The sequence below is a fragment of the Thalassophryne amazonica genome, chromosome 10 (assembly GCF_902500255.1).
Source record: "Thalassophryne amazonica chromosome 10, fThaAma1.1, whole genome shotgun sequence".
Taxonomy (NCBI): Eukaryota; Metazoa; Chordata; class Actinopteri; order Batrachoidiformes; family Batrachoididae; genus Thalassophryne; species Thalassophryne amazonica.
In genome coordinates, this window is record NC_047112.1 from 117,912,568 (window position 1) to 118,017,874 (window position 105,307).

Below are 105,307 nucleotides of genomic sequence, written 5' to 3' on the forward strand. Positions count from 1 at the left end.
GTTACGTTGTTATTTTCAAATATAATCAACATATGAACTGATTAGACAGAAATAAAACTACAACTGGCAGGGACACGGAAACATCATCAGAGCCACGCGCTGGAAGTTACTGAGCCTAACGTTAGCACAGAAACAATATGACAGCTACCGAGCATAACGGAAAAATAACATGATAGATTTACAGCAGAAAGATGCTGACTGTCTGAAAGGCTGCACCGTGTTCAGTGTCTCTGTCACTCTATCTTCTCAAAGTCAAAGCGCCTCGTCATCTCACAATGATCTTTGTCTCACAGAGCAGACAGGAAGTCAGACAGGAAGTCAGCAATAATTAGAATGCATAATCAAAAGTCTGACTTACAAAACAACAGTTCAGCCTCAAACTAAGATGACAGTGTGCACGCAGGATCATAAGGGCCTTCCTGTTACATTCAATCATCGGTTGTTCGTTACTAAACCTGATCTGTGTCTAAGATCACGTCTCTGCAACAAACTGCTTCTTCAATGGTGGCATTTTGATGAAAACCTATAAAGAATTTACCAAACCAGATGCATCACCCATCTAGTTGCACCCAGTCATGTCACCCGTCCACTCATGCATGCCATCGTGGCATGAGTCTAATTGCACCCCATTGTGTCAGGGATGTAGTTGCACCCCGCTGTGCCAGCTGTCTAGTCACACACCATCTTGTAACCAGTCTAGTCACACGCCATAGTGTCACCCCGTCCTGTCGCACCCCGTCCTGTCACCCGTCCAGTCGCACCCCGTCCTGTCACCCCGTCCTGTCGCACCCCGTCCTGTCACCCGTCCAGTCGCACCCCGTCCTGTCACCCGTCCAGTCGCACCCCGTCCTGTCACCCGTCCAGTCGCACCCCGTCCTGTCACCCGTCCAGTCGCACCCCATCATGTCACAGTCTACTTGCACCCCATTGTGTTACCCATCTAGTCACAATGTGCCAAGTTGGTCTTTAGTTGAATCAGGGAAGGAGGTGGTGCCACAAAAAGACAACTACTTCCACAATCTGACCATGGACACTTTCAGGAGGACAAACTAACAGCGACACTTTCTTGCTCTGTCCGTTCACTTGCTTTAGCAGAGTTACTGTCAGCAAAGGAAAGAGAAGGTTACAGCATGGTGAGGAGAGTCACTCTTTCCTCCTCTGTCACTGCAGCTTTTCTAAAACACTCATCACAGGTCAGCCAGCAGAGGTAGCACTGAGAAGCGTGAGGCTCAAGTTCAGCTCAGGGTCTGAATGTTCTTCAGCAGCTCTGCTTTGAGGAGGACAGGGCTCCTCCCACCTGCGGCTACGATGTCTGCATGCACAGCTGCATCCCAGGCGAAAATGAGCAGAGCGGCGGGAACCTGAAAAAACACAAAAACAGGCGCAGAACACAGTTAACATACAAACACAAACTACACAACAGTGCACAAAACTGTTTAAAGACGCACAACTGATGGACTCCAGAACCCGACCGACACTCGGTTCAACCAAGTACCAAGTGGTGCAGGGGTCACAGCACCTCCCTCACAAATGGCATAAATTACTGCAAAGCAGCAGAGACTCTGCACCCGCAGCCACTCGGATTTACAGTGGGGTAAAAAAGTATTTAGTCAGTCCCTGATTGTGCAAGTTCTCCTACTTAAAAAGATGAGAGAAGTCTGTAATTTTCATCATAGGTACACTTCAACTGTGAGAGACAAAATGAGAAAAAAAAAATCCAGGAAATCATATTGTAGGATTTTTCAAGAATTTATTTGTAAATTATGGTGGAAAATAAGTATTTGGTCAATAACAAAAGTTCAGCTCAATATTTTGTAACATAATCTTTGTTGTCAATGACAGAAGTCAAATGTTTCCTGTAAGTCTTCACCAGGTTTGCACACACTGTAGCTGGTATTTTGGTCCATTCCTCCATGCAGATCTCCTCTAGAGCAGTGATGTTTTGGGGCTGTCGCTGGGCAACACGGACTTTCAACTCCCTCAACAAATTTTCTATGGGGTTGAGGTCTGGAGACTGGCTCGGCCACTCCAAGACCTTGAAATGCTTTTTATGGAGCCACTCCTTCGTTGCCCAAGTGGTGTGTTTGGGATCATTGTCATGCTGGAAGACCCAGCCACGTTGCATCTTCAATGCTCTCACTGATGTAAGGAGGTTTTGGCTTAAAATCTCATGATACATGGCCCCGTTCATTCTTTCCTTAACACGGATCAGTCGTCCTGTCCCCTTTGCAGTAAAACAGCCCCAAAGCATGATGTTTCCACCCCCATGGTTGAGTTTGGAGTCTGACTGTTTGAGGCTGTGGACAGGTGTCTTTTATACAGATAACGAGTTCAAACAGGTGCCATTAATACAGGTAACAGGTGGAGGACAGAAGACCTTCTTAAAGAAGAAGTTACAGGTCTGTGAGAGCCAGAAATCTTGCTTGTTTGTTATTGACCAAATACTTATTTTCCACCATAATTTACAAATAAATTCTTTATAAATCCTACAATGTGATTTCCTGTTTTTTTTTCTAATTTTGTGTCTCACAGTTGAAGTGAACCTATGATGAAAATTACAGACCTCTCTCATCTTTCTAAGTAGGAGAACTTGCACAATCAGGGCGGACTAAATACTTTTTGGCCCCACTGTATAGTCTTGTTCATTTGTGTTTTGTGTATGCAGTAAGTTTTTTTTCCCCATCCTTTACATAAAAAAGCAATGTGAAAAAAAGATCAAAGCCCTTTTTGGGGCAGGGGGACTGGAAATCAATCCAACATACGTAGATATATTCACACAACTCAAACTCAAAAGACTTATTTCAGTTACGTGGCCAAGTGTGAACCTCCAAATTTCAAATTGGAAAATGGTGGATTGTGCCATCTGGGTCAGCGGAGAGTCCCAAGTGGAGGAGTTCAAGTATCTTGGGTCTTCTTTTTGACTGGGAGTAAGTTGGAGCATGAGATTGACTGACAAATTGGGGCGGCATCTGATGTTTTATGGTCATTGTACTGTTGTGGTGAAGGAGCTGAACCAGAAGGTGAGGCTCTCAATTCAACAGTTGACCTACACTCCTCACTCACTCATCTTCAACCGCTTAGTCCAATTAAGGGTCGCGGGGGGGCTGGAGCCTATCCCAGCAGTCACAGTGCGTGAGGCGGGGTACACCCAGGACAGGACGCCAGTCTATCACAGGGCCACATACTGACAAACAAACACATTCACACCCGCACGCACACCTACTGACAATTCAATGTATCCACTCCCCCTAACCTGCATGTCTTTAGATGTGGGAGGAAGCCAGAGCATCATCTGCACTCCTGGTGGTGATTTCACTGATTCTATCTGCTCAGATTGATCAGGGAAATCACCTGGTGAAGTGGGTGGTTGCAAAGAAAACCTGCACCCTCTTGGCCTTTTCTGGAATCAGTTTGAGATGTCTGGCTTAAGGAAAAACCTCTGATCTGAGAAATGCTATAGTACTTGGCTGAGGATAAGGAAGTGTGGGATGAGCTGCTTGGAGAACCATCACCATGACCCAGATAAGTGACAGAAAATGAATGAATGCATATTAATAATAAACACATTAACTGTCCTGATTGCTTCATATATCACAAACAGCAATACATCTGAAGCATACATTTAAATCCTGCAGGTCACTTGCCTTTCCACACCCCCTGCAATACCATCACACCCACTCTAACCATTTTTGGAAACCACAGGATCACATAGTCAGGGTTCTAGCCATGGGGGCGGCAGCGGCGCCATGCGGCACTGCCTGGTACTGCAAGTTTCCGCCCAGCTCTCTGGTTGAAATTGGCTTTGCTGCCCAGGATGGATTTTCTGAAAAATGAACTGAAATATTGCTGAAAATGTACCAATTCAATCATATTTCAAACTTGCAGAGTTGGAGTTTTGCTTTATTCTGTGATTTTAAACAAATAATTAAAAGTAATAAATATATTTCTCATTTTCTTCATATCAAATCAGCTACAAAGAGCAGAGGGCACCAGTCAGCACGTTCTGTGGCCACAGTGCTGTGAACAGCAGCTCAGTCTCTATCCGTTTGATCTGGGGAAAAAACCCCAAAACAAAACAAACAAACAAAAAACCTGCCATCAAAATCCTAAATTAAATAATCCAGAGTTCGTCATGGTCCATAGATGATGATACATTCAGAAATTTACAGTTCATTTTACAGTTGAAAAGCTTTGTGATTCTAAAACGGCCTCAGTGAAGCAGGAAGGTGTGAAAAACTGATTCAGAAAGTTTCTCATCCACGTTTGACAAATCAGTCCAGGTTCAGCACTTGTTCATACAAGACAATTAGGGGTTATATTGTTTAAAATGAAAAAGTAATGCAATCCCACTCAAAAATGTTGAAAAACCCCAAAACTGTCAGGATGACAGAAAAACTCTGCCTGCTTCACTGGATTAAAGGTACAGTGTGTCATTTTTGAAGAAAAGAGCAAATGTTACGTCTATCAAATATTAATGTGTGACAGAAACATGCAAAAATTAACTTTGATATTACATATATTACAACATAAATGTAATTTTTTGTCTATTATTCTTGCTTTCAATGCATCTAAAACCACTCAAAATTTGTTAAAATAGCGCTTGCAATAATCTTTAAGAAGTATAAAAACCTATAGCCCCTGAACCTGCAGCCATGAGCCGCGATCACAGAATTTACCCAGTGTTGCAGACTGAATGGTCCCCCCTAAAAATTGGTCTGCCCTGCCTTCACTGCACATGCGTCATTAGCTGCGGTTCACAGATTATCACCTCGTTTCTGCTTCAAACTGCCTCCAGCCATCATCTATTTCAGCCACAGATATCTGAAGCTTCTGTACAACAATCATTTCCACATAAACTCAGAATTATTTCATCATAAAAGACTGAGGAAGTGATCAGAGCGCTGCAGCTACAAGACTTGTTAGCTGAAGCCATTTTCAAAGCGTCACAGACGTGTTTCTGCTTCAAACTGTCTTTAGAGTGATTTAAGAGCTTTTACTTTTTCATCTGGTGGTTAATTAATCCATTTGCTCACTTTGGGTGAAGAGACTCGGTCTCACACAAGCTGCTGAGCTCCAAAATGACGCATGCGCAGTGGAGGCAGGGTGGAGCGTTTTTTAGGGCGGACTGTTCGGTCTGTAACACCGGCACTAAAACAGTCCTACCGAGAACCCTGCACACAGATTATTCTGAGTATAACGTTGACTGGATGACTGAGGCTGCAGATCAAAAGTGTATACAATAATAATAATAATAATAATAATAAATTACTTGGTAAATTGAAGAGTCTCTAAAATGTCACAAATTCAAACATTCAGTCATATGTGGTGGGGAAAAAAATTCACAAAATCTAAAACTACTTATACAAATTTTGGATGTTTAGTTTCACGACTGTCAGTGAAGCCGGGTAAATTTTTTTGCTCACCAGGTTGCACTCTGCCAGAGCGACTTCTTCATTCTCCTGCAGCTTTTGGCCTCCAGGAGCAATGAGCTCAAACGGCTGCCATCCGTCCACCAGAGACTCCCGGACGAACCCGAACAGCACAGGCAGCCGGTCCCACGCGTAAAAGGTTCCTGGGGCCACACAACTTTAAATTAACACCCTAAAGGTATTCTGCTGTGTTCTGAAAATCCATCCATCAGTTGTTTCTCAATTTCCAATGAAGGTGCTTCAATAACAATAATACATTTTGGTGAATTGATTCAAAGGATGGTACTTTATGATTTCAGTGGAATAAAAAGCAGAAGCCTGAACCTTGCAGTAGGTTTCCATCAGGCAGTCTGATCCTGAGGAGTGTATAGTTGTATTTCTTTCTCTCTCTCTGTTCATCTTTCTCCCTCATGGCCTTGGTGCGCAGCATGCTGCTCTTCTCCAACAAATCACTCCTGATGAACACAAGACAAAAGATTTAAATGCTAATTAAAGTTAATTATCATCAGATCTCAAACATTTTTAGTCGTGAAAGCCTGAAAAACACTGGAGATTAAAGTACAATACAGATCTGTGAGGAAACCCTCCACCACCACCCCCACCACACACACACACACACACACACACACACAGGCATGTGTTACATATTGATGACAGTTAATATTTTGTGATGAAATTCCTGAAATAAAGCAATCAACCTCCTCAACAAGTCCTCAACACACATAACTGACAAATATTAGACATACAGAAGTCATCTGGCAGTGTGTCATACTGCCTGGATGGCAACCACTCACACAGACAACTGGTCCATCTCCACCTGTGTGCTGCATCCAGGTGAGGTGTGGGCATGACCTTGGCCTTCACCAGCAGCTGAAGACCTCAACAATGGGGCACCTACATGGTGCATCATGCAGACAAAGGTGCCACATGGGAAAAATGATGGCAGTCGTGCAAGTTAAAAATGTAAAGTTTGCGAGAAGAGTTGTCATGGCTGTCTTGGTGGCTTCCTTCACTGGCTTCCTTGCACTCAGTTTCTGAGAACAGCCTCCTGCAGACAGATTTAAGACACTGTACCATACTGCTTATATTTGTATGTATATCATCCACGCAGCAGAGATGGTGATTGACTGCAGTCTGCCATCCCTACAGGACCTGTATGCCTCCAGGTCCCTAAGATGAGCAAGGAAGATTGTGGCCAATCCCTCTCACCCAGGTCACAAACCTTTTGTCACCCTCCACTCTGGCAGGAGGCTAAGGTCCATCAGGACCAAAACCTCACGTGTTTTCTTTTTTTTGTTTATTACTGTTTATGCACAAATAACACCCAATCAAAATCTTTGTATGTGCAAACTTACTTGGCAATAAATTAGATTCTAATTCTTAATGATTAATTTAAATAAAGTCAAAGACAGCGACTTGGAAACATTCATGTATTCATCCCCTGACTAGAAAAATGATATACAACCCCAGTTCCAGTGAAGCTGGGATACTGCGTAAAATGTAAATAGAAACAGAATACAATGATTTGCAAATATTTAAGATATTTAATGTTCAAACTGATAAACTTTATTGTTTGTGTAAATATTTGTTCATTTTGAAATGGATGCCTGCAACACGTTTCAAAAACGCTGGGACAGTGGTATGTTTACCACTGTGTTACATCACCTTTCCTTCTAACAACACTCAATAAGCGTTTAGGAACTGAGGACACTAATTGTGAGTGTCATGATTGGGTAAAAGGAGCATCCCCAAAAGGCTCAGCCATTCACAAGCAAAGATGGGGTGAGGATCACCACTTTGTGAACTGCATGAAAAAAAAAACAGTCCAACAGTTTAAGAACACTGTTTCTCAATGTTCAATTGCAAGGAATTTAGGGATTCCATCATCTACAGTCCATAATATAATCAGAAGATACTGAGAATCTGGAGAACTTTCTACACGTAAGCGGCAAGGCCGAAAACCAACATTGAATGTCCGTGACCTTCGATCCCTCATGTGGCACTGCATTAAAAACCGACATCACTGTGTAAAGGATCTTACTGCGTGGGCTCAGGAACACTTCAGAAAACCATTGTCAGTTAACACAGTTCATCACTACATCTAGAAGCACAAGGTAAAACTCTACCATGCAAAGTGAAAGCCAAACATCAACAACATCCAGAAATGCTGCCGCCTTCTCTGAGCCCGAGCTCATTTGAAATGGACAGACGCAACGTGGAAAAGTGTGCTGTGGTCTGATGAGTCCACATTTCAAATTGTTTTTGGAAATCATGGACATCGTGTCCTCTGGACAAAAGAGGAAAAAGACCATCCAGACTGTTACCAGCACAAAGTTCAAAAGCCAGCATCTGTGATGGTATGGGGGTGTGTTAGTGCCCATGGCATGGACAACTTACACATCTGTGATGGCACCATCAATGCTGAAAGGTACATCTAGGTTTTGGAGCAACACATGCTGCCATCCAAGCAACGTCTTTTTCAGGGACGTCCCTGCTTACTTCAGCAAGACAATGCCAAGACACATTCTGCACGTGTTACAACAGCGTGGCTTCGTAAAAAAAAGAGTGCAGGTACTAGACTGGCCTGCCTGCAGTCCAGACCTGTCGCCCACTGAAAATGTGTGGCACATTATGAAGTGCAAAATATTACAACAGAGACCCCAGACTGTTGAACAACTGAAGTCGTACATCTACATACTAAATTACCTATACTACAATCTTCTCCTGTGATATCTTATCCTTCTTATGCCTTATTATTTATTATATTATATATATCTTTTTATTGAGCCACTTGGGTGGGTAGGGAGAGTTCCCATGGGACAAAAAAAAAAAAGCTTTTCAACCTACCATCCCTGGTTCTCAAGACCAGGCACCTAAATGGCTCTACTCTACTCCTACTCTACTACTTACTGAATTTTCATCAAGCAAGAATGGGAAAGAATTCCACCTACAAAGCTTCAACCATTAGTGTCCTGTTCCCAAATGCTTACTGAGTGTTGTTAGAAGGAAAGGTGATGTAACGCAGTGGTAAACTGATAGTTTTCTATGTATTGTCAAAATTATTATCAAATATTAATGTCTTTGTCTTTACTTTGATTCTTAAAGCCTTTACTTTGATGAACTGCCTTTGATGTTGTTTTTGATTCTGTTCTCTATTTTCCATATATACATATATGCATGTGTAAGAGTTCATGCACCATTATTCTTCTAAATAATCACTCATTGTTAAAACAGTAATATACACTGAAGTGTTGAAGTAATCATTACAACTGCTCCCATGAGAAAAGTAACATTTGTTGGTGAATGAATGCACAGACTGTTTTGCTAGAGCTATGTTTTTGTCAAGCACAGATTAATATTTCGGCCTTGAGCAGAGAATAACACAGCCTGTACACTAGTTCGAGGCTGGCGCTGTAATGTTTCAATTTGAAGAACAATTACTATCTGTCTGCGCAAGACCACAGGGTGCCTTCCAGGTGCAAAGTGATACAAATATGAATTGACTGAAGAAACGCAGCTGTGCCTTGTATATTGTTTTGTAATATATCTGTGTGCAAATAAATTCAGGAGCTGAGTGGGCGGGCCCTTCAGAGCTGACTGACGGACAGTGACAAGGGGTCATGCTGGCTCTCCCTGATCAGGAAAGAAATTCAGTGTTTCCGTGTGGTTATTCTCTGCAGTAGTTTGAGTTGTTCTCTAGCACCAGGTTCAACTCTGACATAAACATACCACTGTCCAAACTTTTTTGAAACGTGTTGCAGGCATCCATTTCAAAATGAGCAAATATTTACACAAAAACAATAAAGTTTATCAGTTTGAACATTAAATATCTTGTCTTTGTAGTGGATTCAATTGAATATAGGTTGAAGAGGATTTGCAAATCATTGTATTGTGTTTTTATTTACATTTTACACAATGTCCCAACTTCATTGGAATTGGGGTTGTATACAGTGGCTTGCAAAAGTATTCAGCTCCTTGGTATTTCACACATTTTAATTTGTTTATGGCATGTCAAATACAAAAAGTAAAATCAATCAATTTTTTTATATAGCGCCAAATCACAACAAACAGTTGCCCCAAGGCGCTTTATATTGTAAGGCAAGGCCATACAATAATTATGTAAAACCCCAACGGTCAAAACGACCCCCTGTGAGCAAGCACTTGGCTACAGTGGGAAGGAAAAACTCCCTTTTAACAGGAAGAAAGCTCCAGCAGAACCAGGCTCAGGGAGGGGCAGTCTTCTGCTGGGACTGGTTGGGGCTGAGGGAGAGAACCAGGAAAAAGACATGCTGTGGAGGGGAGCAGAGATCGATCACTAATGATTAAATGCAGAGTGGTGCATACAGAGCAAAAAGAGAAAGAAACACTCAGTGCATCATGGGAACCCCCCAGCAGTCTACGTCTATAGCAGCATAACTAAGGGATGGTTCAGGGTCACCTGATCCAGCCCTAACTATAAGCTTTAGCAAAAAGGAAAGTTTTAAGCCTAATCTTAAAAGTAGAGAGGGTGTCTGTCTCCCTGATCTGAATTGGGAGCTGGTTCCACAGGAGAGGAGCCTGAAAGCTGAAGGCTCTGCCTCCCATTCTACTCTTACAAACCCTAGGAACTACAAGTAAGCCTGCAGTCTGAGAGCGAAGCGCTCTATTGGGGTGATATGGTACTACGAGGTCCCTAAGATAAGATGGGACCTGATTATTCAAAACCTTATAAGTAAGAAGAAGAATTTTAAATTCTATTCTAGAATTAACAGGAAGCCAATGAAGAGAGGCCAATATGGGTGAGATATGCTCTCTCCTTCTAGTCCCCGTCAGTACTCTAGCTGCAGCATTTTGAATTAACTGAAGGCTTTTTAGGGAACTTTTAGGACAACCTGATAATAATGAATTACAATAGTCCAGCCTAGAGGAAATAAATGCATGAATTAGTTTTTCAGCATCACTCTGAGACAAGACCTTTCTGATTTTAGAGATATTGCGTAAATGCAAAAAAGCAGTCCTACATATTTGTTTAATATGCGCTTTGAATGACATATCCTGATCAAAAATGACTCCAAGATTTCTCACAGTATTACTAGAGGTCAGGGTAATGCCATCCAGAGTAAGGATCTGGTTAGACACCATGTTTCTAAGATTTGTGGGGCCAAGTACAATAACTTCAGTTTTATCTGAGAATCAGGCTTCTCAATATAAAAATTTCAAAAATTATCTTCTTTAGACTCAAACTGAAAGTAAATCTCTACAACCTGATGTAAATTAATTAAAAATATAAAATCCAAGATGATGGGTTGCATAAGTAATCAGTCCCTTTGGTTTAATACCTGTAAGTAATCAAGTTAATTTCCAGTTTTCTTCAGACAAATCAGGAGATGGATACATGGACATTTCTAAGTCACTGAATATGTCTTGAACTGTATTTACATCAGTTATGAAGAAATATAAACAGTATGGCACTCTGTGGTAAATTTGTGTGGAGTAGACAGTTCTCAGATAATTGTAGATGTTTTTATATTGAGAATCGTGATTTACTTTTTGTATTGCAAATGCCATACATATTAAAATGTGTGAAATGCCAAGGGGCTGAATACTTTTGCAAGCCACTGTATATATTTTTGCATTAAATAAACTCCTTATATGTACTTTGTTCTATTATTTATGGGTCTTGAAAATGGACTCACTACAGCTGTGCCCCAATTCAGCATGTGCACGCTTCCAATGCTGTAACAGTCAAATGTCATGGCCGTCCCATTTCAATGGCTGCTTGTAAAGTGGACAACGTGTCATGTTCTGTCCCTCATAAACTAAGGACACAACAGCTGTATTCTTCAAGGCCCAAACAATCCCATCAGGATGGCCCCCCCCCACACACACACACAAAAGACAAAACGACTTCCAAATTTAAAATATGACAAGAATTCTTTTAGGTTCTGTATATGTACCAATGTAAATTATGAATATTTATACATAAAGTATAAATAAGTGCCAAAAAATGACTACTAAAGTACACGTAACATCTACTTCACCTGCAGCTGTCAAGGTTTCCAGGCGATGGGGGAGGACGGGGAAACATAATGATTAAAAGATGATGGACAGACGGTGGCCCTGCACCCCACGACACTGGACGACCCACTGCCTGAGGCACCAATGACTACATACTCATCTCAACAGTGCCCTTTCTTTGTGATGCTACTCTGGTTTTTCTGTTTCCTGTTCAGGCTTAGAGAAATATTTTTGAGCCTACTGGTCAGGACCAGTAGCATCAATTTTGTTTCTGGTCCTCCTGGTCCAAGGTAGTGGCCCCGGGTATTTGGAAGCTCAGATCCCCCGAAGGCAAGCCAGCGAGCCTCAGTGTAGTATTAATCATCACATCATGTGCATGTATTCAATCAATACTGTATTTGTAAATCTATAGCACGATAGAACATTTTCATTTTGTGTTGAATGTACGAGGTCTGTCAATAAAGTATAGGTCCTTTTTATTTTTTTCAAAAACTATATGGATTTCATTCATATGTTTTTACGTCAGACATGCTTGAACCCTCGTGCGCATGCGTGAGTTTTTCCACGCCTGTCGGTGACGTCATTCGCCTGTGAGCACTCCTTGTGGGAGGAGTCGTCCAGCCCCTCGTCGGAATTCCTTTGTCTGAGAAGTTGCAAAGAGACTGGCGCTTTGTTTGATCAAAATTTTTTCTAAACCTGTGAGACACATCGAAGTGGACACGGTTCGAAAAATTAAGCTGGTTTTCAGTGAAAATTTTAACGGCTGATGAGAGATTTTGAGGTGATACTGTCGCTTTAAGGACTTCCCACAGAGCGAGACGTCGCTCAGCGCTCTCAGGCGCCGTCATCAGCCTGTTTCAAGCTGAAAACCTCCACATTTCAGGCTCTATTGATCCAGGACGTCGTGAGAGAACAGAGAAGTTTCAGAAGAAGTCGGTTTCAGCATTTTATCCGGATATTCCACTGTTAAAGGAGATTTTTTTAATGAAAGACGTGCGGGCGGATTGCAGCGTCAGCTAGCAACTGCCGTGACGCTCCGCCACAGGAAAAACACCTCTGCTGGAAGCCTTAAGGACAAGTTGGAACATGTCCAGCTGTTAAACAATTTCTCATATACTCACTCCACTGAAAGCCATCAAAAGCCGCCTGGATTTTACAAATGGTTATCAACACGGAGGTGTTTTTCCTGTGTCGCCGCACCGCGCCGGCTGCGTCCCGACGCGCGGACCCGTCCGCACGTCTTTCATTAAAAAAATTTCCTTTAACAGTGGAATATCCGGATAAAATGCTGAAACCGACTTCTTCTGAAACTTCTCTGTTCTCTCACGACGTCCTGGATCAATAGAGCCTGAAATGTGGAGGTTTTCAGCTTGAAACAGGCTGACGACGGCGGCTGAGAGCGCTGCACGACGTCTTGCACCGTGGGAAGTCCTTAAAGCGACAGTATCACCTCAAAATCTCTCATCAACCGTTAAAATTTTCACGGAAAACCAGCTTAATTTTTCGAACCGTGTCTTCGATGTGTCTCACAGGTTTAGAAAAAATTTTGATCAAACAAAGCGCCAGTCTGTCAGCAACTTCTCAGACAAAGGAATTCCGACGAGGGGCTGGATGACTCCTCCCACAAGGAGTGCTCACAGGCGAATGACGTCACCGACAGGCGTGGAAAAACTCACGCATGCGCACGAGGGTTCAAGCATGTCTGACGTAAAAACATATGAATGAAATCCATATAGTTTTTGAAAAAAATAAAAAGGACCTATACTTTATTGACAGCCCTCGTATGTGAAGTTATAAACATTTTCTTACATGATCCTCTGCGTTTATGTGAATGCACTGTGCACCTTATGCTTCGCTTTTCTGTAATTCTGGACTTGTGCTTGTCTTATGCAGCCCAAATGTTGCCTTTACTCTTGTTACTTAATCCACCTGTCTGTTCTTGCTACCTGAGCTCTATAATATCTGATTTTTTTGGGGCAACAAGTACAGTGGCTTGCAAAAATATTCATCCCTGTGGTATTTCATGCATTTTAATTTATTTATGGCATTTCAAATGCAAAACATAGATCAGGCTTCTCAATATATAAGTTTCTAAAATTATCTTTCTTAGACTCAAACTGAAAGCAAAACTCTACAATTTGATATAAATTAATTAAAAATATAAAAGTCAAGATGATGGGTTGCATATGTAATCAGCCCCTTTGGTATAATACCTGTAAATAACCAGTTTTATTACCAGTTTTCTTCAGACAAGTCAGGGGATGGATACATGAACATTTCCAAGCCACTGAATATGTCTTGAACTTTATTTACATCAGTTATGAAGAAATACAAACAGTATGACACTCTGTGGTAAATCTGTGTGGAGTAGACAGTTCTCAAAAACTGAGCAACTGTGCAAGAAGGAGAAGAGTGAGGAAAGCCATCAAAACACCCAGACAACCCAGAAGAAGTTACAGGCTTCTGTGGCTGTGATTGGAGAAACTGTGCAAAGTGCAAGTTTTGCATCTCCAGTTATACAGCTTAGTATGATTTTTTTTGTGCAAATTTAGTAAAAATAAGAACAGAGATTTCTGACTTTTGCCAATCCAGATCCGGATCACCTCCGAAATTCAGTGGAGTTGACTTTGCCCATCCCCTAATATCTACGAGGTCTGTCCATAAAGTAATGGTCCTTTTTATTTTTTTCAAAAACTATATGGATTTCATTCATATGTTTTTACGTCAGACATGCTTGAACCCTCGTGTGCATGCGTGAGTTTTTCCACGCCTGTCAGTGACGTCATTCGCCTGTGAGCACGCCTTGGGAAGGAGTGGTCCCGCCCCCTCGTCGGATTTTCATTGTCTGGAAATGGCGTAATGAAAAGGACTTTTTCTCCCATCAGAATTTTTTCAGAAGCTGTTAGAGACTGGCACCTGGAAACCATTTGAAAAATTTATGTAGCTTTCAGTGAAAATTTTACGGGCTTCACAGAGAACTGTTAGTACAGCTTTAAGGACCCCTTTAAGGACGCTCAGCGCGCCGTGCTCCGAGCTGCGACGACGCGGCACAAGCCACCGGACCATTTCTAAGCAGATGGCTCTGTGGATACGAGACCGTCGTGTGCTCTTTCTCTGGTTATCACAAGAGCTGGACACCAGCCATTTTCTGGCAGATTTCACTTAACAAGAGATTTTGTCATGGAAAGCCGCGCGGAGGCTTTGCGCGTCACGACCGATTCGCTGATGAAGCGAGACAAAGGAACACCTTTGTCTCGCCCAGTGTCCTTGAAGGGGTCCTTAAAGCTGTAGTAACAGACCTTATTCTCTGTGAAGCCCGTAAAAGTTTCACCGAAAGCCAGATAAATTTTTCTAATGGTTTCCAGGTGCCAGTCTCTAACAGCTTCTGAAAAAATTCTGATGGAAAAAAAACTCCAAATCATTCCGCCATTTCCAGACAATGAAAATCTGACGAGGGGGCGGGACCACTCCTTCCCAAGGCGTGCTCACAGGCAAATGACGTAACCGAAAGGCGTGGAAAAACTCACGCATGCGCACGAGGGTTCAAGCTTGTCTGACGTAAAAACATATGAATGAAATCCATATAGTTTTTGAAAAAATAAAAAGGACCGTTACTTTATTGACAGACCTCGTATCTGTGGTGCAAATTTGGTGAGAATCCATGAAGCAGTTTTGACGTAATCTTTAAAAGCCTAAACAAAGTGAAATCTTGATGCAGAATCCAGATCTGGATCACCTCCAAAATTTAACGGAGTCTTCCACGACTTAATTATGTATCTGTGGTGAAAATTCTGTCAAAATCCATGCAGTAAATTTGACATAATCCTACTAACAGCAATCCTTCAAAGCCTATATAAAGTGAAACTTGATCTAGAATCCGGATCCAGATCACCTCCAAAATTGAATTCAGTCTTCCATGGCCTAATTATGTATCTGTGGTGAAAATTTGTCAAAATCCATGGAGTAGTTTTGACATAATTCTGCTAAAAGACAGACAGACAAATAAATAAATAAATACATACATGAATGCCAATGATATTACATCCCTGGCAGACATAATATAATAATAATTTATTAATTTAGAGCCAAATCACGAGTAACCGCCTCAAGGCGCTTCACAAACATTTAAAAGCAGAATACTGTTGTGGGCTGGGGGTTTGGCTGGCTTGGTTTTTGTTTTCTGTTTCTCCCACCAGGTGGTATGCATTCAGGACTGAGTGGCTGAGCATTAGGACCTCACCCTGAACACCTGAGGCTTGTTTTCACGTGCAGGTCATCAGGACTCACAGCTGTGGTGTATTCTGTCTTAATCAGAGATTGCTACATTTAAACCTTGAATGCACAGTGTGTGATTGCCAGAGACTCGACCTTGTGAGCAGACGTGTGAGATCGACGTCAGGAGAACAATCTCACCATCACGGACGCAGAGACCGCTCCAGGTTTGACGTCACAGTCTGTGAAGGAGGATTGGGTGAGGTCTCACGCTCTTCAGCACACTTCCTGAGGTAATTTGGTTTTGGTGACTCACACCTTGTTGTATCGAGCTGTCACGTTATGTTAATTGTCTAATCAGCTTCTGCTGCAGTGGAGATTTGAACTGAGTTGTTCCGTGCCTGCAGGGTGAGAAGCTGATGAATAGATTTAAGCCAGGAAGTGTTTGCTGATTGCGTGCACCTTTTGAGTTGTGTCTCTCTGTGTGGAGTTTGACTCACCTCCATGTTTTCTTTCTTCACAGACTTGGTTTGTCGCGGCCACCTGGGGGGTGTCGGCGGGGTCCCTGGGTCCGAACTGCTGTGGCTCCGGACCGCGGACTTTTTAGTTGTTTAGCACTTCACCCACTGTTATGTTGATTAAATTCTGTTACCTTTTGAACCGTGCTCTGCTTATTTTATGCTGGGTCCTGTCAAACGCTGGGTCGGTGCTCCGACCGCGTCCGAAACATAACAAATACAATGAAATAAGATTAAAACAATAAAAAAAATTTAACCATAAAAAGGTAAAAGAAATAAAACGAATAAAAAAAAAGACACACAACCATATAAAATACTAATGATAAAACAGGGAGAACAGATGTGTCTTCAACCTGGCTTTAAAAGTCTCCACAGAGTCCGACTGTCGTATCTGCGCAGGCAGATCATTCCACAGAGCTGGGGCGCGGTGATAAAAAGCTCTGTAACCCGCTGACTTTTTCTTCACCCTCGGGACACACAATAGTCCCACACCCTGTGAACGCAGAGCCCTTGCCAGCACATAGGACTCAACCAGGCCGGCCAGATAGGGGGGTGCCAGTCCGTGAACAATTTTATTGGCCAATAGTAACACCTTAAAATCCGATCCCAAGGAGACCGGAAGCCAGTGAAGGGATTCCAGAACAGGCGTAATATGATCAAACCTTCTGCTTCATGTCAGAAGTCTGGCAGCAGCATTTTGAACCAGCTGAAGACCCCTGATGCTGGACTGTGGTAAACCAGAAAACAAAGCATTACAATAGTCCAATCTAGAACAAAAGCATGAATCAGTCTCAGCATCAGCCATAGACAGGATGGGACGAATCTTTGCTATATTTCTTAGATGAAAGAAAGCAGTCCTCGTAGTGTCCCTAATGTGGAGGTCAAAGGACAACGTAGGATCAAGAATTACCCCAAGGTTCCTCACTTTCATACAAATCATAATAAAAAGCTAAGAAATCACATGTACATAAGTATTCACACCCTTTGCTCAATACTTTGTTGATGCACCTTTGGCAGCAATTACAGCCTCAAGTCATCTTCAATATGATGCAGGTGGTCAGAGATCTGTGCTTGCAAGTCATAGCTCAGGAACACATGTACTGGCTTGTAGGATATTAACATATAACAATAATTCAATAAATTCTTTAAAAATCCTACAATGTGATTTCCTGGATTTTTTTCCCCTCATTTTCCTAGAGATACTTGAACTCCTTCACTTGGTCCAAGACCTCATTCCCTCCCCAGAACAGACAATCCTCTGATGGAGGCGCGGTGACTTTCAGCTTCTTGTGGCACAAAGAGAAAGCAGGTGGGGAGAAGAGGAGGCCCCGCTGACAGCAGACAGCAACGGATTCATCTGCAGCAGCCGTAGCAGACGGGGCGCCAGTCCCGGCTGTACAGCCACACCAGATGCTGCAACTCAACCACTTGATGGACAACCTCCAGTGCACAAACCCTGACGTGATGGAGCCTAGTGCGCAAAGGGCCGGTGTCAAAACCCTGATGTGATGGAACCTAGTGCGCAACGGGCTGGTGTCACATACAGACATTCCTTCAGCCACAATGAGGAATTAAAGTATTTTCAGACTTCGCTTTCCAAGGAGGCTTCATGTGGATATAATTTTTTGTCAGACTGCGACATTGAAATGAACAGGCAAGACTTTATATTTACTGCATGTGTGAATTGTTTAACATTTGAAACAGTCTGCTCGCATCAGGATGCATCTTTGAAATGAACCTAAGAACAGAATGTATTTCAGTATTAAGTTTTATGATTTTCCTTGTGAGTGAAACCACACACCAAAGCGGCAGGGCTTAGTGACAGAGTACACCTTAAAAGGCCAAGAACAAAGTCGCTTTTTCTCTTTTTAAAACTCTTTACTTCACTCTTTCTTTATGGCTTAACAGGCCCCAGGTGGCTGAGTCTAAATTTAGATAAAAGCTACCACGTGGCTCTTTGTTCATTCTTTTGTTTCATTACTTGATGTGAAAGCATCAGTTTTGAAATCCTTTAAGGTTTAAGTTTCCTGCCTTTTATAGATAACTTCCTAGCAGAGTTTTTCAGATTAAGAGTGAATTTACCAAAAAGCATTTTTCCTTTTTTCCAGTAACTCTACAACTTTCTCACTGAAGCCTTTAACTTTTTCTAAGTTTTACAAAGACTTCAATTCGGTCTTCTACAAGCTTTTGGAAGCTACCAGAGTATCTTTTGAGAAAAAACACCTAAAACCTTTATCCAGGGGTCAACCGAAACCAACCGACATACCCACAGAACCATCGGTCTGTCCTGCTGGCAAACCAAGCCAAAGCAACACCTCGTATCACCGGGGAAAACCAGTGATTCAACCCCAGACACAGGCAAGCTCAGGCCACAAAGGCCCACCATGGAATCTGATTGGACCGTTCATCAGAACCACCTCTTCAGCGGACCAGCTAACTGACCCACCAAGGTCATCAGGGCTTTGTTGTCAAATGGAATACAAAGTGGCTTTCATACTTATTCATTTGGTAATTTCCTTAAAAATAATAACAATAATAATAATTATTATTATTATTTGCAACACAAAATTCATCACTAAATTCAATCAGATTTATTCACTTAATTCCTTAAACTTTGTTCTTTCACTGTTTTATCTTTCAATGTCTCATGAGCAAAAAACTGTGTTCATAATAATACTATTTAATCATTGTTTCTATCTTCAAAATGTCAGTCACCTGTTTATCCCTTGTACATTTGTAAATAAATATGTCAATTTTAAGCCAGTGGTTTAATTGTGTTCAGTGAAACAGAGTTTTGGTCAATCATATCGGAGAACTTATGATGTTTAGATCAAGAGACTGATTCATGTTTAAGCTAATGTTCCTGTGCATAAAACAGGTGGTGCCCTTTCCCAGGTTGAATTAAATTTCACATTTAATTAATTATTGTCTTAACTTCTATTTTATTATGCAAATTTATTCTGAGCAGGTGCTCCCCACATTATTAAATATCAAAAGTCATTAAATTTCTGGTCCACCAATTTAATCTTAATCATTAAAAATTATTTAAAATCACTACATATTTAGGTGCTGCCATGTGTGGCCAAAGAATAATTATTGCAAATTATTTAAAATCACTACATATTTAGGTGCTGCCATGTGTGGCCAAAGAATAATTATTGCAAATTATTTAAAATCACTACAACAGCAAAAACAAATTAACCAAGCCAAGATGTCCAGAGATGACTGTATATTTGGCTCATGGTCCCAGCACTACATTTCAGTGCAGTACTTTATTCTATCTGAACTATATATCGCTTAATTCAGTTCTAAATTCAATATATGTCTGATGTGATAATTCATGTTGGAACAATGAGTTACTTCAGGTAAGGCTGAACTACTTATTAAAGGTTTTTACCTCTGCTGTTGCTCCCTTTTGAGCTCCTCTACAGTCAGATTGTAAAATTCTGGCGGCAGATCAAAGTGCATGGCATGTTGAGATGGTCTGAACACTTGAACCTGTCTGTCCAGCTGAGCTCTGACTGGCTCTCCACGCTGAAGACGATCTCTCCTCTCCTTCATCAACTCCAGGGCATCAGGACCCTGCTCTGGCATCATCAGGAACTCCTCTTCTTCCTCTGATCTCGGACAAAGGTGTGCAGAAGTGAAGTTACTACCAGGTTGATTTGTTTTAACTAGCTGAGTTAAGCCCTGGTCCCACCGAATAATGACCAACGTATTTTTTTGTGCGAGTTGAGTTATTCAAGAAACACAGAAGGATAGTTACTCTTAGAGGCAGATTATTCAGCTAACGAGGCTCATCTCTGAGCATGGCGCTAATTTTGCAAAGTTCAAAAATTTAGCAAAAATAGCATGGGGCGATTTGTGTACGAGGTACTACGAGGACAAATGAGGATGTTAGAGGCCCATAATCTGAGTACCTGGCAGCTACGACAGGACAGGCTACCTGCAACAGAGCAGGTTTCACTCTGAGCCTTTCTTAACATCTGTTTCCTGCAATTCCTTTATCTTGTGTGCCTTTCCAAATCATGATTGGACATGATTTGGAAAGGCACACAAGACCGATGTGTAGGTGGCACAATACCACTAGTGACCGGTCACTAGTGGTATTGTGGATTTCCACAATAATCACTGAAACACAGGTTTCAGTGATTATTCGAATAATCACTGAAATTTCTGACAAATCCATACGTGGCTCATTATTCATGGCTTTATTATTCAGTCTGACCAGGGCTTTACAAGTGTTGGGAAAACACAACAGACCTATACAGTGTACATAAAACACCCCAACAAAGGACCCGTTTATCCACTTCAAGATTACTTTACCTTGACCCTCGATGTGAAGCATGGTGGTTGTAAAACCTAGCACCTGCAGGAATTCTCTACTACCTTCCACACAACGAACCTTATCCTAAAATAAAAACAGGAAAGGATTAAAAAGTGAAAATAATGTCAATCCATTAGGTCGGCTTCTGTGTGAGGAACATTCCTGCAAGAAGTTTTTTCTTCCCATCGTCACCTTGTTCTCAATCATGGAGCAACTATTGTGCCTCTGTAAATTACATAATATGGATTACAGTGTGGACATTCTCTCTGGAAAAAAGTACCTTGATCATCTAACACCGAGTACCAAGAAGCGCACAGCACAAATGTCATTGCTCGTTTCCGCTTTGACGACCAGTGATGACACTGATTAAGCAGCAAATTTACTTGCACTCACTTGTGCATCCATGTGCTTGGATTTGAACTGGTCAGGCGCAGTGCTGGTGCACTGATACTTGAAGAAGAAAGCAAGTCCATCAGAGAAACACACACTGGGGCCTCACTTAGCAACCGTTCAGATCCACAGATTTGTGGTTAAACCATATGTGTGAACATTGGTTGACACATATGGTTTAACACGGTGTGAACATTCCTATGTAAAGTGTGGAATCAACTTAGAAATGTGTGTAAACATCATAGACCATCTATACACTTTCTACAGAGATCTGGAACAGCCAACATGAAGCCTGTATTTGGATGTCACTGTACTACCATAAGCAGCAATGCTGACTTTGTCCATGTCACGACGGACACATTATTTGATAAAGCGGTGGAACGTCGGTGACGCCATTGTGTGATGAAAGAAGCGCTCCTATTGTCAAGTCTGAAACAGGCTAACCTCGTTTCAGGTGTTTATTAACTCGTATTTTTGGGGACTGTGCAGTGGTTGTCATAAAGGTTTGTTTTGGTGTGAACATTAAACGTTATGAGCTGTTTATTTTCTCATAAATGGGGGATTTTTACATTTCCGGATTCCTTATGTGGAAGTAAAAGTTAGTCATGCATTTGGACTTCCAGTCAGTTGTCAACAATGGCAGAAGCGACTTCATGGTGTCACTGCTCCGTGCTGCTCAGGAAACACACAGCTGTACCTCAGCTTTCACTCATTCCGGAGTGACAAAAGTCTCCAAAAGAAATGGGTGAGTGCTGTGTGTGTCACTTCTCAGGTGCTCCTCACACACCTCCACACCAACCTGGGTCATTTCAGTCTCTCTCTCCTGTGCTGTCGCCTTTTCCCCTTCTATCTAGCTCTGCACTGCAGTCTTGTTATCTGTTCCCGGCGCACATGCGCAATCATTGGCAGGGCTGTGGCCGCAGCAAGCACATCATGCTGTCATTCTGTCATGGTTAGGCCCCGCCCTTTGCTCACATTGTATTTCCTGGTCATGTCTTGTCTTTCTCACTTACGCTGCGTTCACACCACATGCGACACGACGCCACAGATTCGCTTCCTTCACCTGGCGATAGACGCACCACCATCGCCCAGTGTGCCGCTCTGCTTGGGCAGAAGCTTTCGCTGCAAAAATTCGCCTGCATCATCAAATAGGAGGAGCTTCCATTCCGCTCACCGTCAAGTCAGCATGGCGGACCTTGATCACACGGAGCTAGTTGCTGTGCTGTATTTGTTGTGGAAAGCCGACAAATGTCGCCAGCGGTGCCGTCGCTGGGTTCACAATATCCTCATGACACGTTCAAAATTCGGGGAGTTTCATCATTTGCTGAAGGGGCTGCATCTGGATGATGGCCGCTTTCAGTGGTACTTCTGCCTCTCCAGGACCCAGTTTGAGGACCTCCTGTCCCGTTCAAGCACACACATGTAAACAAAGGGAAAAAAAAAAAACTGGCTGCCCCTGCAGTTCCTCACTCTCTCTCCCCTCAAACTCTTATCAGTGTGTTATTAACCAGTCACCATTTGTTTTATCATACATCTGTGTAGTTAATAAAATGATCTTCACGGACGATTCGTTCACGCGCACACGTGAAAAAAAAAATAAAAAAAAAAAATTGCTGCTGCGGTGCTGCTCGCTCTCGCCTGAAACTCTGTCATAAGTCCTGCTCACAGGCTGGCTGCCAGACACAGGACATGTCCACATCAAGTATAAACTCCAGACATCTTCACGTCACTACATATCCAGTCCCTGATTGGCCATCGCGCCGTGACAAGACGAAAAAGTTAAGCTTTTTCAACTTGGGGAGGAACGGTGTGGTGTGAACGCGGCATTATACCCTCCAGTCTCGTCTTTCCTCTAGTGTTTGCATCTTGTTTTTATTTCTATATCGTTAGTCTAAGCAGTTTGTGTCACTTTGTGTCTATATTCACCTATGTTCCGTTCTCCACTGCCCCTTTGTGTTTGAGTTGTGTCATTTTGTGTGTGTTCTCCTTGTTCATGTATGTATGTATGTATGCTTCGCTGCTCCCTAGTATAGCATCAGAAATAATATAATATGTGTTTTAGGATATTTGAAATTATCACTTGTGGATAATTTTACCTCGAATACTGGGGGCACCACCTATGACTGACTGGCTGATATTATAACAAGGTTGTAATATCTATAATTTTAGGGTCAGTCAATAGGAAACATTAAAATCAGTCTCTAATCTTCAGTAGTAAGTTCGACATGTCAAGTCCGACCCCCTCTGTAAAACCATACAAAATCACAGACAACTTCACACAATTAAACATTTATTTAACTCAGTCACTAGTTAAATAACAGTACATATCACAGCAAGGTAATATGATGATGATGAATTTCAATGAGCAATTATTATATGGCATTCAGATAATCTGGTTTACTTGCGGGAATTTAAGAATGAATTTCGTCCTAATCATCAGGGAATTTACTTTGGTATTTATTAACGTGAGATAGATAGTGACGGTGAATAGAATTAATTCAATTCAAGTTTATTTATATAGCACATTTAAACAGCTGCAGCTGACCAAAGTGCTTCACAATAATAGCAATATAAAACTGTAAAATATTGACAAAGGAAAAGAATAAAAATCTAAAAGTACAGAATAGCATAGCGGAGCAAAGCATAATACCACTTAGCCAGTGTTGAAAGCCAGGGAGAAGAGATGGGTTTTCGGTCTGGACTTAAACTGTCCCAACAAGAATTAAATAAAAGCCACTCTGTTTTATCTGACACTGTAGGTTTTACTTGGACGCTGTGCAGACTGTTCTCTGTAGGTCAGGAGCTGGGAATTGTCTCATTTTTAGTCGATGATCCGTCCGTCGCACAGCTGCTTCAGGGACCTTGACAAAGAGACTCTGCCGGTCACCCCGCCCAGTTTCGTTGGTTACCGGGGACGCTTTCCGTTGTCAGGCTGTGACTTGCAGCAGCGGTTCAAATCACTGTTGACTCTCAGCTGACCTGGATGTTTTTATCTCTGCAGCGCTTGCAGTTATGGGATCGTCAGAATAAAGGCTTGAGTGTCTTTATTCTATTCGCCAAACAAAAATTCATCTTTCTTCGTCATCTTTGGAAGCCAGATCAAATCACAAAACTCGATACAAAAATAGTTGACTTTGTAAGAAAACTGTTTGCGAGATGAAGTTGGACTTCAAGAAGAAAAAAGGTTTTAATTTGAAAAATTGCAAAAGGAAGTTAAATGCGCCTGTGCATTTAACTTTACAAAAGTTGAGCAAAAGTTAGTAATAAGTTTACACAACACGTGGTTGCAGACAAAGGGTCATAAAAATTTTTTTGGATGGCTAGGCAGCATTTCGAGACCCAAGAAGAGAGAGCGTAAGAGTAAGGGTGCATAAGAGAAAGAGAAGAGAGCGATTCCCCGGGGGCGCAGGCTTTTAAAGCATTAAAAAGCTCCACCCCCAAAGAATTCTGGATGCTGCAGTTTTCTTCTTCGTTCCCTTGTCTAGTTTTATAATACATCAGCGTCTGTTATTCTTAAAATTCCCGCTTACAAACCAAGCAAGTCCTGTATTGCAAAACTCTAGTAAACAATGTCCTTAGAACTATCACACACATGATTATATATGAAAAAAGCACATTGGATAAACTTTCTACAATCTATGATCAAAGCACAAAATACCAGATATATCAATTTCATATGTGAGGTTAAACAATCACATTTGTTTCCTTTTCCTCTTTTTTTTTTTTTTCTGGTTACAACAGCAAAGTACACTTTTTAAAGTGGTTAAACTTTATAATACTGTACAAGTTAGTTACCTGCCCTTCCCCAATTTGTCCAACAGGGGTCACTCTTGGTTCACGGACAGGAAGGGACTGGGTTTTGAATTTCATTGTAAAATATTATATTTGTCAATCCTGCATTGATTTGAACAAGACAAACTGCAGCGTGATTCCCAAGTTGATGGCAGTTCATCTGTGGTATGATTTTACTTTAATCTTGTTGTAAAGACAGTTTTTAGACTTTGGAAAAGTAGGTCTTTCTGGGGTCTGTATTTTTTAGATGAGAAAGGAATTGGCAACATCTGTTTTCGGTACTGATAAGGAGATTCACAGCTTCGTGAGGAATGCACTTCAGAGAATCTTAAATCCTGTTAGTGGTGAGAGGTGATGACAGTTGGCCCTCGTGTGCTATGGTCAGGAAAGCCTCCTTTTGGCAACTTGATATTTCCCAGATCTTGAGCTGTCCTTGAAGAAATTTTACGACTTTTGCTTAACGCAAACTTAGGAAGTTGTTGAATGCAGGCTCCTCACTACATTCCCCCACTTTTTCGACTTTGGGTCTCCAACGTTGAATCGCCAAGACAAGGAAGGCTGCGAAGGTTGGTGGGTGATGTCTTCCACTGGCAGGGAGGCTGTGGAGGGTTAGTGTCAGATTAGCAGATTGGCTTGGCGAGATTACTACATAACTAAAGTGTTTTGACTATGATACCACAACACATATTTGCCTATTTATTTACAGTGACTTGTCGCCGGTTTGGCTAAGCCGAATCCAGTAACTTAGATGTCTGGTCGGGTTCGAGCTCTCGGTTTGAAATTGGGTTACCTTCGATATCCTCGGACTGTTCGGCCGTGCGTCTTTTTCATCGGGCTAGCCTGGCGAGGGCTCTCAAACACCTGGTTGTACCATCTTGAAGGGTGTTGGCGTATCTGCGCACCCACAGAGCTAAGCCGAGGGTAGTTAGGTAACCGGCGATTGTGGCTACGAACAGCAGGGTGTCAGGAGTGGACCATGCATATGATAGGGCTTGGTATGGTCTGAGATCTTGATTTCAAATCTCTTTCAAAGCCTTATCTTTCGGGGCCACATTGATGACCTGAGAGCCTTCATACTGGATTTTCGCTCGTGTTTGTTGGTCTAGTTTGATAGCAGTTTGGTTATAAAAGTCAGACACTTCAATGACTCCTTTGTATTGGTCCGGATGCAGGTGGTACAGGGATACCTCACCAATGCAGAGCAGGGTGTTTTCGGGTACTGTGACCCACAAGGTCTTTCGAGGGAGCTCGAGACGAGTTGATGTGTCATGACGGTCATACACTACTAGGGCTGATTTTTCAGGGGTGTTAACTAGCCAGCGTGACCTGGCGTGATGGTTGTTCGACAGCGATTCACCCTGGTGAGGGTTTTGAGACTGCAGATGCCGGCGGTGTCGTCTCAAACGAAGGGTTTAGTGGGACACAGATAATGGATATCCTTAGTGACAGTACACATTTTGAGATTCGGCACCAAGTATAGCTCAGGATTAGCATCGTTGAAAGCCACCACGGGTGGTGGGTGAATTTTGAGGTGATTGTCTCCTTGCCAGAGGCCTACGTTCACGACACATTTGAGTCTGTAGATGTTTTCGGTAGTGACAATAGGTAAGTTGATTAGAAACGCCATTTCTAGATCCTCTGGATCTACATAGATTGGAACTGAGTTTCCCAACACGTACGCGAGGTGAGCTTGTAGCGGCGTGACTATGCTATGAGTTGCAGACTCCAGAATTTGGTGGACCAGGGTTAAAGGTACAATGTGGGGTGGAATTCTACCAACGGCGAGGCTGTCAACTGAAGATCCAACGTCCCTGGTCATGTCCGCCATGAGCATACTCAACATCTGTGTGTGTGCATAGTCTTCCTGCAACACTGACGTGAGTTGGTCAAGTACGCCCACGGTCTTTTTGAGCGCATTGGTATGGGTGTTAAGGATTACCATGGTGTCTCGTACGGTTTGTCCGATGGCCTCGAGACCTCCTCTCTGTAAATTAAGCTGAGCCTGTATTTCAGGGATTACCTCTTGAAGCTCGCTAATGTGTCTCTTTACGGCTGTCATTGTGATGGTGTTAACTGCTGATAAGCCAAAACTGAAGAGGGATCCTATAGCTGAGGCTGCCATTAGCAGACCTCCAATGAACCTCTTCTCTCTTTTTGAGTCCACTCAGTTCTGCTTGCATTACCGTGAACCTCTCCATCTGGCGTAGCATGTGGACTATGTCTGCCTCAGCATGCTTCAGGACAGACATGGTCCACCGGCTACCTGCCCAGGAGACCAGGTTCACTGTACTGCTGGAGAAGTTGGCCCCGTACACTTATGTGGGGTCAAGCCTGACGAACACCCTCTGCGTGTGCAATCGGCAGTTCATTATCAATAAACCGGGCTGGTCCTTCAGGACGATGCCCGATTCTGGTCTGAATTCAACCACATCTGAGGATGTGTCTGCGACGGTTGCACCGAGGAGCAGCAGGGTCACGAACCAGGTCATTCTGGCAAACACAACAAACATGGTTAGAAATTTGTCTTAAAATGGTTAGAGATTTTGTTTTTCTTTTCTGGCTTATAGCATAGAGTTTAAGTTATCTGAACTGATTCTCAATTAGAGCGTTAGCCTGTGGGGCTCACCCCCAATACTGTGGTGTTGGTGAGATCACCTGAGTTGTTTCATTTGTCCTGTTGGAAGTTAAAATTATTCTGATAATTTGTCTCGATCGGTGTAACTCAATTGTTTGGGATGTGGCAGGTGTTGATATTTCTTCATTGCTTCCTCTCGACCTAATGAGTGGTTTTACGATTTATCGGCAACTGTGGCACCCCCGGCGAGTTCCATGGGGGTTTTGTGAGGCTTAATTTGGTTGCGGTGTACCCACTTGAAAACTGGTTCTCTTTGACCCTTGCTGACCTTGATTTGGTATATGACGGCAGAGAGTTTGTCAGTCACCAAATACGGTCCGGTCCAAAGGGGTAGCAACTTGTGAGTCAACCTGGATGATTTCTGCCAAAGTTGTCCGAATGAGTAGTACCACACCTTGTTCCCCACTTGTACCTCATGGTGGGACGCCTTCTGGTCATAGTAGGCTTTTCGACCTTCTGCACTTTTGTTCAAATGTTTTTGAACAAAGGAGAAGGTGGCTTTCAGATGTTTAGTCAGGTCAGTCATGCACTGCTGAACAGTGTACGCTGTCGCAATGTTTGCCTCCCCTGGCTGGTACAGCAGGAGGTGGGGGAGCATCATCTGACGGCCTGTCATTTGAAAAGACCCCTCACCCGGATGGCCGGGTGAGGGGTCACCCGGATGGCCATGAGGACCAAGGGAAGTTTCACATCCCAGTCTCTGTGGTTGTCCTTGCGCAGGATGGTCACCACAGTTCGGCTGGCCCTTCCACCTGTCCTGACAACTGAGGGTGGTGGCAGATGTGGAAGTTCGCCTTTACCCCCAGCACTTGCCAGAGTTGTTGCATGACTTCACTGGTGAAGTGGGTGCCTCTATCCGAGTTTATGCGAATAGGTAGTCCAAATCGTGAAAAGATGTGATTCATCAACTGAGACTTGACTGGCAAGATGAGACGTGACTGGCCTCTACTGGTGGTTGGCTCTCACTGCGGTATTGTATCACTTCCTGTTCCAGAGCACAGCAGTGTTTTGCTGTATCTGTTAGCTGTTTAATCTGCGTAGTTAGATTGATCTAGATAACGATTTATTTCACAGCGTAATCTTCACGTGCCTTAACTAAAGCACTCTCTCTGCTGAATCAGCTCTAAATTATTCACACATTATTCACTTTGTGTGTTTTTAGGAATCCGCTAGCTTAGCGCAGCTATTAGCTCTTAACCGGTTTAGCATGGTGGCTTCTCCTGTCTCTCCCGCACTTTTCTGCGCTGGGTGTGAAATGTTTAGTTATTTCTCGGCCTCCTTTAGCAGTAACGGTACTTGTAATAAGTGTAGCTTGTTCGTAGCTTTGGAGGCCAGGCTGGGCGAATTGGAGACTCGGCTCCGCACCTTGGAAAATCCCACAGCTAGCCAGGCCCCTGTAGCTGGTGTGGACCAAGGTAGCTTAGCCGCCGTTAGCTGTCCCCCAGCAGATCCCGAGCAGCCAGGAAAGCAGGCCGACTGTGAGGAAGAAGCACAGTTCTAAACAGAAGCCCCCTGTACACCACCAACCCGTTCACATCTCTAACCGTTTTTCCGCACTCTGCGACACACCGCCGAGGAACAAACTCTGGTTATTGGCGACTCTGTTTTGAAAAATGTGAAGTTAGCGACACCAGCAACCATAGTCAAATGTCTTCCGGGGGCCAGAGCAGGCGACACTGAAGGAAATTTGAAACTGCTAGCTAAGGCTAACCGTAAATTTGGTAAGATTGTAATTCACGTCGGCAGTAATGACACCCGGTTACGCCAATCGGAGGTCACTAAAATTAACATTGAATCGGTGTGTAACTTTGCAAAAACAATGTCGGACTCTGTAGTTTTCTCTGGGCCCCTCCCCAATCGGTCCGGGAGTGACATGTTTAGCCGCATGTTCTCCTTGAATTGCTGGCTGTCTGAGTGGTGTCCAAAAAATGAGGTGGGCTTCATAGATAATTGGCAAAGTTTCTGGGGAAAACCTGGTCTTGTTAGTAGAGACGGCATCCATCCCACTTTGGAAGGAGCAGCTCTCATCTCGAGAAATCTGGCCAATTTTATTAAACCCTCCAAATCGTGACTATCCAGGGTTAGGACCAGGAAGCAGAGTTGTAGTCTTACATACCTCTCTGCAGCTTCTCTCCCCCTTCCATCCCCCCAATACCCCATCCCCGTATTTATTTATTTATTCAATGTTTTACCAGGTAAGTCAATTGAGAACACCTTCTCATTTACAATGACGACCTGGACAAGAGGCAACACAACAGCAGGAGAGAATAACAGATTCACAATCTCCACATACAACAGTGAAAAACATACAGTAAAACAACTGCAGAAACAACAACAATAAAACAGAAAATGTTAAGAATTAAGATATACAATATTAAAAACATGTGCAATGGTCCTGCAAAATGTTAGAAATTGAGTTTTTAAAAGTAGATAGAGGTAAAAACAAACTAAGCTTTAGAGACTGTTGTAAGTTGTAAGTAGACTGTGCGAACGTTTGGGACCACCAGACTGATGTAAGTGCTGGAGTGGAGAGCGTGACTGGAAGTGTGGATGTTTAGTAAAGAGCTCAAATAGGACGGAGCCAAGCCAGTCAAACATTTGTAAATACACAATAGCCAATGGATTTGTCTACATGTGTGGAGAGAGGGCCACTTCACCATTGAGTACAAGTCACAGTGGTGCATGTTGAAAGGTGCACCTGTAACAAAGCGTATGGCAGCATGATATACAACATCAAGTTTGTGGAGTAGAGTCTTTGATGCCATTCTGTAAACTAAGTCTCCATAATCAAGGATGGGGAGAACTGTAGTTTTTACCAAAAGCTCTCTTATTGGGCGAGTGAAAGTGTTTTTGTGGCGGTATAAAAAGCCAATTCTCGCCTTTGCTTTGGTGAGCAGATTAATGATGTGGGTTTCAAAAACTAGAGAGTTATCAAGCCATACACCTAGATACTTATAGTGCGAGACAGTCTGAATTTCTGATCCATCCAGGGATACAATTTTACCTGGACTCTCAGGGAGCGGGAGGTTTCTGTTAAAGAACATACATTTGGTTTTTCTTGTATTTAACGTTAAGTCGAAGCTCAGAAAAGGCATGTTGAAGTGAAATGAAGCTGTCTTGGAGCAAAGACAGACTAGTGTTGAAACAGGGACTATGCGGATACAGAATAGTGTCATCTGCATACAAATGCATTTGACACTGACCTGCAGCATATGTGATATTATTTATGTAAATATTGAACAGGGTGGGGCCTAGGATGGATCCTTGAGGCAGGCCTTTGTGAAGAGGTAGGGGTTCTGAGAGGGCCCTTCAACTCTCATCGCCTGCATACGCCCAGAGCAAAAGCTTTTAAACCATGTAAGACTCCAGGTAATCTAGCAGCTGTAAGTTGACAGTTTTTTCAAAGATTTTTGAAAGACAGGGTAAGATGGAAATTGGCCTGAAGCAGTTCATGTCACTGTTGTCTCCTCCTTTAAATAGAGGAGTGACCGCAGCAGATTTCCAATCTTTTGGAAAAACCCCAGTCTGTAAGGAAAGATTGAATAGTCTACAGATGGGGGCTGCTAAAATGTGAGCTGCTACTTTCAAAAAGAAAGGCTCTAGTGAATCGAGTCTGGCAGATTTGGAAGTGTCCAGTCTCAGCAGTTCATTGAGCACTTCAGATTCCAGGATGGGATGGATAGAGAAGACAGGTCTATCAGGGGCTGATTGGGGTTGTTTCACAGGGGTTGTGGCCTGAGATAAAAGGTCTGTATGGCCAACCTGAGCAAAATGTTTATTAAAATTGTCCATAATTTTTGCCTTATCAGTGATAACCACACCATCAGCTTTGATCATGATTGGCAGACAGGGACTTATTTTCATATTTTCCATAGACTTAATTGAACTCCACATTTTTTTAGGGTCAGCACTACTAGCGAGTAATTGCTCTTTAAAATGAGTAACTTTTGCCCTTCTAATTGTCTGAGTGCATTTGTTTTGGCCAGCTCTATAGGTCTGCCAATCTGATTGTTTATTAGAGAATTTAGCTTTTTGCCAAAGATGGTGTTTCTGACAGATGAGCTCAGCTAAATCTGGTCTAAACCAAGGACTATATCGATTTTTTACTCTTATTTTTCTTAGGGGAGCATGTTTGTTTAAAATTGAAGTGAACAAACTTTTGAAATGTGACCAGGCAACTTCAACATCAGGGATAAAATCAATGCTGTGCCAAATAACTTGGGATAGATCATGCAGGAAGGCCTGCTAGTCAAAATGTTTTGTTAGCCGTTTGAATATAATCAGAGGTGGGGTTTGTGGAGTAATGCTCTTGCGAACACAGGCTATGATACAGTGATCACTTAGACTTTGACAGAATACACATGAGACATATTTATCAGGTCTGTTAGTAAGTATAACATCAATCAGTGTCCCAATGTTCATAGACCTGGAGTTATACCTGGTGGGGCTTGACACAATCTGGGACAAGCCAAGTGCATCTAATTGTAACTGCACTGATCGTAGAGGGTTAAGAATGTCCCAGTTCAGGTCCCCAAGCAAGATGAATTCTGAAGTAACATAAGGAGCAATGAGCTCAATGATAGCAGGGAGAGCACAGGCAGGTGCTGAGGGTGGTCTGTAGCAACCAGCAACAATGATAGAGAAGTTTGTAGAGGTTAACCTTCATGATGACCAACTCAAATTGCTTTGCAACAGATTTAGATGTTAACACTGAGCAGTGTAAATTTGCCTTGGAATAAATGGCTACTCCACCCCCCTTGGAACTTCTGTCCTGGCGAAATATATTATATCCAGGGATATAGAGAGAGAGAGAGAGAGGTAGAGACGGTGCCTGCTCCTAGACCACCAATAACCAGTAAAAATCTATTTAAGCATAAAAATTCCAAAAAATAAAAAATAAATAAATAATATAGCACCTTCAACTGCACCACAGACTAAAACAGTTAAATGTGGTCTATTAAACATTAGGTCTCTCTCTTCTAAGTCCCTGTTACTAAATGATATAATAATTGATCAACATATTGATTTATTCTGCCTTACAGAAACCTGGTTACAGCAGGATGAATATGTTAGTTTAAATGAGTCAACACCCCCGAGTCACACTAACTGTCAGAATGCTCGTAGCACGGGCCGAGGCGGAGGATTAGCAGCAATCTTCCATTCCAGCTTATTAATTAATCAAAAACCCAGACAGAGCTTTAATTCATTTGAAAGCTTGACTCTTAGTCTTGTCCATCCAAATTGGAAGTCCCAAAAACCAGTTTTATTTGTTATTATCTATCGTCCACCTGGTCGTTACTGTGAGTTTCTCTGTGAATTTTCAGACCTTTTGTCTGACTTAGTGCTTAGCTCAGATAAGATAATTATAGTGGGCGATTTTAACATCCACACAGATGCTGAGAATGACAGACTCAATTGGCTTTGCTCAAAATGTAAATGAGTCCACCCACCACTTTAATCATATCTTAGATCTTGTTCTGACTTATGGTATGGAAATAGAAGACTTAATAGTATTCCCTGAAAACCCCCTTCTGTCTGATCATTTCTGATCATTTTACATAATTATTGTATGGCCTTGCCTTACAATATAAAGCGCCTTGGGGCAACTGTTTGTTGTGATTTGGCGCTATATAAAAAAATTGATTGAATTGATTGAATTGAATTTCTTAATAACATTTACATTTACTTTAATGGACTACCCAGCAGTGGGGAATAAGTTTCATTACAGTAGAAGTCTTTCTGAAAGCGCTGTAACAAGGTTTAAGGATATGATTCCTTCTTTATGTTCTTCAATGCCATATACCAACATAGTGCAGAGTAGCTACCTAAACTCTGTGAGTGAGATAGAGTATCTCGTCAATAGCTTTACATCCTCATTGAGCACAACTTTGGATGCTGTACAGGGCTGTACAGTGCGAGTGTTTTGCTTGCATATTGCGCCTAAAATTTGATTGTGCGAGGAAAAAAATAAAATGGGTGCACGTGTGCGAGAATATATTTCAACCCTTTCATTCGCATTTTGCTCCTAAAATAAATACAGTGGTCCCTTGCTATAACGCGGTTCACCTTTTGCGGCCTCGCTGTTTTTCGCAGATTTTTTTTAGTTCAATTTTGCATGCTTTTTTTTTTTTTTTTTACAGTGCATTGTGTTCCGCGGCCTCATCAAGCAGCCGGTCGCGACACCGCGAAGGGAGAGCATGCGCATTGTGTTCTGCTTGCCTGTTTATAAGAATCTTCTCGCCCAAAGAGCGTCAACAACTACCCATAACTTTGTTCTACACTCGGAAAAAGACACCTGCAGCGAGGTGTGAGTCAGTGGAAAAAGATGTGACAGCGCAGCAGCGCCAGGATGAAGAGGCGCGGTCAGAGGAACTGTGAAATACTGGTCAGTCACTATTAATAATTTCTTATGTGTCCAACCTCGTACGTTGATCGTTAAAATTAAATTTGTTAGTTCTAAAAGCCATCATAATTATTTATAGGAAAACGTTCTATTTTTATTTCTCAAACAAATGTTTGGGCCTGAAAACAGGTTGGTCTTATTTTTCTACTCAGGTTTGAACTTTGAGAGTGTTTACACACGAGAGAAAAGTGAGAAAATGTTCATGCCTAATTGAGAAAAGTGTATAAAGTGTGTAGTGAGGGGTTTTACAGCTTTAAAACGTCTATAATAATTGTAAAAAATAACGCTGGCCACTTCGCGGATTTCCCCTCTCGCGGGCTATTTTTAGAACGCAACTCCGCAATAAACGAGGGACCACTGTATATCCCATAGAGAAAACCATTCCCACATCTGTACAAATCGACAAGAGTCTACAACTTAATATTTCCTTTTTTATCCTTCCCTTGTAAAATGTGACCGAGCGGAGAAATGTAGACCTCTTGTGATGACGTCTCAACTGCTCAGAATTGGATTAAGAGCACCAAAAGAAGCAGCCTAGCGGTCTCCACCACTGAAGACCTCATGAGGATCACCCTGGAGGGGCCAGCTTTAGAGGACTTTGATCCACATCCTGCTGTGGACCGTTGGTTGAATGTAGCTAAGAGTAGCAGGCGACCTGAGTTTAAAAAGTGGGACCGGGGTGTTATGTGTGTGTGAGGGTTTAAAATAATACAAGAAATACACAGCAAAAAGTAATGAAATGGACAAAAGCAATTATGTAAATAACAATAGAAAAGGAAGTAAAAAACAATGAAATAAATACAATAGAATCATATAAAATGTGCATGTGTGTGTGGAAAAGGTACTCTCTGTACAGTATGTGTCTTTGCGTTAATAATAAAATTGTATCAAGAAATTTCACAGTGCTCCTAAATTTTTATCTGTGCTCCTAAATTTTTTCATTTAGGAGCACCTGTGCTCCTAGTGAAAAAGCTAAGTGTACAGCCCTGCTGTAGCTCCTCTGAAAAAGAAAAAGAGAGCCTTAAATCAGAAATGCTTGTCTCCGTGGTATAACTCACAAACTCGCAGCCTAAAGCATATAACCCGTAAGCTGGAGAGGAAATGGCATCTCACTAATTTAGAAGATCTTCATTTAGCCTGGAAAAAGAGTCTGTTGCTCTATAAAAAAGCCCTCCGTAAAGCTAGGACATCTTAATATTATTCATCATTAATTGAAGAAAGTAAGAACAACCCCAGGTTTCTTGTCAGCACTGTAGCCAGGCTGACAAAGAGTCAGAGCTCTATTGAGCCGAGTACTCCTTTAACTTTAATTAGTAATGACTTCATGACTTTCTTTGCAAATAAAATTTTAACTATTAGAGAAAAAATTATTCATAACCATCCCAAAGACATATCTTTATGTTCGGCTGTCTTTGGCTAGACTCCTTCTCTCCGATTGTTCTGTCTGAGTTATTTTCATTAGTTACTTCATGCAAACCATCAACATGTCTATTAGACCCCATTCCTACCAGGCTGCTCAAGGAAGCCCTACCATTATTTAATGCTTCGATCTTAAATATGATCAATCTATCTTTATTAGTTGGCTATGTACCACAGGCTTTTAAGGTGGCAGTAATTAAACCATTACTTAAAAAGCCATCACTTGACCCAGCTATCTTAGCTAATTATAGGCCAATCTCCAACCTTCCTTTTCTCTCAAAGGTTCTTGAAAGGGTAGTTGTAAAACAGCTAACTGATCATCTGCAGAGGAATGGTCTATTTGAAGAGTTTCAGTCAGGTTTCAGAATTCATCATAGTACAGAAACAGCATTAGTGAAGGTTACAAATGATCATCTTATGGCCTCAGACAGTGGACTCATCTCTGTGCTTGTCCTTATCAGGTTGTCCTAAAAGTTCCCTGAAAAGCCTTCAGTTAATTCAAAATGCTGCAGCTAGAGTACTGACAGGGACTAGAAGGAGAGAGCATATTTCACCCATATTGGCCTCTCTTCACTGGCTCCCTGTTAATTCCAGAATAGAATTTAAAATTCTTCTTCTTACTTATAAGGTTTTGAATAATCAGGTCCCATCTTATCTTAGGGACCTCATAGTACCATATCACCCCAATAGAACGCTTCGCTCTCAGACTGCAGGCTTACTTGTAGTTCCTAGGGTTTGTAAGAGTAGAATGGGAGGCAGAGCCTTCAGCTTTCAGGCTCCTCTCCTGTGGAACCAGCTCCCAATTCGGATCAGGGAGACGGACACCCTCTCTACTTTTAAGATTAGGCTTAAAACTTTCCTTTTTGCTAAAGCTTATAGTTAGGGCTGGATCAGGTGACCCTGAACCATCCCTTAGTTATGCTGCTATAGACTTAGACTGCTGGGGGGTTCCCATGATGCACTGTTTCTTTCTCTTTTTGCTCTGTATGCACCACTCTGCTTTTAATCATTGGTGATTGATCTCTGCTCTCTTCCACAGCATGTCTTTTTCCTGATTCTCTCTCCTCAGCCCCAACCAGTCCCAGCAGAAGACTGCCCCTCCCTGAGCCTGGTTCTGCTGGAGGTTTCTTCCTGTTAAAAGGGAGTTTTTCCTTCCCACTGTTGCCAAGTGCTTGCTCATAGGGGGTTGTTTTGACCGTTGGGGCTTTTCTGTAATTATTGTATGGCTTTGCCTTACAATATAAAGCACCTTGGGGCAACTGTTTGTTGTGACTTGGCGCTATATAAATAAAATTGATTTGATTTGATCAACAAATAGGCTGTTGTCAAGGCTGTATTGTTCGACGCCGGTAGACATTCCAGTCATTTGGTGAAGTCACATGTAACAGTGAGGAAATATTTGTTTTCTCTTGCAGACTTCATGAGGGGTCCTACCCAGTCAATTTCCAGATCTGACCAAGGGAAGGAAATACCTGTTTTCTGTAAGGGAGCTCTGTGAATCGGGTTCACAGGTTGAAACTGGCAACAGACCAAGCAGCCTTTGATGTAATCGCTCACATCCTTCTGCATTTTTGGCCAATATGCCACCTGTCGTATCGTACTGTATGTTGCTTTCGTTCCTCTGTGACCTGTGCATGCTGAATGGTGCCCGTGCACCAACAACACCCCCTGGTGGTTACGAGGAACCACTAACGCAGGTGAAGAGAGATCCTTGGAAGCATAGAACAAGATGCCATGGAGCACTTGTAGGTTATCTCAGGCGTGGTACAGTTGTTTCAAGTCAGGGACGGAAGCAAATTCAGCCTAAGTGAGTGGGTGAACTTGAGGATCAGTGAGGTGTAGCACCATTTTGTTTATGGCCGGATCCAGAGGCTGGAGTGAAGCCAGGTCAGAGTAGGAGAAAGCTAGAGCGACCAAGGCTGTTATGGGGACGGGGGCCATGGCAGGGTGTGTGGTAGCAGTCCTGGCATGGGTCACCACAGCCACAGCATGGGTGGGTGGACGGGGCAAAAGTGCCTCATCAAATGCCCACGCCGTGCCGCCCAGAGCGCCTTGCTTGGCTAGTGTGTCAACCAAGTTATTAAATTCTTTGTCTTGGCCTGGTGTGCGGGAGTGATCTCTGACATTTTTCCAGTATATCTGGAGGTCGTGCGTCGTTATGAGGTGGTCACAAGCCGCAAACAGTTCTTTGCGTTTGACCGAATTTCTGTTGGAGATCACGAAACCATTGTGTTTCCAGCCAGGTAGATGGCATATAAAGCTAAGGTGTGCATAGGTCGAGTCTGTGCATAGCACAAATGTTTTGACATTTTGCGCCACAGCTAACTGGCATGTTATGAGTATGCCAGCAATTTCAGCATACTGAGAGGACTGTGGTCCCAGCTGAAACTTTTGTGGCTCATGTGGTGTGTTGTCAATCCACGCGACCCCCATTCCTGTCCGGGCGACTGTTTCATGGTGGAATGAGCAGCCATCCACGTACGCCGTGATCATGCCTCGGCAGGCATTGTGGTCAAAGTAATGGTGATTAGAGGAGTCGGGTGGTGACACGTCTTCATTCAACGGGGTCGCAGCCAGTGTGTCTTCGGTGCAACTCTGGCAAGCAGCTAACCCTGTGCCTAGGGGAGTTTTGCGGTCTTGTGCATACCGCACCTCCATGTCAAAACTTTGCAGTGCTATCAACCAAGAGGCAACTTGTAAGTTTGTTACTACACCTTCTTGTAGTCTTTGACTGCTAAGGAATGTCACTGGTTGATAATTGGTTTCTACAATGACTTTTTGTCCGCCCAGATAAGTGGCTACAGTCACTGAATTTAAGTTCCAGCGGTTGTCGTGTTTTGGTCGCATATGCGACCACTCGCCTATCTTTGTCGTACATCTGGTACAGTCCTGCGCTTAGGCATTGATTGGAGAATCCCACCTCTAGGTGGAATTCTTTGCTACAATTGGGATATGCTAGGCATGGGGCTAAGCAGAGTTTGTCTCCCATAGGAATGGCGTATCATTTTTGAGCAGGTCTGTCAGTGGTTTCGCCAAATCTGCATAGTTTTCAATGAATTGGCAGGAGTAGTTGCACACTCCAAGAAAGCTGCGCAGTTCTGTTAGGTTCATAGGCGTTTCGATGTTGGTGATGCCTTGGACTCATCCAACTTGTGGTTGCACTCCATCTGGCCCGACAAGGAGGCCCACATAGTTGACCGTGGTCAGACACCACTGACACTTTGAGGGTGAGATTTTTGCACCAGCAGTCGTGAGTTGGCCCAGAATGTGGTCTATCTCCTCCAAATGTGTCTAATGTGGAGTTTTGCATTAAGATGTCGTCAACATAGATAAGGGTGCCTCGCTCGTTAGCATCGGGGCATGCCTTATTCAAGAAGATGTTGAATTCTGCATCTTGCACCTTGTCTTGTCTTATGATCCCTTTTCCCAATAGATCATCTATGATTTCCTGTACAGGCTCATAGGATGCCAAAGGAATTTTGTACTGCTGCACGAAGCTGGGCGGCGTGTTTGGAGGAGTTGGGATACGCACAGAGTGGATGTGTGTGAGTCCATAATCCAATGAATCATTGGCAAAGGACGCTCGGTATTTATCAAGTAGATCTCTCAGACGTCCTCGCTCCTTATCATTCTTTAAAGCATCTGCTGCTACTAAGACTTGTTCTACTTGAGATGCAAACTCAGAATCAGAACCTTGGTTAAGGTTCAGAGCTGGTTCAGTGTCATCTACAGAATTTGTTTTGTTCTGAGAGTCAACCGTGAGGACCGTAAGGGTCTGGAGGACCATCTGGTCAGGGTCGTCAAGGTCTATTCTGCCGACAGTGTCTTTCTCAGAGATGATCGCTGGAAATACAGCGACCGCTCCTGGGGGTTTGGAAAAGACAACCCCCCGTTGTAGACAGGGGAGAAGTGATGGAGGGACTTGGCCAAGAACTGGGATGTTCAGCTCAAAGTCCTGAAATTCAGTGCTGATTAACCAGCCCAGTGGGGTGGCCTTGGAAGTCAGGATGTCTTCGCCAGTGTCGTTATGCACCACCAAGCAAGTTGTCTGGCTTCTTAGGCTCAGAAGTGGGGTGGCTTCGAGAGACAGTCCCAGACTGGTGAAGAGTTGGGATGGCTGGAAGACTATCTGCGAGAGCTGGAGCCATTGTCCTGGATGTATCACGAGGTGGAGTGGTGCATTTTTCAGGTTGGCAGGTATCGTGATATGACCATCACTCACTACCTGGCATGCGTCAGGGATCAATTACCCAGACTTTAGATACTCTGGATCGGAGTAAGCAGGGTCGTAGTGTGCTCTGGTCAGAGACCAGAGGACCTGATTTACTCTGTCAACCTGTACCTCCAATCGGACAAGGAGGTCACCTCCTATGTAGACAAAGTGTGGTAAGTTTGGAACGACTAAGAATGAGTGGCTCAATTCTTGTCGGTTCCAGCGTGTTCTGAGTGTGCAGATTCCAGTTGCCTTGAGTATGGTCTGGGGTAGAGGGTCCTTTGGAAAACGGAAAGATTTTTCCACATATAAAATGTCTGGATTGGATTTTTCACGGAGTCAAACAGACTTTGACTAATAGCTGATCTTTCGGCCCAAAGAGCCAGAGCTACATCAGCAGTGTGTGTGTTTTCCAAATGGAGACCATCTACTACCGGAGGGCTGTACTCACTCGCGTTAGTATCCTCTGACAGCGTATAGAGGAAAGTGTCGGCCAGCAGTGCATCTAGGGGCCATGAAGCATTCCGCGGGTCTACAGTTGACGGGATGTTCGCTGTGACTGTGTCGCGTGGGGGTTCTACAACCCCTGGTAAAAATGATGGAATCACCGGCCTCGGAGGATGTTCATTCAGTTGTTTAATTTTGTAGAAAAAAGCAGATCACAGACATGACACAAAACTAAAGTCATTTCAAATTTGCAGGTTGGAGCCTTGTCATGGACCATTTTCTTCAACTTTCTTCAACAAGATTTTCAATTGGATTAAGATCCGGATTATTTGCAGGCCATGACATTGACCCTATGTGTCTTTTTGCAAGGAATGTTTTCACAGTTTTTGCTCTATGGCAAGATGCATTATCATCTTGAAAAATGATTTCATCATTCCCAAACATCCTTTCAATTGATGGGATAAGAAAAGTGTCCAAAATATCAACGTAAACTTGTGCATTTATTGATGATGTAATGACAGCCATCTCCCCAGTGCCTTTACCTGACATGCAGCCCCATATCATCATTGACTGTGGAAATTTACATGTTCTCTTCAGGCAGTCATCTTTATAAATCTCATTGGAACGGCACCAAACAAAAGTTCCAGCATCATCACCTTGCCCAATGCAGATTCGAGATTCATCACTGAATATGACTTTCATCCAGTCATCCACGATTGCTTTTCCTTAGCCCATTGTAACCTTGTTTTTTTCCTGTTTAGGTGTTAATGATGGCTTTCGTTTAGCTTTTCTGTATGTAAATCCCATTTCCTTTAGGCGGTTTCTTACAGTTCGGTCACAGACGTTGACTCCAGTTTCCTCCCATTTGTTCCTCATTTGTTTTGTTGTGTATTTTCGATTTTTGAGACATATTGCTTTAAGTTTTCTGTCTTGACGCTTTGACGTCTTCCTTGGTCTACCAGTATCCTTTGTGCAATGCAATCGAAGAGATTAATAAACATGTGGATCAAAGAGAATTAGTAACAGGTCTATTTGTTGACTTTAAAAAGGCTTTTGATACAATCAATCATACCATATTATTTAAAAAGTTGGAACTTTATGGGATTTGGGCCATACAATAATATGTCAATTATTGTATGGCCTTGCCTTACAATATAAAGCGCCTTGGGGCAACTGTTTGTTGTGATTTGGCGCTATATAAAAAAATTGATTGAATTGATTGATTAGAGGAGTGGCTCTGAACTGGATTAAAAGTTATTTGCAAAACCGGCAGCAGTTTGTTAAAATCTGGGACTGCGGTTCTACATATCTGGACATTGTTTGTGGAGTTCCCCAGGGCTCTGTGCTGGGACCAAAATTATTTATTTTATATATTAATGATTTATGTAAAATTTCCAATGTGTTTAAAGCAGTTTTCTTTGCTGATGACACAAACCTGTTTTGTTCTGGAGAGAATTTGCAGCAATTATTCTTTGATTTGAGAGTTGAAATGATAAAGCTGAAGAGCTGGTTTGACATGAACAAATTGTCATTAAATTGGTCAAAAACTAAAATGATGTTATTTAGAAATTATAAATTGGATGTACAAATTCAGTTAAATATACTTGGGGTGAATATAGATTGTGTCAAGGAAAATAAGTTGTTAGGTGTGATTATTGATGATAAAATTAACTGGAAAGCTCATATTCATCATATTCAAAAGAAAGTTTTTAAAAGTATTGCAATACTGAATAAGGCAAAGTATATTCTAGATGGTAAATCACTACATACTTTGTATTGTGCATTGATTGCACCTTATTTGACATACTGTGCGGATGTTTGGGGTAATAACTATAAAACTACATTACAATCATTATTCATCCTTCAAAAAAGAGCATTAAAAATAATTCATAATTCAGGGTTTCGGGATCATACCAATCCGTTGTTTATTAAATCAAAGATATTAAAACGTTACGATATGATTTCATTTAAGACTGTTCAGTTGATGCATAAAGCAAGAAATAAACAATTACCTCTCAGAATTCAAGAATATATTACGCTGAGAGAAGGAATGTATAATTTAAGGGGTACGTTTTATTTTAAAATTGCAGGCGCTAGGACGAGTAGGAGGTGCTTTCGTGTTTCCATTTGTGGCCCAAAAAAAATTGAATAATTTACCAGAGGAACTTAAGCAATGTCCAGATATTAACCGGTTCAAACATTTATACAAACAAATGGTATTTTCTAGATATGTATTAGATTAAAAGGTTTGAGTTGTGTCATATGTAGAGGCTGTTGTACTGGAACCTTTGTTTTTTTTTGTGAGTTGTCTGGAGAAATATTTGACTTCTTTTATCTGTAACTATGTGCTGCTGTGTTCAGACTGTGTTGGATATAAATGTCTATGAACAGGCATATATGCCTGATTGATTTTATACAGGAGGGTAGGCATGGATAAGCGTTGCTTCTGCCTACACCTTTAGGCACCATGTATTTAGTTTATTTTCTTATATTTCCTTCCGTCTTTGACTTTTTTGTTATGAGTTTGGTCATATGAGTGAATTTCTGCATGGGTGTCTAATTATTATTATTATTATTTTGGCCTTTTCGTCTTCAAACTCCTGGAGGAGGCCTTCATGATCTTACGGATTTCTTGGTGGAGGCTTGAGTCCACATCCTTACTTGAGTGCTTGGACTGGTCTCTTTCTCGGGAGTCTCGGTTCCAAGTACTCTTAGTGTTGCGTCCAGGTGGTCCCTGATGTGGGTGCCAGGAACCCTGTCATCCTTGGGATTGGCCACCTGGGTACTCACATCTGCCATCGGGGTGATCTTCCCATGTGGTGGGCTTCTCCCACTGTCTGGGTTTGAATTTATTACCCCGATTTTCAACAGTTTCGGAGCCCTCTCTGGTTCCGAAGTCACTTTGGTTTTGTGGGGACCACTGCGGCTTTGTTTGTGGTCCAACTCGATCCTTGGGTCAGCCACAGACAGATGATTTCATCTGTCGAGGGGAGGTAGTGGCAGAGCCGGTATGGGGCTTAAATGACCCCCCGTAGGTGCCTTCAAGCTCAAGGGTAGGCCGAGGTGCTTCAAGGCTGAAGATCATTTTGTCCTCAGGTTTACCCTCTCTCTTAATTTGTTTAGCAAAACCTTTCACAGCAAGGACACGCAGGTACTGTATGGGAGCCTCACTGGGATCTCCCAGGATTCCCAAATGATGACTCATGATAGGGTGGAGGTTCTCAAGGAACAAGGTTTTAAAATTAAGGTCTTCTTCCATACCTGCTTCATTTCGGGTGTCAAAACAGGTACAGAGAAGCCTGTTATAATATTGCTGGGGCGGTTTGCACCTGCCTGGTTTTTCCGCCATAGCAGTGGCTAGGCCTGTACGAACGGAATGATCCGAATATTCTTTTTCAAATGCTAAGCTAAGTTTAGCAAAGTCTTGTCATACGTCCGCGGCTTGACGCTCAACGAACCGGCTGACCTCGCGGCTGGAAGGCCGCTTGATGAGGTAGATGTAATGTTCACCAGTAGCATGAATGAAATCCCTGAGGTAATAGCGTGTCATTTAAATACGTACATGTGTCAGGGGATCCTCCTGGAGTTGGCTCAAAATGGTTAATGAGCCGTGCAATCTTGTCCTGTTCTCAGTCATTAAGGACTGGGATAGGACGCATATGAGTGGGAAGGAGAGACAGTGTCTCTCGATACCCATGGTAAGGGAGGTTGGAGCTCCCGAGGAGGTTCAGGGCACAACTCCTTGCAGTCTGTGGTGGCGAACGTTTGCATTCTGTTTTCCCACATGACTCTTTGTTCAGGTTCTCCTGGTGGTTGGGAGTTTAATTGGAGTTCACATTTTAATGATTGCAGTTTAGCACTGAGGCACTCATTTTGTTCTTGAGTATCGGCTAAAAGAGCTAGTGTATCTTTCAGACGTCTCAGCACCTCACTATTCTTCAGCTTTTCAGACTCCAAAATGTCTTCATGCTTTCCAGCATGACTCTTCAATGTTTTAAGTTCAATGTACACCTGTTGGAGTAAATCATGAGCTTCTCTTTGTTCCCGCGGTGCGGAACCGAGTTCAATTCGTAACTTCTCAACTTCAGGGTCAAGCTTCCTGAAGGGTTTCTTTTTGGAGTAAGGCTTTTCTTGAGCTCCGGGGTCAGATGGGGTATCTGATTCAGTGGGTTGATCTGAGGAAGCCTCTAGGTCTTCCAATTTTTTTTCAGCAAGGGTCAAAGATTGTTGTTTTAATTGCTGTCACTGGAATTTATTCTCCTCGCACAATTCTGCATTTTGTTCTTTCTGCCTCTTCAGAGAAAGAACTGATTTCTCCATGAGTGATTCTGTGTGTCTGAGCTTTAGGGCTGTGGCAATGGCCAACTTGCCAAGCACTGTTGTCAGGTTTTTCTTTTCCACAGTTGCTGCCAGTGTCTGACTGATGAGTTCAGACATTTCAGCAACTACGTCAACACGGGTGGCTTGTTGCATGTTGTCCATGTAGCAAGACAATATTTCGGCGGTCAGGTCAGATAAGACCTCTTCTAAAAGCTCACCTGAGTCGCTACGACCTTGGCTTTCCAGGTCGGTAGAAGCGCTTGGTTTGTTGTCACTGGGCGCGGCCGTGTTGGCTTTCTGGGGCGGCGGTTAGACAGCGTCCACACCAGAGACAAAACAAAGAATCAACAACAAAATAATAAGATGAGCTATAATAAAAGTATTTACAGATGAACCAGCTGCAGAAATGTGAAATGGATAACTGAGTTAATTGCAGGTGAAACCAGCAGTGGAGAATTCACACAAATGCAAAAGGAAATTTTGAAAGGAGTGTTATTCATAGTATTATGTACACACAAGTAGAAATTTTCCTTGTTTAGTTATTGTGATGTAACACCAATATTCTCTGTTTAGAATTGCTATAGGTTACACGTTAGTAAAGCTTTAGCACTTTCACTTTAAAAAGCAATCACTCCTGAATGAGATGTTCTTTTAAAGAGGTAGTGGGGAGTTATAACAAAAAAAATGTTATTAAATGATTTCTTGATTAATCCTAATTAACTAGGATTGAAATTATAAATAGTAAATGGACTGCATTTATATCACACTTTTCCATCTGCATCAGACGCTCAAAGCGCTTTACAATTATGCCTCTCATTCACCCCGATGTCAGGGTGCTGCCATACAAGGAGCTCGCTACACACCGGGAGCAACTAGGGGATTAAAGGCCTTGCCCAAGGGCCCTTAGTGATTTTCCAGTCAGGTGGAGATTTGAACCCATGATCTTCTGGACTCAAGCCCAACACCTTAACCACTAGACCATATTGACCACCTATAAAGTTCATTAGCTAGTTGTGAAAACAACAAGATTAAATATTAGTGTGTACACTTGATTAATATCACAACAGTAGAATAAAAGAGCAATATTTACAATTAGAATTGGAGAAGTGACTCAAAAGAGTTTAAAAAGATTATTATCCAAGATAAAACTTGATAATAAATGTTTCTGTTAATAGTAGTTATTCTTTTAAATGGCAGAGAACAATTAAAAGTCACGGGAAATTATTTGCATGCAATACAGGCTAGCTACCAGCAGTCGGCAGGCTATACGGTTACTGTAGGTTGTTAGCCGAAGCTAAGCTAACTGGTTAGGCGATTTAGCTGCGGTGATTAGCAGCTGGTTTAGTTCGATTGTTGGAGCCTCGGCGATGGAAAGCAGCTAACGGCCTGTTAGCACGCTACTGCCTCTGGCTTTCCGATAGCTGATTAGTGTTCAATCTGGGTTAAGGGCGGTTAGCACGGCTGGAGAATCTAGCGTGTGTTAGCACTATATTAGCAGGCTAGTACTGTCGAGCGTAGCACTGACAGCTGAGATCGATTGAACAAAATTACACGGAATGATTAACATGCAGGTTTTGTGCAGTTAGTGACCGCTAATGTATTTTAGGATATTTGAAATGATCACTTGTGGATAATTTTACCTCAAATACTGGGGGCACCACCTATGACTGAATGATATTATAGGAAGGTTGCAATATCTATGATTTTAGGGTCAGTCAATAGGAAATATTAAAATGAGTCTCTAATCTTCAGTAGTAAGTTTGACATGTCAAGTCCGACCCCCTCCACACGTTTGAACATTTATTTAACTCAGTCAGGAGTTAAATAACAGTACATATCACAGTAAGACAATTTGATGATGATGAATTTCACTGAGCAATTATTATATGACGTTCAAATCAAATCAATTTTATTTATATAGCGCCAAATCACAACAAACAGTTGCCCCAAGGCGCTTTATATTGTAAGGCAAAGCCATACTGATCCAGCCCTAACTATAAGCTTTAGCAAAAAGGAAAGTTTTAAGCCTAATCTTATAAGTAGAGAGGGTGTCTGTCTCCCTGATCTGAATTGGGAGCTGGTTCCACAGGAGAGGAGCCTGAAAGCTGAAGGCTCTGCCTCCCATTCTACTCTTACAAACCCTAGGAACTACAAGTAAGCCTGCAGTCTGAGAGCGAAGCGCTCTATTGGGGTGATATGGTACTACGAGGTCCCTAAGATAAGATGGGACCTGATTATTCAAAACCTTATAAGTAAGAAGAAGAATTTTAAATTCTATTCTAGAATTAACAGGAAGCCAATGAAGAGAGGCCAATATGGGTGAGATATGCTCTCTCCTTCCAGTCCCCGTCAGTACTGTAGCTGCAGCATTTTGAATTAACTGAAGGCTTTTCAGGAAACTTTTAGGACAACCTGATAATAATGAATTACAATAGTCCAGCCTAGAGGAAATAAATGCATGAATTAGTTTTTCAGCATCACTCTGAGACAAGACCTTTCTAATTTTAGAGATATTGCGCAAATGTAAAAATGCAGTCCTACATATTTGCTTAATATGCGCTTTGAATGACATATCCTGATCAAAAATGACTCCAAGATTTCTCACAGTATTACTAGAGATCAGGGAAATGCCATCCAGAGTAAGGATCTGGTTAGACACCATGTTTCTAAGATTTGTGGGGCCAAGTACAATAACTTCAGTTTTATCTGAATTTAAAAGCAGGAAATTAGAGGTCATCCATGTCTTTATGTCTTCCTGCAGTTTAACTAATTGGTGTGTGTCCTCTGGCTTCATGGATAGATAAAGCTGGGTATCATCTGCGTAACAACGAAATTCCAGTTCAGATCATTTGGTTTTGTTGCGGGAATTTAAGAATGAATTTCGTCCTAATCATCAGGGAATTTACTTTGGTATTTGTTAACGTGAGATGGTTAGTGACGGTGAATAAAATTAAATAATAGCCATTCTGTTTTATCTGACACCGTAGCTCGGTCTTACTTGGACACTGTGCAGATTGGTTTCCGTAGGTCAGGGGGTGGGAATCGTCTCATTTTCAGTCGATCTGTCCATCACACAGCTGCTTCAGTGTACTTGACAAAGAGACTCTGCTGGTCACCCCGCCCGGTTTCGTTGGTTACCGGAGACGCTTTCCGCTGTTAGGCTGTGACTTGTGGCGGCGGTTCAAATCGCTGTTGACGTCTCAGCTGTCCTGGATGTTTTTATCTCTGCAATGCTTGTAGTCTGGGATCATCAGAATAAAGGCTCGAGTGTCTTTATTTATTCTATTCGCCAAAACAAAAATTCGTCTTTTGTCGTCGTCTTTGGAAGCCGGATCAAATCACAAAACTCGATACAAAAATAGTTGACTTTGTAAGAAAACTGTTTGCAAGATGAATTTGGAGTTCAAGAAGAAAAAAGGTTTTCATTTGAAAAATAGCAAAAGGAAGTTAAATGCTCCTGCGCATTTAACTTTACAAAAGTTGAACAAAAGTTATCTGTAGAAAAAAGGAAAAAGTAATTTCTTGTTAGAGCGCACAAACAAGAAAAAAGTTTACACAACACGTGGTTGCAGATACAAAAGTTGAACAAAAGTTATCTGTAGAAAAAAGGAAAAGTAATTTCTTGTTAGAGCGCACAAACAAGAAAAAAGTTTACACAACACATGGTTGCAGACAAATGGTCATAAAAAAATTTGGACGGCTAGGCAATGTCTCGAGACCCAAGAAGAGAGAGGGTAAGAGTAAGGGTGTGTAAGAGAAAAAGAAGAGCAAGAGAGCGATTCCCCGGGGGCGCAGGCTTTTAAAGGGTTAAAAGCTCCACCCCGAGAATTCTGGGTACTGTAGTTTTCTTCATTCCTTTGTCTAGTTTTATAATAAATCAGCATCTGTTATTCTTAAAATTCCCGCTTACAAACCAAGCAAGTCCTGTATTGCAAAACTCCAGTAAACAATGTCCTTAGAACTGTCACACACACAATTATATATGAAAAAAGCACATTGGATAAATTATCTACAATCTATGATCAGAGCACAAAATACCAGATATACAGTAGTGTTCAGAATAATAGTAGTGCTATGTGACTAAAAAGATTAATCCAGGTTTTGCGTATATTTCTTATTGTTACATGGGAAACAAGGTACCAGTAGATTCAGTAGATTTTCACAAATCCAACAAGACCAAGCATTCATGATATGCACACTCTTAAGGCTATGAAATTGGGCTATTGGTTAAAAAAAAGTAGAAAAGAGGGTGCTCACAATAATAGTAGTGTGGCATTCAGTCAGTGAGTTTGTCAATTTTGTGGAACAAACAGGTGTGAATCAGGTGTCCCCTATTTAAGGATGAAGCCCGCACCTGTTGAACATGCTTTTCTCTTTGAAAGCCTGAGGAAAATGGGACGTTCTTGACATTGTTCATAAGAAAAGCGTAGTTTGATTAAAAAGTTGATTGGAGAGGGGAAAACCTATACGCAGGTGCAAAAAATTATAGGCTGTTCATCTACAATGATCTCCAATGCTTTAAAATGGACAAAAAAAACAAAAAACAACAACAACAAAAAAAACAGACGCAAGGAAGAAAACGGAAAACAACCATCTAAATGGATAGAAGAATAACCAGAATGGCAAAGGCTCACCCATTGATCAGCTCCAGGATGATCGAAGACAGTCTGGAGTTACCTGTAAGTGCTGTGACAGTTAGAAGACGCCTGTGTGAAGCTAATTTATTTGCAAGAATCCCCCGCAAAGTCCCTCTGTTAAATAAAAGACATGTGCAGAAGAGGTTACAATCTGCCAAAGAACACATCAACTGGCCTAAAGAGAAATGGAGGAATATTTTGTGGACTGATGAGAGTAAAATTGTTCTTTTTGGGTCCAAGGGCCACAGACAGTTTGTGAGACGACCCCCAAACTCTGAATTCAAGCCACAGTTCACAGTGAAGACAGTGAAGCATGGTGGTGCAAGCATCATGATATGGGCATGTTTCTCCTACTATGGTGTTGGGCCTATATATCACATACCAGGTATCATGGATCAGTTTGGATATGTCAAAATACTTGAAGAGGTCATGTTGCCTTATGCTGAAGAGGACATGCCCTTGAAATGGGTGTTTCAACAAGACAATGACCCCAAGCACACTAGTAAACCAGCAAAGTCTGTGGTATGATTTTACTTGAATCTTGTTGTAATGACATCGTTTTTAGACTTCAGAAAAGTAGGTCTTTCTGGGGTTTGTTTTTTTTAGATGAGAAAGGAGTTGGCAACATCTGGTTTTGGTGCTGATAAGGAGATTCACAGCTCCGTGAGGAATGCACTTTAGAGAATCTTAAATCCTGTTAGTGGTGGGGGTTGATGACAGTTGGCCCTCCTGTGCTATGGTCAGGAAAGCCTCCTTTTGGCAACTTGATATTTCCAAGATCTTGAGCTGTCTGAAGAAATTTTACAACTTTTGCTTAATGCAAACTTAGGAGGTTGTTGAATGCAGGGTCCTCGCTACACTAGTGTTCAAGTCCGATCACCACATCTCTCCACGTATGATCCCCACCTGTGAATTGTTTGCTCCTTATTTCATCAGTATTTAAGTCACACCTGTGTTTATGTCCTTTGCGGGTCCAGTGTTTGTCATTGTCTGCTCAGTGTTAGTTCAGCATTTATGCAGCATTCCATTGTTGATGGTTAATTGCACAGCCTTTCTGAGATCCTGTGTTCACCCACCTCTCTACCTGTTGTAAGCCATCAGTTCCTGACACTGGAAATCTTAACAGGTTGAGTGCAAAGGAAGAACACAAATCTTCAAATCCTATGAAAGTCAGGCAAGGATTACTAGACCACAGCTGGTGTATTGCCTGTGCCCAGTTTCCACAAACACAGGTCTTGTGGTCAACCGTCAGCACCTTCGCAGCCTCTTTCCCAGCTCCTTGAACAAACGGTGTCCTGTGACTCATCTGGAGGATATTCAGATTGCGCTCCGACGTGAAACTAAGTGGAATTTTGGGTGTAAAAGTATGTCTGTGTCTTTAACGGGTGTACAATGAACGCGAGAGGTCATCGATGCATGTAATTGTTAACGGATCATGAGCTCCGCTGTGTGTACGCACTGATGCAATGACTCAAAATTCTTAAAATGAGAATATATGAATAAACAGAATAAAAATCACACACACGTGTGTTTAAAAAAACCTGATGTGTAGAAACTCTGCAGTGATGTTCAGAAGCAGAAATCACATAAAGCAGCTGAGAACTCTGAACTTTAACAGGCTGTTATTTTACAAAGATATTTATTTTAGATGGTTTAATGTAGATGTTTAATGTTCAAGCACAAAACATGACTGAGGAGGAGAAAAAAGAGGAAATGAACTCTATAGTCAGAATAAAAATACAAGCTGCTGATTTTTATTTTTCAAAGTTATTAGTCTGCAGCTCTGCATTTCATTTATTTCAAAGTAAGTTACCTCTTATTATTTTCAAAAATCACGAGTCAAATCAGTCTGCATTGTTCAGTTTTTCCTGCACGTTTGTGTATTTTTTTCCTTCTTTATAAGAGTTTGGTTTTTGTGTTTGTTCTACTAAAAAGTTTTAAAAAACAATAAAAATGTTAACACTTTTCTTTATAGCAGTTCTTTAATTTCAGAAATGGAACAGAAACAACCACAAATAAAAAAGTAGGGACTGTATGTAAAATGAAGATAAAAATAAAAATGTTGTTATATTCCCAGTTTCTCCACTCACAGCCACAGAAGCCAAACATTCTTCCAAAGTTGTGTCTTGGTGGCTTCCCTCACTTGTCTTCTTCCAGCATTTAGTTTTTGAGAGCTGCCTACCTGACACAGATGTACCATAAAGTACCACACTGTTTGTATTTCTGAATGACTGATGTAAATGAAGTTTAAGAAATATTCAGTGAGATGAAAATGTTCATGTATTCATCCTCTGAAATTTCTCAAGAAAACTGGCTGTAAATATTATTAATTAATTCTTCCATTAACAATAAACTGTCCTGTCCCAACCTTTTTTTCTTGGAAAATGCTGCAGGCCTCAAATGTAGGAATGGTTATATATTAACAAAAATTAAATAAAAATAAAGCTGATCTCACAAACATGAAATATGTTGGTTTCATACAGTCTGCAGTTACAGAGATAGAAGACAAAGTAAATGTCAGGATCATTACGTGTCCATCACCACCACATTCTGAAAAACTATGAGACAACAGGCCATGCATTAGTTATGTTTTGTGCCTTTTAGTGACTATTTTTATTTTTTTAAATTTGGATTAAGGCAATAAGTGCCTCCCTGTATTACCACAGATGAACTGTTTCTGTTGCCACATCTTCTGTAATATAACTGCAAAATTTTACCACTAACACAGGAGAGTGGCAGTATTAACTTTTTCATGAAGTGATATGTCACAGCAAAGTAGATGTGATAAATATTTAATCTGAATCTCAGTCCCAGAAAATGTTGAAATGTAATGATTTTTCTATTTCAGCTGCAATTCTTATTTTGGAATATTAAAGTTAAAGTACTTACAAACAAAAGAAGTATGACAGGTTTTTATTAAGTGAAAAAGTCAGAGCAAAGTATATGTGATAAATATTTCATTTGAATCTCACTCACGGGTTAATGTTACTAACATTAATACTAACACTGACACTAACAACACCAATACTAACACTAATACTGATACTAATACTGTGACTAACACTAATACTAACACCAATACTAATACTAAAACTAACACTGATACTAATACTGCTACTAACACTAATACTTAGGGTGTAACGATACATGTATTTGTATTGAACCATTTCAGTACAGGACGTTCGGTTCGGTACAGGGCTGTGCATGGGTGAGTTTGCAATGTGTGTTTACCGTAATTTCTGGACTATCTGAATATTAGCTGCACCCACCAATTTTACAAAGAAAAAAGAAATTGTACATAAATACGCCACACATGTCTATAAGCTGCAGGTCTCCACGTAGTAACACGAGATATTTACACAGAAAGATGTTAGACAGGAAGGTTTTTTACTTTTAAATAAATATGTACACATGAATATTGACGCGCACGTCATCCAGCACGCACATGGTGTACCTGTTCCACATGGAAAACTGAGTAATTTCATAATATTTTTTCTTGAGATTTCATTGCGTGTGCAGCCAGGCTCACAGGGAGCGTGTGGTAAATGAGATGTTACTGAGGCGCTGTGACTTTTTCAACTTGTTGCACCAAAACAGAGAACCGGTGTGGAAGGAGAGAGGGAGAAGACCCCACTCTGCTAACTGATCTGACAGCGCAAAGTGTCACAGAGCAACTTTTCTTCACTAAAACGCACAGGTAAGATTGTATATTTACAGTGTGTGTGTGTGTGTGTGTGTGTGTGTGTGTGTGTGTGTGTGAATTCACACCGCATGAGGAGCACAGCTTTCAGGAAATCGACTGACAGCATCAACTGACATATTTGTTTATTTGAGAACATTTTATTAAATGTATTACTAGGCAGCACTTTGCAATTATTATATTTTCCTGTTTGTATAATGTTACAATAAATTGTTGGTTTAAACAAGCAAATTTAGTTTTTGCATTTTGTTCCTGTACTGTACCGAAAATTAACCGAGCCGTGACCTCAAAACTGAGGTACGTAACGATCTGTGATTTTTGTGTATCATTACACCTCTAATACTAACACTAACACTGATATGAATACAGAATAACAGTAACACTAATACTACGTGTACTGAGAGACTGTGATTTGGTTTGTACCTGGAACACCTTGTTGCTGACTTTAATCTTCCTGTATTTTTCTTCTGTTGGATTCCTGCATATATTGTCAACATACCTGTGGGAGATACAAACGTTAAACACACACACACACACACTGTGCGGCCAGCCTTAGCTGGTGATAACTGTACATTAAGAATTTGACTTACTTGCTTATGATGTCCACAGCAGCCTTCACTTTCTCTCTGTCTTTGTTAAACGTGTGGACCATCATAACAGAAGCCTCAACTGGATCCTCCTCAAACCGCTGACAGCAAAACAACACACAGAGCATCAACAACGTGCCAACGGTCCAACTCTAATGAGCAAGCATGAAGTGCACATTATACTGCAAAACAGGTGTGTGATGATATTGTCTGAGACAAGCCATACCATTAAAATGGCTTCTTTAATGTGTTGTTCCCGCTCACTCTTAGTTAACATGTCTCCGGTTAGTGGACAGGTGAAATACACACCTAACACTGAGAGACTAGGGGGACTGTTCACTGGCACTGGGGAACCCTGGAAAGAACAATCATTCACAAGTCCATTAGAGTGCATACTGTGGACTCAAAAAACAAAAACAAAAAAAAAAAACATGCCCTTTCAGACACAAACGGCTAAAGATCCAGATCAAAGACCCTACAGCAAAAGTGGAGTAAAGGCTGAAGCACATATTGTCCTCATCAAAGAAACACTGACCTGACCACCCCCCCCCCCCATCCCCCAGGGCCAAAGGACACAAGGTCAGTGACGCACCCGCTGTGCTCATGTTCTTATTGCTGATGCCAATCATCTCTATAATGGAAAATGTGAGAAAAAGAAAAAACAAAAGAACAGAAAAGATAATGTGAGAATGATAAAATCCAAATCTATTCAAAGCACACACACACACACACACACACACACACACACACACACACACACACACACACACACACACACACACACACACACACACACACACACACACACACGCGGCGGGATCTGGGTTTGTTTTGCTCATAATCCACTGTTAATTCTACTGTAATCCTGTCGCTTACAAAGTACAAAGTCAATGTATTCCTCAGTTTGAATTTGTTCAAAGTCACATTGAAAAACAGGCCTGGGTCCCCAGAGATGCAGCCCACACAGGGGTCCATCTTGTGAGAGAACCCAAACAAAGCCAACAAGAGGTTCTTATAAAAGACAATGGAGGCGGTACAACGGGTGGGTTTTATTACCACACCTAACCTTATTGGCTTGCGTAGACAGAGGGGAAACCCCACCCCTTGTCTTCAGCCCACAGTTATTTGGTACCCGGTGGAACCTAATTCCTTTGTTTGGACTTTCTGATCAGATAAAACCAGTTCAGACCAGTTGACATGCATACTGAAACAGATAACTGAAGCTCACTGAAAATACAACCATTTAAGCATTGCAAATACCTGATATAGTACAAATAAAATATAATAAATAAACACATACGAGTATATCTAACACCACCTTATTCATGTGGCTATGTATGTGTGTCCACAGTGGAGGCACCGCACTCACTGCCGTGACTTTCCATCTGTGAGCCACCACCTCAATCAAGGGAAAACTGCAGGACACACTCCTTAGATGGCCAACTGACCGCACAAGTCATGTTATTACAAATACTTGTAACAAAGGAGCCATTTTGTCACGCAAACATAAGCATAAAAAAGATGACGCCATTTTCAAGACTCATGAACGATTAAATCAATCATGAATCGCTGCCTTAAGTTTCTCACCTTTGTCATGCTGTCAGCTGTAGTCTGAAAATAAATTTAACACTTAGAAAATGAATAAAACTAAAACTTTTTCTACTTTGTATTTATCAGTGGATTGTAAACCAGCTTTAAAGATGCATACTGCCACCTGCTGTTTTGGAGTGTGTGGAATCATGTTCCGTATAACGTAAAAACATCAAATCCATTTAGTCTCCTGACCTTTTGACACCAAAACACCTGCAGTCATATATTGCAAAAAGAGGCCGTGTGTCACATTGAGGACATCTGTCTGTGTGTGTCACATGTGTTTTGATGCGAAAGGGTCCAAAGGTAATGATGGGTGACAGATTTTGTTTTTTTTTTATTTGCAAATAAAAATGTAAAATCAAGCCAAACACACTTCACAGACCAGGTTCTTGTGATATGTTGGAGTTATTAATTTCAAATCAAATCAATTTTATTTATATAGCACCAAATCACAACAAACAGTTGCCCCAAGGCGCTCCATATTGTAAGGCAAGGCCATACAATAATTATGAAAAACCCCAACAGTCAAAACGACCCCCTATGAGCAAGCACTTGGCCACAGTGGGAAGGAAAAACTCCCTTTTAACAGGAAGAAACCTCCAGCAGAACCAGGCTCAGGGAGGGGCAGTCTTCTGCTGAGACTGGTTGGGGCTGAGGGAAAGAACCAGGAAAAAGACATGCCGAGAAGGGGGGCAGAGATCGATCACTAATGATTAAATGCAGAGTGATGCATACGGAGCAAAAAGAGAAAGAAACAGTGCATCATGGGAACCCCCCCACAGTCTACGTCTAAAGCAACATAACCAAGGGATGGTCCAGGGTCACCCGATCCAGCCCTAACTATAAGCTTTAGCAAAAAGGAAAGTTTTAAGCCTAATCTTAAAAGTAGAGAGGGTGTCTGTCTCCCTGATCTGAATTGGGAGCTGGTTCCACAGGAGAGGAGCCTGAAAGCTGAAGGCTCTGCCTCCCATTCTACTCTTACAAACCCTAGGAACTACAAGTAAGCCCGCAGTCTGAGAGCGAAGCGCTCTATTGGGGTGATATGGTACTACGAGGTCCCTAAGATAAGATGGGACCTGATTATTCAAAACCTTATAAGTAAGAAGAAGAATTTTAAATTCTATTCTAGAATTAACAGGAAGCCAATGAAGAGAGGCCAATATGGGTGAGATATGCTCTCTCCTGCTAGTCCCCGTCAGTACTCTAGCTGCAGCATTCTGAACCAACTGAAGGCTTTTTAGGGAACTTTTAGGACAACCTGATAATAATGAATTACAATAGTCCAGCCTAGAGGAAATAAATGCATGAATTAGTTTTTCAGCATCACTCTGAGACAAGACCTTTCTGATTTTAGAGATATTGCGTAAATGCAAAAAGGCAGTCCTACATATTTGTTTAATATGCGCTTTGAATGACATATCCTGATCAAAAATGACTCCAAGATTTCTCACAGTATTACTAGAGGTCAGGGAAATGCCATCCAGAGTAACGATCTGGTTAGACACCATGCTTCTAAGATTTGTGGGGCCAAGTACAATAACTTCAGTTTTATCTGAGTTTAAAAGCAGGAAATTAGAGGTCATCCATGTCTTTATGTCTGTAAGACAATCCTGCAGTTTAGCTAATTGGTGTGTATCCTCTGGCTTCATGGATAGATAAAGCTGGGTATCATCTGTGTAACAATGAAAATTTAAGCAATACCGTCTAATAATACTGCCTAAGGGAAGCATGTATAAAGTGAATAAAATTGGTCCTAGCACAGAACCTTGTGGAACTCCATAATTAACTTTAGTCTGTGAAGAAGATTCCCCATTTACATGAACAAACTGTAATCTATTAGACAAATATGATTCAAACCACCGCAGCGCAGTGCCCTTAATACCTATGACATGCTCTAATCTCTGTAATAAAATTTTATGGTCAACAGTATCAAAAGCAGCACTGAGGTCCAACAGAACAAGCACAGAGATAAGTCCACTGTCCGAAGCCATAAGAAGATCATTTGTAACCTTCACTAATGCTGTTTCTGTACTATGATGAATTCTAAAACCTGACTGAAACTCTTCAAATAGACCATTCCTCTGCAGGTGATCAGTTAGCTGTTTTACAACTACCCTCTCAAGAATCTTTGAGAGAAAAGGAAGGTTGGAGATTGGCCTATAATTAGCTAAGATAGCTGGGTCAAGTGATGGCTTTTTAAGTAATGGTTTAATTACTGCCACCTTAAAAGCCGGTGGTACATAACCAACTAACAAAGATAGATTGATCATATTTAAGATTGAAGCATTAAATAATGGTAGGACTTCCTTGAGCAGCCTGGCAGGAATGGGGTCTAATAAACATGTTGATGGTTTGGATGAAGTAACTAATGAAAATAACTCAGACAGAACAATCGGAGAGAAAGAGTCTAACCAAATACCGGCATCACTGAAAGCAGCCAAAGATAACGATACATCTTTGGGATGGTTCTGAGTAATTTTTTCTCTAATAGTCAAAATTTTGTTAGCAAAGAAAGTCATGAAGTCATTACTAGTTAAAGTCAGCATCCAGCAGGTGACAGACACGCGTACAGGATATTACACAAGCTAAACAACGCTGCTTTTTCAACTGATCTGGTGCATCAAAGTTCACCAAATTTTTAATTAGTGGTCATTATAGGCCATTTTATTGCATACGTACCTCATCTGTAGCTGCTCTTTGTTTTGCAGCAGCTTCTGCCTCCAGTTCTCTTTTCACTAAAAGAAAATGCACAAATACACACAATCACACATTTTTGTAGAAACCTATGGCCCCAACATGCTAACAGATAAAGAACATTCAAGTGGGAAACTCTGACCAAGTCAAGTCTAGAAGCATTAACCACATCACAGAACTGCCCTGGATGACAACCACCCACTCAGACAACTGGTCCATCCCCACCACTCAAAAGTAACCACTAATGGTATCCAGGTGAAATGTGGGTGTGTCTGTGGCCTCATCCACCCACAGGGGTCCACAGCAATTATTTTGCAACACTGCATTTATATTTAAAATAATTACTTGGAGTAGAGCCACTGCTCCTTTGAACAAAAGGAGCCATATGAGGTGGTTCAGGCATCTGGTGAGGATGCTCCCTGGTCATCTCCCTAGGGAGGTCTTCTAGGTGCATCCAACTAGGAGGAGGGCCTGGTGAAGACCCAGGACACACTGGAGGGATTACATTCATTAGCTGGGTTGGGAAAGCTTCGGAAGAGTTAGAGGACTTGGCCAAAGAAAGGGAAGTATGGGATGTGCTGTGTGGTCTACTGCCACCATGACTGGGACTGAAATAAGCAACAGAAAATTAATGAATGAATGTGTGAACATTGAAAGATTTTTTTTTGTTGTTTTATTTGTTGGTCAGCTTTGTTCTCAACAAAATTAGGGTTGAATATCAGGGCATGTTGTTAATTCTGGTCTGGTTATCTGAGACTTGTAAATATTCTGGTCAGCAGAGTTAAGATTTTTTTTAAACAAAAAGCAAAAATGAGCCATTTGTTATCTACTGCATATGGGTAGAGAGTGACTACAGGTCACTGCCGATGAGGGAGGGGTTTGATCCTGCTCAGGATCAATAAATGGAACAGTTATGACCATTCTGAATGCTTGGTCTCCTAAGTTATGCTCAAAGAAGGTCATCATATCACTGGATCCTATTGCATATGTTAACCTGTATCATGACAACTAAGTAGGGCTGCAACAAACGATTATTTGGATCATCGATTAATCTGATGGGGTTTCGACACGATTAATCGATTAATCGGATTAGCAGGGAATTTTTTTAAAATGTGCCAGGGAAACAATTTTTCTCTCCTTCCATCACTTTATTTAACAACAGAACATTATTTGAAAACTTAAAATACTTGAAAATCAACAAATTGTCAAATGTCCCTTGGCTGTTGAAATATAAAATAATAAAGAATAAAACAGTTTATAATAAAGAACAAAAATAATTATTTCAAATGGCATTGCTTTATCAAAGGGCTGAGTTGCCATAAAACAACATTGAAACATATAAATGTTATAAAATATATGGTGAAAAAAGAGGTATTTTATTGCTGCAAATGAGCAATTAGCATAACCAGTTAACCATAAAACCTAAATCAAAAACTGTAGCCGACTCATTATATGTGCTCTCTCTCTCTCTCTCTCTCTCTCTCAGCAAACTTTGGAAACATGAAGGCTTTCAACTGTAAAATAAAGCCTATAAATGAATTTCTGGAGCTCGTTTTATGTGAAGACGGAGTTTTTTTTTCCCGCTGCAGCACTGCTCGGCTCTCTGTCTGCGGGGGTGGGGGTGGGGGTGGGGGTGGGGGTGGGGGGGGGTGGTGGTGGTGGAGGAAGCAGCCACTTGTGCGAGAATTTGAATGTTTTAAACCAAAAAAAACAAAAAACAAAAAAAAAAAAAGCCACTTGTCCAGTCAGCTATTACTTGTCTGATCACATTTTACACTTGTCCCGGACAATCGGACAGGTGTTAATGTCGATGGTTGGACTTTGACAACATTAATAAAAAACTGTTGGTGCTGCTACTGTTTTCTTTCTCTCTCACTCTGCCCCTCACCTCACTGCTCTGGGAGACGCACAGACAGCCTGAGCCTGACTAGACCATCAGGCTTCATATCACTGCCTGACTTGTCATGCTGAGACGTTACGACTGCTTAAACAAAAATAAAGATTTGTTAAGAGCAGGAGCATCGGCGGTGGGTACAAGTTGTTGTACCATGGTGCGGACAGGAAGAGAAATGGTGTTGGGGTCATTTTAAAGGAAGAGTATCTTAAAAGTGTGCTGGAGGTTAAGCGAGTGTCTGACAGGGTGATGAGTGTGAAGTTGGAAATTGAAGGGGTGATGATGAATATCATCAGTGCATATGCCCCACAGGTTGGTTGTGAGATGAAGGAGAAAGAAGATTTCTGGAGTGTGTTAGATGAGGTGGTGGAGAGTGTGTCCAAGCATGAAAGAGTGGTGATAGGAGCAGACTTCAATGGGCATGTTGGTGAAGGGAACAGAGGTGATGAGGAAGTAATGGGAAGATATGGTATCAAGGATAGGAATGGGGAAGGACAGATGGTAGTTGATTTTGCAAAAAGGATGGAAATGGCTGTGGTGAATACCTACTTTAAGAAAAGGGAGGAGCACAGGGTAACATATAAGAGTGGAGGAAGGTGCACACAGGTGGACTACATTCTTTATAGGAGATGCAAGCTAAAAGAAATCACAGACTGTAAGGTGGTAGCAGGAGAGAGTGTCACTAGACAGCACAGGATGGTTGTTTGTAGGATGACTTTAGAGGTAAAGAAGAAGAAGAAGAGAGTGAGAGCTCAACAAAGGATCAGATGGTGGAAGCTGAAGGAGGAAGACTCTTGTGTGAAATTTAGCGAGCAGGTGAGAGAAGCACTAGTCGGAGGGGAAGCAATTTTGGACAATTGGAAGAGTACTGCAGATGTGGGGAGGGAGACAGCTAGGGACAGTACTGGGTATGACATCTGGACAGTGGAAGGAAGACAAGGAGACTTGGTGGTGGAATGAAGAGGTCCAAGAAAGCATAAGGAGAAAGAGGTTGGCGAAAAAGTTTTGGGATAGTCGGAGAGATGAAGAAAGTAGACAGGAGTACAAGGAGATGCGGCGTAAGGCGAGAAGAGAAGTGGCAAAAGCAAAGGAAAAGGCATATTGCGAGCTGTACAAGAAGTTGAATAGTAAGGAAGGAGAAAAGGACTTGTACCGATTGGCCAGACAAAGGGACAGAGCTGGAAAGGATGTGCAGCAGGTTAGAGTGGTAAAAGATGCACATGGTAATGTGCTGACAAGTGAGGAGTGTGTGCTGAGAAGGTGGAGGGAATATTTTGAAGAGCTGATGAATAAAGAAAATGAGCGAGAGAAAAGGCTGGATGATGTGGTGAGAGTAAATCAGGAAGTAAAAGAGATTAGTAAGGAAGAAGTGAGGGCTGCTATAAAGAGGATGAAGAGTGGAAAGGCAGTTGGTCCAGATAACATTCCAATGGAGGCATGGAAATGTCTAGGAGAGATGGCAGTAGAGTTTCTAACCAGATTGTTTAATAAAATCTTGGAAAGTGAGAGGATGCCTGAGGAGTGGAGACAAAGTGTGCTGGTTCCTATTTTCAAGAACAAGGGTGATGTGCAGAGCTGCAGTAACTACAGAGGCATAAAGCTGATCAGCCACAGCATGAAGTTATGGGAAAGAGTAGTAGAAGCTAGGCTTAGAAAACAGGTGAAGATCTGTGAGCAGCAATATGGTTTCATGCCGAGAACGAGCACTACAGATGCAATGTTTGCTCTGAGAATACTGTTGGAAAAGTACAGAGAAGGACAGAAAGAGTTGCATTGTGTGTTTGTGGACTTAGAAAAAGCTTATGATAGGGTGCCAAGAGAAGAGTTGTGGCATTGTATGAGGAAGTCTGGAGTGGCAGAGAAGTATGTTAGGGTAGTACAGGACATGTACAAGAATAGTGTGACAGCGGTGAGATGCGCAGTCGGAATGACAGACTCATTCAAGGTGGAGGTGGGATTACACCAAGGATCAGCTCTGAGTCCTTTCTTGTTTGCAGTGGTGATAGACAGGTTGATGGATGAGATCAGACAGGAGTCCCCATGGACTATGATGTTTGCAGATGACATTGTGATGTGTAGTGAGAGTAGAGAGCAAGTTGAGTCTAGTCTGGAGAAGTGGAGATATGCTTTGGAGAGAAGGGGAATGAAAGTCAGTAGAAGCAAGACTGAGTACATGTGTGTGAATGAGAGGGAGCCCAGTGGAATAGTGCAGTTGCAAGGAGTAGAACAGCCAATGACAATGGAGAAGCATACAAGGTGGCCAATCAGATTGCAGGAAGAGCAGGCGGCTGCTCCCGCCCCTGTGAATGGACTCACTCCTCGGCGCCTGGACTTCTCTCCGCTCTTCTACTGATACAAGGTTGGAATCGTTTCTTTTATCTTAATTAACTGTGCTTTACTTTTGTTAATCTTTAAAGTCAGTCATTTATAGAGCAGTTTTCTGAAGAAAAATCATTGGAAATGTTTTTTTTGTTGTTGTTACCTCAAAGTTTCTGATTACTGTTAAAAAAGTTTAGAACACTTGTAATTAAAACAGGTAAATAAATCAATAAATGGTTCTTTAGTGATTTGTGACCGAAGAATATCAGCAAGAGTGAAGGGGAAAGTTTACAAAACAGTAGTGAGACCAGTTATGTTGTATGGTTTAGAGACAGTGGCACTAACAAAAAGACAGGAGGCAGAGCTGGAGGTGGCAGAGCTGAAGATGTTGAGATTCTCTTTGGGAGTGACAAGAATGGACAAGATTAGGAATGAACAAATGTCTGTATAGTATAAATAAATGCAATTACCATATCGGCGACGGGACTCCTGTTGCAGCGGCTACCACACACTCACTCGCCTCAATTTGGATAACGGACTGTTTCAAGTTTAGTGCACATAAACAATGTCAAATGTATACGTGTTGTCTTAATTCTGATGTGTGCCATTATTACGGTAAACAAGTAATAATTGTGGATAAATTGCTGTTTGTCTGTGGAAATGTGAGTGTGGACGTAATCTCGTTGTTGTTGCACTTGTAATGACAATGACAATAAATCTCATCCATCCATCCTTATTTTCTACAGTATAAGTCACAGGACCAAACTAGCTATAAAAAAACAAAAAACAAAAAAAAAAAACTATAACTTCTACTCTGGGAAAATACAGTAATTTGAATAGAAGAATAAAAACATGAAATGTTTTGGGTTCATAGTGTTTGCAAAGAAGCAGTCAGTCTGCTCTGTGTACGTCTGACCATGTCAGAAACTAAGCAGAGTGGGTCCTGGTCAGTACTTGGATGAGAGACCTCTTCAGAAGACCAGTCACCACATATGTTTCTCCACGTCAAACTGGTGTTGCATCACAAAGAGCATCCGACATTAAACTTGTCCCAAGTCCAAATGTAGGATTTCATGTCTGCTACCTACAACGCGTGTGGAATGTCTCAAACCTAAATCTACTTCTAGGGATCTTATATATGCTACTCTGGAACCACCCCTAAACCCAAACAGTTCTAATGTCAATCCCACTGAGGCTCATAGACTGGGTTTCATTAACATAAGATCAGTGTCTTCAAAATCACTGTTGATCAATGATCTAATTATTGATCATCAATCAATCAATTTTTTTATATAGCGCCAAATCACAACAAACAGTTGCCCCAAGGTGCTTTATATTGTAAGGCAAGGCCATACAATAATTATGTAAAACCCCAACGGTCAAAACGGCTACAGTGGGAAGGAAAAACTCCCTTTTAACTCCCTTTTATCACTTAGATATGATTGGGTTATGTGAAACCTGGCTTAAACCTACAGCTGTCCTCCCCTTAAATGAGGCCTGCCCACCAGCATATACATTTAGTCGTGTCTCTTATGATGCGAAACAAGGCGGGGGTGTTGCTCTTATTTATAAATTTAGGTTTAGCTCATTAGCTGTTGGGGGTTACAAATATCACTCGTTAAGCATCTGATTCTCCGCTCTGCTCAGGATATTACACATTGCCAAGGTCAGAAGAATAAAAATCAGTCGTATTACTTTGTCACTGTATATTAGGCTTCCTGACCCATATTGTGTTTCTTAGATGAATTTGGTGCGTTCATCTCTAATTTGTCAACTAGTGCAGATAACATTCTGATCATTGGTGACTTTAACGTTCATATAAATAAGCCTTCTGATCCACTCTGCAAATCATTTATTTAAATTGTGGATGCATTATGATGTCGGCAATGCATTCGGGATTCGGCGCACATTAGTGTAAATACCCTGGATCTGGTTCTCGCACGTGGTATCGCTGTCACGAATATTGACATCATGCCTCTTACGTCAGTGGTCTCTGATCACTCAAGTTTACAGTTTCGCTGCCATGTTTAGTGGAACAACAACCTTATATATCATTACGGCGATGCATCAACTCCTCAACTAAGACTGAACTCTAAGCTAGGCTGCCTGATGTCTTAGCTTCACATTTGACAAATACCCAGTCAGTAGACAGAACTCTGTGTTATCATGTTTTCCGAGTGTCCGCTGCATAGAGTGTGGCAGGAAAAACCGAAGACGCTTTCTTGCCAGGTGCAAGAAGGATTTGAACGTTTAAACAAAGAAAAAAAAAAAAAAAAAAATGCCACTTGTCCGGTTGGACAACGATTTAGAGCTATTACTTGTCCGATCACATTTTACACTTGTCCCGGACAATGGGACAACCGTTAATGTTGATGGTCGTTGGTGCTGATAATGTTCTTTCTTTTTCTTTTTCTCTCCCTCTCTGCCCCTCACCTTGCTGCTCTGGGAGACGCGCAGACAGCCTGAGCCTCCCGTGCCATGCGAGGTTCCGACTTGCAAGTGTTGCAGTTAACAAACGTCTTTGCGTTGTTTAACGTAAAGTGCTCCCACACTTTTAAAGTCTTAACTTTCTTTCGTCTACTTGCATCTGCCATATTCTAATTGTGTAGTTCTACGAAACAGCGTCTGATCTGCTCTGTGCACTGGTCGCCGTTATTAGTGGCCAGCAGCTTCTGGCGCCATAATCGCTCGACACAACACATCGATGACGCAACGTGTTGCCAACGCCTGTTGTAATCCATTTTTATCGATTCGTTGTTGCAGCCTTAGTAACCTTGGTTCAATGATTATCTTCGTGACCTCAAGCATAAAGCAAGAGGTCTAGAACGGAAATGGCGTCGTTCAAAATTAGAAGTATTTCACCTTGCGTGGCGTGATGCTACCTTAGACTATAAGCATGCATTATTGGCTACAAAGTGGACTTACTACTCTGATTTGATCAACAAAAACAAAGTTCTTGTTTGACACGGTGGCAACACTTATCCATGGACAACCACCTGTAGTTCTCTCTCCTTTTACAGCACAAAATTTCCTGGATTACTTTAAGAAAATAGAAGACATTAGGTTAAACATATCCCAGCATGCCGTAACCCAGCCACTACACCCTGCTCCTGAGGTGTTACCTAGATTTACAGAATTTGATAGTATGTCACTAGGCATGCTGACGAAACTCGTAATGTCAACAAAAAACACAACCTGTTTATTTGATCCTATACCAACAAAACTGTTTAAGACCTGTGGCCCACCCTTGGGCCGACTGTGCTGGAAATGACTAATCTTTCTTTAACTTCTGGATCTTTTCCTAAATGTTTCGAATCTGCAGTGATTAAACCATTACTTTAAAAACCTAATCTTGACCCTAGTGTATTGAAAAACTATCAGCCGATATCAAATCTATCATTTTGCTCTCAAATTCTGGAAAAAGCGGTGTCACGGCAGTTTGTAGACTATCTTACTGAGAATAATCTCTCTGAGCCACTGCAGTTTGCTTTTAGAAAATATCATTCCACAGAGACAGCTCTCACTAAAGTGGTGAATGATATTCTGCTTACAATGGATTCTGACACCATTACGGTTCTGTTGCTGTTAGATCTCAGTGCTGCGTTTGATACAGTGGATCATCATATTCTACTTGATAGGCTGGAAAATCGTTTTGGGATTACTGGGAGTGCCCTTGCATGGCTGACATCATACTTGACCAGTCGTTCTCACTGTGTTTTGTACAGTAACACTACTTCTAACCTTAGTGACATGAAATTTGGGGTTCCACAGGGGTCTGTCTTAGGCCCCCTGCTTCTCCCTTCATATTGCACCCCTTGGGCACATATTGCAGCGTTTTGGGATTACCTTTCACTGCTATGCAGATGATACTCAGTTATACATGCCGATAACTGCTGGTAATCTCGTTCACATAAAATCCTTAGAAGATTGCCTTGCAGCAGTGAGAAGTTGGATGTCTATAAACTTCTAACTTTTAAACTCTGATAAGACTGAAATGATGGTTCTTGGTCCAGTGAGACATCGGCATCAATTTGACCAGTTAACACTCAGCCTAGGCTCGTGTGTCCTACATCACACTGACAAAGTGAGGAACCTTGGGGTAATTTTTGATCCTTCATTGTCATTTGGCCTCCACATTAGAAATATTACTAGGACTGCTTTCTTCCACCTGCGAAATATAGCAAAGATTCGTCCCATCCTGTCTATGGCTGATGCTGAGACCCTGATTCATGCGTTTATCTCTTCTAGATTGGACTACTGCAATGTTCTATTTTATGGTTTACTGCAGTCCAACATTAGGGCTCTCCAATTGGTTCAAAATGCTGCAGCCAGTCTTTTGATATGAAGCAGAAAGTTCGACCACATTGCACCCATTTTGGCGTCTCTTCACTGGCTTCCTGTCGCTGTGAGATCAGAGTTTAAGGTTCTGCTACTAACCTATAAAATTATTCATGGACTGCCACCTCCCTACCTAGCTGACCTAATTAAACCTTACATACCAGCCCGGGCCTTACATTCTCAGGGTGCAGGACTACTTTGTGTCCCTAGGGTGAATAAGACGTCTGCAGGTCATAGAGTTTTCTCTTATCGTGTCCCTGTTCTGTGGAATGATCTCCCTGCATCAATAAAACAGTCAGATTCTGTGGATACTTTCAAGTCCAGACTTAAGATGCACTTATTTTCCCTTTTGTATGGCAGCATACTGGTACAGTTTTGTTTTACACTTTTTACTCTTTTATTCATTTTATTAGGAAACAGGATCTATTTTTTTCCCCTTCTTTATATACTACTATCATAGTATAATTACACAACTCTGAAAGAACATTTGGCTTCTGTGAGTGCAGAAACTGGAAATAGTGCAACATTTTTATTTTCATCTTCATTTTACATACAGTCCCAACTTTTTCTGAATTGTGGTTGTTTGTTGCATTTCTGAAATTGTTTCTCCTCAGTCACGTTTTGTGCTTAAACAATACATTAAGCCCATATTGAACACATAAATACCTTGGAAAGTAACAGCTGTTAAAGTTCAGAGTTCTCACCTGCTTTTGTGATCTGTGTATCTGAACATCACCACAGCTTCTCCATGTCAGGGTTTTTTTTTTTTGTTTTTTTTTGTGGCTCAGTTCATTCATACATTCTCATTTTTTAAATGTGTTTTTAAAGCTATTTGACCTTTTATTTCATCTCATGATCTCATAAATTCAGCATACGATGCGCACATGGTATGAACAGGACGGTAACGGCAGAATCACACCGGGAGAGAAAATTCAGAGAGAAGTAAAGCAGCTTCATGTTTTGGTTTTGTTTTTTTAACATGTTCACTTGGGTTAAAATCCTCTCTCTGCTCCGCGCTCGCTGATGGTTCTTAGACTGTAACGTGTCGCACCTGCATTCAGGAATCTCCGTCACGCACCCCCTCCCTTGCAGTCTGCAGCCTGTTTACTCCGCGCGCGCGCAGCGCACACACACACCTCCGCATTTAGACGGCTTTTGAAGAAGATGGTCACTGTTTTAATCGGCTGTCTTATCCAAACGGCAGGACGGATCGCTCCTCAGCCTCCATATTATTGTCCCGCCTTAAGACGAGAGCGAGGCTGCAGCACAATGACGTCAGATTCTGAGTCGTTTTATGCTTTGTGGATAAAATAAATAATTCACTGTAATCGCGAATATGAAAAATAATCGCGATTGACGAATACTGTAATAATTGTGACAGCCCTATTATACACACACACATCTTCAACTACTTAGTCCAATTAAGGGTCACATGGGCTGGAGCCTATCCCAGCAGTCAGTCACAGAGCACAAGGTGGGGCACACCTCGACAGGACACCAGTCTGTTGGAGGAAGGTTTTATGGACTTTGAATTTGAGGAATTGACTGACTGGGCTTGAGACAGTCACAGACCCGAACGGTCCCTCTAAAAATCAGTTCCCCCAATGACCGCGGTTCACGGATTATCCCCTGGTTTCTGCTTCAAACTGCCTCCAGTCATCATCTGTCTCAGCCATAGATATCTGAAGCTTTTATACAACAATCATTTCCACATAAATTCAGCATTATTTCATCATAAAAGGTGGCGGAAGCGATCAGAGCACCACGGCTAAACGAGCTGCTACTTAATGCGTTCACTGCGCATCGGTCATTTCAAAGTGCACGGAATTTCAGCAAGTTTCTGCTTAAAATGGCCTAGTTTCTGCTTCAACTGACTTTAGAATGATTTAAGAGGTTTTACCTTATCATCTGATGGTTAATACTCTCATTAATCCATTTGATTGCTTGGGGTGAAGCGACATCGTCTCATATGTGCTGCTGTGGTCCGAAATGGTGCACACGCTGATGCCAAAAGGTGGACCGATTTTTAGGGGCAGACCGTCAGTCTGTGACACTGGATCAAGTCTAACATCCAAAGACTTTACTGGCTTCCTGGACATTAGAAGTGTATCTGCAAGTGGTGAAGGTGTTTAACTTGTCGAGAGATTCACTCATCCCAGCAGTGACATACATATCTCTGGGTCCTCAGCCTTTGACAGTGACAGACGCATGGGCAGTCATGAGGTTACTGGACAGAGGTATTTGATTATGGTGAAATGAAAGTCTTTAGGGTCCTGGTGCTGCCTGTAAGGCTGTATGGTTGTGAGACTTGCACACTAACCAGTGACCCAACATGATGACTGGATGTCCCTGGTACCAGGTCTCTTTGGGTACTTTGTACCCATTTTGGACAAAGTGGAACGGTGGCACGGTGGAATTCCTAACAGGACTGAAAACTTTCAGCACACGTTTAAATCCAAGTCGGGTCAAACTTAAAGCGAGTGATCATCATGGCGTCACTATTTTGATCTTTTCCTTATGTCAGCTCCAGTTAAAATACAATTAGCAGTCACGCTCCCGTCAAGCAAATGAATAAATATCAAACAACAAAGAATGATGAAATGACAAAGAATTGTGTTGTAAAAACGCAAAGGAACAAACGTTCATGTCTGTGTGTGTGTTTGCAGTGCGCTGCACGCATGCCACAGCACAGGCTTATTAGCCCGGGTTCTCACGCAAAGTTACAGTGTAGTGTAAATCTGTCCCAAGATGCCTTATTTCAGGAAGAAAACCTTGGAACCGTCAGACTAAGATCAAGTTAGAAGAAACAAAAAAAAATTTTGTTGTGAAGAAATACAGTAATGTGTTCTTTACTGGAAGACCACACACCTTAGAATGAAGATAGACTTTTTTTTCTTTATCTGGAAGAAACCTTATTTAGACTTATTTGGAATTACAAGGACAGTTCTTTTAACAAGAAGAAGAAAATATAATGGTAAATTTATTTTGTGAATGTACTAAAAAGGAGTTTAAATTACGTTGTCTGTTCACTTAATAATAATAATAATAATAATACATTTTATTTGTATAGTGCTTTTCTAGAAACTCAAAGACACTTCACCACTTCACATATGATTGTCTTTTCAGTGGCTTCAAGCAGCAGTTTGCACTTGTAACAAAAACATTAATTAGCTCTTAGCTTCTGATGGCTAAAGGCGTGTTTTTGTTGTAAATATACAAATGATTCATCAGGTTTTCAAAACACTTCATTGTGCGGTTCATCTCACATATCATCAGTTACTGTAATATGTAGGACTGCTTTTTTGCATTTACGCAATATCTCTAAAATCAGAAAGGTCTCGTCTCAGAGTGATGCTGAAAAACTAATTCATGCATTTATTTCCTCTAGGCTGGACTATTGTAATTCATTATTATCAGGTTGTCCCAAAAGTTCCCTAAAAGCCTTCAGTTAATTCAAAATGCTGCAGCTAGAGTACTGACGGGGACTAGAAGGAGAGAGCATATCTCACCCATATTGGCCTCTCTTCATTGGCTTCCTGTTAACTCTAGAATAGAATTTAAAATTCTTCTTCTTACTTATAAGGTTTTGAATAATCAGGTCCCATCTTATCTTCGGGACCTCGTAGTACCATATCACCTCAATAGAGCGCTTCGCTCTCAGACTGCAGGCTTACTTGTAGTTCCTAGGGTTTGTAAGAGTAGAATGGGAGGCAGAGCCTTCAGCTTTCAGGCTCCTCTCCTGTGGAACCAGCTCCCAATTCAGATCAGGGAGACAGACACCCCTCTCTACTTTAAGATTAGGCTTAAAACTTTCCTTTTTGCTAAAGCTTATAGTTAGGGCTGGATCAGGTGACCCTGACCATCCCTTAGTTATGCTGCTATAGACTTAGACTGCTGGGGGCTTCCCATGATGCACTGAGTGTTTCTTTCTCTTTTTGCTCTGTATGCACCACTCTGCATTTAATCATTAGTGATTGATCTCTGCTCCCCTCCACAGCATGTCTTTTTCCTGGTTCTCTCCCTCAGCCCCAACTAGTCCCAGCAGAAGACTGCCCCTCCCTGAGCCTGGTTCTGCTGGAGGTTTCTTCCTGTTAAAAGGGAGTTTTTCCTTCCCACTGTAGCCAAGTGCTTGCTCACAGGGGGTCGTTTTGACCGTTGGGGTTTTACATAATTATTGTATGGCCTTCCCTTACAATATAAGGTGCCTTGGGGCAACTGTTTGTTGTGATTTGGCGCTATATATAAAAAAAAAATTGATTGATTGACTGACTCGCATTTTGTGTCCTTATCGTTAGCTGTGCTCCTTAACACCACGTGTGCTTTATAAATTTATAACACTAAAGGATTATTAACAGAGTGCGAGATCTGTTTGGGAAAATGTCAGATCGAGGTGTAAATACGGACCGAGTATTAGCAGGGTCCGTGCAAAAAACACAGAGGTCTGATAATCCAATCCAAACCAAGTAAGTCAGGTTAATAATGTTCTATATATATATATATATATATAATATACATATTATATATATATATATATATGTTTTAGGCTCGTAGTTACACCCATTTGCTTTCAATCTGTGTGCTTTTTTCTGATGCTGTTTAGATATTTATGGAGTATGTTCATGTCCGGCTTGGTTTTTCTCATTGTGTTTGTAGCTTTCTGGTTCATAACAAATGGGATAATGTTCGGACCAATTGTCATGGTAACCGGTGGATATGGGAAAATCAGCCAATCAGAGCGCACGTAGCGTCTCAGCCATCTAATAAGTGATTTAATCCATTTTGCTTCTTCTTTCATGAAGTGATGAATGTTGTAACTATACACATTTTTGTTTTGTTTTCTTCTCTTAAAGAGGCATTTTTGGACCAATGCGTCTTGTACTGTGGTGTGACTTACACTCCAGAAAATGCGATACTATCATCCAGGACTGACCAGCCCATCATGAATTCTGAAATTCTGAGAGAAACACTGTAACTTTTTCAAACCACGTGTTTCTCTAAAACCTCTTTTTTGTGATCGATGAGGACAATTGTAATTTTGACTGCAGAGACGTGGCACTGACACCAGCTCAAGGTGGCTGAGCTCTGTGTGACTCACCCTGGTTTCTGATGCCATCCTAGAGAAGTGGGGACCTTTGGCCTATGCCGCTGTTCAACCCCTGGCCAGTGCTGCCAGCCCCGGCCCTCTGGGCTCCTTAACTGGGGGCATGGCGCTGGTGTCTGGCAGCGGGACCACTCTGTAGCACCTCGGGTTTGGTACTGAGAGAAGACAAAACAGTGTTCAGAAACTATCTGGTTTCACGCTGACACGAAGCACTACCTTTCCAAACCCATCAGTAAGCAGAGTGGCACAGTGACGAAAATACTTGATTATAAAGACCCACATCAGGTTAATGAGAAAGACAGCAAGGCTTTATTCTAGTGGGGAGCTGGGTTTTTCTAAATGGTGACTCCTAGCAGACCCTAGCATCTTATTCCTTTTTTTTTTTAGTAGCAATACTAACATTTAGCACAATGACCAAGAGAGAAGGAGGAGGCGCAACTTTTCTGAGAAGATGTTATCAAACTAGCATGTAATGGTGCACTGCAAATCATTCAGCAGAATGCCTTCTGTATCCCAAGAAGTTGTTTATACGTGTAAATGTCAAAATGGTATTTAAAACAGCATGGGCAGCATGGTGGATTAGTGGTTAGCCTGTTGCCTCACAGCGAGAAGGTGTGGGTTCAATCCCGTGGCCCTTTCTGTGTGAGTTTGCATGTTCTCCCGTGTTTGCGTGGGTTTCCTCTGGGTGCTCCGGTTTCCTCCCACATCCAAAGACATGCGGGTTAGGTGGATTGGAATCTTTAAAATTGTCCGTAGGGGTGTGTGTGTGTGTCTGTTTGTGACCCTGCAACAGACTAGCGTCCTGTCCTGGGTGTACCCCACCTCGTGCTCTATGACTGCTGGGATAGGCTCCAGCCCCCCCGCGACCCTTAATTGGACTAAGCGGTAGAAAATGGATGGTATTTAAAACAACAACAACAACAAAGTACGCAGTTTTTAAGCAAGTCTGTGCAACACTGTGCTATACTATGCAAATCTATACAACACTGCACAACTGTACACATCCAAAAACTGAGGGCATGCATCCAAAGTGAATAAGCTGGAGGAGAACAGGCGCAGCACGCGTGTGTGCTTTACAACAGATGATATGAACAGGCGCGCAAGTGTGCAGCGGTGAAATGATCCATGCAGCCCGCAGCACCTGTGATGCTTAAATAGGTGATCGAACTAGCGCCGTGTGGTGATGAAAATAATTCCTCAGCTGCATGTGTGTCCACAAACTGGTCTGAACAAGCCATTCAGTAATCCAGCAATCAGAAACATGGTTATATTCTTTCAATTCATGAATTGGATTCTTTCGAAATCAGAGCGCGCTCACTCTCTCTCTCGCTCTCATTTCCATAATCCCCCCCCCCCCCCCCCCCCCCAAAAAAAACTAAAATTAGGCAGGAGTGGACTGTCACAGGCAGAAACAATAGCGGCGAGGACTACATACATGGCAGTAAGCATACAGTATGCAACTGTAAGCAAGACTAGGAACACAAACGTATGCCATCACACACCAGCCCACATATAGACACTACACCAAATCTGCACAATTTTCCAGCGTACTCCATACGCATCACAATGCAACTGTATGCAAGCTCAGTGTGAAAGGGGCTTAAGTAGGGCTGTGCAATTAACACCGAATTTCGATCGTGATATCGATATTTGTATGAACTGATCTCCAACTCGTATAATCGAGTGAAACGATTTAAGGGCCTTTCATCAGGCCAATCCGTCAACATGTCCCAAGACGCATGACATCAGACGCGTTGCTTCGGAAGCGGCAAAGGGGGCGGGATTGCTATGTCACAGTCTGGCTGTTTCACAATCTGAAAAAGTTCAGCGATTGCCTTCTTGAATTTGCGTCGCCTGAACCACAAAAAAGCTTTAAAAAATAGCAGTAGAACAATTCTCCCATCACCCTGCTGCTCCCATCACCCTGCTGCTTTTTTTCAGCTACTTTCGGAGTGACGCCAACCGAGGGAGGACTGATGACTTGGTGGGATATCGATCAAATTGCAACAGCGAGCCAATGCACGGAGAAGCCGGCCTTCAGGCATCATTCCTGGGCAGACTGAGGCAGGCAGCCGAGGTGATGGAGCAAACCCACTCAGTCCGAAATCTCCCACTTTTTGGATATATGAAGTCCCAGTTTGACCAACGGAGTTAGTTCTGCAGCTTTTATCGAGGTGAGGATAATGTAAAATAAAACGAGACCTTTACTGAACTTCTGTGATGGTTTAATGATCGGCTAACATTAGCTTAGCCTTTTAGCACAGTTGATGTGAAGTGAACGTTTAATTTCTAAATGGTTCAGTCTTTTTTATTTTTACCAAATAAAGCTACAGCTTTTTGCAGACACCACAAAAGCTCAACTTTAAATAACTTATTTTTTTGGGTGTTTTTTTTTTTTTTTCCATCGTTTTTGCACGTTTTTTTTTTTTCCCTTTTTTATATATAAACTGTTTAGTGTTTCTTTATATTTAAAGAAATATTTTTATTTGTCCTAATCAGGAACATTTGCTGTGCAGACAACCCAAACTTCCATTGATGAGCTGAACACCACGTCCAGTTGAAAGACATCTCTGCTCTTCAAAATAGGACAAAAGTGTCTTCAGCAACATCACCAGAGTTCAAAGCTGCAGAAGAGACCTTCATCTGGTCCAGAGAATTCAGCATAACATCACCTGCTTCTAAATAAAAGGCTCTTTCAACAGCAACTATTTAAATATTTTTAAAAAAGCTGTTTCATTTTATATTTTAACAATAAATGAACGGATAAATTTCTCCAAAAGGAGATAAGGAGACGTGGTCAAGGGAATGATGACAAAAACACAAACTAATGAACACAAATTGAAACAAAAACAATGCAGCCGCACTATGTCCTAGTAGCACAAGTCAGGGAGATGCCCAAAGACACTGACCAACTGGTCAGTGACAACAGGGGAGAGGAAAACAGAAAAATAATATATAATATGATATTTTTAATATTTATTTTATTCATTTTTTGTTTTATACAATTAAGGTACAGTACATTTTCAATTTGGAGGTTTTGTGCACAGTCTATAACAATTTATTTATTTTTTTTTTTTAGAGTGAGAGAAATGCTGAATAAAGGCATTGTGTAACTAAAAAAAAATAATCGTTGAATAATCGTGATTTCAGTATTTACCTAAATAATCGTGACACTGATTTTTTCCATAATCGAGCAGCCCTAGGCTTAAGGGACTATATAACCCATTGAGAAAACTTCCATTACGACTTTTACACTTAAGTTTATATTGCGATATATACCGTTACCATGAAGGGATTCAATTTATACCACAATATGAATTTTAGGTCATATCACCCAGCCCTAACAGCAGGACATTTAAGTGTTCTGGTCATTTTGCAGTGAAAGCAGTGTAGCTGAAAATGTACCAAAGCGCATGTGTCAAGTTAAAAAAACAAAACAAAAAAAAAAAACACTGTGGGTGGAAGTAACGTGGAGTCAGATGTATTTATTGGTGGGAATCTGTCACGAAGAAGATGGGGGGAAGATGCAGTGTTCAGAGACAGTTTGGATCGTATATACACTTTTGCGTACTGAGATTAAGGGGACTAGAGGAGGGAATATTTTGCACGGGTACCAGCCAACAACCTGTCTGGTATACAGTGCTCTCACTGGTATTACTTACGCTTATGTGTATTTGATAAGATTATGAATGGAATATGGTAGCTTGGTGTATGGATCTGCATGCAGGACAATTTTGTCTTGGTTGGATCTAGTTCAAGCCAAGGTTCTCATTGATATATACAGGAGTGGTGCGTTCATCTCCAATGTGTGCTCTGCAGGTTAAAACAGGAGAAATGTAGCTTAGCGTGCGTTGAAAACAACTTCAGGCTAATTACTGGATAAACCTGATGGGTCAGAGAGACAATCACGCATTTAAAGTAGTGATTCAGCCAAGCTGGGAGAGAGAAGTGGCAAAATTGTCAAGCTTTAGACTGCATGGCAAAGTCTTCTGTCCAGGGGTTTTGTGGCTTCCTGTTCCTTTGTGGCAATTGGAGATACCCAAGGTTGTCCTTGCACTACTTGAACTTAAGGCAGAGAATAATAATGGCGTCCCGATCAATGTATTTCATGAGCACATATCAGAGAGGTACCAAGAACATGTGTTACTTTTTACTGACGGGTCAAAGGATCCAGAATCAGGTGCTACGATAGAATATTGAGTAATGCAAGAGAACATCAGAGTTCCTGGATGCATTCACAGTGGAGTGAGTGGCTGTTCTAACGGAAGTCCAATGGACACTAGAGATTTTTGCTTTTGCTTCTTTCTGTCCCTTTTCATTCATGATATTTGTGTTAAATGAATGTATGTATGTATGCTGCATTCTTTAACGAATGAAATAAAAATAATAAATGACATGAAAAATGAAAAAGATTTATAATCATCAAGTGTTGGTGTGCAGTGACTGTGTCAGCTATCAACAGTTTTGGGGCAGGTTCATCCAGGAGTCGGCAAGACCTCATTTATGGCATTCTTTTGGCGATTAGGGATGTGGCAAGGAAGGGGGTGGAGATAACGTTGACATGGGTTCCAGCGCATATAAATATCCCAACAAACGAGAAGGTGGATAGGTTGGCCATTAAAAAGCTGTGACAAATGAAAACATAGACATCAATATCAATCTTTCCAAAGCAAAGGGCAAGTGTATTGTCAGGCGGGAAATTAATTTACAATGACAAAAATGCTGGGAGCAGGAGACTGAAGGTAAACAGTTGTTTTCAATAGCTAGCAGAATGACAGATTCAGTAAATAGTTGTAGAAGAAAATAGTGGAAAAGACTGAGAATTGCTAGAGAATTGCGAAAGCGCACATCGAAGGGAACCCACGTAAGTTTTGTTTTTGCATGTAAATAAGACAGCAATAAATGCCTTTTCAATTTTAAAAAGTTAAAATTTGCATGTGCATGCTGTAAACACAGCATGCACATGCAAATTTTAACTTTTTAAAATTGAAAAGACACTTACAGGGCTGTGAAATAAAAACTGCGAAATCCAGGGAAAATTTGCTGGGGGTCTGAGGGGCATAGGCTTGCAAGAGCCGGGGTCTTGGCCCCGTGGGATCCCAGAAACCAAATTAATTTTTTATCTAATGATACATTTTCAGCATCTCCTGAAACAAACAAACAAAATCTTAAAATTAGTGAATATTTAAATGACCCTGTATTAAACCTTTCATTTAAACAGTCAATGATGGTGATGAAATAACAGAATATTATGTGGAAGTAGGACCTTGAATGATTTTCCTTTTAATTGTAAGCCAAACTTAACTCAGAGCAATTAAACTACATGAAATTCATGAAGACTGAAAAGACTGTTACAGCATTTCAAAAACCACAGCTAAAGCTTGGAGAATATTTTGAAAATCAGGGAAAAATATCAATAACATGCATTATAGTAAAAAAAAAAAGCCACATGTTCTTGTATAAATTCCTGTAAATCCACTCAAAGCCACAGTGTCTTTTTCCCATGAAAAAAGTCTACATGAATAAAAACTAATTTACACTCATGTGTAAATTCATGTAAATCCATTAAACCCACAGTCTTTTTTGCCAAAAAAAGAAAGTCAAGATTAATGAAAAAAGTCACAATGTTTTCTAAAATCCTGTTTGAACAGCACAATGTTTATTTTCCAGAGAGAGAAAAATTCTTCCCATGTTTCCTGATATCACAGTTCACTTTTCCCATTTCATCTGTGTTGATGAAGCCAGCGACAATTCCACGGAGTCTTGTCCTTATCAGACTTTTTCAAACCGTCTTTCTCGCCATCTTCTCTCTGTCCGACGTCGGCCCGTGACAGAGACATGCTGCACAATTCTTCTTTTAAAAACTTTACAGCTCTAAAGGTTTGTGATGTCCACATACTATGTTTAGCTTAAGCGTCGCCGCAGCAACCAACCAGTCCTGCTTTACGACAACTATCGCAACAGCCAGGCTTTTTTCTCCTCGAAACTCTGTGGATCCAAGGACACTGATTTGCATCTGTAGCACACAGATCAGTGTCCGTGGACCGTCACAAACTTATAAAACTTGCACAATGTCGGAAAAAAGAACACTTTGCAATAGACATTTTAAAACCTCAGTGACGATTACAGAGTAAAACACTAACACCCCCTCTCCTCCCCATGATGAAATCCGCGGAATTTCGCGGATCTGCAAAGTTTTCACAGCCCTGCACTTATTGCTGTTGTATTTTCATGTAAAGACAAAACTTATGTGTTTCCTTTCTGTGGGGTAGTTTAACTCCGCGTCTGAATGTTTTGTCGAGTTGAGTGGTCAAGTTGTGCGCCCCAACAATGTTACACTGTAAATACAGCGTGCACATGCAAATTTTAAGTTTTTAGAGTTGAAAAGACAAGTATTGCTGTTGTATTTTCATTCCTCGGTCGCTTGGTCGGGGAGTTCAACGTGGTAAAGAGAGGCACCGTCAACTCGACAGGGAAGTGTGGATGGAGGGAGGTGTGAAAGTCTGGGTAGAGAGAACTGCACATGTGCAGTTGCGTGGGGGGCTGGTTTCTCGATAGGAATGACTGGCCCAGGGTCTGCATTCTCAGGGTGCAGGGCTACTTTGTGTCCCTAGGGTGAATAAAAAGTCTGCGGGCCACAAAGCTTTCTCTTATCGTGCACCTGTTTTGTGGAATGATCTTGATCTTCCTGCGTCAATAAAACAGTCAGACTCTGAAGATTTTCATGTCTAGACTTGAGACTCGTCTATGTTCCCTCTCTTATGGCTAGCACACTGGCATAGTACTATGCTACCTATCCTTTTTTATTTTATTAGCAAGAGAACAGGTCTCTGCCTCAACCTTATCTAAATTTGGGGTCTGTGAGTGAAGCTTAGGACTAGTGGCTGGAGTTTAGGACTAGCCTTAGTAATTTCTCTGTTTTCCTGCTGGTGAATTTTACCTTCGGTGTGTGTTTTTTTTTTTCCTTTCTGGCTGACTGATTCTGCTCTTTTTCTCTCAGTCTGAGGTACGAATGATGGCTGGAACCGAACTCAAGGGCCCGATGAACTGTGAGGTGGAAGACCTAAGGCGGGTGGTGCATGCTGCAATCTGCGTTTCACAGGCCCACTGATGATGTGAAGAATGCTGGATGGCCCCTGCCTGTGGTGCTGACACAAGTGTGGATTTTTTCCTGTGTGGACTATTTCTCATCCATATAAAATCCTTAAGCCTGGGTCCCACCGAATAATGAAGGATGGATAATGAGCCACGCAGCTTGTTTTCTTTGCTCCCAGAGGGTTTCTTCAACTATGGTGGGAGTTTCATGGCTCTGAGTGGCTCTCAGAGACATTATTTTCAGTTAACAAGGCTCCTCTCTGAGCGTGGTGTTAATTTCAAGAAGTTCAAAATTTAGCAACAACAGCATGGCGCAGTTAGTGTATGAGTTACTGCGACGACTTAAAGGCGTGTGCGTGGTGCTTACAAGTCTGCTAAAAGCCCGTTATCTGTGCGCCTGGCAGCTATGCAGGACCTGAGAGGCTGTTTTTGGAGCAGCTGCCCTCTTGCACACACAATTCCACCTGTATATAAAATAATTATTTTGTAATGTATTAATCATTTTCTGCCAAACCTTGGATGTTGAAAACACCTCTAATTGCTTCTGGAATCACAGAGGACTCTTTCCTATTCCATGTGGAATGTATTTTGAACAGCTTAAGGTAACTATTTTTAATGTTTTTATAGCTTGATAAAACAGTTCCTAGCTGTAAAGTATGTCTATGGTTGATTTAATATCTTGTTAATGGATCACATGAGCTCCGCTGTGTGTGCGCACTGACACTGACTCATCACGCTCCAAAGGAGCATTTAGGCAGAACACCAGCTCACAAAAGAGTGACTTTTCAGTCAATAATGGACAAACACAAAGTTAAAATGTGGATGACTGCGTGAAAGTGGATGTGTGTTTAAAGCCACGGAAGAAATAACTCCAGCAGAGCAGCTAAGAGCAGAGCTGTGCAGCCACACAGAAGGAGAGCGCGCAAAAGAGCGATTTTGAAGACATAACACAAAGTTAAAAGTTGTATCACCGTGACTTGTAAGCTGCAGAAGAAATAAAGAAATATATATATTTGAAAGTGATCCATAGGTGTATATAATTAAAGTGGCCACCTCATTCTGTATGCAGAATGGCACCGCGCACAAAAGAGCAATTTTGCAGAAATAAACGGACAAACATAAAGTTTATAGTGGGATCACGGTGTGTGTGTTTACAGCCGCACAGAAATAAAGCCATCAAGCTGCAGAGCCACTGAGGAGCACAGAGTCGGCTGTCCAGGAGCCCTTGGTTTCGGTTCTAGCTGGTCTGGTGCATTACAGGTGGACAGCACCCTGGCGCACAACAGCGGGACTGAACTGGAGCGTCTATTTCTGGACTGCATTTAAAAAATGTGACCTCTTTAAAATGCTGCTGTGAATTGAAAAACCCAGACTTTAAAGGGACCAGTGTGGGGGGGCTGGAGATTTGGACCAAACCCATCATGCCTAAACGTGCGCCAACATGGTGTTACCATGGCGCTATCACGGCACTACGTGACTTAGTGTGGCTGATGCGAGCCATTCGAGGCTCTAATGACAGGTCGGTCATGGCTCACTAGAGGCTGCTATGTGACACAGAGGCACATAGAGGCACCTTCATAGCGGATACGTGATAGATGAAAACGTGGGTCATTGTTCAAATAATCGCTGACACACCCATGTGCGGCTCCTTATTCATGGCTTATTATTCGGTGGGACCCAGGCTTTAAAAGATTGCCTTGCATTCAGTGAGAAGCTTCCTACTGTTAAACTCTGATAAGACTGAAATGATGGTTCTTGGTCGAGGACATCGGTATCAGTGTTACCAGCTAACGGTTAGCCTAGGCTTGTGTCTCATATATCACACTGACAAAGCGAGGAAACCTTGGGGTAATTTTTGATCCTACATTGTCCTTTGACCTCCACATTAGAGCATGGGTTAAAGCAATAAATCATCATCTGACTGAATTTTTTTCCTGCCAACAATTAATGCCAGCAATTCCCTAAAATGTGGCGTAGTGGGGGCACACACTCTTTTTTCCACAAAAAATACAACAAACACATTATACAGCATACAAATCAATTCTAAATAGCCTCTAAGGAGAGAGAGAGAGACAAAGCATAAAAGAAGGCAAAACTTGAACATAAGGTACATAAAAGGGTGGTGGGGGGCGGGATGTAGTCTTGATTCTGGGGGGGTCTTGGGGATGCCCCCAGAACATTTTTTTTTTTAAAAAGGCCAAGTCAAATTTTTTGTATTCTGGTGAATTTTAATGAGTATGAAGCCCACTGCAACAAATAAAAGTCACTTCAATCTGTGAAGTAAAAACACACTATTGATTACAGGGGGTCTGGGGGATCTCCCCCAGAAAATGTTTTAAAAGAGCAAGTCAAATTTTGTATATTCTGGTAAATTTTAAAACAAGCTAGGGCTGCAACTAACAATTATTTTAGTAATCGATTAACCTTTTTTGTTGTTGGTTTTTTTTTTTTTGTTGTTTTTTACTTACATCTGAGTTCTGCCATTATTTCTTTACGTGAGTTATTATTAAAAGGCCTTTATCACGCAACATCAACGTTGGAGCTTGTAATAAAGTTATGATGTTATATTCTCATCAAAAACATACCTGGAGTAATGTTTGTTTTTATTTTGCACATACATACATCACCGACACACCACAAAGAGATTTCCATCAGGTTTAACCTGATTATGAGGCATTTTTAGATGCCTACAGCAACTCTCTCAACCACTGACAACATATTACAGCAAGAGTTCATAAAAGTATTTTAAAGGCCTGTCTAAAGTGTAATATGTGATCTTTAATAGATCTTTTCATGAAAGAAGACACAAATGTGCAGTTTACTGCATTTTATTTTTTCTTGTGTAAAAAACACAGCTTAGATGTGGTTTGACCAAAACAAATTGTCATTAAAGTTAAATAAACAGGGATGAAGTGGAGGTTTAAGAGTCACTAGGTGTTCACAGGAAACAGTTATTTATTTCTATATTTATTATGTTCATTCTTAGCTGGTTTTACCTTTTCTGTTGTGTTTTGTTTTATCAGGTTCTTTTTGTCTGTTTCTCTAAAAATTGTATTGTAGGCAATATTAGTTATTATTACTTTTGTTGCTGTTGCTGCTATTATTATTATTATTATTAACAACATATAAATAAAATAAAAAAATATTACAATTCGGAATACATTTGACTCTTTTACGACAACAAACACTAAGCCATTAATTATTTAATATACAGAAAACAAATGCACACAAACTGTGCTGAGATGCAAACAGCTTAATGCTAACTTTAACATGGAAAATGCCATAGACATGCTAACGTGTTAGCATCTGTCCCGTTTTTAAGTTATAAAATACATCAACTGTTTTAGAAGACCATAACAGGTCGGTTTAATATAAAAAAGGTAAATATTACTCACAGACTCACATATGCTCTTTAGGGTTTTAGCGGGGGGGAAATTAAAGGTGATAGACAGAGGTTGAATGGGGCATTAATCCTTGTTCTGTGATGTGATATGTAGCCCCCAAAAAATTGGTTGGGTCTGTAATAGCTCAGAACCTTCCTAAAAGGCTCTCTGAAACAGCTATGTTACTATGCTGGGTTTAGAATGCCTCGTTTGCCTTTAATGGCGTTGTTTTGGAGCATATTTGGCAACCTCATTATGAAATGCAAGTAGGTGGCAATGATCGGTTGCTGCTGTTTGATTGGCTGCCCTTTCTCTCACTGAAAAGAAGCATTATTTATTTATTTTCATTGCTTTATATTTTCTGTGTTTCTATTCAGTTTTTTTGCCTCTTTCTCTAAAATTGTATATAATAATCATTAGATTATTAATATATAACAAAAATAAATTTAAGAAATATTACAATTTGAAAAACAAATTGCACCCGAACGTGATGACGGCTGCAATGCTAACTTTTAACATTGAAAATGCCATAGACATGCTAATGCTGTTAGCATCACTCCCGTTTTTAAGTTATAAATACATCTATCAACTGTTTCAGAAGAACATAACAGGTCGGTTTAACATAGAAAAGGTAAATAATACTCACAGATGTATGCTCTTTAGGGTTTTAGCAGGAGGAAAATTAAGCAAAAGAAAGAAAGAATAATCGAAGCATTGCTTCAATCTGCGAAGCACTGCTTCGATGGTTCAAGGTTCAAAGCAAGCCGCGCTGCAGAAAACGTGGTTACGGACCCGCTGCAGGGTCTGTAATCAATACAGAAATGATCATTTTCCTGACAAACACCCCCAAAACAACGGCCACTTGAAGGACGATAACATAATCGTTAAGCACAAAGCTTATGATGTTGGTGGATCAAGTATTTCTTAACGACACCCAAAAGGAACCGGTTCTCCAGACACATCCCTAGCTGCTAAGGGGGTTAGCTCATTCCCTTTAGAGGAACAAACCAGAGTAACAGTGCCATTCTAACAACAGGAATATGGTGCAACACAAATTTAAAACAAAAGAAAATGTGATACTCACAGAGCTGTATGATTGCTGGGGTTGATTTTTTGTCGGCAAGAGTCTGAACTGACCCTCTACTGAGTATAAATGCCGACTGAAGCCAGCTCGAAATGTGCAGGTTTGGGAAACAGTCCTCCGTGAAATGCGCAGAGCAAAGATAATAGTCGGTGGTTGTATGTACTGGGGATGCGGTTTAAAAATGAATAAAAGCCAGTGATCGCGTACAATTACTTTCCGTGGGAAGATCGTAGTCCGCTAAAACAGCCTGGGAAAGCACACCTGTAGCTCGTCATTGCTTCTCTTCGAGTGTTACGAATGGGTGGGCACAACCTTATGAATAAATTTAGAAGGGGCGTGTGTGAAAGGGGGTGGGTGTGGGTGTGTGGGTGTGTGGGGGGGGGGGGGGGGGGGGGCGCTATGGTGAAAAAGTAACGTAAGTTTTCTCTCAAAAACGGATTTGCCTGTTTTCTAGGGGCAATTCAAAAAAGGAGAAATACTTGAAACAGAGGTTCTGAAACTTGCTGGCACTTCGTGTGTTTTCCCCACAGTGGGGAGACTCTGAACTAACACCAAAAACATGAAAAAGATGATTTTGATTCTCTGTCCCCTTTAAGATAAAGTGAAATAATACAACAAACCATCGAAGCAGTGAGTCGGATCAATGCTTTATTATTTCAAAACAAAGCCACACCCTGCTCTATTTGGGAAGTGTCTGCCAATGTTCTCACGAAGACAGGGAGGAGAAAGACCGCGGCTCATGGCAAACAGTAAGAGCGGAGAGGAAGGAAAATTCACAGTCCCTTCCTTCGCAGTGCGGCGCCATACACGCTGACACTGCTGCTGCTTTGATTAGCGCAGAATGGGATGTTGCTTTAACAGTGAGAGTATCATATTTCGGCCCCAAAACACGCAGAATACCACGTGCGCATGCGTTATGTGTGGTTAAATTTTCTGAATGGCGGAAATCCGTCGTGGTGACGGAGAACTTTAACCCATGCATTAGAGATATTACGATCACTGCTTTGTTTCAACTGCGACATATAGTGAAGATTCGCTCCATCCTGTCTATGGCTGTTGCTGAGACCCTGATTCATGCATTTGTCTCTTCTAGATTGGACTACTGAAAGATAAGAAAGCCTTTATTCAGCACCTCAATGGGGAAATTTCAGTAAAGGTTCTATTTTCTGGTTTACCGCAGTCCAGCATTAAGTCCAGTCTGTTCTGTGGAATGATCTCCCTGCATCAATAAAACAGTCAGATTCTGTGGAGCCTTTCAAGTCCAGACTTAAGACGCACTGATTTTCCCTTTTGTATGGCTAGCATACTGGTACAGTTTTGTTTTACACTTTTTACTCTTAATTCATTTTATTAGTAATTGGAGCAGGCCACGACCTCAACTTCATCTAAATTCTGGGTCTTTTAGTGAAGTTTAGGGCTAGTGGCCGGTGATCACCTTAGTATTTCTTCTGTTTTTCTTGTTGTTTAATGCTGACAAATTACACTGTATTTGTTGTCTTTCTGATGCCTGATTCTGTTTTTTTTTTTCTCTCTGTTGAGGTGCAGCTCCATCCAGAGATGGGAGTGTTGTCAATTTATGCAACCCTCCTGTCCTGCGCATCGGCAAAATTTCTTGTATATTTGTTTTGAAAATTGTGTCTGTATCATGGCCCAAGCAGAGGGGCCCCTTTGAGTCTGGTCGGCTTGAGGTTTCCTTCTCAAATCATCAGAGGGAGTTTTTTCTTACCATTGCCACCTGTGTGCTTGCTCTAGGGGTTGATAAGGTTAGACCTTGTGTGAAGCACATTGAGGCAGGTTTGTTGCGATTTGGTGCTACATAAATGAAATTTAAAAAAATGCTCCACACAGATTTACCATAAAGTCCCATACTGTTTGTATTTGTCCATAATTGATGTCAATAAAGTTCAAGACATATTCCGTGGCTGGAAATGTTAGTGTCCATCCCCTGACCTGTCTGAAGAAAACTGGCAATAAAACTGATTATTTACAGGCATTAATATCAAAGCATTCCATTACTTATGCAAATCATCAGCTTTATATCAAGTTGTAAAAATGTGCTCTCAGTTTGAGCTTACGGAAGGTAATTGTAGAAAATTTAATTGTGTATTTTTTGGATTATAAATAGCACAAATAAATGAATGTATGACATACTGCATGTTCAAATACTTTTGAAGGGTTCTGTAAATCCTACGTATTTTGAGTGTCTGGAAATGAAAAACAATTAATGAACAAACAAACAAAATGAATCCCGCATATTTTTGTGTATGTGACAAAATATATTAAGTAAATACATCACATAGCCTACATTAACTAGGTCATAGATATATTCTTATTTGGCCTTTTTATGCAGAGTACTTTTCCTATAATATATGGCCTACAACCCTAGACGTTTTTACATTGTTTATGTTGCCTGTAAAAATAAGCCACACCAAGTTATGAGGAGGCAAGTTTTATTTGAATTGTATTAAGTGTATTTACACCTATAGTGAGTACATTTTCTGTATTTTTTCATTAGGAGCATTAATGTATATGTATATTTAACCTGTTCAAATCAACTACTCCCACGTTATATTTATCTTTATTTAGTGAGTATGTATTTCATACGACATTAGGAGCCTTCATTTATTAAATAATTTTCATGTGTCCCATCAAAATGAGTTCTACTGTGCTTTAACACCTTACATGTCGAGTTTAGCAACAAAATGTATTAACTGTTATAACAAACGTCCCATCAGGAGGAGGCCCCGGGGAAGACCCAGGACATGCTGGAGGGACTACGTCTCTCGGCTGGCTTGGGAACGCCTCGGGCTTCCCCCGGAGGAGCTGGGGGAGGTGTGTGTGGATCAGGAGGTCTGGGCAGCTTTGCTTGAGCTGCTGCCCTGTGACCCGACTCTGGATAAAGCGGAAGAAAATGGATGGCTGGCTGGATGGATGGATGTATAGTAGGAATGGGAGTTTCTGTGTAGGCTCTCAGTTGTCCAGGTGGTTTCCATAGTAGAGAAGCTTGAATCTTCGACTGGACTGGGTTGCTTGATGCGAGGACGTTTCGCTTCAAATCGCAGAAGCTTCCTCAGCTAAAATTCTTGCTCTGGTGGTCTGACTTCTGTCTTGACTCTTGTAGAGAAGAATAATCAAGAAGTCACAAAAGCTGGAGTTTTAAACCCAACCAGACCCCTCCTACCGAGAGGCCGACTGCTATAGGCTGGTGACTAAACAATAGCTCTAATTAGCACCTATTGTGCTCTAGTTAATCAATCAATCAAATTTTTTTTTATATAGCGCCAAATCACAACAAACAGTTGCCCCAAGGCGCTTTATATTGTAAGGCAAGGCCATACAATAATGATGTAAAACCCCAACGGTCAAAACGACCCCCTGTGAGCAAGCACTTGGCTACAGTGGGAAGGAAAAACTCCCTTTTAACAGGAAGAAACCTCCAGCAGAACCAGGCTCAGGGAGGGGCAGTCTTCTGCTGGGACTGGTTGGGGCTGAGGGAGAGAACCAGGAAAAAGACATGCTGTGGAGGGGAGCAGAGATCGATCACTAATGATTAAATGCAGAGTGGTGCATACAGAGCAAAAAGAGAAAGAAACAGTGCATCATGGGAACCCCCCAGCAGTCTACGTCTATAGCAGCATAACTAAGGGATGGTTCAGGGTCACCTGATCCAGCCCTAACTATAAGCTTTAGCAAAAAGGAAAGTTTTAAGCCTAATCTTAAAAGTAGAGAGGGTGTCTGTCTCCCTGATCTGAATTGGGAGCTGGTTCCACAGGAGAGGAGCCTGAAAGCTGAAGGCTCTGCCTCCCATTCTACTCTTACAAACCCTAGGAACTACAAGTAAGCCTGCAGTCTGAGAGCGAAGCGCTCTATTGGGGTGATATGGTACTACGAGGTCCCTAAGATAAGATGGGACCTGATTATTCAAAACCTTATAAGTAAGAAGAAGAATTTTAAATTCTATTCTAGAATTAACAGGAAGCCAATGAAGAGAGGCCAATATGGGTGAGAAATGCTCTCTCCTTCTAGTCCCCGTCAGCACTCTAGCTGCAGCATTTTGAATTAACTGAAGGCTTTTTAGGGAACTTTTAGGACAACCTGATAATAATGAATTACAATAGTCCAGCCTAGAGGAAATAAATGCATGAATTAGTTTTTCAGCATCACTCTGAGACAAGACCTTTCTGATTTTAGAGATATTGCGTAAATGCAAAAAAGCAGTCCTACATATTTGTTTAATATGCGCTTTGAATGACATATCCTGATCAAAAATGACTCCAAGATTTCTCACAGTATTACTAGAGGTCAGGGTAATGCCATCCAGAGTAAGGATCTGGTTAGACACCATGTTTCTAAGATTTGTGGGGCCAAGAACAATAACTTCAGTTTTATCTGAGTTTAAAAGCAGGAAATTAGAGGTCATCCATGTCTTTATGTCTGTAAGACAATCCTGCAGTTTAGCTAATTGGTGTGTGTCCTCTGGCTTCATGGATAGATAAAGCTGGGTATCATCTGCGTAACAATGAAAATTTAAGCAATACCGTCTAATAATACTGCCTAAGGGAAGCATATATAAAGTGAATAAAATTGGTCCTAGCACAGAACCTTGTGGAACTCCATAATTAACTTTAGTCTGTGAAGAAGATTCCCCATTTACATGAACAAATTGTAATCTATTAGACAAATATGATTCAAACCACCGCAGCGCAGTGCCTTTAATACCTATGGCATGCTCTAATCTCTGTAATAAAATTTTATGGTCAACAGTATCAAAAGCAGCACTGAGGTCTAACAGAACAAGCACAGAGATGAGTCCACTGTCCGAGGCCATAAGAAGATCATTTGTAACCTTCACTAATGCTGTTTCTGTACTATGATGAATTCTAAAACCTGACTGAAACTCTTCAAATAGACCATTCCTCTGCAGATGATCAGTTAGCTGTTTTACAACTACCCTTTCAAGAATTTTTGAGAGAAAAGGAAGGTTGGAGATTGGCCTATAATTAGCTAAGATAGCTGGGTCAAGTGATGGCTTTTTAAGTAATGGTTTAATTACTGCCACCTTAAAAGCCTGTGGTACATAGCCAACTAACAAAGATAGATTGATCATATTTAAGATCGAAGCATTAAATAATGGTAGGGCTTCCTTGAGCAGCCTGGTAGGAATGGGGTCTAATAAACATGTTGATGGTTTGGATGAAGTAACTAATGAAAATAACTCAGACAGAACAATCGGAGAGAAAGAGTCTAACCAAATACCGGCATCACTGAAAGCAGCCAAAGATAACGATACGTCTTTGGGATGGTTATGAGTAATTTTTTCTCTAATAGTTAAAATTTTGTTAGCAAAGAAAGTCATGAAGTCATTACTAGTTAAAGATAATGGAATACTCAGCTCAATAGAGCTCTGACTCTTTGTCAGCCTGGCTACAGTGCTGAAAAGAAACCTGGGGTTGTTCTTATTTTCTTCAATTAGTGATGAGTAGAAAGATGTCCTAGCTTTACGGAGGGCTTTTTTATAGAGCAACAGACTCTTTTTCCAGGCTAAGTGAAGATCTTCTAAATTAGTGAGACGCCATTTCCTCTCCAACTTACGGGTTATCTGCTTTAAGCTACGAGTTTGAGAGTTATACCATGGAGTCAGACACTTCTGATTTAAAGCTCTCTTTTTCAGAGGAGCTACAGCATCCAAAGTTGTCTTCAATGAGGATGTAAAACTATTGACGAGATACTCTATCTCCCTTACAGAGTTTAGGTAGCTACTCTGCACTGTGTTGTTATATGGCATTAGAGAACATAAAGAAGGAATCATATCCTTAAACCTAGTTACAGCGCTTTCTGAAAGACTTCTAGTGTAATGAAACTTATTCCCTACTGCTGGGTAGTCCATCAGAGTAAATGTAAATGTTATTAAAAAATGATCAGACAGAAGGGAGTTTTCAGGGAATACTGTTAAGTCTTCTATTTCCATACCATAAGTCAGAACAAGATCTAAGATATGATTAAAGTGGTGGGTGGACTCATTTACTTTTTGAGCAAAGCGAATAGAGTCTAATAATAGATTAAATGCAGTGTTGAGGCTGTCATTCTCAGCATCTGTGTGGATGTTAAAATCGCCCACTATAATTATCTTATCTGAGCTAAGCACTAAGTCAGACAAAAGGTCTGAAAATTCACAGAGAAACTCACAGTAACGACCAGGTGGACGATAGATAATAACAAATAAAACTGGTTTTTGGGACTTCCAATTTGGATGGACAAGACTAAGAGACAAGCTTTCAAATGAATTAAAGCTCTGTCTGGGTTTTTGATTAATTAATAAGCTGGAATGGAAGATTGCTGCTAATCCACCGCCCCGGCCCGTGCTACGAGCATTCTGACAGTTAGTGTGACTCGGGGGTGTTGACTCATTTAAACTAACATATTCATCCTGCTGTAACCAGGTTTCTGTAAGGCAGAATAAATCAATATGTTGATCAATTATTATATCATTTACCAACAGGGACTTAGAAGAGAGAGACCTAATGTTTAATAGACCACATTTAACTGTTTTAGTCTGTGGTGCAGTAGAAGGTGCTATATTATTTTTTCTTTTTGAATTTTTATGCTTAAATAGATTTTTGCTGGTTATTGGTAGTCTGGGAGCAGGCACCGTCTCTACGGGGATGGGGTAATGAGGGGATGGCAGGGGGAGAGAAGCTGCAGAGAGGTGTGTAAGACTACAACTCTGCTTCCTGGTCCCAACCCTGGATAGTCACGGTTTGGAGGATTTAAGAAAATTAGCCAGATTTCTAGAAATGAGAGCTGCTCCATCCAAAGTGGGATGGATGCCGTCTCTCCTAACAAGACCAGGTTTTCCCCAGAAGCTTTGCCAATTATCTATGAAGCCCACCTCATTTTTTGGACACCACTCAGACAGCCAGCAATTCAAGGAGAACATGCGGCTAAACATGTCACTCCCGGTCTGATTGGGGAGGGGCCCAGAGAAAACTACAGAGTCCGACATTGTTTTTGCAAAGTTACACACCGATTTAATGTTAATTTTAGTGACCTCCGATTGGCGTAACCGGGTGTCATTACTGCCGACGTGAATTACAATCTTACCAAATTTACGCTTAGCCTTAACCAGCAGTTTCAAATTTCCTTCAATGTCGCCTGCTCTGGCCCCCGGAAGACAATTGACTATGGTTGCTGGTGTCGCTAACTTCACATTTCTCAAAACAGAGTCGCCAATAACCAGAGTTTGATCCTCGGCGGGTGTGTCGTCGAGTGGGGAAAAACGGTTAGAAATGTGAACGGGTTGGCGGTGTACACGGGGCTTCTGTTTAGGGCTACGCTTCCTCCTCACAGTCACCCAGTCAGCCTGCTTTCCCGGCTGCTCGGGATCTGCCAGGGGGGAACTAACGGCGGCTAAGCTACCTTGGTCCGCACCGACTACAGGGGCCTGGCTAGCTGTAGAATTTTCCACGGTGCGGAGCCGAGTCTCCAATTCGCCCAGCCTGGCCTCCAAAGCTACGAATAAGCTACACTTATTACAAGTACCATTACTGCTAAAGGAGGCCGAGGAATAACTAAACATTTCACACCCAGAGCAGAAAAGTGCGGGAGAGACAGGAGAAGCCGCCATGCTAAATCGGCTAAGAGCTAGTAGCTACGCTAAGCTAGCGGATTCCTAAAAACACGCAAAGTGAATAATGTGTAAATAATTTAGAGGTGATTCAGCAGAATGAGTGCTTTAGTTAAGGCACGTAAAGATTACACTGGGAAACAAATCGTAATCTAGATAACTAGATCAATCTAACTGCGCAGATTAAACAGCTAACAGATACAGAAAAACACCGCTGTGCTCCGGAACAGGAAGTGATACAATACCGCAGTGAGAGCCAACCACCAGTAGAGGCAAGCAAGTTAACACCCTCCTAATGACAGGGCAGCTGTCCCTCTCCTAATGGCTCCCTTGACGACTCTGCTGATGACGTGAATGACTCATTACCATGAACAAAAGACTGAAACTGCTTTGACCTGAGTACCCCATTGTAAACAGGGGATAAAGCGTGTCTCAGACCCCCTCCCCGGTTAAGACTGGGTTTCAAACGTTCACAAAGAATGCCTCCTTGACCCCTCTCTCAAACCATTTCTTCTCTCTGGCTAATATTTTAACTTCCTTGTCCTCAAACGTGTGGTTAGTGTCTTTAAGGTGGAGATGAACTGCAGACTGAGGTCCACTGGCGCCCTCACTGCGGTGCTGGTATAGCCTTTTGTGTAAAGGTTGCTTAGTCTCACTTATGTAGTGTTCGTTACAGTTTTCCTGACATCTGATAGAATACACTACATTGCTCTGTTTGTAACTAGGGATCCTGTCCTTAGGGTGAACTAATTTCTGTCTCAAGGTGTTAACCGGTTTAAAGTAAACTGGGATTTTGTGCTGTCTGAAGATCCTCTGTAGTTTTTCCCCTACTCCTGCTAAATAAGGGAGAGACACTCTTCTTCTTGTCTCTGGCTCCTGTCTATCTGGTCTCTTTGTTCTCTGGGACTTCTGCACTTTGTCCAGGGACCATCGTGGGTACCCACATACTGTGAGGGCTTTCCGGACAAATTGTTGTTCTTTAGCCCTTCCCTCTGCAGTTGTGGGCACCTGTAGGGCTCTGTGTTGAAGCGTCCTGATCACCCCGAGCTTGTGTTCAAGGGGGTGGTCTGCACAAAATGTTAGAAACTTTAGTGGAGGAAGATAATAAGATCACAAAGTTCATAGTTAAAATTCAAATGGCTGAGCATTTAAAAATTAAGGAGCGGCAAATCAGGAAGTTTCACAACTTTCTAGTGCAGAAAAGGCGTACTTTCACTGGGAGTATTTTTAAAGATACACCCAGACAAATTAGTGACAACAGGGAAAATTGGGTAAAGAATCTCTCCAACAGGGTTCTTACACAGACAGAAAAGGATGTGCTCGCTAAAGGACTAAATTTCTCAGTGAACCCTAAACATATTCTGACAGTAGACTACATCACTGCAGTAGAGTCAGCCATTAAACATAACAGTTTGTCAGAGTCAGAAGCTGAGGACCTCCGACTAAGAGTCACAGCAGTGCTGAACAGTGCTAAGCCTTCTCCGTCCAACATCACAGGAGAAGAACGGAAAGCTTTGTCAGCACTGCAAAAGGACCAAAGCATCCTTATCCTGCCAGCGGATAAAGGCAGATGCACGGTGGTCCAGAACACATCTGACTACGAGGTCAAGATCAACAACTTGCTCAGTGACTGCAATACATACGAACGTCTGAAGAGAGACCCCACGAGTGGCTATAAGAAGAAAATCATTAGCTACCTCCAAAACCTGGAGAAAGAGGGACTCATCGACAGGCAGACATACTACAGACTGTACCCTGGGGACGCCACTCCGTGCATCTATGGACTACCCAAAATCCACAAACAGGACGTGCCACTCAGGCCTATTGTATGTTGCACAGATTCCATCACGTACAATGTGGCCAAGCACCTCAAGTGGATTTTGGCTCCTCTAGTGGGTAACTCAGAACACCATGTGGAGAACACACAAGATTTTGTGAACAAGATCAAGGACCTGCAGCTGGAGGCAGATGAAACAATTGTGTCTTTTGATGTGACTTCGTTGTTCACCTGCATCCCCACTGCTGAGGCCGTCTCAGCTGTGAGGCAGAGACTGCTGGAGGATGTGTCTCTACTTGAAAGGACCAAACTCACACCAGACCACATCTGCCAGCTCTTGGAGATCTGTCTTAACACCACGTATTTCCTGTTTAGGGGGAATTACTACAGGCAGATTCATGGCTGTGCAATGGGGTCTCCGGTATCCCCCATTGTGGCCAATCTGTACATGGAGCGAGTGGAGAAGACAGCCTTGACGTCTTTCACGGGCATCTCTCCCAGTCACTGGTTCAGATATGTTGATGATACATGGGTTAAAATCAAGCAACAGGAAGTTGAGGACTTTACAGAACACATCAACTCGGTGGACGCCAATATCAAGTTCACACATGAGGATGCCAGAAACAACCATTTAGCCTTCTTGGACTGTGATGTTATGATTGGAGAGAACAGGCAGCTCCAGACAGGGGTTTACAGAAAACCAACTCACACTGACCAATATCTGCTCTTTGGCTCAAACCACCCCCTTGAACACAAGCTCGGGGTGATCAGGACGCTTCAACACAGAGCCCTACAGGTGCCCACAACTGCAGAGGGAAGGGCTAAAGAACAACAATTTGTCCGGAAAGCCCTCACAGTATGTGAGTACCCACGATGGTCCCTGGACAAAGTGCAGAAGTCCCAGAGAACAAAGAGACCAGATAGACAGGAGACGGAGACAAGAAGAAGAGGAGTGTCTCTCCCTTATTTAGCAGGAGTAGGGGAAAAACTACAGAGGATCTTCAGACAGCACAAAATCCCAGTTTATCCCATTAGGTCTCTCTCTTCTAAGTCCCTGTTAGTAAATGGTATAATAATTGATCAACATATTGATTTATTCTGCCTTATAGAAACCTGGTTACAGCAGGATGAATATGTTAGTTTAAATGAGTCAACTCCCCCGAGTCACACTAACTGCCAGAATGCTCATAGCACGGGCTGAGGCGGAGGATTAGCAGCAATCTTCCATTCCAGCTTATTAATTAATCAAAAACCCAGACAGAGCTTTAATTCATTTGAAAGCTTGACTCTTAGTCTTGTCCATCCAAACTGGAAGTCCCAAAAACCAGTTTTATTTGTTATTATCTATCGTCCACCTGGTCGTTACTGTGAGTTTCTCTGTGAATTTTCAGACCTTTTGTCTGACTTAGTGCTTAGCTCAGATAAGATAATTATAGTGGGTGATTTTAACATCCACACAGATGCATTTAATCTATTATTAGACTCAACTGGCTTTGCTCAAAATGTAAATGAGTCCACCCACCACTTTAATCATATCTTAGATCTTGTTCTGACTTATGGTATGGAAATTGAAGACTTAACAGTATTCCCTGAAACTCCCTTCTGTCTGATCATTTCTTAATAATTTTTACATTTACTCTGATGGACTACCCAGCAGTGGGGAATAAGTTTCATTACACTAGAAGTCTTTCAGAAAGCGCTGTAACTAGGTTTAAGGATATGATTCCTTCTTTATGTTCTCTAATGCCATATACCAACACAGTGCAGAGTAGCTACCTAAACTCTGTAAGTGAGATAGAGTATCTCGTCAATAGTTTTACATCCTCATTGAAGACAACTTTGGATGCTGTAGCTCCTCTGAAAAAGAGAGCTTTAAATCAGAAGTGCCTGACTCCGTGGTATAACTCACAAACTCGCAGCTTAAAGCAGATAACCCGTAAGTTGGAGAGGAAATGGCGTCTCACTAATTTAGAAGATCTTCACTTAGCCTGGAAAAAGAGTCTGTTGCTCTATAAAAAAGCCCTCCGTAAAGCTAGGACATCTTACTACTCATCACTAATTGAAGAAAATAAGAACAACCCCAGGTTTCTTTTCAGCACTGTAGCCAGGCTGACAAAGAGTCAGAGCTCTATTGAGCCGAGTATTCCTTTAACTTTAACTAGTAATGACTTCATGATTTTCTTTGCTAATAAAATTTTAACTATTAGAGAAAAAATTACTCATAACCATCCCAAAGACGTATCGTTGGCTGCTTTCAGTGATGCCGGTATTTGGTTAGACTCTTTCTCTCAGATTGTTCTGTCTGAGTTATTTTCATTAGTTACTTCATCCAAACCATCAACATGTCTATTAGACCCCATTCCTACCAGGCTGCTCAAGGAAGCCCTACCATTATTTAATGCTTCGATCTTAAATATGATCAATCTATCTTTATTAGTTGGCTATGTACCACAGGCTTTTAAGGTGGCAGTAATTAAACCATTACTTAAAAAGCCATCACTTGACCCAGCTATCTTAGCTAATTATAGGCCAATCTCTAACCTTCCTTTTCTCTCAAAAATTCTTGAAAGGGTAGTTGTAAAACAGCTAACTGATCATCTGCAGAGGAATGGTCTATTTGAAGAGTTTCAGTCAGGTTTTAGAATTCATCATAGTACAGAAACAGCATAGTGAAGGTTACAAATGATCATCTTATGGCATCAGACAGTGGACTCATCTCTGTGCTTGTTCTGTTAGACCTCAGTGCTGCTTTTGATACTGTTATTACAGAGATTAGAGCATGCCACAGGTATTAAAGGCACTGCGCTGCGGTGGTTTGAATCATATTTATCTAATAGATTACAATTTGTTCATGTAAATGGGGAATCTTCTTCACAGACTAGGGTTAATTATGGAGTTCCACAAGGTTCTGTGCTAGGACCAATTTTATTCACTTTATACATGCTTCCCTTAGGCAGTATTATTAGACGGCATTGCTTAAATTTTCATTGTTACGCAGATGATACCCAGCTTTATCTATCCATGAAGCCAGAGGACACACACCAATTAGCTAAACTGCAGGATTGTCTTACAGACATAAAGACATGGATGACCTCTAATTTCCTGCTTTTAAACTCAGATAAAACTGAAGTTATTGTACTTGGCCCCACAAATCTTAGAAACATGGTGTCTAACCAGATCCTTACTCTGGATGGCATTACCCTGACCTCTGGTAATACTGTGAGAAATCTTGGAGTCATTTTTGATCAGGAAATGTCATTCAAAGCGCATATTAAACAAATATGTAGGACTGCTTTTTTGCATTTACGCAATATCTCTAAAATTAGAAAGGTCTTGTCTCAGAGTGATGCTGAAAAACTAATTCATGCATTTATTTCCTCTAGGCTGGACTACTGTAATTCATTATTATCAGGTTGTCCTAAAAGTTCCCTGAAAAGCCTTCAGTTAATTCAAAATGCTGCAGCTAGAGTACTAACGGGGACTAGAAGGAGAGAGCATATCTCACCCATATTGGCCTCTCTTCATTGGCTTCCTGTTAATTCTAGAATAGAATTTAAAATTCTTCTTCTTACTTATAAGGTTTTGAATAATCAGGTCCCATCTTATCTTAGGGACCTCATAGTACCATATCACCCCAATAGAGCGCTTCGCTCTCAGACTGCAGGCTTACTTGTAGTTCCTAGGGTTTGTAAGAGTAGAATGGGAGGCAGAGCCTTCAGCTTTCAGGCTCCTCTCCTGTGGAACCAGCTCCCAATTCAGATCAGGGAGACAGACACCCTCTCTACTTTTAAGATTAGGCTTAAAACTTTCCTTTTTGCTAAAGCTTATAGTTAGGGCTGGATCAGGTGACCCTGAACCATCCCTTAGTTATGCTGCTATAGACTTAGACTGCTGGGGGGTTCCCATGATGCACTGAGTGTTTCTTTCTCTTTTTGCTCTGTATGCACCACTCTGCATTTAACCATTAGTGATTGATCTCTGCTCCCCTCCACAGCATGTCTTTTTCCTGGTTCTCTCGCTCAGCCCCAACCAGTCCCAGCAGAAGACTGCCCCTCCCTGAGCGGTTCTGCTGGAGGTTTCTTCCTGTTAAAAGGGAGTTTTTCCTTCCCACTGTCGCCAAGTGCTTGCTCACAGGGGGTTGTTTTGACTGTTGGGGTTTTTACGTAATTATTGTATGGCCTTGCCTTACAATATAAAGCGCCTTGGGGCAACTGTTTGTTGTGATTTGGCGCTATATAAATAAAATTGATTGATTGAGTTTACTTTAAACCGGTTAATACCTTGAGACAGAAATTAGTTCACCCTAAGGACAGGATCCCTAGTTACAAACAGAGCAATGTAGTGTATTCTATCAGATGTCAGGAAAACTGTAACGAACACTACATAAGTGAGACTAAGCAACCTTTACACAAAAGGCTATACCAGCACCGCAGTGAGGGCGCCAGTGGACCTCAGTCTGCAGTTCATCTCCACCTTAAAGACACTAACCACACGTTTGAGGACAAGGAAGTTAAAATATTAGCCAGAGAGAAGAAATGGTTTGAGAGAGGAGTCAAGGAGGCATTCTTTGTGAAATGTTTGAAACCTAGCCTTAACCGGGGAGGGGGTCTGAGACACGCTTTATCCCCTGTTTACAATGGGGTACTCAGGTCAAAGCAGTTTCAGTCTTTTGTTTATGGTAATGAGTCATTCACGTCATCAGCAGAGCCGTCAAGGGAGCCATCAGGAGAGGGACAGCTGCCCTGTCATTAGGAAGGTGTTAACTAGAGCACAATAGGTGCTAATTAGAGCTATTGTTTAGTCACCAGCCTATAGCAGTCTGCCTCTCGGTAGGAGGGGTCTGGTTAGGTTTAAAACTCCAGCTTTTGGGACTTCTTGATTATTCTTCTCTACAAGAGTCAAGACAGAAGTCAGACCACCAGAGCAAGAATTTTAGCTGAGGAAGCTTCTGCGAGTAGAAGCGAAACGTCCTCGCGTCAAGCAACCCAGTCCAGTCGAAGATTCAAGCTTCTCTACTATAGGCATGGGAGGATATAATTTTTTTTTTCTGTCAAGATTATCTTGGCCATCGTAATTGAGATTAACAATAATATCAGAATAATAAACACTGTACAAGTTTAAAAGGGCTTTAAAATGCTGAAATCCCAACAGTACATTTTATTGGAGGCTAAAACTAATATTTTTATTGTACAGTTTTTCACATTAATAATAATATCACAATTATTAATAAACATTGTACAAGTTTAAAAGAGCGTTAAAATGCTGAAATCCCAACAGTACATTTTATTGGAGGCTAAAATATTTTTACTGTACACTTTTTCACATTAACAATAATACCACAATAATTAATAAACATTGTACAAGTTAAAAGGGCTTTAAAATGGTGCAATCCCAACAGTACATTTTATTGGAGGCTAAAACTAATATTTTTATTGTACAGTTTTTCACATTAATGATAATATCACAATAATTAATAAACATTATACAAGTTTAAAAGGGCTTTAACCATCTGGGGCCGACGCCGTCGTATACGATGGCCAAGACCAAGCTTTACTAAATTATACATAACTTTTTAATGAGATAGAAACATACTTTTTTGCTGAAAAGTTAACTCTGCGGACTTTCGAGCCAGCCGACGGCATCTTTGTACTCCTCATAGAAGCTGTGTGATGACGTGCGCAATGTGAGTGTCCAATCGGAATTGGTTCACCGTCACATGGTTTTCCAAAATCCAATTGTAGGGCAGATTTACCTCACGTGATAAGCCAAAGATCGTTTTCAGGAGTGATATCTTACGAGATGGCCCATTTGAATAGCCCCCCAACTCTTCCAATGCGCCCTGCGCCATTGCGCACAGCAAAAGTGAAAGCAGACAATCTCACGTGCTCAAACAAAGAGAGTGTAACTATCAGGATTGCTCCACTAGTTTGCATGTGAATGTTATTGGATAACCCTGTGGCTCTCTCCCTCCGACATAAAGCACTGTTTACCATATCAATGGAGCGAGTGGGTGGGGCCGCTCCTCAGACTGTAAGGAGCCAAAGTGTGAATGAAAGCTGCTTCCAGAGTACGACAGAAGACTCAAAAACACAGTATAAGTAGAAATTCGTGATGTGACCTTAGTGTAATAGCAGACAGAAATTGCTTTGAGATGAAGACAAACAAAACGCATAAACCATTTTGTATATATTGTTCAAAATGTGCATTTGTTTATTGTATGAACCTTTTTGTTGTACAGTCTTTCACACAAAGACCTCAAATGACCTTTATAAAGTGTCAACACAGTTGTTTATTATAGTTTGCTGTGTGTTTTGAATAAATGTGTGGAAAATTAATTCCCGCTTTACTTTTCCTGTCTTATTTCTGATTGTAAACCTTTATTACACTTATAAAACACAACAAGAGCATATATATTATGAAAGTACAGGTTGTCCTGAAAAAAGAGACATAAAACTTGATTGTGGGATGCAGGGAGAGCTGTTAACAGCAATAATAAAACATTTATGCCAGGCAAGTGAACTGTCCAAAAAATGCCCTCGGAGCCCAGAGGATTAAAATGCTGAAATCCTAACTGTACAAGTTTTTCCTATGGGCCAATATCAACTGAACTTTAATTATAATAATTCCTCTGTCCAATAAAGCCCAAAAGACATTGAGGTGCAAATAAGTGAGGATGATGAACGATTATCACAATAATAATAATAAAAATAGTGTCAGGTTAAGAATACTTATGTTTTACTAGCGAGTACATTTTACATATTACTATGTTCGGATGCACCATTTATACATTTATTTGCCCGTCAATAAACGCTAACTCGGTCAAGAATCATTCAGTGAATGAAAGTGAAAGTGAAGTGTGACTGGGCGCACGACTTGGCGGGGTTAGGTCATCCCGACCCGCGGAACAATCGATGTATGCGTGGGATCACCTAAAATCGACAAACCCACACATCTCGACAGAAGGCAGAAGAGCAGAGGCAGCCATGATGCATTTAATATTATACATTAAATTTGTGCAGATGAGGGTGATGCAAATAGGAGTGTACTAAATCCTCATTTACATGTTGGTGGCGTACACAGACTTTGCCATCATTCTGGGGGAAAGTGAAGTCTGCTCTTTAACGCCCTGCTTATTGTCCTTTACAACACTGTTTGTCCAGTTTGCTCCAGAGTAATATAAGACATCTGAAATTTGGTTTGCATTTATGAAATTCCATGCAGGTTAAACATAGCAGACACTGAATATTTGTTTTAGCAAGTTTTCAGGGTTTCATGCATGCATTCTCTTATTAAGGCTTAGTTCAAAAATAATGAAGCCTAACTGCTGATTTGCACTGCATCTGTCATGAACAAGCCATTATTTTATTTAGCACCATCCAGATTTATCTGTGAGTTGCCTGTAGTCTCTTTGAGAGGTACTGAAAATTTCATGGAAAAATTCCACATGGTTCCAGAGATATGCATGAAATATACCCCCACAATAGCACATTTTTCATCAATTTTGTGTAACACTGATATTTAGCATTGTCATTTAAAGTTGAATATTAAAGAAATAACCTTGTATTTTGTCAGTTTTTGTTTGTGCTTCATACTAACACACAGTAATACATTTTTTGTAAAGGTAGAAATGTCATTTCCTAGAAAAAACATCATGTTTCTAAAGCAAAGTAAAACTGTCGCAAGCGTAACGCTGAGAATGAGTCCTTGATTTATTTGTGTCAAAACCTTAGCTATATCTCTTACTCTGCTTCAACAGAATAATTATATTACTTGTTCAATAATACCAGGAACTAATGGACAGAATTTCTTTGTTTCAGGCTTCTGCAGACTAAAAAAAGATACCTCCAACTGTTGTTGCAAGCGTTACGCTCTAGCACATTATAGTATATATGCAATGATAATTTCTAGCAATGACTGAACCGAGACCAACAGAAATATTGAAACTCTGATATATAACCATACCTAAAATGATAACATTTCACAAAAAAGACCAGTTTTAAATTTTGATGGTTATGTCACACTTTGGCTTCATTATTTTGAACTAGGCCTTAACGTGATGAAAAGCATTAAAAAAAATACATTTTGGTAGTATGATAGATAGATAGATAGATACTTTATTCATCCCCTGTAAGGGAAAATTCATCAGCCCGAGAGCATACATACATACACAATTCATCCATACAATAAAATACCAATAAATAAGACAAATATAAAAACATACGGAAGTAAAACTACATTAACAAGAAGCGTTAAACAATCTCATGGCGGCCGGGACAAATGATCTTCTATACCTCTCAGTCCTGCATCTCATGGAGAGGAATCTGTCACTGCGGTTGCTTTTCTGAGCAACCACAGTGTCGTGTAGAGGATGAGATTTGTTGTTAATAATGGAATTCATAATATGAGGTCTATTAGAAAAGTATCCGACCTTATTATTTTTTTCAAAAACCATATGGATTTGAATCACGTGTGATTACATCAGACATGCTTGAACCCTCGTGGGCATGCGAGAGTTTCTTCACGCCTGTCGGTTACGTCATTCGCCTGTGGGCAGTCTTTGAGTGAGGAGTCGTCCACCCTCTCGTCGATTTTTTCATTATTTAGGAATGGCTCAGAGACTGCTGCGTTGTTTGATCAAAATTTTTTCAAAACTGTAAGGCACAACTGAGTGGACACCATTCGATAAATTCAGCTGGTTTTCGGTAAAAATTTTAACGGCTGATGAGAGATTTTGGTCTGGTAGTGTTGCCGTAAGGACGGCCCACGGCGCCTGACATCGAGCTGCGCTTCGAGGCGGCAGCGTCTCGCCGTTTCAAGTTGAAAACTTCCACATTTCAGGCTCTGTTGACCCAGTAAGTCGTCAGAGAACAGAGAACTTTCAGAAGAAGTCGGCATGAGGAGTTTATTCGGACATTCCATTGTTAACAGACATTTTGTAATGAAAGAACGTGCGGGCAGAGTCGCATGTTGGGCCGGACCCGACCGCGGGGGGTCGCGACAGGAAAAACACCTCCGTTGGAAACCTTAACTGGCAAGTTGGAACATGCCCAAGGTGTTAAACAATTTCTCAGTTACTCACTTGTTGAAAGCCATCAAAAGCTGCCTGAATTTTACAAATGGTTTTCAACACGGAGGTGTTTTTCCTGTCGCGGCGCACACAGATTTGCCGAGTCGTCACGGAAATGACTCGGCGAATTTGCGCGCACGTCTTTCATTACAAAATGTCCTTAAACAGTGGAATGTCCGCATAAAGTCCTCATGCCGACCTCTTCTGAATCTTCTCTGTTCTCTCATGACGTCCTGGGTGAATTAAGCCTTAAATTAGGATGTTTTCAGGTCGAAACAGGCCGACGACAGCGCTTGGAAGCGCTGCAAGATGTCCCGCTCTGTGGGAAGTCCTTACACTGACAGAAACACCCCATAATCTCTCATCAGCCGTTAAACTTTTCACCGAAAACCAGCTTAATTTCTCGAGTGTCCACTCGGATATTCCTCACAGGTCCAGAAAAAATGTTGATAAAGCAACGCGCTCCGTCTCGCGCAGCGTGTGAAACAAAAGAATTCAGCCGAGAGGGCGGACCACATCTCACTCAAGGCCTGCCCACAGGGAAATGACGTCACCGACGCGTGAAAAAACTCACGCATGCGCACGAGGGTTCAAGCATGATTGGTGGAATCGCACGTCATTCAAATCCATATAGTTAAAAAAAAAAAAAAGGGTCGGTTTATTATCTAATAGACCTCGTACACTTCAACCTACAGTCTACCAGTTCACCCACAGAGGCCACCTCCCTCCCCATCACTGACACGCACTTCCTGACAAATCTGTCCAATCTGTTACTCTCCCTAACAGACAGGCTGTTCCCCCAACACACAACAGCAAATAATAGAGTGCTGACCACAACAGATTGATAAAAAAGGAAAAGCATATCGCTACAAACATCAACAGATTTCAGTCTTCTAAGGAAGAACAATCTGCTCTGTTCATTTGTAATTGTTGTCATGTGGATTCTCTATGTTGTTTAAACTGCTGCGACTCTCCGGCGTGCAAGGGATTATGGGATATCTCGGGAGCAGGTTGTTTTCTTATTTACATCACGTCTTGTCTCGCACCTCGCAAGAAAGTGTCTTTGGTTTTTCCCGCCACTCTCCACACAGCGGACAATCGGAAAACATGGTAACACAGGGTTCTCCCCAGACAATGGAACAACGGCGCCGCACCATCAGTGTTCTGACAGCGCCGTTACACTCTGCCCTGCTGTCAGGTTGTTTTCTAAGATCCAGCCAGGCTGTTTGTACTGATGGCAGTAATTAAACCATTACTTAAAAAGCCATCACTTGACCCAGCTATCTTAGCTAATTATAGGCCAATCTCCAACCTTCCGTTTCTCTCAAAGATTCTTGAGAGGGTAGTTGTAAAACAGCTAACTGATCATCTGCAGAGGAATGGTCTATTTGAAGAGTTTCAGTCAGGTTTTAGAATTCATCATAGTACAGAAACAGCATTAGTGAAGGTTACAAATGATCTTCTTATGGCTTCGGACAGTGGACTCATCTCTGTGCTTGTTCTGTTGGACCTCAGTGCTGCTTTTGATACTGTTGACCATAAAATTTTATTACAGAGATTAGAGCATGTCATAGGTATTAAAGGCACTGCGCTGCGGTGGTTTGAATCATATTTGTCTAATAGATTACAGTTTGTTCATGAAAATGGGGAATCTTCTTCACAGACTAAAGTTAATTATGGAGTTCCACAAGGTTCTGTGCTAGGACCAATTTTATTCACTTTATACATGCTTCCCTTAGGCAGTATTATTAGACGGTATTGCTTAAGTTTTCATTGTTACGCAGATGATACCCAGCTTTATCTATCCATGAAGCCAGAGGACACACACCAATTAGCTAAACTGCAGGATTGTCTTACAGACATAAAGACATGGATGACCTCTAATTTCCTGCTTTTAAACTCAGATAAAACTGAAGTTATTGTACTTGGCCCCACAAATCTTAGAAACATGGTGTCTAACCAGATCCTTACTCTGGATGGCATTACCCTGACCTCTAGTAATACTGTGAGAAATCTTGGAGTCATTTTTGATCAGGATATGTCATTCAAGGCGCATATTAAACAAATATGTAGGACTGCCTTTTTGCATTTACGCAATATCTCTAAAATCAGAAAGGTCTTGTCTCAGAGTGATGCTGAAAAACTAATTCATGCATTTATTTCCTCTAGGCTGGACTATTGTAATTCATTATTATCAGGTTGTCCTAAAAGTTCCCTAAAAAGCCTTCAGTTAATTCAAAATGCTGCAGCTAGAGTACTGACGGGGACTAGCAGGAGAGAGCATATCTCACCCGTGTTGGCCTCTCTTCATTGGCTTCCTGTTAATTCTAGAATAGAATTTAAAATTCTTCTTCTTACTTATAAGGTTTTGAATAATCAGGTCCCATCTTATCTTAGGGACCTCGTAGTACCATATTACCCCATTAGAGCGCTTCGCTCTCAGACTGCAGGCTTACTCGTAGTTCCTAGGGTTTGCAAGAGTAGAATGGGAGGCAGAGCCTTCAGCTTTCAGGCTCCTCTCCTGTGGAACCAGCTCCCAATTCAGATCAAGGAGACAGATACCCTCTCTACTTTTAAGATTAGGCTTAAAACTTTCCTTTTTGCTAAGGCTTATAGTTAGGGCTGGATCAGGTGACCCTGGACCATCCCTTGGTTATGCTGCTTTAGACGTAGACTGTGGGGGGGTTCCCATGATGCACTGTTTCTTTCTCTTATTGCTTTGTATGCATCACTCTGCATTTAATCATTAGTGATCGATCTCTGCTCCCCTCCACAGCATGTCTTTTTCCTGGTTCTCTCCCTCAGCCCCAACCAGTCTCAGCAGAAGACTGCCCCTCCCTGAGCCTGGTTCTGCTGGAGGTTTCTTCCTGTTAAAGGGGAGTTTTTCCTTCCCACTGTAGCCAAGTGCTTGCTCACAGGGGGTCGTTTTGACCGTTGGGGTTTTTCATAATTATTGTATGGCCTTGCCTTACAATATAGAGCGCCTTGGGGCAACTGTCTGTTGTGATCTGGCGCTATATAAAAAAAAAAAGTTGATTGATTGATTGAACTGCCCGCTCGCCCCTCCACCGCCAGCAGGCTGCAGCTCCGAGAGCACAGTGGGAAAAAAAAAAACTCTGTTAAAGTCTTCAGATAAAAAGAGCTCCTTCTGCTTGCAAAGCTCCAGAAATTCATTCATAGGCTTTATTTTACAGTTGAAAGCCTTCATGTTTCCAAAGTTTGCTCAAATACGGTGTGAGAGTGAAAAGACTCTCGTTTCCTCACAGAGAGAGAGAGAGAGAGAGAGAGAGAGAGAGAGAGAGAGGAGGAAAAAGTGTGAACATCAGACGCTACACGCTGTAAAAAAAGCAGCGAAGCAATTTTAATAAACAATCATCTTCACCACACAGCTTCAGTGAAACAGTAAAGTGTGAAAAACTGATTCAGAAAGTTTTTCATCCATGATTTCATCATTAAAAGAGCAAATTTACTCCTTTACTTCTTACAGATTTTTTTTCAATTTCTTTTTATTATTGTTGTTTATGAGATGAGAGATACTTTATTGATCTCACAGTGGAGAAATTATGTTTACACTCCAGTTATTAGTTATGCACTAATGACAACAGATCAAATTACTTATAAGTGAGAACTTACATGGCAATAAATTTGATATCTACAATAACACTGATAACAACAATAACAAATAACAGTACAATGGCAGACAGACTGGCCAGTGAGGCTTGCTGTTGAAGGCCGCTATAGCTGCAGGGATCAGGCTCCTCCCGAGGCGAGCCCTCCTAAACTTAATACTTCTGTATCTGCGCCCTGAAGTAAGTAAAGTCATGAATTGGTGAAGGGGGTGAGTGGTGTCTTGTACTATATAGAATTTGCTATATGAATAATAGATCTATTGTTCAATTCCGTGAGGTTGGGTGTGGGGAGTCCACAGCTGTGTTTGTGATACATGTGAGTTTGGCCCGATTTGTAACAGAAAGCACGGTAAAGAAACATGAGGAACAGTACAAAATGATGGGTTGAATGATGCTTGGATAACAACAGCAGGTGGGGTGCACCGTGTAGTAGTGATGTTAAGCTTGAGTCAGTCTGCTCGACACAGCATCGAGCTTTTTGAACCAGAAGTGTCAGTGAGCAGCGTTTCGACACGCCCCCATCACGTGACCACTGCGAGCGAGGCCTCATTACGTCACACCACGTGTCGAGCGAGGCCTCATTACGTCACACCACGTGTCGAGCTTCGCATAATCTGGGCGTTTCAAAACGACCTGCCAAGTATTTAAATGAGATCTGAATCGCAGCTCAAACCGTGGCTTTT

General features: G+C 41.5%; 1 protein-coding gene across 1 annotated transcript; it reads right to left on the reverse strand.

Moving 5' to 3' along the window:
• Positions 1-869: 869 nt before the first annotated feature.
• On the reverse strand, positions 870-71,141 carry ubxn6 (UBX domain protein 6). Its single transcript, XM_034180759.1, has 10 exons — positions 70,960-71,141; positions 57,299-57,354; positions 53,253-53,381; positions 53,030-53,127; positions 52,863-52,938; positions 20,483-20,567; positions 19,554-19,773; positions 5,754-5,884; positions 5,424-5,572; positions 870-1,361 (listed from the first exon to the last, which is right to left on the reverse strand). Exons 3-10 carry the CDS (start codon positions 53,301-53,303, stop codon positions 1,236-1,238), a joined length of 936 nt encoding a protein of 311 aa, XP_034036650.1. The 5' UTR covers positions 53,304-53,381; positions 57,299-57,354; positions 70,960-71,141; the 3' UTR covers positions 870-1,235.
• Between the last annotated feature and the right edge of the window lie 34,166 nt (positions 71,142-105,307).

Bases quoted from the DNA above. Each gene is read 5' to 3' on its own strand.
- ubxn6 (XM_034180759.1), bottom strand. From the start codon at position 53,303: ATGTTAACTAAGAGTGAGCGGGAACAACACATTAAAGAAGCCATTTTA. The intron at 19,774-20,482 runs GTAAAGTAATCT...GTCCGAGATCAG, and splicing joins GCTTCACATCGAGGGTCAAG to AGGAAGAAGAGGAGTTCCTG. The intron at 5,885-19,553 runs GTAAAAACCTTT...TGTGTTCATCAG, and splicing joins AAAAGGGAGCAACAGCAGAG to GAGTGATTTGTTGGAGAAGA.